At 43.5% G+C, this 135,925-nt stretch overlaps 2 protein-coding genes across 2 annotated transcripts; one reads left to right on the top strand and one right to left on the bottom strand.

The window, feature by feature from the left end:
- Nucleotides 1-26,006: 26,006 nt before the first annotated feature.
- On the top strand, nt 26,007-92,511 carry STRC (stereocilin). The gene is made up of 24 exons (XM_066589385.1): nt 26,007-27,105; nt 27,197-27,221; nt 29,266-30,556; nt 32,970-33,032; nt 40,861-40,971; nt 42,100-42,266; nt 42,841-43,027; nt 43,852-43,953; nt 61,213-61,395; nt 65,923-66,090; nt 71,564-71,622; nt 71,748-71,871; nt 71,954-72,045; nt 73,459-73,594; nt 75,359-75,558; nt 78,342-78,432; nt 80,085-80,259; nt 80,952-81,121; nt 83,951-84,106; nt 84,374-84,516; nt 88,620-88,768; nt 89,327-89,424; nt 90,300-90,447; nt 92,371-92,511. The coding sequence occupies exons 1-24, from the start codon at nt 26,007-26,009 to the stop codon at nt 92,460-92,462; spliced, it is 5,229 nt and encodes a 1,742-aa protein (XP_066445482.1). The 3' UTR covers nt 92,463-92,511.
- A 3,520-nt stretch (nt 92,512-96,031) lies between these two features.
- CKMT1A (creatine kinase, mitochondrial 1A) lies at nt 96,032-126,361 on the bottom strand. Its single transcript, XM_066592704.1, has 10 exons — nt 126,271-126,361; nt 116,715-116,918; nt 111,375-111,573; nt 107,307-107,402; nt 106,288-106,509; nt 102,039-102,124; nt 99,973-100,096; nt 98,922-99,056; nt 98,534-98,659; nt 96,032-96,380 (listed from the first exon to the last, which is right to left on the bottom strand). Exons 2-10 carry the CDS (start codon nt 116,864-116,866, stop codon nt 96,264-96,266), a joined length of 1,257 nt encoding a protein of 418 aa, XP_066448801.1. The 5' UTR covers nt 116,867-116,918; nt 126,271-126,361; the 3' UTR covers nt 96,032-96,263.
- Between the last annotated feature and the right edge of the window lie 9,564 nt (nt 126,362-135,925).

Genomic DNA, 135,925 nt, shown 5'->3' with positions numbered 1-135,925 from the left:
TCATTCAAACTGTCAATCAAACTGTGTTTTGAACGAATTTTGAGCGATCATCTTTCCGTGTAAATGGGCCTTTAGCTATCAATGAAACCGGGTTGATGCCACTTACGTTTTGTGCTACAAGGTAGATGTGGGTTAACGAGCCATAACAATTTGGCCTTCTGTACTGAAATTTGTTGACTTTTACAAAGACAAACCAAAGTCCAAAACAACTCCAAGTGGTAGCCGATGTTGACAAAATAAAGAGATGTTTGAACTTTCTAAAACTGTTAATCTGTGCAATTCCAGTTTAGGTAACTTTTTTCTGTTTTCTTTAACTAAGGACTGAAATAGCTTATTAATATGTTTCACTTAGTTTATTGTAGGCCTCAAGAAAAATGTTGACATTATGAAGTAAACTAAGACTTAGTTTTAAAGAATACCTAAAAGGTAATAAGCAGGTTACCATTGGCTATAAAAAAACAAAACTGTAAAGCTTTGATTGCGTGTATTTTTAGTGTCATTGAAAAGCAAGATTTTGTCATAGAAATGGGATGGAAATTTAAAACCTGTATGAACCCTGTAGATCCCACAATTCTTGGTATGCTCTCCACACCATTGCACGAGAAGGTCCCACAAACTTGGCAGTTTATGAAACCCTGACTCTGGCTAGTCTAGCACTGATGACCATACAGCTTTCAAAATTGCTCAGATTTCTAGATGTTCTAATGTGGATTCAAACTGAAGCTGATCAATGGAAAACTTGCTCATTTGATTTTATGCTGCACTTTGGGGTCACATGTCTAATTCCATACAGGGAAAGAACCAGTGGCCATTCAATATACACATACAACTTTTATTATTTGTGTTTATTTTGATATTTAATCATTTTCAGGGTTTTTATATACATAAAACTTAATCAGTGAAAAATGTTCCAACGTTATTATATACTTTGGAATATATGCATGAAAGCTCTTCTAAAAGTGAACAGAAACTGAAATGAATGGAGTAGATTTATGAAACTGTCTGTGTAACCAATCACAGTTCAACTTTCATTTTACTAGAGCAGAATACAAAATGAAAGTTGCAATTGCTTCCTATGGGCAACAAAGACAGTTTATCTTTTAGACAGTTTCATAAATCTCCCTATGTGTAAGAAGAGATTCAAGTGTTCTTGAAGCTATGTTAGTGTTCCGTCCACTTGGCGCACTAAAGCGCCACGCCTGCACACGGAAGCAAAATTGTGTCCATTTAAAACTGCAAACACCTCTCCTAGTATTTGCACTTACAAACTACACCTCTCCAGGCAAGATGGAAGGACCCCTGTCCCTTACTAATCAGGGAAAGCAGGGAACCCCTGCCTATAAGTGGGGTGATTGTTCTGATAAGGACAGCCCCACTGTCTTCATCTGGAACCTGTCTATCCCTGATTACGAACCTGGAGAGGTGCACTAAACACACAGGACGCAACACTGTTCACACACACTAAACACAGAACACGCCAGTCACACCACATGTCTGGCCACCTGCACAGACATACAGAACAAGTCGCTGTTCACACCAACACACATAGGTTATGCAAACCACAAAGAACAGGAACCCCACCCAGAATTCTCATGCATAAGGATGGCAAACTATAGCTAGTCCAAGTGTCACCCCTCCAAGAGGAAAGAGAGTCAGCCACAGTGTCGAGATACAGGGAACAGTGTCAGGCATCACCCACCTGACACACACATATGACATCAGACGTTTGGAGGCCACACCTGTCAAAAGGAATGGAAGAGGGGGTCTGCATATGAAGCAGATAGGGACTACAGGTGTCCAGACCATCTTCAGGGAAGGAGAGAGACACACTTGAAAACAAGCATGCAAACACCAGCTCTGAGTGGGATAAACACAGAGTAAAGCACTAAAATGACCAGCATCAACTACTAAGAGATGATGGTTTTTATATGCAGCAGACCAGAGGGGATTGGCTGGTGGAAAATACCACACTCAGCCAGCTCAATTAACCCGTACCTGTGAAGGTGTGCTCATGGAAACCTGTAGAACCACAGGTTCCAGACACAAAGCCATAACAGGTAGCTTAACACTGTATTCAGACTAACAGATGACAGGCACATTTTGCACAAGTATTACGAACTAGTGTCTGGGTCCAACTGCTCATCATGGCGGGAGTTCAAATTAGTAGACTCACGGTGAGGTCGGTGCACTCATCCTTAATACAGGTGCAATATGCCTATCTGGAAGCTGCCTTAAAACGTAGATCTAGTCTATTGAGATTTTCAGCATCGCCTTTATGGGGGAACACAGTGCTGTGTAGTGCACCCACTTAACAGCAGACACAATATTACTAACTGAAACACTTGTAAGCAAGAGTGACAAGTAGCTGCAGATTTCCACAAGAGGGCATTGTGAATTCTACAGAAATTAATTTATGTATATGTTTTCTTTTGGAAAATGGTATAAAATCATAGTAATAGTAATAATCATCTTTATTTGTATAGCGCCAACTTATTCCGCAGCGCTTAGTCATATACATGTCAGTTCTTTAAAAAAAAAACATTGAAAACTAATAATGTGCATTATAGGTGTGCTTTGTATGATTCTGCGGATGTTCAGTCTCCATAGTGACATATCCTTGAACGCAGCCAGCATTATTTGAACGTAAACTACTTAGAAAAGAGCAATAGGTCTCACATGGTGCTCTGTTATTCAGAAAAGCAAATGGAGCCTAGAAATCGAGCGGAACCTGCATCCTGGGCCATCAATAATTCATTTGTTCTTCTTTTCTTCTTTTGTATTCTAGGAATGAAGGACCTGGATACGGCTGCTCATGGCAGGAGGATGGAAGTGCAAAGTCTCAAGTTACCAGCTGAGACAAGACTGTGACGGGGGTTGTGGTGTCAGATGAAAGGCTATAATGATCCAGTTTACCTTTAAAAAGGGACATTATTTGTGGTAACCTGAAACTTGTACAGCCATTGTTCACATTTCACATCTTTATACTAGATAACATATCTGCATACTAACATGATTCTTAGAGTCTTACCATTGCTCCCACTCACCTGTGCTACTAGTGAATCTACTAATAGTTCTATATGCCAGTCTAACTAAAGACTATTCTGGAGTGAGACATGGAAAGTTTATTAAGAAATGTACTCCTCTTAAGGAACTTGCTGCTTATCTGGCTAATCCTGCGCATCACACTGGAATCTACAAGATACAAGTTGGTGTCGGTTTCAGACATAATTTATGCCATTTTCTGATATAAGTTATAGATAGTACATTTGAAAGGCTTGCAAGGCATCCCCCCCTTTTGCCAAGCTGCACTCACTTTTAGAAAAATGGCAAGAAGGGTACAAAAATGCACCAAAGTTGCAAATTTTGCCACAATTATGTTGTGTGCTAAAATTTTCAACTTTTATATGCCACTTAACTATCATCGACACCTTCATGATTTATCCCCTTTTTTCATTTTCTCACCATATTCACAATATTTGTTTGCTGTAAGCAAATTAGAACCTTCTTATTTACATTTAGGCTCTATTCAGATATTTTTCGCGCAGTTTCCTTTATAGGTTGCATCTCAAAATGGCAGAAAAAATAGCGGAGCATGCTGCACTGTTTTTTCCGATAAAATTATGGAAACCATGACAAAACAGGACAGAACGAATTATAATCAGTGAGTTCCATCAGGCGCCACTTTGACAGATCTGGCATGCTGTTGTATTTTCATTCTTCTGTTCCATAAAGGAACAAAAGGATATAAATCTGAACAGATCCTTAAATACTGCAAACTATGTACATACTATGTTTTCCTGAAAATAAGACCCTGTGTTATATTAATTTTTGCCCCAAAAGAGGCACAGGGTCTTATTTTTGGGGGGCTATACTTACCTGGTAGGTGCCGTCAAGGTACCTCCCACTGGGCTGCGGCACTCCGGCAGGCTTCCGTTTAGTTCTCGATGCTGACGGAGTGTCTCTTGCTGCTGTCAGGCTTAAATACTGCGCCTCCAGCAAGCGATTACTCTGACTGGTTCAGTAGCACCACTTCAGTCAATCAAAGCCGGCATTGGTTGAACCAATCACAGCCATTCAATGATGTCAGTCAGAGAATAGCTGTTATTGGTTCATCAAGCACTGGCTCTGATTGGCTGTGGCGGCGTTTGCTGGTGGCAAGGTATTCAAGCCCGTCACCAACAAGAGATGCTCCATCGGCACTGAGGACTACATGGAAGCCTGCCAGAGCACCACAGCCCAGCGAGAAAGACCCGAACAGCACCTGCTAGATGAATATTGTTTTTTTCTGTAGTGTAGCTATGGCTTACTTTTGGGGTAGGGCTTATATGTAAAAAGCAGGGCTTATTATCGGGCTAGGTCTTATTTGGGGAAACATGGTAGTTAGTCCTGGTTTCAGCTGTGAAATCTATATGCATATATCAGCAGCACCTGCTTAAATCCCTCTTCAAATTCACTACAAAAGTATTAGTTTGCAGTTTAGCCTGTTTAACTCAGATCATTATCTAAACCAGTGTTTCCCAAATTCCAGTCCTCACGACCCCCAAAAAGGTCAGGATTACCTCAGTATTGCACAGGTGTTATTATAATTTCTCTTAGTGCCTCAGATGTTGCTACAGTAGGATATCCTCAAATCATGACCTGTTTGGCAGGGTCATAACAAGTGGAGTTTGGGAAACCCTTTTCTAGACTGATAAAATTGTATCCACTTCTAAACAGAAAGGAAAACAAAGCATATAGTTGATGTCCATAGTAGATGACTGAATGGATGTTTATATTAATAAACTTAGATATCAATTAAGTTGAAGTAGTGGAAAATAGCGCATAAGTAATATAATCAATGAAGTTGCACTTTAATAATAGTGACAGAATTTTTAATAGGGTGTGGCACAGATTGTTAAGGCAGCAGAAATGCAGTCCTAAGCTATCGCTCATAACCTGAAGGTTCAATCCCCGCTTGGGTCAGGTAGCCGACTCAAGGTTCACTCAGCCTTCCATCCTTCCACGGTCAGTAAAATGAGTACCCAGCTTGCTGGGGCTAAAAAGATAACTGGGGAAGGCAATGGCAAACCACCCCGCAAAAACAGTCTGCCGAGAAAACGTCACATTGTGACGTCAGCCGAGGGGAGTCAGTCATGACTCGGTGCTTGCACCACAGGACTTTACCTTACCTTGGTAAGTATAGACTGCAGAAAAAAGCTTTAAAAAGTAGTAGAAACATACTGGTTAATTTGTTTACTGATAATGGCATTCTGTTCTATATGGGAACAGAAGAATGAAAATATGAACAGAGCCTAACATTGATAATGACTACTAGCACAGAGTAATTAAAGTAATGTAATGTAATGTGGAAAAACTGTAAAGCAGTGATATATAGGCGCAATACTGTATCAGCAACTTAGCAGTAAAGATTAATGTGACAGTAATTGGAAACATTACTTACTGACTGAGGAGTGCATATAGATGCATCCTCCTCTCACCATGCAGGTCGCTGACTACAAAATGAGAGGAGGATGCATCTATATGCACTCCTCAGTCAGTAAGTAGCGGCCATTTTCTGTGATTGTTTTTAATTCTTGATTTCCCCTTCTGTGATGCATTTATATTAGTGTAGGGATCCACCACAATGCAAGGAACCGTGAAGTGGTTAGTGGTCTCATGTATCTTGGCCAACATCCAACCAATGCCTTGCATTTATTATCTATCATTCACATGCAGTGTGGCATTAAGACTCCAGGGGGAGCCCAGGGTCGCAGTACCAATGTGGTTCACTGATGGATATGCAGGGCAACCCGCCGAATTATCATGGCATCATTAATAGGTTGCTGGTCTGCATGGTGAACTACATATATCAGAATGGTTTGACACCCTGTATCCACTATGTGTGGGAGTTTACACCAAGCAGTCACCCCCCTCATTATCAGGAGGCAGTGTGAGTGGCTGTCTTATCGGTGTCCTGCACAGGTGTTATTGGCTCCTCCATTTGGTAGTCAGCTACCTGCATGGTGAGAGGAGGATGCATCTATATGCACTCTTCACTCAGTAAGTAACGGCCATTTTCTGTGATTGTTTTTAATTCTTGATTTTCCCCTTCTGTGACGTAATTGGAAACATTAGGAGACAGAACTTGGATTAGTGCTCTTGGAGACTATATATGGATGTCTATGGGAACTGAAATTAGTTGAAAAAACTCCCCATCAGTGGTTAAGAGGCAATGTATTATGCTACTACTGTTATTTAGGCTCTTTCTGTCTCAGAATGGGGAGGAATTGACACACAAAGTGTTTTAGCAAGTTGTAGAACTCAGCATTTTTACAGTGTTTAACTCCTTAGTGACGAAGCCTGTTTGCGCCTTAGTGACGGAGCCAAATTTTGGAAATCTGACATGCGTCGTTCAACGTAGCATAACTCCGTAAAGGCTTTACATATCCAAGTGATTCTGACATTGTTTTTTCGCCACATGTTGTACTTCATTTTGGTTGTAAAAAGAGACCGATATAATTTGTGTATATTTATTAAAAGTACCAATATTGGAAAAATTTTGAAAAAATTGTCATTTTTTCACATTTTCAACTGTAATATCTCAAATATGTCCAAACATACTGTACAAATTTTTGATAAGATATATACTTCCATCTGTTTACTTTATTCTGAATGCACACTTGAAAAACTTTTGTGTTTTTTTTAACCATTTATAGGACATACAAATTTAACATTATCAGCATTTTGAGGAACACTTTGTTTTCCTGCACCAAGCCAAGTTTGCAAAGGCCCATGAGTGTCAAAATAATAGATACCCCCCCAAATGACCCCATTTTAAAAACTACACCTCTTAATGTATTCACTGAGGGGTGTCATGAGTATTTTGACCCTACCAGTTTTTTTCAGGAATTAATTCAATTTAGAGGAGAAAAAATAAAATTTCATATTTTTTGCAAATATGTCATTTTAAAGACATATTTTTTTCCTATAGTGCCCATGAAAATGAGGATTTACACCCCAAAATGGATACCCCCTTTTCTCCCGTGTTTAGAAACATACCCATTGTGGCCCTAATCTTATGTCTGGATGCACAACGGGACCCAAAATAAAAGGAGTAGTCGGTGTCTTTCAGAACATAAATTTTGCTTGAAGGCGTTTTAGGCCCATAGCACATTTGTAGAGCTCTTGAGCGGCCAAAACCAAAGAGAACCCCCACAAATGACCCCATTTTGAAAGCTAGACCCCTTAACGATTTTATCTAGGGGTGTACTGCCCATTTTGACCCCACAGTTTTTGTATGAATTCAAGCAAAGCAAAAGGAAAAAAATGTGATTTTCGTTTTTTTGGCAATTTTGTAGTTTTAAAAACTGCTTTTTTTGAACAGCACACACATGAATGAAGACTTGCACCCCAAAATGGATACCCCTGTTTGTCCCATGTTCAGAAACATACCCATTGTGGCCCTAATCTTATGTGTGGATGCATAACGGGGCCCAAAATGAAAGAAGTAGTCGGTGGCTTTCAGAACAGAAATTTAGCATGAAAGGGATTTAGGCCCCATTGCCCACTTGTAGAGCTCTTCAGCGGCCAAAACGACAGAGAACCCCCACAAATGACCCCATTTTGAAAACAAGACCCCTTAACGAATTCATCTAGGGGTGTACTGTGTATTTTTACCCTACAATTTTTGAATAAATCTAAGCAAAGCAGTAGGAAAAAAATTACAATTTTCATTTTTTTGGCAGTTGTGTCAATTTAAAAACAGTTTTTTTTGTACAATGTACATAGGAATGAAGACTTTCACCCCAAAATGGATACCCCTGTTTGTCCTGTGTTCAGATACATACCCATTGTGGCCCTAATCTACTTAAAGGACACATAGCTAGGCCTATAATGGAAGGAGCACCCGTTTGATTTCAGGGTACAACGGAATAAATTCCAGGCCCCATTGCCCACTTGTAAAGCCATTGAGCGTCCAAAACGATAAAGAACCCCCTCAAATGACCCCATTTTAAAAACTAGACTCCTTAACAAATTCATCTAGGGGTGTACTGCATATTTTGACCCCACAGTATTTGAATAAATCTAAGCAAAGCAGAAGGAAAAAATTACGATTTTCATTTTTTTGGCAATTTTGTCAATTTAAAAACTGGGTTTTTTTGTACAGTGTACATAGGAATGAAGACCTTCACCCCAAAATGGATCTCCCCGTTTGTCTAGTGTTCAAAAACATACCTATTGTGGTCCTAATCTACTTATAGGACACATGGTTAGGCCCATAATGGAGGGAACACCCGTTGGATTGCAGGGCACAACTGAATAAATCCCAGGCCCCATTGTTCATTTGTACAGAATAAAAATTGACTCCCTAAAAATATCCCCTCCCCACACACTCCGCGCCATTTTCGGCATTCCTCAAATCTTAGATAAAAGTAATAATGTGAACTGCGTGGTATTTCCGAAGACAGGGGTAACTACGGAGGCTGGTTGGGATGGGTACATGGGGCAATAAAACCGGGTATCTCCTCCCCTCTCCTCATGCTCTTTTGCGGGTATTTCGTGACCTCAGTGGTGGGTATTGGGTGTAAAAAGTGGCGCTCTGTGAGGCTCCGTAAGCTTGATGAGGTGCGGCGGTCTCGCACAGAAGACGCTCAACAAGGTGCTCCTGGAACTGCATGAAGGCGAGCGTTCCCGGGGCTTCTTGTAAATTGCGTATTACAGGTAGCGGTCTGAATAATGCCGGGCTCACGCAGCCGTAGGTGGAATCCGCTTGCGGAGGCCCGCAGCAGATCCCATCTTTGAGCCCATCTGTGACCCTGCGCACGGCTGCGTATTGTACTGCGCATAACTGCCTACTCACACAGGCGGTCATTCGTAGTACTTTTTTTTGGTTTGTATTTCCCGCATCGTCGCTTAGCGATGACGCGGGTACCCGCAGCCCGTTTACAATGTAGTTGCGTATGGGTAGCGGGTATATCCGCGACAATGGAGCACAATGGGCTCTATGTTGCAGATATCTGCGGTAAAATAGAACCTGCTGTGTTCTCTTTTCTGCGAGTGGATTACACAATTCCGACCCGCTAATGTGAGCAGAATTGTGTAATCCAATGCGCTTCATCTGCGCATTACCGCGGATCAGACGCATGCGGAATCCGTAATTCCTATCCAGTCATGTGAGACCGGCCTAAGGTAGATCGCTACCTTTTTATCACGTGACCGGGGACCGCTCAACGAGGCCACCCGTCACTGCTCCAGGCTCTCGGCGACCGTTGGTCGCTGGGAGCAAGGGGATTTTAAATTTCCTTGGCTCCCCGACTCCTGCGCATGTGTCCGGTGTTTTGCCGGCGGTCGCATGCGCAGGATCCGGGAAAGTTCACGGGAGAAGATCGCGTCGGGGTGCAAATACGGAGGCCTCCGGTAAAAAGTTTTATCTCCTCTCACTGATCGCATCAGTGAGGGGAGATGAAGCTTCACCTTTTTCTTACTTTTACGTGATCGCCATGATCCATTGGATAACGGCGAACACGTGACGAGGAACCACTCACCGCGGCCCCCCGTGAAATCTCCAGGCTCTCGGCTAAGTTTTGTAGCCAGGAGCAGGGAGATTTTAAATTATCCTGGCACTCCACAGCTTTTGCGCATGCGTCCGCCATTTTGGTGACGGGCGTGTGCGCAAAAGCTGGGGTAAGGTCCGCGGATAAATCCGCGGGCCTTAGGTACGTCATTTCATCCTACCTCACGGATATGATCTGTGGGGGGAGATGAAACGCAAGCTTTTTAACTTTTTAAAAACTTTTAAAAACTTTTTTAAAACTTTTTTTTTTACTTTTACACTTTTTTTTCCCACTTTTTACACTTTTTTTTACTTTACATGATCACTGCTATCCATTGGATAACAGTGATCATGTCCCCGGTATAATCTTTCTGCTCCGGGCTACACATAGCAGCCAAGAGCAGAGGGATTTTAAATTTCCCGGGGCTCGAGCCCGTCTGTGCACGAGCCCGATGTCAATCATCGGGCGCGCATGCGCAGACGGGGATTCGGGTCCCGGGACATCGGGACATCGGGGAGGACTTAGGTGAGTATTTTAACCTCCCCTCATGGATCCGATCCATGAGGGGAGGTGAAACTGACTTTTTTTAAAACTTTTTTGCGATCGCCGCTATCCAATGGATAGCGGCGATCGCGTGCCCAGGGACCGCTCACAGCGGTCCCCGGTAACACCTCCTGGTTCCCGGCTACCTTCAGGAGCTGGGAGCCAGGAGATTTCAAATTTGCCAGGGGCTCCCGGGCCTCTGCGCATGCGCCTGACGTCATCGTCTGGCGCGCACATGCAGAAGACCGCCGGCAGGTCCGGGAGGACCCGATCTCCGGGGGACACCGGGGACAAGCCGCGTGAGTATTTTCAGATTCCCTGATGGATCCGATCCATCAGGGCAGCTGAATCTTTACTTTTTTACACATTTTTGTTTACTTTTTTGCAATGCCGGGGGGGACTGCAATGCCGGGGGGGACTGCAATGCCGGGGGGGGGGGACTGCCCGCATCCTGGGATGACAGCTCCATGCTGTCGGCTACCTGCGGGCACCGACAGCATGGAGCTGTCACATCCTCAGGCAGGTGGGCATCAATCCAAAGAGGATGCATAAAACTACGTCCTCTAGGATTAAAGCCCACTTTCTGAGGACGTAGTTTCCCGATGGGGCAGTCATTAAGGGGTTAAACTTTATTTATTTAAAACCAGAAAACTCGTTAAAGAGGCTTTCTCCTAACCAGTGGTGGCTAGGATATGCCATCAATGTCCAATTAGCGACTGCCCGATGATTGATTGCCAAAAGACCACATTGTCAACTATCAACTGTAATAGGCCTACCACGCTGCACCTAGAGAAAACTAAGTGGCGCTGGTAAGAGGCAAAGTGGCACGGCGCTTTCCTACAGCCACTGACATTTTTTATTAGGAGAGGCATTAATGTATAATTTTGATATAAAATTCAAGAACAACCCTTCTAAATCGTGTTATTTGGGTCTGACAGCATGGATGCCTTCAATATGATTGACATTTTAGAATAACTAGATTGACCTGATGTTCGCTCTGTGAACATAACATTTTTGGAAAAATGCTTGTAAATGTTTTAAGAACTGATTATTTTAATTGGCAAGGACTTGAAGATAAACTACTGTATATTTTCAGTTTTCTAACTTCCATCTGAGCAAACCCTATGAACTGTTCGTAAGGGCCTTTTACATACAAAGATAATCTTTCAAACGACTAAAAGATTTAGTGATCTATTTGCATAAAGTGTTAATGGCCATTTCCCGACTCCTGTGGAGATAACAGCTTGCGGTCTACTAAGAGGTGAATGTGTTTGCTTTACCTCTCAGTAGTTGAATGATGGATTTTAAGTTCACCTTAAAATCATCGTTCAAACAAAAAGTGCAGGATGTCCACGTTTACATGTAATGATTATCACTAGAGATGAGCGAACGTGTTCGGCCCCGCCCCTTTTCGCCCGAACACCGAACTTTGCGAGGACTTCCGTGCTCGGGCGAAAAAAGTTCGGGGGTCGCCGTGGCAGCGCGGGGGGGTGCGGCGGGGAGTGGGGGGGGAGAGGGAGAGAGAGAGGGCTCCCCCCTGTTCCCCGCTGCTGCCACCCGCGCCGCCGCGCCTCTCCCCGCCCCCCGGCGCCCCCCGAATCTTTACGCGCGAACACTGAAGTCCTCGGAAAAGCCGGTGTTCGGGTGCGTAAGTACTCGTTAAGAACACGTTCGCTCATCTCTAATTATCACTCATTTTCGGTGGTTTAACAAATTTTGGGTGATAATCGTTACTTGTAAATAGGCCTTTAGTCTTTCACGTTTTGGGAACTTGGCAACAGTCAAACTGGTAAGCACTTGATATGAACGTCACTTAGCGATGTTTGACTCTCCCTAGCAGCGCTGTTGGATGAAGTTCAACAGCGCTGTTACTAGGCTTAACATAGGAACTTTGACCTTGCCTGACAGATCACTCAATGTATCAAACTCAAATGTTATGATTTTTACGGTGGTGGTAAGGATGTACCAAATCTAATGACATCAACATCATCCACCAAAGGTCACGCAAAGGGGACAAAGTGTGGGGCAAGAAAAAGCCTCTAGGCTTTTTTATATTAGATGTTGCCTTTAAGAGGAATTCTATTTTAGATAATTTACATGGAGTCGGGAAGGAATTTTCCCCCAAATGGACTAATTGGCTTCTGCCTTTTGGGGTTTATGCCTTCCTCTGGATCAACTAGGGGTTGAAACAGGCTGCACTAGATGGACATTGTCTTCATTCAGCCTAACATACTATGTTACATCTGATTTATTATGTAACTTTTTGACATAAAGCATACACTAAGGTGCTTACAAAATGAAATCTTAATATATAATTATGAATATTAAATGATGAATTATTAGATATTATTAGCAGTCCAATGTATATTGAGACCCCTGCGCCTTTATAGAACAAGAGTAGTGCATGTACAATAGTGTTCCTTGTTACAGATAAAGAATACAAAGCGTTCAAGCATTGTCTATGCCCTCATATAATTACAGAGGGCATTTAAGAGCCTTGAATTCCTGCCAATTAGAACAGACCATTGTTGAGTTTTATCAACACCGATCTGTCTGCTTATGCGCAGTGGCATCAGAACTGGGAGGCCAATTACCATCTAGAGCACAAAGCCATCCATCAACCGCTCATCAAAACCGTCTCTTTCAAGCGTGTAATATGAATGTTGGCTACAGCCTCTCCAAGCATTGAGAGTTCCCAAGATAAGAGATAATATGGGTTTCAGTTTCTTCCACACATAAGGGAATGACACTGAACACAAATCGCTTGTTACCGATACTAGAAAAATGAGCGGTAACGGGACTTGGGAGAAAGTCTAAAAAGTTTCTACAAAAAGCAGTTAGCTGTGCTGTTCTGTATCTGATGGGAAATCCTTGTATCATCTGTCATGTTTTATATGTTATAATATTATTCCATTTGATCCAATATGAAGTTATTGAGTAACAGAAGACTATTCTAAACATATTAAATGCCCGATACCCATTTATGATGGGAGATCAATGATTTGTATTCTTGTGTCACCAGAAAATGACCAATTGTTTAAATGACATTTTTATGTGAAACATATTTTTTCTTGAATATGTGATGATATTTTTTTTTTCAAATGTCCATGTCACTACTTATATTTACCCCTTAATGATATGGCCTATTTTGGGTTGTAGGACGCAACGATTACTGGCGGATTTTCAGCTTCATTTTTCAAAAGCCATAACTTTTTTATTTTTCTGTCGACGCGGCCGTATAAGGGCTTGTTTTTTGCGTGGCGAACTGTAGTTTTTATTGGTGCCATTTTTGAGTGCATAGATTATATTGTAAAACTTTTATTATTTTGTTTATAATCGTAGGGAGAGAAAACGCGTCAATTCTGCCATACATTTTTTTTACAGCATTAATTATGCAGCATAAGGCCTTAGTCACACAGGCGGTTTTTGCCGCGATTTGCGGATCGCATGACGGATACGCATCCGCAAATCGCGTGACCGGGGCCGAAAAATCGCCCGAAAAAACTGCTCCTAGCCGCGTTTCAATAGAAACAGGCCGGAGCTGTCCAGCCAGCTCCATTGAAAGCAATGCGCTGCGGGCGATCTCACGATGAATTGTCGGGAAGGGCTTAAATATATAAGTCCTTCCCTGCAATTATCCAGAAATGTGTAAAAATAAAAAAAACATATATATTCACCTTGTCCCGGCAGACGGAGTTCAGCGCGGCCGGCTGGCAGTGGGTGTGAGTGGGTGTGAGTGAGAGCTGCCCCTGATTGGTCCCTACGCTAAGCCAATCAGAGGGAGCACTCACTCACACCCATTCATGAATGGGTGTGAGTGAAAGCTGCCCCTGATTGGTCCCTGCGCTGAGCCAATCAGAGGCAGCTCTCACTCACACCCATTCATGAATTCATGAATGGGTGTGAGTGACAGCTGCCTCTGATTGGCTCAGCGCAGGGACCAATCAGGGGCAGCTCTCACTCACACCCACTCACACCCACTGCCAGCCGGCCGCGCTGAACTCCGTCTGCCGGGACAAGGTGAGTATATATATTTTTTTTATTTTTACACATTTCTGGATGAATTGCAGGGAAGGGCTTATATATTTAAGCCCTTCCCGACAATTCATCCGGCGATCGCCGGCAGCACATTGTTTTCTTTTTTGTGAGACGAGCTGTTGTTGTTCTTGGTACCATTTTGGGGTACATACGGCTTTTTTGATCACTTTGAGAATTTCTTGGGAGGTAAAATGCTAGAAATTAGCATTTTGCCTCCGTTTTTAATGTGTTTTTTTACGCTTTTTGCCGTGCAGAATAAAAAGCATGTTCAACTTATTTTACATGTCGTTGCGGATACAATACCAAATAAGTGGGATTTTAATTTAAAAAAAAATTGTTTATGCTAATATGAGAAAAAGCACAAAAAAGGGGTATTTTTACTTTTTTTTTCATTTTTCATTTTTCTACATTATTTTTATCTTTTTTTACACTATTTGTGTCCTTGTGGGGGACTTGCACCATAGCAGCTCCCCTGCTGTGAGCACTTTGTAAGTAAACACTGAATAGCTGTGATTGGTTTATCGAGCGCTGGCTGTGATTGGCTGGCGCTCGATCCAATCACGGCGCTTGCTAAAGGCCCATTTACAGGAGCCGATGATTGCTCAAAGATCACTCAAATGACAGTTTGAGTGACAGCTTTGAGCGATCATTTTGCATAAACTTTTAAGTAGCTACTCAGATACTTAGGAGCAATTAAGTGTGCAAATGAAGCCTTAGCTGAAAGCGGTTAATAGCCCGAGGGCTCTTATTTGCATTCAGATCCTTTGTTCTCCAGGGGAAAACAATGCTATCAGCACTCCCCGTGGAGAACTGCTGATAAGGCTGAAGGACGATTTTTAGGTTGGACTGAATTTAACAATCAGCTAGCAGTGCACGATGGGCGCACATTTAGACGTAACAATTATCGCTAAAACAATCGCCTTTCAGCGATTTTTTTTAGCAATGATCGCCTCGTGTAAATGGGCCTTTACACAGCACTGACGGTCGGGGAATTCAAACCCGAGCAGGGAGATGACAGCGGAGAGAATTCCCAAGCAGCTTGCCGCACCTCTGGGGAGACCATTGCATCGGGGACACAGACGCTGTCTGGGAGGTGAGTATTGCTTTTTTTTGCCTAGTATATACTCGAGTATAGCTAGGCTTATACTCGAGTCAAGAAGTTTTACCAGTTTTTGTGGTAAAACTTATTGACTCGGCTTATACTCGGGTCGGCTAATACTCAAGTATATACGGTATATAGTTTTCTTTATTGTGCCGTATGTAATGCTTTCATTGCTGTCACGTTAGGGTACATTAGACTTTTTGATTGCCTTTTATTCTATTGTTTCTGAAATGTGGTGACAAAAAAAAGCGCAATTCCGGCCTTACCTATTTTGTTGTGATGGTGATCAATGTGTGGCAGAAATAATGTGATATTTTAATAAATTGGGCTTTTACGGACATGGAGATATAATTTTTCAATGTATTAATAGTTTATAAAAACTTTATTAAGGGCCACTCCGTTGATTTTTTCAAATTCATTCATTATGAAGTTATAACCCCAGTATAAGTGAGCTAGTGTTACCTTGGTTAGTTGTTTCTTTCTGTATGAATCTCCCAGCCTCAGATCTGACCATCTCAGATATACTTGGGGTTATGTGTTCAGTTACTAGTCAATATCATAGCCTGTGTGACGCTGTTGCATGGACCTACCACTGTAACTGTGTTGAGGGGAACCATGCACTCCTGTCACAGCTACTGATGATCACACAGCTCCTGTCACACAGTTATAATAGAGGAGATCATTTTTTATCTTTTATTGGCAATTGTCTGATTACATGTAAAATATACTTCAGTACTTCATATTGCAGAATATTGTACTTTCACAGGCATTCTGTTAAAGCATGGCACAATTCCATGGCAATCCTGGGGGCCTTTACAAGATTCCAGGCTGCCATTGCAACTGAATGGCAGCCTTTAATCTTGCTGTGGGCAGGCTGTTTAGGTGACAGAGGGAGACTGTAGGGCCTTTCAAATGCTGTTTTTAGAACTGACAGTGGCATCTAAAGTGTTAAATGCTGCAATCAGAATTTTCTCTGATCCTGGCAGTTGCGGACAGGTTTCGGGTGTCAAAGACAGCTGATAATAGTTGCATATAAAGTGGTCCCAGCTCCCAAACATGCTCTATACAGTGACAACCAACCTTCTCTGTACATGCACAGTGAACGTAGGAAAGGGGTTAAAGTGGTTTTCCAAAACTTTGCACAAGACAACAATATTTGATATGTGGTGATCTGACGTTTCGGGTCCTGATGATCAGCTCAGAGTACACAAACACTAAGGCTTATCTGTACAGGTAGCTCTACCAGATACTATAGCTCTGTCCCATTCACTTAGCAGATAATAAAGTGAAAGCCCCCATCAATGCAAAAAGGAACCCCAATACATTTACCGCAGGTATTGATTACAGAACAGGGGAATTGCTGCTTGGGCCATCGAGGGCTTGTTATCTCCCAGGGTGAAGGCACACACAATACAAGCTACACTATTGCTTATGTCAAATTGGAAACTGAAACAGTATTAACTGGGATATGAGGTCACCAAGAGCATAACATTATATAGGTGTCAAAAATTACATTATTTTCTTCTTACCAGAAGAAATAGGCTAATAGAGCCGAATAAAGCGATTAATAAAGTGAGTCTGCTGTATTCATGAGGGAGCGCTCCCCCACACCTGTCACCAGTGATTGATGGGCTCTGTGTATCTGATGGCGTGCTTTTGTTAGTCTCTGCAGTGATCCCTGAAGTTACAATGGCCTCAGGATACAATATTTTCAACTTACAATGGTCTTTCCTGGGCCATTGTAACTTAAAACCAGATTTAACATGCAATGTCATAGACAGTCCGGATCTGTGGCACGTGCACTGAGATGGAGGAGTCAGCCAATCAGCATGGGAATTTCACTGGTCAAAAAAACTTGTAGAGCACCTGTATTGTAGGTGCCTATACAGATTAGGCTAAGGGTGCCTACCCACTTGCGATTTTTTTTCCTGTGATGTTTTGCGTTTTTTCTCAAGAGCAATTAGTATAGAATGTGTTCTTGTCCATCTGGGTTTTTTTCCATTTCGTGGGGTTTTTTCACATAGGAACTGTCAGTTGCATATGTCTCCTTATTTTTGTCTTAATGCACCCATGATTGTCAATGGAGGGCTGCAAAAAACGCTGCGTTTTTCACGCTCGAAAATCGGCAACGCAAGTGGGTAGGCGCCCTAAAAGTGATGAAAATGCATGCTATTAACCAAAACGGTTGTTTTTTTAGATGAAATTTAACAACAAACTATTGTTTCAGTTGAAAGATATCAGATAGTTATTCCCTGGATAGAAGTTGGCCACATTTGTATTTTTCAGCTGATGGCTGGCCAAAAAAATCTTTCTTTGAAAGCGTGTTCCTAGAAAGCTCTTTCGTCTATCGTTTCATATCATTGAATATATTTGGCCACTTTGAATGATTGTGATTGCCAATATGGATTACAATGTTTATGGCGATGTCTGTTCACTATCATTCAGCAGTTTTCAACCATTAAATTACTTCTATGTAATGTGTATGGCCATTTTTACTGATTGTCTGTCTAGTAGGACCTTTTTATAGTATAGTACAGTACTACATGTTCTCTACTGGCTTGTTCCAGTGCCAGGATGAGCTGATCCTTTGGAGATTAGGTAAGGGCGACTTCAGACAACCGTATGCGCAATTGGGGCTGCGATGTGAGATCTTGCAGCTGGATAGAACGTGCTGTGGTGCCATGCAGAAAAACATTGCTTACGTGTATGAACCCATTCAAAAGAATGGGGTTCATATTTGTGTGAGATTTGTGCAATTTGCAATGCACAAATCTCATGCAATTTTCAGGCCAGTGTGAAGGCAGCCTTAAAACCTTTTGAAACAGAGACCAATGGGTCCTTTCGGTTTTCACTTAGGTGCCTGGCTTTTGTATGGAACAAAAGTGCTGCATACAGTGCTTTTTCTTCTGGTATTTTGAGACGGATCTGTGACTGAACCTCCAGCTGAAGATTCCAATGCAGATGTGAAACCAACCTAAGTCATGCAGTAGTTAAAAAAGTGATTTTAAAACACAAAACATGACTGAACTCTAAAATCTCTTTACTTACATGATGTATCAACTTTTGTGCGTACCCTACTACAGCTCTCTACAAAACTTTGAGTTCTGATATGACAACTTGAATAAGTGCATGAGGCCAAAATTTTTTAGCATTAAAATGCATTCAAGTAGTATCAATATTCTTGTATCCTGCCACACAGTATTCTGTATTACTTTTAGCAGCTGAATTTTCTCTAGGGACATGGAGAACAGTTGTGCTTGGAATCTCGTAATATCGTATAAATAATGCAGAAAAGACAGAGCGAGAGGGCAAGAGAAGAAGTGTGACTCTCAGGACAGGTGAGGGTATGACTGACAAGGTCTAATGACTGCCCCTCCCTATCCTGACATATTCCTGGATGCTCTCCCTGACATGGTCAAGTTTGGCTGGAGCTTATGCCATCATAGTGGTACTGAACATAGGTAACCTGATCAGAAGGAGCTGAGTGAGAGACGGAGAGAGAAGTCAAGTCAATTGCACATTGAGTTTCTACTATAAATGTTCACGGTTACTTTCTTCTATTACCAAGAGAGATAAGGACAACTGGGTCGGTATATGAACAAGTCTATAAAAGGTGAACTACTAAGTGGTGAGTAGATCAGATTAACTTCCTATACACTTTTAGATGTCTTCAATGATCAATAACTGATTGTAAATATCTGTATTTAAGCAGTGCAGAAATTAATTTCAGTCGATTTTCTGGTACAATTATTGTGCTATGCAATTAGTTATAGATTTTGATTTAATGCAAAGTGTAACAGGACATATCTGACATATCTGCCCACCTGTCTGTATATTTATCAGTCTGTTGCAATATTTTCATAAATAATGAAGTTTACTTTAAACTTTTCCATATTGCCAAGATCAGAATCGGATATACCCTATTAGCTGTTTTCCATCAGCTATAAAGAATGAAGGCATATAAAGAGTATTATGTAATGGAATTTTAATATGATCAAACTTAATTATAAAAATTAATTGCACTGTGAACATGTCAAGTAGCTTTAGGAAAGAGATCATTTTCCAAATCCTCATATCATAAAGGGCTCTCTAAAACAGTATAAATGGTGCTCTGATGTGTTTGTTAGCTGTAGGGGTTGTATGAGAAGAGGAAAAAAGTTTTTGCTTCTTTTTCCCAGTAACAGCACCACTCCTGTCCATGGGTTTTGTCTGGTATTGCAACTAAGGTGCCAAACAGTACAGATTAGCAGATTTTAATTTGTCTGTCATAACTTGTCACAAAAAGGTATTTTATCTTAAATCATTAAAAATCTATTGTTCTCTTATCTTAAAGGGGTTGTTCCACAGTTGTGAGTTATCCCCATCCACAGAATAGGGAATAACGTGCTCATCATTGGGGTCTCATCGCTGAGACCCCCATTGATCTCAAGAACAGGACTCCCATGTTGCTTCTCTGTCCACAACGACATCACTGTGAATGGAGCGCTGATTGAAGATATGTAGTCGGCACTCCACTTATTTCAGGGGGGTTGACGGACATACCCGAGTGGATGCCACTCGGCTATCTATGCTGTCCCATTGAAAGTAATTGGAGTGCTAGTGCGCTTGTGTGACCAGCACTCCATTCAGTCCACAGGATAGGGAATAACTTGCAATTATGGCACAATGAAAGCCTTTGTAAAGTAATTGAAAGGATTAACAAACTGCGTCACAAAAAGTTGTGATAATGCATTAAAAGTTGTCTCAAACTTTTCTGCATCTGTACTTTAGATCATCACAGCACCCCTAGTTTCATATACCGTGTCCATGGACGACACAATCACCTCTCCCCACTAACACGCAACCACAGTCCATGTGATCTGCTCTTGAAACAAGTACTGCAGGAAGTAACCAATGCTTCTTTTTTCAGCTTTTCTTTTGTAGTGTCAGAGAACCTTCTGTCACTTGTTAGTAAAACAAATTTGTAATAATTATTGGAATGTGCAGGTGTTATTATACAATATTTATTGTAAGAAGTGCACATTTTCTCCGACTTGTGTTTCACATGCCTAGTTAGTGGAAAGTGTAACCTGAGGACTGAGTGTAAATAATGGTTGTAACTCCAGAAACTGCATAGGTTAGGAAAGTTACTTGTCTTTGATGCTCAGGTGACAGATCCTTCATGTCATGTTACAGATCCTGTTTCCAAATGTGCGTATTACACTGAAGATGCCCCTTTGTTTGTAATAAGTCAAACATCAGCGATATGACCCTCTATGCCACATAGGGATCCTTCCTACTCCTACATTGGAAAACTGGTAGCAATCACTGGATATGGCTAAACAACTACATTTTCTGTGGATAGTGCTGATGTTGTTACCACTTAAAAGCCAAGGTAAAAAATAATCATTTTCTCACCAATTATATTTGAAGTTTTGAGGAAAATCTATTGACCACTGAAACATTTTTAATGCATGACTTAAAGGAGATGTCCCGCGCCGAAACGGGTTTTTTTTTTTTTAAACCCCCCCCCCCGTTCGGCGCGAGACAACCCCGATGCAGGGGTTAAAAAAACCACCCGCACAGCGCTTACCTGATTCCCGGCGGTCCGGTGACTTCAATACTTACCGCTGAAGATGGCCGCCGGGATCCTCTATCTTCGTGGACCGCAGCTCTTCTGTGCGGTCCACTGCCGATTCCAGCCTCCTGATTGGCTGGAATCGGCACGTGACGGGGCGGAGCTGGGCGGAGCTACACGGAGCCCCATAGAGAACAGCAGAAGACCCGGACTGCGCAAGCGCGGCTAATTTGGCCATCGGAGGCCAAAAATTAGTCGGCTCCATGGAGACGAGGACGCTAGCAACGGAGCAGGTAAGTAAAAAACTTTTTATAACTTCTGTATGGCTCATAATTAATGCACAATGTATATTACAAAGTGCATTATTATGGCCATACAGAAGTGTATAACCCCACTTGCTGCCTCGGGACATCTCCTTTAATATATGCACGCTAAAGTGGTGTGTCTCTTATATCTGGAAATTCATCTAATTTTCACTACAACCCTTGACAGAAGATGTTCATCCAAATCACAGATATGACACAAAACATTGTTTGAACATTCTGGCTCTGTGGAACATATTTCAAACAAATAAAAGTAAATTAAAGTGAAAAAGGTTTGGTACCATGTTTGTAGAGCAAAGTGTGATTGTTCTCAGTGAGAGAAACCAAGTAATCTTGTAGATATGATACCTTTTAATGGCTAACAAAAATACATGATGTTATAGCGAGCTTTCCAACCTATTCAGGGTTCTTCCCTAGCCAGAGGAAAAACCCTGAGTAGATTCGAAAGTAGCCGCTAAAGTAAATTAATTAATGGCAGATGCTTTTCCAGATCAAGTAAGATATGGAATCACTCACTGTTGAGGAAAAATGATACAACCATCAGCAAAAAAAAAAAATCTCAGTTAGGCCGACATGAGCTGGTCGGATTGCACAAGTGGGAGGTCTGTACTGGATTTCTGCTGTGAGCCTGGCCTGCAATCTTGCGTACCTCACTTAATTGTATTGCGGATGACCATGGAGTCTTGCAGGCGATCATGTGCAGTACAGTTTTTTCTGGATTTCTTGTGCTGTCGCTTAGCGATGTTGCGGGTACCCGCAGCCCATATCCAATGGTAATTGGGTATGGCCTGTGGGTCGGACACCTACATTGACATTAATGGAGTCTGTCTGAGCAGATTCCGCAGTAAAATATAGCATGCTGAGATTTTTCTTGCTTTCGTGAAATACACAATTTGTATCCGCAAGTGTGAAGGAAAATTCGAAAATGCATGTCTTTCAATGCCTACTTTTTACTGCGGAAAGTCCGCGTGGACCCCGATAGCGGAATCTGCAATTTAAATCTGGTCGTCTGAGCCTGGCCTTAGTACATAGCCTGGATCCTTTAAGACTTGGACTTCACTACTGATAAACAATATTCTACATCAGACTGGTTCCAACATTATTGAAAGATGAGCTTTACAGAATGGAGCTGATGCAGTATGTCGGCTGCGATCAGGAAGTGGAGCGAAGGGGATGTCAAAACCGTCGCCCTGGCCCATGTGACTATGCCCTGTCATTCAGCACTGGGTGCCGATAAATGCTTTCTTCCTGTCGCTGCAAAAGGCTCATAAGGTGTTGTCTGTCAGTGGTCTCAGTGTATTATGTGGCCTTTTTCACAAACCTGCTACAACTTCTGTGGTGTATGGACTGATTGGCCGACTGGGAAGTATTTCCCCTAGCTGACTAATCAGCCATAATGGAAGTGTATTTATTCTGGCCTGCCTCTACATGGGCGCTGGTTATTGTCCTGCCTGATATGTTTGGTGAAACAATGGACTTCTATCAGCTAAGTACCTATGGTTATTTATGCTGTATAGGGCTTATTCTCTTCTATCTTATACTGTGCTATATGCATTGCTCTTTGCATCTGCATACAACATCTTCACTATCCTCCATCTAGGGATAAACTTGGCCCCCTATGTTCCTAACGTGTCGCCATCCCTATCAGAGTGACCGCCCTGCTTCTAGACAGGGTCTGCCACACCAAAGCTGGTTAGGGATGGCGTTCCCATTTCCTGAATATCTGTTACTGTTACTTTCCCTATTTTGTGTTCACCACGTCTTGGTAAAAATACACATGTCTATATTGGTCTGTTGTGGACATCATTAATTATGTCTTGGTTTGACATGTTGGTGAGGTCCTTGGAGTATGTCATACCTGCACCCTGCATGTATGTAACAAGAGCCTTGTTATGTTTCAGATTTTTCTACCGTAAATTTTCAATCACTTTACTTTCCAAACGTTTGCTGGCCATGGGATTAAACTGATATGCTTTCGCACAATTATCTCTGTTTAAGATGCATTCTCATCCTGAAAAATCACTTCCTCATCACCAAACCTATTTTCTATTAATGTAAAGTGCCCTACATTTCTGTGTTCACCCATTCAATGACTGATTGGTAATGACTGCCATTTCTATTGGTCCTTTGCCTGACATGCATCCCCATAACAAGAATGAGTGGGGGAATTTGATTATTTTCTACAGGCTGTCATCTTTATGTGTTTAATCAGCAGGACACTAAACAACAAGTTCAGCATCATCTCCTTGGCCAATGCAGATTGGTGATTCATCACTGAATATCGCTTTCATCCATCATCCACATGCCATGATTCTTCTCTTTAGCCCATTGTAACCTCTCTTTCTTCTGTCTAGGTGTAAGAGTTCATTTTCATTTTGATTTTCTATATGTAAATCTCATTTAATTCAGAAACTTTCTTTTAGTTCTGTCCAAAACCACCCATTTGTTTCGTAGCACATTTTCTATTTTCAAGTCATATTTAGAGATGAGCGAGCGTGCTCGGTTAAGGCAGTTACTCGAGCGAGCATCGGTCTTTTCGAGTAACTGATGGCGGGAGGAGCGGGGGGGAGGGGGAAGTGAAAGAGACCTCTCTCCCCCCCCCCTCACAACCCCACGCTCACCCCGCCCTGCCCCCCCGGCCGAATTTTCTCGGACGCGCATGCAGTTTCTCGAAAAGACCGATGCTCGCTCGAGTTACTGCCTTAACCGAGTGTGCTCGCTCATCTCTGCGTTTTCTATCCTGACACTTTGGTGTCTTTGTTCTACTTCTATGTTTTCTTTTATAAACTTCCAATTTTGTTTATACTTGCACCAAATTTGACACACTTATAAAGGCCCTTTTACACACGATTCTCTTTCTGAAAGTCATTTAAGCGAGCGAAAATGAACGATAATCGTTCAGTGAAAACACAGACAATGATCAAAGATGAATCATAATTCATTCGCTTATCATTCATCATTTATTTCATGCAAGTTGGCTTGTCTGCTAATTGTTCAGTTTAAACACTGATCTTTTAGTCATTCTCATTCACTGGTATAGTGAATGTGAACAAGCAAATGATGTATCAACCTCTATAAAGATTCTGCACAAGTGAATGAGTGAATTCTGACATCATTTTCTCATTCCAATGATAAATCACCCTAACTTGAAACAGTCAACATTGTTTCCCACACTCTCTGTTGCATTTACATCTTGAAGGGGGTTTTCTAATCCTTTCCATTATTTCAATTAACAGCTCTGTTCTTGGAGCTATGTTTGCTTTCAATTAGCCAAATGCAACAGCTACATAAGCGCTCCCTTTAAATTGTAGACTAATCTGCCTTTTTAAATTGTGGTGGTATTTGTTTTAAGTCTCTTTTACATGGCGGTGTTTTAGTCAGTATTTTGCATGAATATTTGTAAGCTAAAAACAGGAGTGGGTTCATAAATAACTTTGAAATGCAATTTACAAGGTATTTTTTTCTTTATATTGAGTGATTCCATAATTTTTTTGTTTAGTTAATCTGGAAAACATATAAAGTTACCATACATAAATTACTTTGATTCTTTAAGGTCTGTGTCACAAAGCCAGAAAGTTCAGCTATTAAACAAACATAATTTTGTGCTATATCTGTGATTTGTCATTCTCTGCAATGTAAAATAAGCTGGATGATCTCCTTTAAGTGTATATAATTATTGCGGCAGATTGTATGTGAAGGATTGTCAAACTGATAAAAGTGGAATGAGATGGTTGTATGGCAGTGAATTGTGACTGTTCTTTTTATTTCTTTGCTGCTAAGCTATTTTACATACATCTAGGGCATATATATACAACATATATTAGCTGATATACCTGACTTCGCCTGAGTTATTTTTGGTACAAGTATTTACCTGTTGTTTGCACTGAAAATTTTCATGAAGTTGTGGTTATTTCAGAGGACCCAAGGAATAAAATATGTATACACATAGAGGAGCATTAGATTCTCCTCAGACTGCATGTACTGATGTCCCTCTGCAGAATATGCCACTCCTGCCACTCTCCTCACTTTTTACCCTTAAATAAAATACCCCTTTTATTCAAATGTATCCCCAGACTGAAGGTTGCAGCCCTGTCTTAGCCTTAAAGGCATGCTCCATCCCTGCAGTCCATGGCCACTTCCTTATGGAAGACTTTCAATATATGAACATAGAGGTCAGTTAAGGCCCTTTTACACACAACGATTATTGCTCAAAAACCATCTTTTGAGTGGCTAATCGTTGTGTGTAAATGTGTGCCCATGGTGCACTTACCGTGCACTTTTCGGCCATTGCTGAGTTCAGCTCAGCTTAAAATCCGTAGTACCTGATAAGAGGGACCTGACTGCTCCGCAGGCAGCGCTGATAACATTCTTTCAGCACCTGTCATGCTGGAAGTATTTAGATAACAGACCACCCACTCTTCTCTAAATATATGCAAATGAAGCTAGCTATCTACTAATGGACTGATTAGCCCATTGGTAGCTAATGCAAAATGATTGCTCAAAACTGTCATAATGGGGCTTTAGATTGTTCTTAGTACATACACATAGAGGTGAGGTAGATTCTCCTCAGTATACAAATCATTTCCCTAGGCTTTATGGTTTCCGAGAAAAGAACTGTTATGTATCACAGTTTTTCACACTTAGAATTGAATATTGAAGTTGCAACCGCTTTACTTTTCCTATTAGGATGTAAAGAATGGTCATGGCAAATTTCTTCTTTGTGTAGTTCACATGTGTGTTATTAGTTACATCACATAGAGGGTCACTTACTTTCGCACTTAGAATTAAATAATCAAGTTGCGACCACTTTACTTTTCCTATTTAGAACCTCAGCAATGGCTGTGGGGGGCCTTGTAGTTGCACCGTACATGAATGTAACAATATATTGCTATACATTACATATAATGGGAATGATAAGTATATCTGTCTTCTTGACTAATACAGAGAGCCAAGTATTAGAACAAAGCAATTTTGAAAAGATCCTTTCCATCTGGAAGTTGAAATTGAAGCATCCTCCTTCCCTTGTTTCTAATTTGAGGGCACAACTAAATGCTTTGGAGATACATTCTTTACTGGATAAAATGGTGCTTAAGTTTGAATCGCTGTGGACTTCACCAGACCAAGCACCATCGTTTTTTAATCCTCCAAGAAACAAAGTAAAGCAAAATCGACTGTCTGAGTTCTTACACAATATTTCAGCATACTTGCAGAATCAAGAATCTCATGAACAAGAGGCTGAAAGATGGAACAATCTAGTGAATCAGTTTCTCCAGGTTCCACCAGAGAGGTCTTCGGCATTACCGATTATTAAGCTTCAGGACTTTCTTGTCTCTCTGAGAGGAAGTCAGAATTGGAGCGTTTTCCTAAGCTTCATTCAGAGCATTTTTAAATCGATTAACAGCAACCAGAATGCTGCTCAGCTTTTAGGACAGAACTGGGAAATGCTCAGCGGGCTGCTGGATACAATGTTTCAAGCTTTCCTAAGCGGTACCTTAACTCAGACCAGTACAACTCTTCAAGGGGTTTTATGTTCTCTTATGGGACACCATAACTGTGCTTTTCTCCCCGAGCAGTTTGCAAGGCTCCTGCTACCATTGGAGGCCAATAACTGGAGGCCAGTAGTGAATCTACAGTCTGGGAGCTCTGTTGCATCACATGGGAATTATAGGCCTTTTAGCATGCTGGTTGAATCCTTAAAAGACAAACAGTTTAACTTCAGTAGATCAAGTCCTGGGTCTGCACAAGAGGAAGTACAAAACGTCTTGGAAATATTATATCGTTCAAGGGAAAAGGAAAAAGGAACCAAAGTTGCTGACTCAGATAGTGTTCCAGAGGATGTGGTTTGGGAAGTATTAGAGGACCTGCGCTACAGTCTCATGAAAAAGATGGAGAGGTCTGTATATGACAACTTGAATAGGAAAGTTTCCCGAATGGCAGGGACATTGATGCATAGGGTGTCTTCAGTAATTGGAATGCCTCATGCTGATCCGAATGGAAGATGCTTGGTAGGTGAGTCAATGTGAATGTGGGCATCATAATTGACACTATTGCTGTTTATCAAATTCAAAAGCTTACAGCCAAATTTTTCTTCGTTTCACAGGTAACCTGCAGCAGTTACTCTTGTGGTAAGTTTAAAAGACAACACTTTATAAATGCAATAGAGTTTTTCAGCAATCTTCCTCCTGCTTTTGGGATCTGTAGAGACAGAATGGGGACCATCACATCCCAAAAAGGTTGAATCTAGCAATAGTAAATATCCAGCTGTATTTAGGGCCCATTCACATCTGTGTCAGAGGTTCAATTCTAAGCACCGATTTGGAAAAAAATTCCCTAAAAAATAGACCAAAGTGAGAAAAAATGACACAAAAAAGAAGTAATACATTTTAGAACTGCCTACTAACCTACAGCTAGATGTGGTATTTTGTGTTAAAAAAGGCAACAAATGTATTTTGTTTTGCTTTTTAAAAGCTGTGGCATCAGCCTATGGCCTTATTGACATCTACACCTGGAGTTTCAGCAGATTTCTATTGTATGGCTGCCACCTTGGAGCCGAACAATAAAAATACCAGAACCCCCAGATCTGGTACATGCTGGAGCCATAAAATGCTGAATGGAGCTTAACAACGCTGAATGGATCCCATTGACTATAATGGGGTCTGTCTGACTTCCTGCATTCCAACATTTTGCCAGGTGAAATAGCACAGCATCTTGTGCTATTTTGTCTGGGATTACGCCTTCTCTGTGCTAAGTATCGCCGGGCACTCTATTGGTGACACTAAGCGTGACTCCCTTTATCTGTTGCACAATTGGAAGTCTGCAGTCCTCTTAGCATCCAAGATTGCAGTGTTCCAGCAACAATTTTCTCAGACAACATTTTACTGAGTTGTTTCTTATCCAGACTCATAGAAATGAAGTTGTAACAATACAGTCTCTTCTGGAAAAGCTCTCGCATCTCCTGATGATCCACCACTGAGCGGTGAAACGCATCGAGTTGGTAGAGCGAGTAGAGCTTAGAAATTCGAGCTTTCTGGTATCATTTTGTGAGTCTATCAACCTGAGACCATATTCGAGAGTCTCAGTTGTGATATTGGTCCCATTTAGAACCATGGGGTCCATACATCGGTGACAGATTTCTTTCTCTCTTGACTATTTGTGTGAGTGTTGTATATGTTTGTCTCTGCTCCACGGAGCTTGTGCCCTATGTGTGCACGGTTTTAATATACTTTACATAAATATTCTGTGAAAGTGCTTACTAATATTATAGACTTTCCTGGACTCTGAGAATTGTTAATGAATTCTTCATGCATTGGTGAACACAGGATTTTGTCGGTACACTTCCTTCACCATACTTATTCCGAAATGCTTATTGTAATTATTTATATGAACCCGTTTGCCAGTATTGACAAACAGTAAACACTTGCTGTTCAACTGAGTGCATGCTAGTGGCACATCAAGTCAAAAGCCAATTTGATGGTCGCATCTCGACATCAAGAGTACAGTCCACTTCATTGAGAGGTGTGATGATGCAATAGACAAAAGGCGAGATTTATGAAACTGTCTAAAACAAAAACTGTCTTTGTTGCCTATAACAACCAGTCACAGCTCAGCTTTCATTCCTTATAATGCTCTTGAAAAATTCATGCTACTCTGTTATTGGTTGCCATGAACAACAAAGACAGTCTTTTTTTAAACAGTTTTCATAAATCTGCTTTATAATCTTCATCCAAATCACTTTTCATAGGGAATAGAGATGAGCGAACCTACTCGGTTCGGGTGTTTTTGCACTCGAGCACTGCTTTTTCTGAGTAACTCACTGCTCGGACGAAAAGATTCGGGGGGCTCCGGGGGGGGGGCAGCGTGGTGGAGCGGGGGGTAGCAGTGGGGAACAGGGGGGAACTCTCTCTCTCCCCCCCCCCACACCCCTCTGCAACCCCCCGCTCACCCCCGGCGCCCCCTGAATCTTTTCGTCCGAGTAGTGAGTTACTCGGAAAAAGCGGTGCTCTAGTTCAAAAACACCCGAACCGAGTAGATTCGCTCATCTCTAATAGAGAACCATTCAAACATTAAAAAGTTTTAATATTTGGGTTCTTAGCGGGAGAACCCCCCTGTAGTCAAATGAGCTATTTAATAGAAGAAGGAACTATTTACCTGTTTCTCTTTTCTACACAGGGGCATAAAACACAATATTACATGGAACACACAGTCTCTAGGATTTACATCCACAAGTTTCCCATCAACTCCTCCAATCCTGACATGTACTAAGCCTGCTGGGAATATTTTCAATGGAACGCATAATGTCACAAAGAGATCACAGGCTGATCTATGGGAAGAGCCGCAATCCTATACTGAAGTACTAGAGGCTGTATGCAATGACACGATCCCAGGGCTCCCGGGTGTCTCCAACTTCACAGTGTTTCTGTATTGTAATGTGTATAATGCTACAGGATACTCTGTAGACACGTCATATGATCTACAGGCCGCCTGCTCCGATGCGGCTTGGTACCTAGCGTCCATGGAAGAAGATTCCTTTTGGATATGGGTGTGCAGGGAATATTTTCCACTTGAATTTAATATTACTGTTTGCAATAATATATCATTTCCTATACACAACAAAGAATTAACATTAATGACCAACTTATGCACTAATGGCTACAATAGCTCTGAGGCGATCAGAGAACTGAGGAACAACATCAAGTGTTCAGATATGTGGCAAGGAGCATCTATGAACCCAAAGGCATTGAAAACATGTCTGTTTGACAATAAAACCATCATGTTGGAGAAAGTGTGCAGTAATGACTCACTCTCCGGCATGCCGGAAGAAAGTAGAGTATGGGTGTCCAGACTTTGCAATAGTCAGATGCTAAAAACAAATATAACTAGGTCTACTTGTAATTACAAGGCATGGGGCATCAACACTTTCAGTAATGTTACTTTGGTGGAAGAATGTAAGGGGATAAATATTCAAGAGTTTACGGATCTTGTCTGCCGAAACGCCTCTTTGTATTTTGCCCTAAAATCGGTTCATCCTTGGATTGCTGATCAGTGTTGGAAGAACATCTCACTAGATGGCAAATGTTTCCTTCAGAGACTTGCAGATGTTCTCCCACTGTCCTCCAGCTTTGATTCCTCACAACTATGTAAAAATCCTATCTCCTACATCATGGGCCTGGTTTCTCAGCTCTCCCAGTGTGACAGTGAATCCTATGGCTGGGCTTCAAATGTACAGTATCTCCTTAAGGTGCTGGATTTTCTCTTCTCTCTTTCAGACTTGGATCAGATAGGTAAGGAAACAAGGGATAGACTTGGAGAGGCCATTCTCCTCTCTAGCCTGCTGGATAATAGCTCTTTCTGGACTTCTTTCAAGATGAACTCCTCAATGAGCATCCTGCAGACTGTCGAATTGTATCTAGAAAAAGAGAGCAGTGAATCTGACAAGGAAGATCTCCTTAGCTGCTTTAGTGTGAGTTATCTTTTTGCATTTAAATGGTTGTTTTCAATGTTGCCGTCATATATTACAACTTAGGGCTCCTTCACACAGGCGTATTTTGTGAGCCAAAACCAGGAGCGGGTACAAAATATGGAAGAAATGCAAATCTTTCCATTATGCTTTCTTTCTGTACGTTCCACTACTGATTTTTTGGTCACAAAATACTGGTGAAAAATACGCCTGTATGAAGTAGCGCTTAGTTGTTCCTTATGGTATGTTCTCAAGACAGCTGATACATGTGGTATCTACTAGCACACTTCGCGCTTGCAGAATGACTGCTAGAATGTGATTTGTTGCTGTTAGTAACAATCACACTCTTTCTTTGCACTGTTTAGTAAATAGGCAGCATTAAACCATGTTTTTAAGAGGACTACACTGAGATAGAGTCTGCTTACTATAAGAAACACCTCTCAGACAATATTTTTTTTAACCTTTTAACCCTTTCCAATCCACTGTCTGACGTCTAAAGACATTATGATTTAAGGCTGTACAGCTCCAATGTCGGAAGATGTCCGTCGGGGTTCTCTTACTGTATATTGCCAGCCTCTCTGCTGTTGGAGCCTATCCAACGTGTCACCTCATGCAGTACTGGCTTTAGCCAGCATATAGCGCCGTTGTATAACAGCAGAAAAAGGGTAAGCCCTCTAGGAAAACCAGGATACAAATTGAATTGGAAAGGGTTAACAAGGTGTAGAGCAAAAATAGTGTAATACAGTGTTGGGGCGCCCACCCACTGGCGTTTGCGATTTTCGTGCGTGAAAAATGCAGCGTTTTCCACGCGTTTTTGGCGCGTTTTCCGCGGCGGTTTTCGCGGCTTTTTCGCGCCTTTTCCGTTAATTTCCATTGACATTCATGGGTGCATTAAGAGAAAAATAAGGACACATATGCAACTGACAGTTCCTATGTTAAAAATTGCAACGGACTGAAAAAAAAAACGCAAGTGGACAGGAACACATTCAATTCTAATTGCTCTTGAGAAAAAACGCAAAACGCAAAGGAAAAAAAATCGCCAGTGGGTGGGAGCCCTTAGTCAGAAAAATCCCTGCAGTGATAAATACTCTTGTATAAAAAAAGACAAAAGTATTATAGAGGTGAGACCTTTATTGGCTAACCAGAAATAATTATAGAGGCAAGCTTTCAAGGCTACTTAAAGGGGTTCTGTCATTAAAAAGCAAAAATTCTATGCTGACCTCATGTAAGCTGTCTCTGCAAGAGAGCAGCATTCCTTTCTAGCCAGTGAATGCTACGTCACAGGGGTGTGACCTTCACTGACCTGCAGGAAGAAGAATGCGAGAAGTGCATGCTTTATAACAAGGAGAAGAGAATCCAGATGGCTTGCCGTGAGCAGGCACGGGGAACTGGTTCAGATCAGTGAGAATAAAGGCCCTACACTTGTTCCTGCACATACTCGCTCACTTGTGTAAATAGCATGCCCCGACTAAACGATAAATGAGAGCGATAATCTTCAGATTTTCGCTGGATGCGGCATCTGAATGATTTATCGTCCCGTGTAAAAGGTCCCTAAGTCCTATAACTTTGGTTTAAAATTCTTTAAATGCTGTGCTCTTCCTCTCATTCATTATCTTGCCTCTCTTGAAATGTAAATTAATCACACTAAAGGCCCATTTAGACACAACAATTATCGCTCAAAATACGCTCAAAAGCCATCTTTTAAGTGATAATCGTTGTCTAAACGCGCTGCCATCATGTACTATTCATTCATCAGGGATTTCTAGCAAGTTAAAAGTCAGGGATGAGTTTTATCAGTGCCACAAGCTGAGTTCTCAGTGGGATACCAGCTGATAGCATTCTTTCAGCTGGTATCTCACACAGAGCTCCCAGCGATAGCTCCCAGAACAAACCAGCTCCTGCTGTTCTCGGTGCTATCAGCTCAGCCGGATACCAGCTGACAGCTCAGAGAACAAAGCAGCTGTTTGCATATACAAAGCAGCTGCTGTTCTCTGAGTTATCATGCTCCGCCTGCATTTAACTCTTAAGTAGCTAATTAGCTACTTAAAAGTTTATCCAAAGATGATCGCTCAAAACTATCACTCAAACTATCATTTGAGTGATTTTTGAGCGATCTGTCAGTGTAAATGGGCCTTAAGTCTCTGTTCTGTTGTGTATATTGTTTTCTCAGATATCATTTAACTATGCCTGATGAAGGGGCATTAAGTAGCCTCAAAAGCTTGCATATATAAGTTTTCTGGTCAGCCAATAACGCTATCATTTCTATAATACTTTTTATCATATGGGGATTTCAGCATTTTATAAAATAATTATTAGGTTTTTAGAAAGCAAGCAATTGTTTAGCATGTACGGTTGTATCTTGGAGATACTTTCAAAGGAGTGAAGAGTCTATTAATGAATTTATTTTTCCTCACAGCCGGTTCTGTGGGACCTCATCCAGAAGGAAGAAAATGCTACTGCGTTTGAAATTCTCCTCCAGGTATTATACCTATATGCATTTGTTAATTTAAGGAATAGAGATGAGCGAACGTACTCGTCCGAGCTTGATACTCGTTCGAGTATTAGCGTGTTCGAGATGCTCGTTACTAGAGGCGAGCACCAAGCGATGTTCGAGTTACTTTCACTTTCATCTCTGAGACGTTAGCGCGCTTTTCTGGCCAATAGAAAGACAGGGAAGGCATTACAAATTCCCCCTTCGACGTTCAAGCCCTATACCCCCCTCCTGCAATGAGTGGCTGGCGAGATCAGGTGTCACCCGAGTATATAAATCGGCCCCTCCCGCGGCTCGCCACAGATGCATTCTGACAGAGATCAGGGAAAGTGCTGCTGATGCCAGAGCTGCTATAGGGAGAGCGTTAGGAGTGATTTTAGGCTTCAAGAACCCCAACGGTCCTTCTTAGGGCCACATCTGACCGTGTGCAGTACTGTTGAGGCTGCTTTTAGCAGTGTTGCACAATTTTTTTTTTTGTATATCGGGCATGCAGAGCATTGCGTCCTCAGTCTGCAGTCATTGTACAGAGTATAGGGCCAGTACTGGTGAGGCAGGGAAAGAGATATCCAGGCTATATAGGCAGTGGGCTTTTTCAAAAAAATTGGGGAAAAATACTATTTTTGGGCTGCCTGTGACCGTCTTCAGTTTACTGCGTGTCTGCTGGGGGTAGTAGTCCTAATTAATACGCAGCTAAGCGTTACAGCAGGCTTGCGCAAAATTGTTTCCTGGGTCTGCTGTCTCTGTTACATCACCGCCGTCATCCCGCCAGAGGGAAACAGTATACATAATATTATACGCTGCCTACAGTATCTGTCTGCTGGGGGTAGTAGTCCTAATTAATACGCAGCTAAGCGTTTCAGCAGGCTTGCGCAAAATTGTTTCCTGGGTCTGCTGTCTCTGTTACATCACCGCCATCATCCCGTCAGAGGGAAACAGTATACATAATATTATACGCTGCCTACAGTATCTGTCTGCTGGGGGTAGTAGTCCTAATTAATACGCAGCTAAGCGTTTCAGCAGGCTTGCGCAAAATTGTTTCCTGGGTCTGCTGTCTCTGTTACATCACCGCCATCATCCCGTCAGAGGGAAACAGTATACATAATATTATACGCTGCCTACAGTATCTGTCTGCTGGGGGTAGTAGTCCTAATTAATACGCAGCTAAGCATTACAGCAGGCTTGCGCAAAATTGTTTCCTGGATCTGCTGTCTCTGTTACATGATCGCCGTCATCCCGCCAGAGGGAAACAGTATACATAATATTATACGCTGCCTACAGTATCTGTCTGCTGTATCAGCTCAGCATTTTAAAAAAATAGAAGCAAAATACTTAAGGCCTACTACTGGCCACTTGACTGCTTCTGCGCTGTGAATTCCATTAGCTCAGTCATACGCACCTACGTCTCACTACAGGCGTGCGCAAAATTGTTTCCTGGCTCTGCTGTGCGTTCCGTAAGGGAAGTCAGCCTCCAACCACAGGCCAATAAGCGGCACATTTAATTACAGCGTTCTGTTTCTGCACTACTGGTAATACAGCATGCTGAGGGGTAGGGGTAAGCCTAGAGGACGTGGACGTGGGCGAGGACGCGGAGACCCAAGTGAGGGTGTGGGCACAGGCCGAGCTCCTGATCCAGGTGTATCGCAGCCGACTGTTGCGGGATTAGGAGAGAAGCACGTTTCTGGCGTCCCCACATTCATCTCACAATTAATGGGTCCACGCGGTAGACCTTTATTAGAAAATGAGCAGTGTGAGCAGGTCCTGTCGTGGATGGCAGAAAGTGCATCCAGCAATCTATCGACCACCCAGAATTCTGCGCCGTCCACTGCTGCAACTCTGAATCCTCTGGCTGCTTCTCCTCCTTCCTCCCAGCCTCCTCACTCCATTACAATGACACATTCTGCCCCTGCCCAGAATGGCCAGCAATGGTTCCTCTCCCACCGGAGGAGTTTGTCGTGACCGATGCCCAACCTTTGGAAAGTTCCCGGGGGCCGGGGATGAGGCTGGGGACTTCCGGCAACTGTCTCAAGAGCTTTCAGTGGGTGAGGAGGACGATGACGATGAGACACAGTTGTCTATCAGTGAGGTAGTAGTAAGGGCATTAAGTCCGAGGGAGGAGCGCACAGAGGATTCGGAGGAAGAGCAGCAGGACGATGAGGTGACTGACCCCACCTGGTTTGCTACGCCTACTGAGGACAGGTCTTCAGAGGGGGAGGCAAGTGCAGCAGCAGGGCAGGTTGGAAGAGGCAGTGCGGTGGCCAGGGGTAGAGGCAGGGCCAGACCGAATAATCCACCAACTGTTTCCCAAAGCGCCCCCTCGCGCCATGCCACCCTGCAGAGGCCGAGGTGCTCAAAGGTCGGGCAGTTTTTCACTGAGAGTGCAGACGACCGACGAACAGTGGTGTGCAACCTTTGTCGCGCCAAGATCAGCCGGGGAGCCACCACCACCAGCCTCACCACACCAGCATGCGCAGACATATGATGGCCAAGCACCCCACAAGGTGGGACGAAGGCCGTTCACCGCCTCCGGTTTGCACCGTTGCCTCTCCCCCTGTGCCCCAACCTGCCACTGAGATCCAACCCCCCTCTCAGGACACAGGCACTACCGTCTCCTGGCCTGCACCCACACCCTCAACTCCGCTGACCTCGGCCCCATCCACCAATGTCTCTCAGCGCACCATCCAGCCGTCGCTAGCGCAAGTGTTGGAGCGCAAGCCCAAGTACGCCGCCACGCACCCGCACGCTCAAGCGTTAAACGTGCACATAGCCAAATTAATCAGCCTGGAGATGCTGCCGTATAGGGTTGTGGAAACGGAGGCTTTCAAAGGTATGATGGCGGCCGCGGCCCCGCGCTACTCGGTTCCCAGTCGCCACTACTTTTCCCGATGTGCCATCCCAGCCCTGCACGACCACGTCTCCCGCAACATTGTACGCGCCCTCACCAACGCGGTTACTGCCAAGGTCCACTTAACAACGGACACGTGGACAAGCACAGGCGGGCAGGGCCACTATATCTCCCTGACGGCACATTGGGTGAATTTAGTGGAGGCTGGGACAGAGTCAGAGCCTGGGACCGCTCACGCCCTACCCACCCCCAGAATTGCGGGCCCCAGCTCGGTGGTGGTATCTGCGGCGGTGTATGCTTCCTCCACTAAACCACCCTCCTCCTCCTCCTCCTCCTACGCAACCTCTGTCTCGCAATCAAGATGTGTCAGCAACAGCACGTCCCAGCAGTCGGTGTCGCGCGGCACGGCAGCACAGCGGTGGGCAAGCGTCAGCAGGCCGTGCTGAAACTACTCAGCTTAGGAGAGAAGAGGCACACGGCCCACGAACTGCTGCAGGGTCTGACAGAGCAGACCGACCGCTGGCTTGCGCCGCTGAGCCTCCAACCGGGCATGGTCGTGTGTGACAACGGCCGTAACCTGGTGTCGGCTCTGCAGCTCGGCAGCCTCACGCACGTGCCATGCCTGGCCCACGTCTTTAATTTGGTGGTTCAGCGCTTTCTGAAAAGCTACCCACGCTTGTCAGACCTGCTCGGAAAGGTGCGCCGACTCTGCGCACATTTCTGCAAGTCCCACACGGACGCTGCCACCCTGCACACCCTGCAACATCGGTTTAATCTGCCAGTGCACCGACTGCTGTGCGACGTGCCCACACGGTGGAACTCTACGCTCCACATGTTGGCCAGGCTCTATGAGCAGCATAGAGCTATAGTGGAATACCAACTCCAACATGGGCGGCGCAGTGGGAGTCAGCCTCCTCAATTCTTTACAGAAGAGTGGGCCTGGTTGGCAGACATCTGCCAGGTCCTTGGAAACTTTGAGGAGTCTACCCAGATGGTGAGCGGCGATGCTGCAATCATTAGCGTCACCATTCCTCTGCTATGCCTCTTGAGAAGTTCCCTGCAAAGCATAAAGGCAGACGCTTTGCGCTCAGAAACAGAGGCGGGGGAAGACAGTATGTCGCTGGATAGTCAGAGCACCCTCCTGTCTATATCTCAGCGCGTTGAGGAGGAGGAGGAGGGGGAGGAGGATGAGGAGGAGGGGGAGGAGGATGAGGAGGAGGGGGAAGAGACAGCTTGGCCCACTGCTGAGGGTACCCATGCTGCTTGCCTGTCATCCTTTCAGCATGTATGGCCTGAGGAGGAGGTGGAGGAGGAGTAGGAGGATCCTGAAAGTGATCTTCCTAGTGAGGACAGCCATGTGTTGCGTACAGGTACCCTGGCACACATGGCTGACTTCATGTTAGGATGCCTTTCTCGTGACCCTCGCGTTACACGCATTCTGGCCACTACGGATTACTGGGTGTACACACTGCTCGACCCACGGTATAAGGAGAACCTTTCCACTCTCATACCCGAAGAGGAAAGGGGTTCGAGAGTGTTGCTATACCACAGGACCCTGGCGGACAAGCTGATGGTAAAATTCCCATCCGACAGCGCTAGTGGCAGAAGGCGCAGTTCCGAGGGCCAGGTAGCAGGGGAGGCGCAGAGATCAGGCAGCATGTACAGCACAGGCAGAGGAACACTCTCTAAGGCCTTTGACAGCTTTCTGGCTCCCCAGCAAGACTGTGTCACCGCTCCCCAGTCAAGGCTGAGTCGGCGGGAGCACTGTAAAAGGATGGTGAGGGAGTACGTAGCCGATCGCACGACCGTCCTCCATGACGCCTCTGCCCCCTACAACTACTGGGTGTCGAAGCTGGACACGTGGCCTGAACTCGCGCTCTATGCCCTGGAGGTGCTTGCTTGTCCTGCGGCTAGTGTCTTGTCAGAGAGGGTGTTTAGTGCGGCTGGGGGAATCATCACAGATAAGCGTACCCGCCTGTCAACCGACAGTGCCAACAGGCTTACACTCATAAAGATGAACAAAGCCTGGATTTCCCCAGACTTTTCTTCTCCACCAGCGGACAGCAGCGATACCTAAACAATACATAGGCTGCACCAGCGGACAGCAGCGGTACCTAAACAATACGTAGGCTGCACCCGCGGATGGAAGCATCGTTCTCTATCACCATCAAAAACGGGGACCTTTTAGCTTCATCAATCTGTGTATTATATTCATCCTCCTCCTCCTGCTCCTCCTCCTGAAACCTCACGTAATCACGCCGAACGGGCAATTTTTCTTAGGCCCACAAGGCTCAGTCATATAATTTTTGTAAACAATTTTTATATGTTTCAATGCTCATTAAAGCGTTGAAACATACACCTGAACCAATTTTTATTTTAACTGGGCTGCCTCCAGGCCTAGTTACAAATTAAGCCACATTAACCAAAGCGATTAATGGGTTTCACCTGCCCTCTTGGTTGGGCATGGGCAATTTTTCTGAGGTACATTAGTACTGTTGGTACACCAATTTTTTGGGGCCCTCGCCTACAGTGTAATCCAATTAATTTTTTGCCCACCTGCATTAAAGCTGACGTTACATCAGCTGTGCTGGGCACTGCAATGGGATATATTTATGTACTGCCGGTGACTTCCTGGCACCCACCCATGCTGTCGGTCCACACGGAGTTGTAACTGCATGTGTCCACTTCTAAAGAACCCCAGTCTGACTGGGGCATGCAGTGTGGGCCGAAGCCCACCTGCATTAAACATGACATTACCTCAGCTGTGCTGGGCACTGCAATGGGATATATTTATGTACCGCCGGTGGCTTCCTGGCACCCTCCAATGCTGTCGGCCCACATGGAGTTCTAACTGCATGTGTCCACTTCTAAAGAACCCCAGTCTGACTGGGGCATGCAGTGTGGGCCGAAGCCCACCTGCATTAAACATGACATTACCTCAGCTGTGATGGGCAATGCAATGGGATATATTTATGTACCGCCGGTGGCTTCCTGGCACCCACCCATGCTGTCGGTCCACAGGGACTTCACAATAGGGAGTTGTACCTGCCTGTGTCTATGAATTAAAAACCCCGGTCAGGTTGGGGCATGCAGTGTGGGCCGAAGCCCACCTGCATTTAATCTGACGTTAGCTCTGCTGTCCAGGGCACTGCAATGGGATACATTTATGTACAGCCGGTGGGTTCCAGGGAGCCACCCATGCTGTGGGTGCACACGGAATTCCCATTGCGGAGTTGTACCTGCCTGTGACTATTTATAAAAAACCGCGGTCTGACTGGGGCATGCAGACACCTTGACAGAATAAATAGTGTGTGGCACATAGGTTCCCCATTGCTATGCCCGCGTGTGCAGCTCCTGATGGAGGTAGCACAGAATTGTATTTCTCATTGCTTCTGTACAGCATTGTGGGCTATCGCCCCGCCCCTTTTAAAGAGGGTCACTGCCTAGCCGTGCCAACCCTCTGCAGTGTGTGCCTGCGGTTCCTCCTCATGGCAGACACACTTATAAATAGACATGAGGGTGGTGTGGCATGAGGGCAGCTGAAGGCTGCGCAGGGACACTTTGGTGTGCGCTGTGGACACTGGGTCGTGCGGGGGGGGGGGGGGGTTGGGCAGCATGTAACCCAGGAGAAGTGGCAGCGGAGTGTCATGCAGGCAGTGATTGTGCTTTGTTGGAGGTAGTGTGGTGCTTAGCTAAGGTATGCATTGCTAATGAGGGCTTTTCAGATGTAAAAATTGTTGGGAGGGGGGGCAAACTCTTGCTGCTATTGTGGCTTAATAGTGGGACCTGGGAACTTGAGATGCAGCCCAACATGTAGCCCCTCGCCTGCCCTATCCGTTGCTGTGTCGTTCCCATCACTTTCTTGAATTGCCCAGATTTTCACAAATGGAAACCTTAGCGAGCATCGGCAATATACAAAAATGCTCGGGTCGCCCATTGACTTCAATGGGGTTCGTTACTCGAAACGAACCCTCGAGCATCGCGAAAATGTCGTCCCGAGTAACGAGCACACGAGCATTTTGGTGCTCGCTCATCTCTATTAAGGAACCATTTTGTTTATGTAATATTTGTCATTCCCTAATTAGAGATGAGCGAGCATACTCGGAAAAGCACTACTCGCTCGAGTAATTTGCTTTATCCGAGTATCGCTGTGCTCATCCCTGAAGATTCGGGTGCCGGCACGGAGCGGGGAGCTGCAGGGGAGAGCGGGGAGGAACGGAGGGGAGATCTTTCTCTCCCTCTCTCCCGCCCGCTCTCCCCTGCTCCCCGCTGCGACTCACCTGTCAGCCGCAGCGGCACCCGAATCTTCAGACCCGAGCACAGCGATACTCGGATAAAGCACATTACTCGAGCGAGTAGTGCTTTTCCGAGTACGCTCGCTCATCTCTATTCCTAATGCATATTTTGTACCTATGTTATATCATTTCTTCCTGATGTTCAAGAAAGGGCTCGTCCACACTGGCGTTAGGCTCAATTAAGCATTTCCGTTTCTCTATTCCATTCAAAGAGAAGAGTAACAAAATTAAAACGGAGTTAATTGTTTCCGTTTTGTTCCTCACTTATTTCAATGGGTTTTCATTAAAAACTGAAATACAGTCTTTTCATAATTTGAATTTATGGAATATAAAATATGAAAGTGGTGGCATACCAAGGTATAGTAAAAGTCTCATGTATTACAGCTTGTACACTATCCTTTTATAAGGATTAATATTTGTAATCTACTAAATGCTGGCACATCGGTGAGACATTTTCTATCTAGCCATTGGAAAGGTACTCCGTAACATAATTATCTTGTGAACTCCAGCGGAGGACTATAGACTTCTTTTAAAAGCAAAGCAGTTTAAAGTACAAAGGTGAATACATAAGAATAGAAGGTTTAAAAAAGTGGTCAATTTAAACCAATTGTATCATGTTAATTCAAAGTACACTGTTTCTTGTTCCACCATTTTAACACATGGCACATTTTCATGGCAGGAATATCTGCAAATGCCTAGCGAAGGTTTCCAGAAGGTGCTGTTATCAGCAGAAAATGATGCAGTTGAACGGTTCATCTCACTGATGCATCGATCATGGCCAAGAATTCAGGTTAGTAAGAACACATGCTGAGTTTATTTTTATATAACACAAATGTACCATACATTGTGACTGGCTGTCACATCCGACCAAACCTAACTAAAGTCATGACAGAAGAAGAAGGAAGGCTGGGAGACATAATGCACACAAAAAGAGATAATGACGATGCAAAATCTACACGGTCAACAGATGTGGACAGGCAAGATTCTATCCCTGATCTTACTGTGGCCGAACCTGCTTAAAGGCGGAGCATCCGTCCTGAAATGGGTGACCCCACAACAGGAAATCTGGAGGGCTTCACGTTAAGTATAGGACCAGGAATACAGCAGTATAGCCGGGGCCCTTTGATAGGAAGGGCCAGAATAAGAATCAGCTCACAGAGGTTAGTAGACTGGCTCTGCTGTCATTTACCTCAGTCAGCCTATCAGAGTAATACAAAAGGGGGTATGCGAGCACTATGCTGTCCAGAGCTAAACAACATTGCACTTGCATCGTCAGGCAAATCACATGGTCTGGTGCTAACATAGTTGAGAACCCTAGTGCCGATACACCCAGCGCCGTGACACTGGCAATGTAACAGGTTCTAGAAACAGATTTTGACAGATATAGTAGACTCTGACAGTGTGATTGCCCCAGCATATAGATGAAATATTACTTTGTGTAGCATATTACTTATTCTTGCTGAGAATGGGTTCAGTCTTAGAGATTTTTAAATAAAGTACTAGAATAAGAGGTCTTTCTTTGGAACTTTCAGACACAAAATGCATAAGAGAAAGAAGGGTGACAGGTGAGTAGCAGGAGTCATATCAGAAAAGAGCAGCAATGGGCTTCATAGATCCTAATTTAGGCATACCTTTTGTGGTTGTATCATTGGATACACTCTCCCATTAGTCCAAAAAATGCAAGTCTGACACAGTCTATTACAAATGTGCTCCACTTTGAGTAGTCATAGCAGGTCTTACATCAAACACTGTAATTGCAGAGGTCAGTCTGTATATTTTTCTACATTTCATTTGAGTACCTGAAGCCTTTAACATATAATAAGTGAGCTCGATATATTATGACAAAAAGCTTCAACTTCAAATAAAATATCATTTGTAGGGAAAACTACTAAAGTCTTGAATATTCCTATCTTTCTAGATGGCTCGTCCTGATGAAAGACATTTGGAGACCTTAACTTCAATGGTTATTCAGAAGTTTCCACTTTTAACCCCTCAGATATTTGTGGACCTATCCCAGTTCATACCTTTTATGTCCATCTCTGACATTGTCAGTTTCCCAATATCTCTTTTGACCAACCAGAGTGTGTAAGTAGGAAATAAAACTATCTGTATTGTGTTACCATATGTTGTTCTTTCTACAATAGGCATTCTTAACAGTGAGTCCCTGACCTACCATTACTGCTAGGTTCTTCACACATAATACTTATTTGTTCTTGACAACACGATTATTTGACTAATTGATAAATCACTTTTTTAAGCGCATTAGATTAAAGGGCTATTTACACTGCCCAATTGTCCTTATGTTCTGCTCTGCTGTTATTGTTCATGTTCATCCATTGTGCAATCAGTAAATTTAAATTCCGCCTATTGCACCATCTACACGAGACACTGCTGCCTTGTACATGGATCTCACATGGGTTGTCAGTAGATATCAGTGATGTTCCTCACCCAGCAGCAAAAGATCATCCTTATGGAAATGGACATCAGCTCATTGGCAATCACTCTTCAAACCACCAACCACAACTTCATTGGTAGTTTGAAAAGTCGATGGTTTAGTTGAATGGTTCTCTTCTTTTCATTATCATGCAAGACAACATACTCCATTAAAATAGCTTCTATGTAGAAGGATATTCTGCTGAAAAGTAACCATTTGTTCTAGATTAGATGCAATAAAAATCAACAGTCAAGAAATGAAGGTCACTCAGAAGCGTGCTTTTGCTAAGCATTTCCTGCAAGCTGATATGTTTGGTGATGTCCCATCATGGCCACCACATTTTCTGAGGTCTATTCAACCCCTTCTCCCGTACCTGCCGCTTTGTCACTTCGTCCAGCTCAGCTCAGATCAGGTTTGTGCTTCTTTATAATATACAGATGCAAAAATTACAATATACTACCACTTCCACAATTGTCAAGGAGTATTATAGAACACATTCACAAACTCTGATAGGTTTAAGGGGGTTTTATTATTACCAAAAAATATTTCAAAGCAGCTGGACCAGCATAAAATAAAAATGACTATGGTCACCTCTCTTCGCCCCCCCCCCCCCCCCCCCAGCTCCCATGGAGCCGGCACCAGCTTCCAAGTGTGTGGCCGGTGGAAGTCCAAATTCCTGGCGTCAGTGCTCACATCCTGGTCTCCATGATGCGGGGAGTTTTGGATAGTGACGCTGCAGCCACTTAGAGGTCACTTGACTTTCTCTGGCTATATACTCTGAAGACGTCGGGGCCGTGGGAGCCGCTCAGGTGCATCCCAGGGGACTGAAGAGAAGTCACTATAGTCTGTTTTTTTATTTTACACCGAACCCACATATTTTGAAATTTGTTTTGGTAATGATAAAACTCTTTTATGTATATAGTATAGAGTAAGTTTGCGGAGGTCACATAAATTAGTACTTCAGTAATTTACTTATATGTCAATGGCTTTCTACAAGTAATTGACTCTGAATGCACACAGCAATGTAATATTTATAGGAATGGGCAAAGTGCCCCATGAATTGTCATCCTGTAGTTAATCTGACTGTGATTAGCATGTGATAGAAGTCATGACAAGACATTTGACTGATGCATTATACATAGGATTATTGTGTTAGGTAAGTGTACAAATGCAGAATAAAAGAGACGCTGGTTAGGTAATGACAGTTCGGCTAATCATTTCTTTTGTGCCTCTCAGATTAAATTTCTGGCAGATGGCTGGAAAGATGTGAACCTGGGGATGATACAAGGCCGGTATGTGGCGCAAAGCCTTATGAACACAAGTCAGGATATAGATAAAGTACAGAGGTATATTATCTTTATCTATGTAGATATCTTTATCTGGAGAACTGTGGGAATTGTTTGCACATCCCTGTTGGAACTGTATTGTGTGTGCTGGGAGCTGATAATGAATAGAGAATGAGATTGCGGTTGTTAGTTTTTGGCCAGTTGTAGAGGGTGGGAAATAGATGTGGAGTATCAGTACACTCAACAGTCCATCCTTGAACTATGAATACTTGATTAATGCTTGCTAATATATATACATTGCACTGTTGGTGATGTCCTTGCTGCCATTATATGCAATTTGTTCACAGACTATTGGCAAAGAAATGTTTAATTGCACTCTTTAGAGGGGCGTGTATTTTAGAATTTTCCTTCAAGCTCATAGGTACAAATTGCGTATTCTGCGAGCGGAAAACAAATCGCAGAATGCTCTATTTTAACACAGATTCCGTGCGGAGGGCCACAATAGATGTCTATGGATGCGAGCGATCCACAGAGCTTAAGCAATTAACATTTCATATGAGTGGCAGCAACGCTCGCAACTTGATAGGAGAATAGAAGCTGGAATGCTGGCTGGAGGGGAGAGATATATCTTTCTTCCACACGGACAATACACTGTGCATATGCGTACATCTGCATGGCAAACTACACGCATCCGCGGTCATTTGCAATTATTTTATGCAAATGATCGCAGTCCTTCCGCTGCAGGAAATCCGCATGCATAATCTGACCCATTTGTGTGAGCCTACCCTAAGGCTGGGTTCACATGGGGCGGATTTGCTGCAGAAATTCCGTGCGGAATTTCTGTGCGGCAACTTCCCCCGCAGCTCCTAAACCCAGGATTAGCCAGCCATGTGGACAAGTTTTTGCAAAGATCTCGTCCACATGGGACAGCCAATCCGTTGCAGCAAAGCCGAGTGGAATCAGCAGTGCGGCACGGAATTTGCAGCTGCAGCATGTCAATTCTTTTTTTTTTCCGTTGCGGCCTCACTGCTCTCTATGGGGAGAGAAAGCCGCAACGGAATGCCGGCGGCAAACCGCTTCAAAACCTGCAGCAAAATCCCGGTATATAGTAGAGACTGTTACTAGTGCTAATGGCAACCGCTGGTTGGGGTAAAAGGGTAGGAGACTGTTGATGCAAATTGCCAAGTTATTGCCTCTGTAATGACTTTCAGCCACCAAGCTATTTGCCTCTGCAGAGACATATAACCATTAAGGGTCCTTTTACATGGAACGACCGTTGGGCGCTTCAGTGCATGACAGTCATCCCAGAGATGATTTCTCCTCTGCTTTCACACATAAGTGATGATCGCTCAGAGAAAGGAGGCCGAGCAGGCCAGAGACCACTCCGACCACCCGTCTCCATTTACAGTAAACAGGCAGTCATTCATAGATGAACAGCTACCTGTTTACACAGGACGATTATTATCGTTTGATTTTTATGCCTGCAGAAACTGAACAAGCAATGAATTATTGTTCACCGTTCAGTCGCTGCTGGCATTTACACTGAACGATCATCATTCAGATTCCCATAATCCACCAAGAATCTGAATGTTATCATTCAGGGTAAAAGGGTCATTTACACGTAACAATTATTGCACAAAATTCATTCAAACGCACATATTTGAGCGATAATCATGCAGTGTAAATGCCCAAAAAATCGCTCACTATTGGTTTATTTGTCGTTATCGCTTATTCCTGGATCGCTGGCTTCTCTTTATGTGTAAATGCTCCCTGCTCAGTGCTCCACATAGAAGGTGAAGCACTGAGCGAGATGCTAGCAAGACGCCTGCAATCCAGCAATACGTCCTTCTGTCTAAACGCTCTGCACGAGCCCTAATGACCTTTGCGGTGACCTCAGCGCTCATGCAGTTGTTTAGCCGACTGTCATCACGTGTAAAAGAGCCATAAGTTTGCTGTCCTAATTGAAAGACTGTAAACATCACTCCTGTGCCTCAAGGTGAGTAAATATATGTTCTGATTAACCCTGCTGTGTCCGTGCCATTGTCTGCATAATCCTTGAGTATGGTCAGTTTATACACTCTGGCCCCAACCTCATAAGGACTGACCCCCTTACACAGTTCCATTATAATAGCCAGTGATTTGTATTATAATTAGAGATGAGCGAACACCAAAATGCTCGGGTGCTCGTTACTCGGAACGAATTTATCGCGATGCTCGAGGGTTCGTTTCGAGTAACGAACCCCATTGAAGTCAATGGGCGACCCGAGCATTTTTGTATTTCGCCGGTGCTCGCTAAGGTTTTCATGTGTGAAAATCTAGGCAATTCAAGAAAGTGATGGGAACGACACAGAAACGGATAGGGCAGGCGAGGGGCTACATGTTGGGCTGCATCTCAAGTTCCCAGGTCCCACTATTAAGCCACAATAGCGGCAAGAGTGGCCCCCCCCCCCAACAACTTTTACTTCTGAAAAGCCCTCATTAGCAATGCATACCTTAGCTAAGCACCACACTAGCTACAACAAAGCACAATCACTGCCTGCATGACACTCCGCTGCCACTTCTCCTGGGTTACATGCTGCCCAACCCCCCTCCCCCACGACCCAGTGTCCACAGCGCACACCAAACTGTCCCTGCGCAGCCTTCAGCTGCCCTCATGCCACACCACCCTCATGTCTATTTATAAGTGCGTCTGCCATGAGTAGGAACTGCAGGCACACACTGCAGAGGGTTGGCACGGCTAGGCAGCGACCCTCTTTAAAAGTGGTGGGGCGATAGCCCACAATGCTGTACAGAAGCAATGAGAAATCCAATCCTGTGCCACCGCCATCAGGAGCTGCACACGTGGGCATAGCAATGGGGAACCTATGTGCCACACACTATTCATTCTGTCAAGGTGTCTGTATGCCCCAGTCAGACTGGTAATATGTACCTTAACAGTAACCGCGTTGGTGGTAATGTGGTGGTGACTGCGGACCTAGTAGCACGGTTGTATTTTGTTGGTTTTCGGAATGTGGCCAGGATTAAGTGGGCCGTGGCGGGGGGATGGTGGGGGGCTCTCTTGTTGTGTCGGTAAAGGTGAAATTCTTGGACTGCCACCAGACGAACCAATGCAAAGGCATTTGCCAAGAATGTTTTCATTGTTGGAGGAGGAGGGGGATGTTTTTGAGGCACTACGTGTCCTCTCCACGTGTCCGTGGTTATAAGCACCTTAACAGTAACCGCGTTGGTGGGAAATAGCCTCGCCGCCATCATGTCTTTGGGAAGCCTCTGTTTCCACACCCCAGAGACATACCATTAGCAGCGGTATAGGCAGAGCCCAGAATTCGTAACATTTCAGCCGTAGCATTAGGACAGGCCCCACTAACATATCACTAGCAGCATTATAGGGGGAGCACAGTTGTAGTTCCATTTCAGTAATAGTAGCACTCAAGACAGGCCCCAGTAACAATTCCGAAGCAGCAGTATAGTGGGAGCGCAGTCTTCGTTCCATTTCAGTAATAGTAGCACTCAAGACAGGCCCCAGTAACAATTCCGAAGCAGCAGTATAGGAGGAGCATAGTCTAAGTTCCATTTAAGTAATAGTAGCAGCCTACACAGGCCCCAGGAACAATTCCGAAGCAGCAGTATAGTGGGAGCGCAGTCTTAGTTCCATTTCAGTAGCTGCAGTATAGCCAAGGCCCAAGTTACATTTATGTAGCTAAAGTGTAGGCCAACCGCACACACCTTTCTGTACCATGAGTGCAGGCGAAGAACATAGAAATTGCTATGATTACACTGTAGGTGAGGGCCCCAAAAAATTGGTGTACCAACAGTACTAATGTACCTCAGTAAAAATTGGCCATGCCCAACCAAGAAGGCAGGTGAAACCCATTAATCGCTTTGGTTAATGTGGCTTAAGTGGTAACTAGGCCTGGAGGCAGCCCAGTTGAACGAAAAATTGGTTCAAGTTAAAGTTCCAACGCTTTTAAGAGCATTGAAACGTATAAAAAATTTTTAGAAAAATTATATGAGTGAGCCTTGTGGCCCTAAGAAAAATTGCCCGGTCAGCGTGATTACGTGAGGTTTCAGGAGGATGAGCAGGAGGAGGAGGAGGAATATTATACACAGATTGATGAAGCAGAAATGTCCCCGTTTTGGATGGTGAGAGAGAACTATGCTTCCATCCGCGGGTGCAGCCTACGTATTGCTTAGGTATCGCTGCTGTCCGCTGGTGGAGAAATGAAGTCTGGGGAAATCCAGGCTTTGTTCATCTTGATGAGTGTTAGCCTGTCGGCACTGTCGGTTGACAGGCGGGTACGCTTATCTGTGATGATTCCCCCAGCCGCACTAAACACCCTCTCCGACAAGACGCTAGCCGCAGGACAAGCAAGCACCTCCAGGGCATACAGCGCTAGTTCAGGCCACGTGTCCAGCTTCGACACCCAGTAGTTGTAGGTGGCAGAGGCGTCACGGAGGACGGTCGTGCGATCGGCTACGTACTCCCTCACCATCCTTTTACAGTGCTCCCGCCGACTCAGCCTTGACTGGGGAGCGGTGACACAGTCTTGCTGGGGAGCCATAAAGCTGTCCAGGCCCTTAAAGACTGTTGCACTGCCTGGGCTGTACATGCTGCTCGATCTCCGCACCTCCCCTGCTACCTGGCCCTCGGAACTGCGCCTTCTGCCACTAGCACTGTCGGATGGGAATTTTACCATCAGCTTGTCCGCCAGGGTCCTGTGGTATAGCAACACTCTCAAACCCCTTTCCTCTTCGGGAATGAGAGTGGGAAGGTTCTCCTTATAGCGTGGGTCGAGCAGTGTGTACACCCAGTAATCCGTAGTGGCCAGAATGCGTGCAACGCGAGGGTCACGAGAAAGGCATCCTAACATGAAGTCAGCCATGTGTGCCAGGGTACCTGTACGCAACACATGGCTGTCCGCACTAGGAAGATCACTTTCAGGATCCTCCTCCTCCTCCTCCTCAGGCCATACACGCTGAAATGATGACAGGCAAGCAGCATGGGTACCGTCAGCAGTGGGCCAAGCTGTCTCTTCCCCCTCCTCCTTATCCTCCTCATGCTCCTCCTCCTCCTCCTGAACGCGCTGAGATATAGACAGGAGGGTGCTCTGACTATCCAGCGATATACTGTCTTCCCCCGGCTCTGTTTCCGAGCGCAAAGCGGCTGCCTTTATAGTTTGCAGGGAACTTCTCAAGATGCATAGCAGAGGAATGGTGACGCTAATGATTGCAGCATCGCCGCTCACCACCTGGGTAGACTGCTCAAAGTTTTGAAGGACCTGGCAGATGTCTGCCAACCAGGCCCACTCTTCTGAAAAGAATTGAGGAGGCTGACTCCCACTGCACCGCCCATGTTGGAGTTGGTATTCCACTATAGCTCTACGCTGCTCATAGAGCCTAGCCAACATGTGGAGCGTAGAGTTCCACTGTGTGGGCACGTCGCACAGCAGTCGGTGCACTGGCAGATTAAACCGATGTTGCAGGGTGCGCAGGGTGGCAGCGTCCGTGTGGGACTTGCAGAAATGTGCGCAGAGCCGGCGCACCTTTACGAGCAGGTCTGACAAGCGTGGGTAGCTTTTCAGAAAGCGCTGAACCACCAAATTAAAGACGTGGGCCAGGCATGGCACGTGCGTGAGGCTGCCGAGCTGCAGAGCCGCCACCAGGTTACGGCCGTTGTCACACACGAGCATGCCCGGTTGGAGGCTCAGCGGCGCAAGCCAACGGTCGGTCTGCTCTGTCAGACCCTGCAGCAGTTCGTGGGCCGTGTGCCTCCTATCTCCTAAGCTGAGTAGTTTCAGCACGGCCTGCTGACGCTTGCCCACCGCTGTGCTGCCACGCCGCGCGACACCGACTGCTGGCGACGTCCTGCTGCTGCTGACACATCTAGATTGCGAGACAGAGGTTGAGGAGGAGGAGGAGGAGGGTGCTTTAGTGGAGGAAGCATACACCGCCGAACATACCACCACCGAGCTGGGGCCCGCAATTCTGGGGGTGGGTAGGACGTGAGCTGTCCCAGGCTCTGACTCTGTCCCAGCCTCCACTAAATTCACCCAATGTGCCGTCAGGGAGATGTAGTGGCCCTGCCCGCCTGTGCTTGTCCACGTGTCCGTAGTTAAGTGGACCTTGCCACTAACCGCATTGGTGAGGGCGCGTACAATGTTGCGGGAGACGTGGTCGTGCAGGGCTGGGACGGCACATCGGGAAAAGTAGTGGCGACTGGGAACTGAGTAGCGCGGGGCCGCCGCCGCCATCATAGCTTTGAAAGCCTCCGTTTCCACAACCCTATACGGCAGCATCTCAAGGCTGATAAATTTGGCTATGTGGACGGTTAACGATTGAGCGTGCGGGTGCGTGGCGGCGTACTTGTGCTTGCGCTCCAACACTTGCGCTAGTGACGGCTGGACTGTGCGGTGCGAGACATTGGTGGATGGGGCCGAGGACAGCGGAGGTGAGGGTGTGGGTGCAGGCCAGGAGACGGTAGTGCCTGTGTCCTGAGAGGGGGGTTGGATCTCAGTGGCAGGTTGGGGCACAGGGGGAGAGGCAGCGGTGCAAACCGGAGGCGGTGAACGGCCTTCGTCCCACCTTGTGGGGTGCTTGGCCATCATATGTCTGCGCATGCTGGTGGTGGTGAGGCTGTTGGTGGTGGCTCCCCGGCTGATCTTGGCGCGACAAAGGTTGCACACCACTGTTCGTCGGTCGTCAGGCGTCTCTGTGAAAAACTGCCAGACCTTAGAGCACCTCGGCCTCTGCAGGGTGGCATGGCGCGAGGGTGCGCTTTGGGAAACAGTTGGTGGATTATTCGGTCTGGCCCTGCCTCCACCCCTGGCCACCGCACTGCCTCTTGCAACCTGCCCTGCTGCTGCCCTTGCCTGCCCCTCTGAAGACCTGTCCTGAGTAGGCGTTGCACACCAGGTGGGGTCAGTCACCTCATCGTCCTGCTGCTCTTCCTCCGAATCCTCTGTGCGCTCCTCCCTCGGACTTACTGCCCTTACTACTACCTCACTGCAAGACAACTGTGTCTCATCGTCATCGTCCTCCTCACCCACTGAAAGGTCTTGAGACAGTTGCCGGAAGTCCCCAGCCTCATCCCCCGGACCCCGGGAACTTTCCAATGGTTGTGCATCAGTGACGATAAACTCCTCTGGTGGGAGAGGAACCACTGCTGCCCAATCTGAGCAGGGGCCCGAGAACAGTTTCTGGGAGTCTTCCCGCTCCTGAGCATGTGTCATTGTAGTGGAGTGAGGAGGCTGGGAGGAAGGAGGAGCAGCAGACAGAGGATTCGGATTTGCAGCACTGGACGGCGCAGAACTGTGGGTGGATGATAGCTTTCTGCCATCCACGACAGGACCTGCTCACACTGCTCATTTTCTAATAAAGGTCTCCCGCGTGGACCCATTAATTGGGCGATGAATGTGGGGACGCCAGAAACGTGCCTCTCTCCTAATCGCGCAGCAGTCGGCTGCGACACACCTGGATCAGGAGCTCGGCCTGTGCCCACACCCTCACTTGGGCCTACGCGTCCTCGGCCGCGTCCACGTCCTCTAGGCCTACCCCTACCCCTCAGCATGCTGTATTACCAGTGATTTCCAAGCCAGGAAAGAAATTGACGCAAGCCTGCAGCCAAAATAGAATTTTTTCCCTTGTTTTTCAAAGGACAAGCCACACTGCGTGTATTCAATGAATACTACTAAGTTTAATAACTGTGTTGTGGCCCTGCAAATGTGTCAGAGAACTGCAGTGATGCAAAGTTATTCGCTACAGCAGATCAGGGATTTCCCATGCAGGAAAGAAATTGGCGCAAGCCTGCAGCCAAAATAGAATTTTTTCCCTTGTTTTTCAAAGGACAAGCCACACTGCGTGTATTCAATGAATACTACTAAGTTTAATAACTGTGTTGTGGCCCTGCAAATGTGTCAGAGAACTGCAGTGATGCAAAGTTATTCGCTACAGCAGATCAGGGATTTCCCATGCAGGAAAAAAATTGGCGCAAGCCTGCAGTAAAACGTAGCTGGCTGCGTCTGATTATTTTTAACGTTCTGCACGCAGCACACACGTACCCAGAGCCCTGAGGACTGTCAGAGGCAGGCGAAATAGAATTTTTTCCCTTGTTTTTCAAAGGAAAAGCCACACTGCATCTATTCAATGAATAATGTATGTCTTCTGGCCCTGCCTACACAATTCTATCCCTGTAGTATTAATGCCGGGTGCAATGGTCTGCACAGCCGATTTTGAGAAAAAAAAAAAAAATGCAACACTGCTAACAGCAGCCTGGACAGTACTGCACACGGATAGATGTGGCCCTGGAAAGGACCGTTGGGGTTCTTGAAGCCTACACTCACTGCTAACACTCTCCCTGCCTAACCACCACTTCTGTCCCTATTGCAGGGCGCAATGCTCTGCAGATCCAATTTTGAAAAAATAAAATAAAATACAGTGCTAACACAGTACTGCACACTATTAGATGTGGCCCTGAGAAGGACCATTGGGGTTCTTGAAGCCTACACTCACTCCTAACGCTCTCCCTACAGCAGCTCCAGCACGATACCACTGTCCCTCAGCTAACTCACAAGGCATCTGAGGCGAGCCGCGGGAGGGGCCGATTTTTATACTCGGGTGACATCAGATCTCCCCAGCCACTCACAGCAGGGGGGTGGTATAGGGCTTGAACGTCACAGGGGGAAGTTGTAATGCCTTCCCTGTCTTTCAATTGGCCAGAAAAGCGCGCTAACGTCTCAGAGAGGAAACTGAAAGTAACCGGAACACCACGTGGTACTCGTTACGAGTAACGAGCATCCCGAACACCCTAATATTCGCACGAATATCAAGCTCGGACGAGTACATTCGCTCATCTCTAATTATAATGCAACATTGACATGTGATATATGAAAGTGTCCTTCCTTAAAGGGGTTCTGACATGAAAAAAAATTTTTTTACTCACCTTGCCTGGCCAGGACCGGTCGCCAGGCATGTCCCCTTCGTTGAGCATCTTCTTCTGTGGCTTCTAGAAGCATAGCTGGAGCGGTCAAAATGACTGCTTCCTGCCCTGCTACGTCCGTCAGCCACTTCCGAGGTGAACAGACGGGCGCCACGTCACAAGCAGTGCTTGCTGTGGGCGGCCCGTCCATCCCGGCTGAACTCCTGAGTGCTGCGTGTGTGCAGTGGAGAGGCAGACCATCCTGACTCCTGTCAGAGGGCACCTGTCCTCTACGCATGCATGGATTCCAAGAGGGGGGGGGGCGGCTCGTCGGATGAAGAAGAGCCTGCTGGGAGATGACCCCCGCTGCAGAACAACATCAGGAAAAAGGGTAAGTATAAGATTTTTATGCTTTAGCATGCCATTGATCGTGGGTTCCCTGTGTCCATTGTGCAGACCAGGGAACAATGGCTGCTAAAGCATAAAAATCTTATTCGTGTCAGAACCCCTTTAACGGGTTTTTGGTTTTACATAAGCATAGAGATTTATAGCACAATGGGAAAGATGTTTAATATGGATCTGTGGTTCTTTATATTTCATTACAATAATAGTGGAAAATGTGATTGTTCCCAGCAAGAGAAACCACGTAATCTTGTAGATATGATACCTTTTAATGGCTAACAAAAATACATGATGTAAGCTTTCAAACCTACTTAGGGTTCTTCTTCAGGCTTAATAGAATAGATCCAAAGAGATATGTGTGTATATATATATATATATATATATATAGTAAATATATGTTCTGACATGTGTGTGTATATATATATATATATATATATATATATATATATATATATATATATATATACACACACACACACATATGTCTTTGGATCTATTCTATTAAGCCTGAAGAATATACATATAAAAAGGCACAGACATGGTGTGATTAATTTGTACTTAGAACAATATTAGAACAGGATGAGCAGAGGAGTAAACACTTAATTAGTCCGCTGATAAGAGATTTTAAAGTTTTATGGTCTCTATATTGGTGTTAGTGGGTCACCAGGCCTGTGTGTTATCTCTGCTGTAGATTTTTTATATTCTCCAATGTTGCATGAAACCTCTTCAGATGTTTATGCCTTTCTTGAGAGTATCAAAGATGGTTATAAACTTGTACTTCCAACTTCTGTGATGTTGAGATTTGAAATTGCTTTTTACTATAGTAACCTTCATACGTTCTATGTTGTGTCAATGACTAGAAAAATGCTCAGCCATAGATAATTTGGCTTTTCTTTCTTTAACTGTGTGGCGATGAGATCTCATCCTCGCTTTACGCTTTTGTCCTGTTTCTCCAACATAAAAACCCCCAACAGGACATTTACTGCACAGGATCAGGTACACAACATCACATGGGGAACATGTGAATGTCCCCGGGATTTTCTAGTCCTGCTGTGTGTTGGGGATTGTATCCTGTCTGCGGTCAGTACATGGGAGCAGGTCTTGCAGCTCCTTACATTGCAGGGATAAGTTCCTGATTCTCACTCCTGATTATAAAGTTCCTCAAATTAGGAGGTTGCCTGTAACATAGGAGGGGAGGGTCCGGGAATGTGATTTTCAGATGTCATCCTTGCGTAGGGTATGATGACGTTTCTTTGCCGTTTTCCTTAATATCTCTAGCTGTAAATTGTAGGTCACAACTATAGGTACCCAATCGTTTTCTTTGTGTATTGGAGTAGTTGAATTCTGGGTATCCTGGTGGCTCTGGTGATATGATCATCAATTGAGGTGGGATGGTAGCCCTGATTTAAAAATATCCTTTTAAGATGGCATTAGTGGAAAGATGACTGTTCATGGACAATGTAATGGGAGCAAAAAAAAAGATGAATGAAAAATGTATTGGTTGTGGAATGGGCTAGTTAGGTTTAAAAGCAGGATATTCCAGATATAATATTTTGGAGGAGATGGGCCTGTTTACTTCTTAATATTTTTAGTTAGGAAGAGGTTGGCATAACTTTGAGCAGGAATTAGCATGCACGTTTTGTAGGTTTAGTCTGTGAATCCAAGGGAGAGGTGGGGGAAGTGGGAATAAGGAGTTGTATTTTTAGTGCTGCATGTTGCAACCAGCCAGACTGCGGTGAGATGGGCAGCACTGATGGTGATCATGGTAGCCACACTGCTGTCCCTCACCTGCGGAACGCTGGTGCGGAATCTGAAAAATAATAAATTGGCTTTTTACTTTTTGTGTTACCCGCGAAGTCGGGCAGGGTAAGATGTTAATTGCCAAGTTCATTACACCAGTCCATATACAGGCCTAGACCTGTGGCAAGCAAAATAATAATAAAAATAGGAAAATAAAATTAAACTTTTCCTTTCCTCTGAAGTGTGGTACCTCAGTGCAAATGTTGCGTTGGTGGGAAGGGTCTCCAGGAGGCAAAATGAATGCTGAAACCATAGAATACTTTATTCTTCTTTGTAGGAAAAGGGTTTTTAACACTTCACATTAACATTACTTTATCTTGAGGCAGACGTTACTTAGACAAATCAGTTACATCAATTTGAACGAGTGCAGGCATGAAGTGCAGAAATCACATCTGAATACTGATGGGCTCTTTAGTAGTTAATAAGCACAGGAATCCTTTCTGTCCTTTATGCTTTGCCCTCCTGCTTCTCTCACTTTAGGTATGAAGCTTTTCTCTAGCTAGTTACTGTTACTGTATTTTGTTCTTTTATTCTTCTTGTCTGTCCTTTTTTCCTCTATTCTTCTTATCTTAGCACAACTATTTTTTACTATAACTCTCTTCCTCTCTTCTTCAATTCTTATGCAACTTTTGTACTCACACTTCACTCCTTCCCACCACACTGGCTTCCTCCATTTCTCAAGGCTGATCTCTTCTCTCCTTCTTCTTGTCTATACAATTCTCCTCTGGTCCTAGACACCATTTTGAACTCCTCCCCTCTATTTTATATCAGCTTCTATTGACCAACCAGTACACGGGTGCTATCCCCCAATCCCAGGGCAGCTACCTTTTATATGGCTAACTGACCAATGGGGTTAGACTAGGGTTTCTAAGCATAGAGTGAATGTAAAAACAACCAAACTTTACCTTAAAGTTAAACACATTGAAATGAAGCTACCACATTATTATTATAGAGTGTACAACTCCTGTACACTACAATGTTTTATTAGCTGCTATTTGGTCAAAATATATCAATTAAAAAAAATTAAGACAATAAGATAAATGATTTGTGCAGGAAGGTCCATTGCAATTACTCTAGAGCAAAGATGATAGAAGCTGTCTGAGGCCGTTTTTTACATCTGTGTCGAAACCTGATATTCAAATATCAGAAGAAAAAGTGCTGCATGCAGCACTTTTTCTTCTGTCCCAAAGCCAGGCAGCATAGCAGAAAGCGGGCAGACCCCATGGTGGCCAATGCAGCCCACCCTGCGGTGTTCGGTCCTGTCCACAGATGGAACCGTTTGGCCATGGGGATTCCCCTTTCCTGCTTCCTGAACGGAGCAGGAAAGTGGAATCCCCAATGCAGGTGTGAAAACACTGTAACTGTTATAGTTATTCTATGCCTTGATCAAGCAACAGTTGCAAAGTCTGATCATTTAACTCATTATGTACATTAAGCAAATGAGCTGATTTTATGCAATTTGTAATATGAAAGGTTTCACTGTTGCAGGCTTGGTCATCTCATTTGTTACTTGACATATGAAGATCTGCAGCAGCTTCAGGCCTTCCACTACCCACTAGGAATAGTGGAGAAGAAGCTGCTTGAATGCATTTCACAGAGGACTCTATCCCACCGCGGACGAGTAAGTTGTTATGTAGAATACTTTGGCTCTCTGGTATTTGAGGCGCAGCATAATAGTTGTCATAGTATGATACTCAATGTTTATGAATTGTTGCATTTGATCTAGTCAAACTATTCTAATAGTTAGACAGCAGCTTTAAATCTTTTCTTTAATACTGTTTTTAAAGGGATTTTCCCAGTGAAATACTATTGATGATTTATCCTTAGGATAGGTCATCAATGGTTGATCAGCTGGGGTTCGGTGCTCATGACCCCAGCCGATCAGCTGAACAGGCGCCTGCTGTAGGCGCTGCTTCACACAGGGTTATGGAGCAGATGCAGATAGCTCAGAGCCCCATATAGTGGCTGGCGCTTGTAACTGCAGTTGTAGCTCCCAGTGATTTTAATGAGAGCTGCGCTTGCAGTTACAAGCGCTGGCCACTAGATGAGGTGAGACCAGCAGCTTACACTCCGTTCCCCTATGTGTAGCAGCAATGACAGCAGGTTCCCGATCAGCTGATTGTCAGGGGCCCCAAACTGCGGTCCCCAGCTGTTAAACTATTGACAAACTATCCTGAGTATAAGTTATCAATAGCATTTCCCTGGAAAACCCCTTTAAGGTCCACATACTCTGGATCATGATGCTACTTAGTCCTTAAAGCATTATTCCTTCCACTGAATCTGCTGTGATACCTTTAAATTTGTCATAATCTGTGCGCAATGGTATGTTTCACTCATCCATTGCTCCACTCCATCTGAATTTGATTGCTCCGCCTTCCTTCCACTGAATCTGCTGTGAAACCTTTAAATTTGTCATAATCTGTGCGCAATGGTATGTCCCATTGCTTCATATAAATTGAATTGACTCTATTTGTACTATATGTATTTTACTCATCACCTCCCCCAAATAGCTTTCTCCCTGTCTCATCTTAGTGTTGCTGGACACAGTTTGTTTTTGTAAGAGGGCAATAAAGCGCCCCCCCCCCCATATTGTTCATTAGCCATCTAAAGGTGGGTCAGCTGGTTGACTAGTGAAATGTAACAAGCCACTCCCAGCTGAAGTCCTGTAGCCAGAACTTTAAAGTCAGTTCTATCCTCCATGCCTCACCTGATGTCTCCAGCACTAAGTGTCCAGCAACAAGTGTTTTATGCTGTCGAATGATGCAGTTATACAGCACAGGAGACAGAGCAGGAGACAGGTAACATGCACAACTGTCCAAAGCCTGGAGGAAAATACTCTCCTCTTTGCACTAATCTCCTTCACTATCCTCATTTCAAGCCTTAACACTTTCTTCCAATGCCCAGCCCCAACACACTCCATCCACATTAGCCCCTCCCTCCTCTCCTCACCTATGTATGGCTCCCATGCACTGTTCACCTTCCTAAGACGCCTTCAACCCCCCAATACTGCAAAGAAACACCTCAGCCACCCACACAAATCCCCTAGCCATGCACTCACCCTTGTTACCCTGCTACTCCTAGCTGCAGGGGACATATCCCCCAACCCAGGCCCACCCCGTACTATTCTCTACCAAAATGCCCCCCCCCCCCCCGCCCCATTCAAATGCGCCCTATGGAACTCCCAATCTGCGTGTAACAAACTCCCAACTATCCATGACCTTTTCACCAGTAAGCGCTTGAACTTGCTCGCCCTCACAGAAACCTGGATACAGCAGTCCGATTCCACCTCCCCCGCTGCATTGTCCTATGATGGCCTGCAGTTCTCCCACACCCCCAGATCGGATGACAGACACGGCGGAGGAGTAGGCATCATCCTCTCCCCAAACTGTACCTTCCAGGTCATTCCCTCAGCTCCCTCGCTTACCTTCCACTCCTTCGAAGTCCACACCCTGCGACTCTTCCGCCCACTGCCTCTGCGTGTCGCAGTTATTTACCGCCCCCCAGGTTCCACCTGCCTGTTCCTAGACCACTTTGCTGCCTAGCTCCCCCACTTCCTATCCTGTGAAATCCCAACCCTCATCCTTGGTGATTTCAACATCCCTACTAACAACTCTAGCTCCTCATCTGCCTCCCGGCTTTTAACACTTACCTCCTCCCTTGGCTTATCGCTAATCTCTGACTCCCCCACTCAAAGAGATGGTAACACTCTCGATTTAGTTTTCCTCCGTCTCTGCTCTGCTTTTCACTTTACTAACTCCCCACTTCCACTCTCAGATCACAACCTTCTCTCTTTCTCCATCAGGCACCCTAGCATCTCTCCTGACCCTCCTATCTATCGCAACTCTAGGAACCTCCAGTCTGTCCGCACTAAACAGTTTGCCGAAACTATTCAGTCCTCCCTATCGCCTATCTCTTGCCTCCCCTGCCCTAACCTGGCAGCCGAATACTACCACACCACCCTCAGCCGTGTCCTGGATGAAGTGGCACCGCTTATGACACGAGCCCTCAAACGCAGACCACGGCAACCCTGGCTCACGTCCCAAACGCGCTTCATCCGGCGGTGCTCTAGGTGCGCCGAGTGGCTGTGGAGAAAGTCAAAGTTGCCGGCAGACTTCCTCCACTTCAAATTCATGCTTAAAACTTATAACCTAGTCCTTCACCATGCCAAACAAGTTTATTTCACATCTTTTGTCTCCGCACTATCCCACAACCCCAAACAACTCTTTGAGACCTTTCACTCCCTCCTCAGCCCCAAAGAACAGGCCCCTGCGACAGACCTGACTGCTGGAGAACTAGCTGCCTATTTCAAAGAAAAAATCGACAACATTCGAAAAGAAATCTCTGAAAGCTGCATGGTTAGCCCCGATCCCAGTTTCATCAGCACGGCACCCAGCACCTACTCACTATCTACGCTAGAACCAACGACAGAGGAAGAGGTCTCCAGGCTCCTTTCCGCTGCCCGCCCCACCACCTGCGCTAGCGACCCTCTCCCCTCTCACCTCCTCCGCTCCCTTTCCCCAGCTCTCATTACTCACCTCACAACAATCTGCAACCTCTCCCTAACCTCTGGCACTTTTCCCTCCTCATTCAAACACTCCATTATATCCCCTCTGCTTAAAAAACCAACTCTGGACCCAACTGATGCTGCCAACTACCGACCCGTCTCAAACCTCCCCTTCATCTCCACATTACTGGAACGCCTGGTCTACTCCCGCCTTACTCGCTTTCTCTCTGACAACTCACTCCTCGACCCCCTCCAGTCTGGTTTCCGCTCTCTACACTCGACCGAAACTGCCCTTACAAAAGTAACAAATGACCTGATGACTGCAAAGTCGAGAGGTGATTACTCCCTACTAATCCTCCTTGACCTGTCTGCTGCATTTGACACTATCGACCATAATCTCCTTCTCACTATGCTCTGCTCTATTGGTCTAAAGGACACTGCTCTCCTGGTTCTCTTCCTACCTCTCTGACCGCTCTTTCAGTGTTTCCTTTGCTGGTTCTATCTCTGCTCCACTTCCTATCGCTGTTGGGGTACCCCAAGGCTCGGTCATTGGTCCTCTTCTCTTCTCTATCTATACTGCCCCAGTTGGGCAAACCATCCACAAATTTGGCCTCCAATACCATTTCTTTACTGACGACACCCAACTATATACTTCCTCTCGTGAGATCTCTGGACCATTCCTCCAAAATATCACCGACTGTCTGTCCGCTGTCTCTAACACTATGTCCTCCCTTTTTCTCAAACTAAACTTCTCTAAAACTGACCTCCTTGTCTTTCCACCTTCTAACCGACCTCCCCTCAACATCTCCATTTCAGTGTCTGGCACCATCATAACCCCCAGACGGCATGCCCGATGCCTTGGGGTCACACTGGACTCTGACCTCTCCTTTGCCCCCCATATCCAATCTCTGGCCCAAACATGCCACATGCACCTCAGAAATATTGCTAAAATACGTCCGTTTCTAACCACGGACACGCTAAAGACGCTCGTGGTTGCCCTCATCCACTCCCGGCTTGACTAGTGCAACTCGCTACTCATTGGCCTCCCCCGCACTAGACTCGCTCCACTCCAATCCATACTAAATGCAGCAGCTAGACTCATTTTTCTATCCAGTCGTTATTCAGACACCTCTGCATTATGCCAGTCGCTGCATTGGCTGCCCATCCACTGCAGAACTAAATTTAAACTCCTCTACCTCACTCACAAAACTCTGCATGGTGCTGCGCCACCATACATCGCCTCCCTCCTGTCAGTACACCACCCAGCGCGCTCACTCCGATCGACCCTGTTTGCCTTCTAATACATGATCTGTACATGAAATTTCCTATTGCCTGTGTTCCCCAACCCCTGCACCTCCTGTACCACCCTCAACCCATTTGTGTCTAACCCAATGTATCTCACATTGTAATTGTTGCAATTGTTGTATTATTTTGCATTTAGCCATGCCTGAAAGCGCTGCGGAATAAGTTGGCGCTATACAAATAAAGATTATTATTATTTATTATTCCTCGCCTTCACATATTTGCAATAACTGTTTTGTTATTTTCTATTAGAAGTATGCTCTTGCTTTAAATAGTTGGAATATTTTTCAGCCAAAACTTTTGCAAATTATTCAGTCATTTTTACAAATGTGGTGAAAGTTGTACCATATCATGCCATTCATTTTTATTATATGACGTACTTTGCATTTTAGCTGGCTTACTCCTTAGTGAGCCTACTGAAAAAGGTGAATTTACAGACACTGGACTTTAATGAGTTGACCAGATGGAGAAGTCTGCTTCCTGAAATGGGAGTTATGTTCTTCCAGTCACTTCCAAGGAATTATGTGACTTCTCTACTTCCTCAGCTACAAGCATCTGATCTATCCACGGCTCAGGTACATTATCTGCATGGCTCTGGAAGAAGATGACAGTTTGTTGTCTTAGGGTTAGGAACTGACATTCTTGAATAAAAGCTGAAGGCGGGTGCTGGTGGTGCTTATTTATTTTACAAAGTTCGTTGGTAGTTATGAAATCAACAAAATTGGTTGATTTATTGTAGAAATCAACTAAATTTGTTGATTTCATAACTACCAACGAACCTGAATTTCTAGTGCAATTTTCACAAGAGACTGATTTTATTTGTTTGGGCTCCTTACAAAATTCTCAGCAATTACATAAAATCTTTTTAGACTACTGCTCAGTATTATTGTATCTTGTCACCACTCGGAAGCTAGGGGTCTGACAGGGCTTGGATGGAGGAACGCCCCTGTCACACCCCTAGCTCCCGATTGGCTGAATTCAGTAAGGTCCCAGCAGCAGCGTGTGAAGTGATTGTTGCCTGCCCTGGAGGGTTATGGTTAGGGATTAGTTTTCCTGTTAGGCTTAGATTATTAGCTGTAAAAGCAGAAGCCTTTACAGCTATACATGTAAGCCTAATAGGAAAAGTAAACCCTAACCCTCCAGGGCAGGCAAAAATCATTACACATCCTGCAGCTGTCCCTGCGCTCCCTGACTTTGTGCTGCCACTTTTTTGCACCCGCTCTGCCGACTGCCAGCTCCCTCTTGGACGGCAATTGCCCTAGTCTCTCACTCTTGAGGTCCGCTGTCCATGTGCCTCTGGCTCAGCTGCCGCTCCCACTCTGGCCACGGTCATCCTGCCGTGTCAGGACGGCACTTGCAGGATTCAACAGGCCGCCGCTCCCTACCTCACCAGTCTCCTCCTGCACCTCTGCCGCCTCTGTCTCTGCTCCCAGGCTTGCTGTGGTGTATTCCTGCCATCTCAGAATGGCACTGCCCAGTCTCCTCTGGCGCCTCTGGCTCTGCCTGCGCCACTGCTGCCACTCCCTGCCTCGCCGCTGTCCTCCTGGCCTTTCTGGGGGCAGTACTAAATTGTTTGACAGCTGGTACCTTGTCACCACCCCTAACTTCCGGTGGGGAGAAGGTACAATAATACCCTACTGCTCTTCCATAAACTCTTCTACTGCTCTTCCTCGCGCACATTCCAAAATTTGGTAGCTCTCAGGACATCCTTTTTTCTTCACCTCATCACTACTGTTGAACATATACACCAGTGTCGCACAAAAATGGTCAAAGAAGTCAATAGTACATTTGGCACAAGCATTTTCTCTTAATTTGTCAAACATGTCACTAAAGAATATTGAAAGATGATGCAAATCTGTCATAAGTGATTTATCACACTACTTGTCTGTAATTTGATAAGTTCCTCCAAAAGGCAGAATACATTCTTGTTCGCTACTTATTTGACTTCAACTTGTCTTCACTTCCATTATGGTTCCTATTTTCCTAAATCTGCACGTTTTCATTACCATTTCTTCAATATGAGACATTTCAAGTTGATGTCCTCTTGTGAAAGACTAGACTTCTGTGACTATGCCCTTAGAATCTGAAGCAAGCCCAATGCAAAATATGTTACATAACTATTAATGATATTATTGCAGATGTCACCTTCTGTATTCCATGATCATGACACTGTGGAAATGAGTCTTCATGTATTTTCTCCAATGTAAATGAATTTTGTAAAACACCGTTGATGTTAATGTACTGTACACATATGAACACGGTATAAGAGCGAGAAGTGCATAAATGTATAAGATCTGAACAATCGTGGTTAATAACAATATTTCTAATTTAATTGAAACAAAAAACTACAACCTTTTCTGGGTTTTAAACTTTGCCAAAAAGTTAACAAAAGTATTATCTTTATTATTCCTTCCAGGCATTGTCAATACTCACTAACATTACCTCAAAATTGGATGTAAGTATTGAAATCAGCTATATGAACTTTATGTATATAAATGACAATATATATTTCTACTCCAGTATTGCTTTGGGTAATTCTTGAACATTTGAAGGGAGACTCCACTAATACCGGAGGTTTCTACTGCAATTGTTCATAAAGTAGTCCAGACTCCCCAATAAAAATATTTTTAGTCCTTTAGTCAAGGCTAGCATATGTCTAGTGAAGTATGGCTTCTATCTACAGGCACTTTAGTCAGTGGATGGCTATGTTTGATCTACATGCTTATGTGGGGATCAGCGTAGTTTACTCATCCGTCTGCAGAAACATTACTGGTAAATCACATTGATGCACCAAAGAACGTACAGAATGGAGGCCGAAAGATTTGTCATCTTGTCAGTATTCCTTTTTAATAGAGATTTAAACAGAACGTTAGATCCATAATATTATAATCTTCAGATAATGAAATGTTATGTTTGAAATTAAATTAAGATATAACATGCAAAAAATGTCATATGAGCTCTTTCCTAGATGATATGAAATTCCAGACCTTTAGAACAGCTAAACAGGACATTTTAGCCATATCAGGTTCCATTGTCCAATACTAGGAATCAGTTTAAGACAAAATAAAACAGATAGGGGGAAATTTATTGAGATCGGCATTTTAAATGCTGGTCTTAATATGATTTTCCTATGATACGCCTAATAAATGAAGAGCCCACCCCTCTTCATGTATTAGACGCATTAGACGCCACGTATGATGTGTCTAATACATGAAGAGGGGCCGGCCCTTCATTTATTAGGTGTGTCTCTGCACCCCATGCACCTGCACTGAAACCTGCGCAAGGTCCAACCTGGTGTACATTTCTGGTATGATTTATGCAAGTTTCTGCCATAAATTATACATAAATATGTTGGTCTGGGGTGGCCATGCCCTCTCCTGACAAACAAGAAAAGTGTAAAAACAGAAAGGTCGCACATTTTTGCACAAGTGGGGCTTGTGACAAAGTTTCTGACTTCTTAACACCAAAATTGTGGCACGAAATATATATAAATGACAACATTTTTCTACTCCAGAATTGCTCTGGGTAATTCTTGAAGATTTGAAGGGAAACTCCACTAATATCAGAGGTTTCTACTGTAATACCAGAGTTTTCTATAGGTGGCGGCTCCTTTATCTGGCCCAGACTGTCATGATGGCTTCTGCAGGTCACAACATCTCTCTACAGAATTTGACACAGAAATACACAGTGCTCCCACTCAATAACAATGCTCCTCTTATATGCCCACTCAGTAGTAATGCCCCTAATATGCCCCGGACTCAATAATAATGCTCATTTTATGCCCCAAGTGATCACAGGTAATGTCTCCTCTGACTGGATTCGTTCACGTTCACTTTTTCTTTATCTAGCCCAGACTGTCATGATGACTTCTGCAGGTCACAACCTTTCTCTACAGAACTTAACACAGAAACACACAGTGCCCCCACTCAAAAATAATACTCCTGTTATGCACCAACTCAGTAGTAATGCCCCATATAGGCCACCACTCAATAATAATGTGCCATATAGGCCTCACTCAATAGTAATGCACCTCTTAGGCTCCTACTCAGTAATAATGCCCTTCAAAGTCCCCCATCAAGTAATAATACCCCATGTAGGCCCCCACTCAGTAATAATGCTCCGTTAATGCCCCCACTCAGTAATAATGCCCTATATAAGCTCCCACTCAGTAGTGATGCTCCAGATAAGCCCCTACTCAGTAGCAATTCTTTTCCTATGCCTCCACTCAGTATTAATTCCCATATAGGCCGCACTCAGTAATAAAGCCCCTCATCGGCTTCCCTCTTAGTAGTAATGCCTCTCATAGGCCCCAGCCCCCTCCATTCAGTAGTAGTGCTCCACTTAGGCCTCAGCCCCCCCACCTCAGTAGCAGTGCCCTTTAGATATAGTAAAAAAAAACTATACTCACCCGTGCTGTCATGCTGCTCCTGACCTCTCCAGTCCGCACCTGCACAGCTCACCCACTGACTTCCAATTAGAGCGATCATATGATCTTGTGTGTATGTCACATGAGCAATCTACTCAGAACTCAATGGATGAGCTGCATGGGCGCGGACTGCAGAGGCTGGCAGCGGGAGGAGCAACGTGCCGGGACGAGTTAGTATATCTTTCTCTTGTTTTTGACATTTCACCAAAAAAACTTCCTTCCTTCCATCGGCCCCAGGACCTGACCAGCCCACCAAGAATTTTCCCGGTGTAGTGAATGGCCAGCCTTCATGCCCCTGGATGTGATGCATGAAGTTTGTTATAGATGCTATGGTGATAATGAGTGAGTGTGAGGTACAGCGTGTAGTGGTACATAATGGATACACATGAGGGCAGAGTTGTTTAGATAACCACATCAGTCTAAGATGTATGTATATTAGATCAACTTTATGATTCAACTCATTTTGGATTTCCAATTTATCCATACACAATGTTGTCTGTCTGTGATTTTTGGATATGTTGTCCAGCAAAAAAGAAAATTCAGCCTGACAATCCTGACAATCAGCTGCACTTTCATTTCTTTCTGTTTGTCTTTACAATGTTTATAAGCATTATAAATGAAAGAAACAAAACTGAAGATGGACTGCAAGAAATAACTAGTCTATATTATTTTGTAGGTTGCAGAGCGGGTGATTTGTGAACTGCACTCCCTGCTTCCCGTTCTCAGCCCAGAACATTTGCGCTCTCTCTCCACCGCTCTTTTGTCCAAAGTTTGTCAGTGTCTACGTCCATCTCTGTCTCTACTGACGGCTGCGCAGAAAGCAGCTTTAATGCAGTCATTAAGGGTATGATGTTTACCGCATATCACAAATGCTTACGGGGAACATACATAGGTGCTTTTTATTTTCTCTGGGTCAGCGCAACTTAAGTAGTATTTGCAACAAGGTTCATTCACAGTTCACGGGTACATAAATGTACTTTTCAACCATATATCCCAAGTATGTTAATTAGATAGTGCTTTTTAAAAATGTTTCCCATAACATGTTCCAATAGTAATGCTAGGAAGTCACAGTGGCCACAGAAGAGTGCCAGGTGATCACAGTGCTATATAACATTGTCAATCAAAATGCCCACATAGCAATACCAGATAAACTGCCATATGTCAACCAGACAGTTTCTCTATAACAGTGCTAGCCAGCAATAGTGCGGCAGACTAAAGGGCAATTTACACACAACGATTATCGCTCAAAATTCACTCAAAAGCCATAATTTGAGCGATAATCGTTGTGTATAAATGCTCCCATCTTTCACTCTTCGGCTGAACAATGATTTTTAGCTGAGCATAAAATCCATCCTTCAGCCGGAGAGAAGATATCACAGACTGCATGCTATGTTTGCTGTCCATGATGCTGTATTCTCCACAGGAGCTGCTTACATTGTATTCAACTTGCAACCCCCCCCAAAGGCAGAACAAAGGAGCTGAATGCAGAAAACAGATCACCTGCTGTTCTCTGCATACAGCTCAGGGAGGTTCATTTACATGCAAATGAAGGTGATAAGCTGCCAATGCACATCAATGGCCATTAGCAATTTATGCAAAGCAATCGATCAAAACATATCTTTTGAATGATTTTCTTTGTGTGTAAACGGGCCTTTCGTTTTTTGCTGTTTTCCAGTCCTCCAGAACATTTAGCTGTTAGAAATTTGTAAGTGAAAGATGGCACAAAAATATATAGACATATGAAAATGCAGTAAAAATAGGGCACATGAAAACTATTTCACCATTTTTTTCTACTACACATCAAATTTTAGAAACACATTAGTATATTTTATCAGTAGACTATTGTTATTGCAATACTTTAAATGCATATGATTATTCAACTATTTCCTATTTAACGTAATGTGTCTTAGGGCTTAAAAAGATGGGCTTGTTTTAGTCCCGTTATGTGGCCGTGAAACCACGTTCTCACTTCAGGATTCAGTGCTAATAGTACATGATAGAAATCATAGGGCAGGACCTAGAGCAGAGTTTGAATAGTTAAAAAAAAAAAAAACCTTGGTTCATGCGCTAATAGCTGCGAGCATATCAGTGGATGTGCCCATGTTTTTTTTCCCTTAGAGTGACCTATTGGTCTCGGAGAAACAAAGATGGCTGTATAGTTTCTCTGACTATCTGATGCACACTATGTATTAGTATGCATTAGTAATCTAAGTCATTGCATACTGCTCTGACGCCTCAGCGCTGCTCACATGAGCAACACTGGCCAATCAAAGCAGCATCTAATGTCTGAGGGAAAAAAAAAAACATGGGCTATGCGCTAATACGCTTGCCGCTACTGAGCGTATTTAGTTTTTTTTACATACTATTCAAACTCTGCACTAGTGCGCATGAGTTTGAAAAAAAAGTGGGAAGATAAGTCCTGCCCTATCTTTCTTGCCTGTAGTATCAACTACATGTGAGAAAGATAGGGTAAGTCCTATCTTTTCTCATGCATAGTCCTAATAGTTGAAATAAAATCATTGAAATCAATGGTTTAATTTCAACCCGTTATGTGGCTGTGATTTTCACGGTCTCATAACGAGACTAAAATACGTCCATGTGTTTAAGCCCTTAGACTAAGGCCCATTTAGACACAATGATTATCGCTCAAAAGATGTCTTTTAAGTGACTTTTGAGCGTTAATCGTTGTGTCATTTACAGTGCAAGATGATCGCTCAAACATTGAGCGATCCCCTTGCGCTCCGAGTGGAGGATGCAGAAGACAAGCGGGGTAGCTTGTCTTCTGCATCCAGCTGTTCCCCGCTCGGAGCGCCTGACTGTTATACAGCCAAGCGCTCTGAGTGGAGGATGCAGAAGGCAAGCGGGGTGTCCCCGATGGTTTTCTGCTTCCAGCTGTTCTCTGTTTGGATCGCCCAGCTGTTATACAGCGAGCGCTCCAAGTGGGGTATGAAGAACAGAGCTGGACTGCCTGTCAGGGAGCAGGATACAGCTAAAAGACTAGTATCAGCTGTATCCCGCTGTGAATCTCTGATAAGGCTCATCATTGTCTTTCAGCATGCTGAAAGACAACGATGAGCGATGGCATAACGAAAACTGCATGATGTCAGTGTAGTTACATACAACGATTATCGCTCAAAAGACGGCTTTTGAGCGATAATCGTTGTGTCTTAATGGGCCTTAATGAAGCATACTAATACACAATGTGCATCAGGTAATCAATAGAGCGGTGTGGCCATCTTTGTATTTTCAGGACCCAAAGGTCACTTAAATTGTTATAACTTGTACCATGATCTGTGTGTCTTTGTGGGGAGTAAAGAGTACATAGTATACACTGTTTAATGATGAATTCTCCTACTGTGAGCAATTTAGAAACTTTTGCCAGGTCAGGGAAAATTTTCATCTACGCTACACTAATGCCCTCCAGTCTTTACATTCTATTTTTACTACTGTTATAAAATAATATAAATAATTGAATTGAAATACCATTCTGCCTATTACTGGACATTGTTAGGATATCACAATTGGTAATTTGGTTTATGTATTAAAATAGCTTTATGCTTTTTGATGTAGAGACATATCCAGGACGTTGAGCTCTGGCCTGAGCAGTTCTCCTGTCTTCTGCCTTTTGCGCCATTGAAACTGTTACATTTGGACACACAAATTCTACTTCGGAACATGAGTTTGTATGGAGAAGTTGCCTGGATGCCACAACAGGTGCAGTAACAGCTAACTAGACTGATATAGTTGTATCTACTTCACAGCTGAAAACAGGACTGTGTACTGGTTTGGTGCTTCTAATAGACATAAAGTATAGTAGAACGTTGAATATTTTTCATTCACACAGCTATGCCTATTACTCATTATTAACCTAAACCCGGAAAACAGTTTTATCGTGAAATCTCAGGTTGAAAGTTGTCCCTGGCTGTATCTGTACAATGTGGATTATTGTAGAAAGTAGAACTCCATGTACATCTCAATATTCCTAATCCAAGGACTGAGAACATCATTTCAGAATGGGTGTTTTATTATGTCAACACGTTATAGAGCTGTAAGGTGTACACTCTTTTATGTAGTATGGTATATCTTGCATATAAAGATATATATTGTATACACCTATACATGGGTACATAAGGCCGTTCTCACACCACAGGATTTGAATTCTGGATTCAGCGAGCATATGATCCGTGGTATTATGTGGATCATTCAAATGCATTGAATTGGGCAGTTCTGATCATATTAGTGTCGGAATTGCGTAATCCACCAGAAGCAAATAGAACGCAGTATGTCCCATATTACTGCGGATATCTGCAGCTGTATTTCGCGGATCCATTGTTCTCTATGGTTGAGAATACACCCACAGCCCATTGATAATTACATTGCTAAGTGTTGGTGCGGGAAATATAAACAACAACAAAAAAAAGGGGTTCTGCGCATGACCACTTGTGTGAGTACGCGGTCATGCACAGTTTCACAGTCGTACGCAGGGTCACAGCCAGGTTAACAGCTGGAATTCTGCTTACTGCCATGTGAACCCGGCCTAAGGAAGATAAGCAATAGGATGGTCAGATTCATTCCACTGCCAGCGAATATTATTTGTCCAAAAAGAAAAGAGTTTAGTACCATTTTAAGGCCCATTTACACGGAGCGATGATCGCTCAAAAATCGCTAAAAAGCAACTGTTTGAGTGAAAATCGTTGCGTCTAAACGCGCGGCCATTGTGCACTTTTCAGGCACTACTAGCTGATCATTAAATTCAGTCCAACCTACAAATCGTCATTCAGCCTTATCAGCAGTTCCCCACGGGTAGTGCTGATAGCATCGTTTCCCGCTAGAGAACAAAAGAACTGAAAGCTGATAAGAGCCCTCTGGCTATTAACTGCTTTCAGCTAAGGCTTCATTTGCACACTTAATTGCTATTAAATAGCTGAGTAGCTACGTAAACGTTTATGCAAAATGATTGCTCAAAGTTGTTACTCAAACTGTCGTTTGAGCGATCTTTGAGCGATTATCACTCCGTGTAAATGGGCCCTTAGCCAGTAGAACAAAAGGTTGTTGCTCTCTAAATTAATATATAAGAGTGTGAGAGTTTTTTGGTCTCTATATTGATAGATAAGAGTCTATGCAGGTTGTAATATCTAAGAGATCTGGTCCAGGGATAGTGGGGGCACCAGACCTCTGAACTAACATCTATTTACAGACCATAAAAGTCTTATCTGTGGACTAGTTAAGGATTTACTTTCCAAGCTCATCCTATTCTGTTATATTTTTTCTTCTCCTGTGTATGTATTAAGAGCCCCATGTGGTGCAGAGTATAAAGCAGCAGAAATGCAGTCTTAATATTTGCTCATGACCTGAAGGTTGTGGGTTCAATCCCCGCAACCCGGTAGCCATCTCAAGGTTGACTGACTCAGCCTTCCATCCTTCCGAGGTCACTAAAAGGAGTATCCAGCTTGCTGGGGAATAAAAGATGTCTGGGGAAGGCAATGGCAATCCACCCTGCAAAAACAGTTTGCCAAGAAAACGTCATGACTCAGTGCTTGCACCAGGGGACTTTACCTTTATATGTACACTATATGGACAAAAGTATAAAAAGCTGCTCATTTTGTAATAACTATTCATTCATCCGAGTGAGCACTTGTGGGGTGAACTGCAGCGACAGGTACGACACCGCCACCCACGCCCATCTTCACAAAAATCTCTTCTCACAGCCTGGTACGAGGAATGGCGAGCTATTCCTGCCCGGACGTACAGAGAACTTGTGGAAAGTCTGCCTCGATGTGTTACCGCTGTAATACAAGCAAAAGGAGGGCCGACACGTTACTAAATAGAAGAATAAAGCACTTTTACTGAAAAACATGCATTGTCCTGAAACTTTTATCCATATAGTGTATATATACTGTGCTATATTTTGCTATATCAGCCTGATCAAGAGGCCTAAGTAGTCTTGAAAGCTTCCTGTAACATCATTTCTTGGCCATTAAAAGGTTTCTTACAGAAACAATATTATTTGTCTAGCACAGTCAGTTGGATCCATATCAGACATAAATATACACCACAAACAAATCCACTGCGAAATCCACATGGCCAACATGTGGATTTCAGTGTGGATATTTTGCAGAAATTGTGTGAAATATTGTGGGTTCTGCTCTTTTACAATAGTGGAATTTGCTACATTGTTGCAGAAAATCCGCACCCAAATCGGCTTACATGAAAATTTTGCAGTGGATTTGTTTGTGGCATGTTGTTATGCCACTTGTGAATCGACCCTCAAAGTGAACACTTGTAATGTATCACTGTGCTGCTATCTTTTGAAACAGACTCAGTTCCTTTGGAAGAAGATTCAGGCTGGTGCAAATCTAACCAAGAATACGATCATGTAAGTCTACGTGTCATGCGCTAAGCTGACCTCCAGGAGGAGCAAATTACGTATAAGCATTGCCTAGCTCTGTTGTGTAATATGCAGCTATACACTAAATATTTATTTCTTTTCCATGTTGATAGCAGCCTAGGAACCCTGGCCAATGGCATTGAGTGTGACAGTCTGCAGCAACTAAACACTTTGTCGGAAATCAGAGATGTGGTTAAGTATCTCCAAGGGATTCCTAGTGGTCTGCGAAAAAGTCTTGTAAGAAAAGGTTTTTGATTACGAAAATACAGCTACATGTTAAAATTTCTTTAATTAAGATTTCTCTATTTATCTTTCATAGAGGAAGTGCATCTTGGAGGAAATTCAAAAACGTCCTGGGCTTTCCTGGGAAGACACAGGCTGGATGGGACCTGAATTTATCACCGATCTCCCGTATGTGCAAAACACCAATTTAAAGGCAGTTAGATATCACAAGTAGATATTAAGTATAATAATTAGGATTATTTATCTCAGCACTCATTTTTAAACCCTTTGCAATCCAATTTTGGATTCAAGGTTTATTGGGGCTTTCTCTTTCTGCCATTATACAATGGTGCCACCTGCTGGCTAGAGCCAGTACTGCGGTATTGGACATGCTGGAGAGGCCCCCAATAACAGTGCGGCCAGTAATATACAGTAAGAATATCCTGACGGACGTCTTCTGACATCGGAGCTGTACAGGCTTCAATCAGAATGTCTTTAGACGTCAGACAGTGGATTGGAAAGGGTTAATAGACTTCTGATGAAAATGTGATTCTTGGCAGAGGTTTCAAGCACTATATGGTATGGAGAATGGATGTGCTATGTTTCTGTGGTCGCAAAGAACACAGCACTTTCCTACAGATAACTAAGAGAACATCTATATATAAGTGGTATGCTCTCTAACTAGAAGGACATGGTAGGAAGGGGTATGAGGCCCATAGGATTTGACCAGTTCAGGTCCAGCGTCCCCTCTTTAAAGTATTTATTGGCCCTCCTCTGGCAGTTAGTTCTTTTCTTCTGGATCTCAGGTTTTGTTCTAATTTCATAAAACAATTATATACAAGTTTTGATTGTTAGGATCCAGATGTTGAGACCTCAAATGATCACTAGAATAAATGGGTACAAGAACTCTTTATAGACTAAATAAAGTACATAGAGAGTTTAAAGCCTGTACATGGTTCTCTGAAGAGAGACAACAAATACTGATGGGAGCTAAAGGTGGAGAAGTTGTAAGGGGGTGCCCTAACAATGACTATCAGAGCATATAACCATCCCTTTATAATAAACCATATCCTTGAACTGTAACTGCTAGTAAAGAGGTATTCCCATCTCAGCTTTTCATAACTGAGATGGGAAACTGTTGTCATGCTATTGGCCACCTGGCCGAAGCCTACGGAAGAGCCAAGCACGTAGCACAACTCTATTTCTGTAGCTCTCAGTGAAGTGAATGGGAGCTACAGAAACAGCATTTCACAGTGCCCTACACTGTTTCAATAGCTTCCATTCACTTCAATGAGAGCTACGGAAACAACGGTGTGCTAAGTGCTCGGCTCTTTCCAACAGCCGGTTGAAACAGAGCTTCTATGTTTTCTAGTCTCGGCAATGAAAAGCAGAGATGGGAATAACCCTTTTACTGATGCAATTGCCTCCTCCCTGCCAGATTTCTTTAAAACAGATGACTTTAAGACATGAATAACTTTAAGTACATAAGTAAATGTTGAGTATTACTCTGTAATCTAGTAAGTGTGGTTCCTTGCGTTTTGGGTATGGTGAACCTATAAGAGTGTCACATCTGCTAAAATTATTATTCTCTGATTTTTCCAGAGTGAAACTGATTGATAGACTTTCTAATGAATCAGTAAAGTTATTCCTGGAACATACTCATAAGTACCCTAAAGGTTTCATGGAACTGCCCTCTCATAAGAAGTCTACACTAGCTCAGAGAGCTCTTCATATCTTGGTAAGAGAGGATTACAAGCCTTTTAGGTGTATACAGTATCTATGAACAAAACTGAATATGCATTACTGCTTTATGGCTCTGATAATGATCTGAAGATTACAACATTTATCATAGACAGTTGTATAGTCAAACAAAATAAGCACATATACACTGAAGGACCGCTTTATTAGAGACTCCCATCTACTAGCGCGTTGGACCTTCTTTGGTCTTCAGAGCCACAGCAGTTTGTAGTGGCTTAGTTTCCATTGGGTGCTGAAATTCTTCTGCTGGAGTATTGGCCAATGTGGACAGGATAGGATAGCTTCTTGAAGTTGCCACAAATTAGATGGAGGTAGTGACATGGTCTGAACAACTAATAAGATGGCTTAATCGATTTATGCTGCCTTGGTCAAATTTGGAGCATCCCATCAGCATGTTGCAACAGAGATCTGGGTTCACTTGACCAGCTGATGTTTCATTACTGCTCAGTGATCCTTTCTGTTTCTCTTAGACAGCAATGGCACTCTACCTGGCTATCTGCTGTTATAGCCCACCCATGCTAAGGATAGAAGAGTTGCGCATTGAGAATTAAAATAAGAAAACCTGGTGATTCACTGTGCAGAAAAACCCCATACTGACTGAACAAATGACTACACCACAGGCTCTTACCTGAAAGACTAGCATTAATCAAGCACAACTCTGATTACAGCCTGAAAGCGGACATTTGCAGCCTGCTTCTAGGATGGAGGGATCCCAGTTCATCGCCCAACATCATAGACCATGAAGATAATCTGCACTACCATTAGTGACGGTCCAAAGAGAGTACAGTAGAAAGCAAATTCCATTTACTAGGGGACAAGACGTTTAAACGAGTTATAATCATTATCTAATAATTATGATTTCATGAGGGCGCTAAAATGCATTATTCCCTGATAAATGTTATTTGCTTTCTACTATACTTGTTATGGACTGTTAAGAGCGCTGATTATCTTCCTTTTCTATGGTCTATGAGTTGTGCATTCAGACATATTAGTTGGAGTTAGTTGTATTCAGATGCAGTCTTGCTTGACTGTGCACCACCTGTTCATCAGAATGATTCTTGACATTCTCCTCTGACCCCTTTCCACCTGTTCATCAGAATGATTCTTGACATTCTCCTCTGACCCCTTTCCACCTGTTCATCAGAATGATTCTTGACATTCTCCTCTGACACCTTTCGTCAACGAGCTGCTTATGTCCACAGGGTCCTCTTTCACTACATATTTTTCCTCAATAACACCTTTCGCAATATACTCTCAACACCATTGCACAAGACAAACCCAAAAGGTTGGCAGTTTTTGAAATACTAGCCCTGGAAAGTCTAGCACTGATGACCAGACCTTATTTAAAGTCACTCAGATCACTTGATTTCCCCATTCTAATGTGTATTCACACTGAAACTGATTCAGAGAACTTGCTCACTTGACTTTATGCTGCCCTGCAGGGTCACGTGTCTAATTGCCAGACAGGGAAGCCAATCGTGAAAGGGCCAGTGTCTCTAATAAAGTTGTCATGTGGTCTGTATATATAAAAATGATTACCTGAACAATAATTGTGCAAAAAAGCTGTAATCTGAATACAGCTTGTATGTATTAATGCTTATTGAAGGAACATACATATAACATAGTTACATCTGGGATAATATTTCTGTTAGTATTAAAAGCTATTAATGTAATAAATAAATTAACTCATTGGAGAATTGTGTCATTTGGTTGGAAATTAATGAGCACATTGCCTTGTTTCTAGCATATCCCAATATATGGAGAGATAACTGCACCAGATCTGGAACTCTTGGGACCTTTAGTTGGGTTTATTGGCGAAGAAGACATTTCCCGCATCAATAGGAAACATTTACTATTCCACCTGGAGGAGCTGAAGTCTTACTGTCTGTCTGAGGAATTTAGTGGACAGCTTGGACAGATATTAACCGAAGATGATCTGTTGGGGTATTTGCAATTTTGACACTGTTCCCAGGGGCATAGTTAGTAGTCAGAGTGCCAAGAAGCCACTCTGTTTTGAGCAGAGTATGTACAGGACTAGAACAGCAAACTGATATTTGCCTTGGGTGAAGGAAGGCTTAGCTACTGTATGTCTATGTGCTTCCTCTCAGATTTTAGTGAATTCATTTAAGCACAATGCATGAGATATAAGTTATTGGTACTATATTATGAACAGTTGTATTTGCTAAGTAGACCTGACTCGCTGGGCCTTAGGATAGACTTATACATAAATATATTGGTACTAGAGATGAGCGAACGTACTCGTAACGAGTACTTACGCACCCGAGTACCGCCATTTTCGAGTACTTCAGTACTCGGGCGTAAAGATTCGGGGGGCGCCCGGGGGCTGGGAGAGGCGCGGCGGTGCGGGGGGGGGGGAGCAGCGGGGAACAGGGGGGAGCCCTCTCTCTCTCCCTCTCCCCCCCACTCCCCACTGCTACCCCCCGTGCCGCCACGGTGCCCCCCGAATCTTTACGCGCGAGTACTGCTGTACTCGAAAATGGCGGTGCTCGGGTGCGTAAGTACTCGTAACGAGTACGTTCGCTCATCTCTAATTGGTACCAATATGTTATTCCTTGGTGTTTTATAGAGAGTTCGTAGGCTGAATGCTCTGGTAGGAATATATGCAATAGCCTGTGGTGTCTGAAACCCTTTTTGTCTGAATGGAAGGCACATTTCAGGTTTTATGTAATTGAGTATGCGGATTTAAAAAATCAAGACGAAAAAATTCTCTGAAAACCCGAACACCCACTATTTACACTTGAAAAACCGAAAAATCATATTGTTATCAATATTGTTTTATATTTTATTTATTTATGTTGTTTATTATTTATTTTATGCCCAAAATAAAAGAAAACATTTTTATTTGTTATTTATTTTTAATTAAAACCAAAATACATGAAACATCTTAACCATAGGATTTGTTGTTTATATTTCTGTACGTACAGTGCAAAAAAAACATTACAATCTTTACAACAGTCATATACTCATTAGCCTACTCAGTTTACTCATATACTATTTAGGAGAAGGATAGTTAAAGTCTTTTTTTGTATCGAAACATGGCAGTGAATTTTCCCGTTTTTTCTGGTGATTTAGGGAGGTGTTCTGATTTTCAGAGAATTTTTTCGTCTTGATTTTTGAAATCCGCATACTCGATAACATAAAACTTGAAATGTGCCTTCCATTCAGACAAAAAAGGTCTCTGACACTACAGGCTAATATACAGTGGTCAATCAACTTATATTGGCATCAGGGTATAATATTATGAACACGCAATGTTTTTTTCTGGCCTATTCTAAGGGTCTTTTTGCATGCGGCGAATGTCGAGAGCTTAAGTGCCTGACAGTTGTACCAAAGATTATCTCCCCCGTGCCTTCATACAGGAGCGAAAATCTCTCTCTGAATGCAAGTGGAGCGCACTGGAGATTTCCTCCGGCCACCCGCCTTCATTTAGGGTAATCAGGCAGATAAATGACTGCCTGTTTATAGGGGCCGATTATTATAGTCAGTCTGCATAAGGCTAATTTCACACCGGTGAGCACGATATCAGTCCGTCAACCTCAGCCCGATATCACACTTGGGAACGTGGGTTATCCTCGCGAATGCGTGGCCTTTTTGTGTCAAAAACGCCTCCATCACTTCAGGGAAGTAGCGATCCTCAGGCAAAAGTTTTCAATGGGAAAGCCAGTATCATATCGAATCGCACTGGCGTGCACCTATGCAATGTTTTTTCTGGCCCCATTGAAAATAATGGGCGAGACGTTTCAAGGGAATGCCCAAAGTTAGGACATGCTGTGATTTTTTTCCCACAGCACGATGCAGGGAAAAGAAATCGCTCCTGCATATGACCTCATTCAAAAGAATGGGATTCATATTCATGCGAGATTTGTGCGCAATTTCCTTGGCCATGTGAAAGCGGCCTAAAATGACCGCCAAAATGATAAGTGAATGAATTATCATTCATTGTTCAATCATTGGCCTTGTTTACACTGAACAATTAGTGTTCAGTTTTGCACTATCCATCGATTACCTTAGCAAGAATTGTTCTATGTAAAAAGGTCTTGAGCTGAAACCAGATTCAACATACTGTACAATGTCACTTACAGTCCACATCTATGGCATGTATGATTTGGGGGAAGATCCGGCCATTCAGCATTACTCCTGCATTACTGAAGTGCATGCACTGATTGGCTGCCTAGTAGTGACTTCCTACAGTACATCATAATATAACATGTACCGTACTTTAAAGTACAGTACCAGATGTACTTTTGTCTTTATCTGCGCCAGGATGAGCTGCTTCTTTGGCACCAAGTATAGGTCGATTCATGCGATTTTCCCATTCACCGTTTGTTCTGTACAGGACCATAAAGAAGCCTCATCCATAGAAAGTTCAAAGCAGCTTTGGAGGCTCCGGAATCAATTTCTAGTTTTCTATAGATTTCTGGTCTCAAGTTACAATATTTTCAGCTTACAATGGTTGTTCTGACACCAATTAATATTATAACTTGAGGGACCCTGTATAACACATAGTAATTACTGAATTCCAATAACATTGTATATGTAGTGTTAGTTAGCATCACCCAATATAGAATGATTTATGGCTGAGTGCAGCTGCTTTCATATTATATTACACTTTCGTCTATGTTTGTCAGTGCTTTGCGATTATTTGATGATTTGTGATGGATGCACAAGATATATGCATTAATAATATGCCTCTTCCTGTCCTTCAGGCATCCAGCTCATTGGACACATACATATATACAGCAACTGGGAAGATTGATCTTCTATTTAACACCTGAAAGTATTAATCTTGTACCCAAGGTAATTGCCTAAAGTTGTCATATGAGAACTGTATGCATTTGGAAATGTCTTCTGTACTTACCCACCACTTCTACTTCTTTACCTTGAAGAAGTTTTTTGAAGGCATATTTTTTAAATCAAGTCTAATTGGGCCTAAAACAAAAAAAAAAATGCTTGCTAAATGATTCTAATTCTGTGTTGCCCTTACCTCTTGCTAACATCTGACAGGGCAGATAGAAGGCAAAATGATTGCAAAGTAAGACTACACAGGATTTGTTTTTAGTCTGTTACCGTGGAGACATGTAGATCGGCATGGCTGCTGTTGACACAAAGTGGTTGGGTCTTTTTAATGAAGAATATTTGTGAAGTAGATTATTTTTTTATATTAAGTGCATTGAAGCAATAACAAAGGTGGACATGTTTAATTATGCACTGTATACATTCAGAAAACCTTCTTAATACATTAGTCTAATAACCCCGATGCTTCAGTGTATGGCCAGTCTATATAGAATGCATTTGGAAAGTCTTCAGACCCTTCCACTTTTTTTTGCATTTTGTTATGACCTTGTGCAATTTTTTTTTTTTAAAAATCAAGTTTTCCTCCATCATTCTGCACTCAATACCCCATAATGACAAAGTGATAACAGAATGCTAGAAAGAATTTTTTGTAAATGAAAAACTAATATTTTGCATTGACATAAGTATAACGTTGTATCCGGACCCTTTGGTATGACACTTGAAATTTAGCTCTGGGGGCCTCCCATTTTTCTTGATGATCTTTCAGATGTTTCTACACCTTGATTGGAGTCACCTGTGGTAAATTCAGTTGATTTAGCATAAATTTAAAATACACACTCCTGTCACAGCTCACAATGGATATCAGAGCCAAAACCAAGCCATGAGGAGGAAACAACTGCCTGAGCTCAGAGACAGGATTGTTCGGAGGCATAGATGTGGAGAAGGCTACAAAAAAATTTCTGCTGCACTGAAAGTTCCCAGGAAGAAGTTTGGAATGCTGGAGCAAAGTACAGAGATATTGTCAATGACAACCTGATCCAGAGTGCAAGGGACCTCAGACTGGGAGAAGGTTCGCCTTCCAACAAGACAATGACACTAAGCACAGAGACAAAACAACACAAGAGTGGCTTAGTGAAAACTCTGTTAATGTCCTTGAGTGGCCCAGTCAGAGCCCTGACTTCAACCCAATAGAACATCTCTGGAAAGATTTGACTGTCTACAGATGGTCCCCATCCAACCTGACAGAGCTGTAAAGGATCTGCAGATAGGAATGGCAGAAAATCCCCAAATCCAGGTTCTGAGTACAGGGCCTGGCAGTCCAGGAAGACTAGGTGTAAAGGTCACCACAAGAACAAACTCCATCCATGCAGATGATCCTGGGATGCCAACTCCCAAACGTTAAACATGTTTGGAGTACAGGATCCAAGTTTTTTAATTAAAAAAATTACAAACATTTCACATTGTCATTCTGGGGTATTGAGTGAAGACTGATGGACAAAACATATGAAGACTTTCGAAATGCATTCTATATTGTAATAGTTCCTTATACACTCTTACCCTTTTATATGTTACTCTTTCATACCTAAACACAATTACCTATAACTTATTTGGAGGAGATTTTACATTTTTTAACAATGTTTTTGATGCCTTCATAGGATTTGTTAGGACGCGATACTTTGGAATGGTTACTGGAGAGTCAGAGAGAATGGGAAGACAGTGATATCGGAAAGATCTGTACCAGTCAAAACTCTCTTGTTCAGGAGCAGACAAGGAAAAATAAGATGTTCTTGGTCTCCTCTTTAACTAAAAGTGGTTTTAGAGGCATTCGAGGTGAGATGCTTTGCGAAAGTTGCCTTTTTCAAAAACAACTACAAGGCTCCTTATCACCAATAGTAGTAAAATAGAACACCAGTTTCATGAACTGATTCAATGATGTCCTCTCTTAATGATTGGGGCTGTTATGTAGTAATAAGAATGCTCTTATTGCCAGAACAATTATTTTATTAAAGGTTAAATAAAATATCAATCAGTATAGATGAGTATGTTATTGTGTCCTCCACAAATTATGGAAACTAATGAAAGGTAGGTTAAACGGAGACCAAAGTTTGCATTTTTGGTATCCGTTTGCCTCATTAAGTCAGTTTTCCTATCATCGTTTTTTCTTCAATACTGTTTTCGGCTATTCAAGTGGGATGCTCTCAGGGAAAACTGGATGTAGACCAATAATGAGGTGTGACCACTGGAGTAACTATAGGGGATGCAGTTGCACCCGGGCCCAGGAGCCTTAGGCCCATAAGGCCTCTCTTCTCCATATAGGGAGCCCAGTACTATGAATAAAGCATTATAGTTGGGGCCTTGTTACAGATTTTGCATTAAGGCCCAGGAGCTTCAAGTTACACCTCTGGGTGTGACCCCCAACCTTATGTTAAGTACAAGGGTAAGATGAAAATATGAATGTTCTTTTAATGAGTGGTAGAGAGCTTAATTTGTATTTATATTCATGCTTGTATCTATCTCCATAGAGCCTATTCCCAAATGTGTGGACATGAGGGTAACTTTTCCATCAGCTTGGAGCCCCTCTCAGATTAGTGGCATGCCTTTGTCAGAATTTGAAGGCTGTTTGGGAATTATCACTCAAGATTTGAGTTTTTCAGTTGATCAAGCAAAGGCTGCTGTAGCAAAAGCAAAGCAGGTAAAATACCCATGATTGCAAGATCAGATCTTTAGTTTTGGGAACATTTCAATAAGCTAAATGTGATACCCCTCTCCAGCCTGTGTAATAAAGAATCACTGAAGTTTCTAATCAAATATCTGTGTTTAGCAGTGGTATAAGTTATTCTGTCTAATAAATTAAATTACACATTAAACCTGCATTTTTCCTCCACATGTAAGGGCCACTGAATAGGCAGCTAATAAATGATATAAGCCATGAATATTCATAATAGTATTTTGAAAAACGTCATTTAACTACTTCATTAGTCTCATTTTTATTACAGTTAGAAGAGATTTGTCTTCATGTACAGATATGAAATTAAAGGGATTGTCAAGTTCTAATCTATTGATAGCCTATCTTTATGGATAGTAGATTGGTGGGGGTTTGCCGCTTGGTTATCCTCACTGATCAGCTGTTTGCCAGGCCAGTGTGCTTGTCCACTGAGCTGATTTCTGCAGGAAGCAGACAGCTCTGTTTCCACAGCAGTGGCTAGGCTTGGTATTACATGCAAAGTTCCCATTGAAGTCAATGGGAACTTTGTCTGTAATATCAATCCGGGTCACTTCAAAAGAGAATAGAGCTGTCTGCTTGCTGCAGAAATGAGCTGATTGATAGGCCATTATTAGTTTATAACTAGAGAGCCCCTTTTAAGGGCTCATGCACACTTGTACAGATTCGTAATACGGTATGGCACTTTAGAGATGTATGGGCCATGCTGTATATCTGAGGGTCTCTGACTTCCTGGGGAAAATAAATTGTACCATGTTCTATTGATTAGTTCATTGCAGAAGTATTCTCCTCTAGTATCATTGCTACTAGGGAAGAATATGGTGTATTATGGAGACACCATATGTCAAAATGCAGATTCCGTGTGCTGTCTTGTATGCTTCATGCACACTTCTTTGATCTGTCCAGGAAGACTTATGAGTTTTACTACATTGTGGTTCCTGTACTCATCAAACCATTATCAGAAGTTATAATAATTCAAGGCAATCTCAGCATGCTAGAAGACCTTAATCATTAGTTTTTGATTACTGGAGAAAGCCTTGATAATGTAAGTATAGTGTTTCCCAAACTCCTGTCCTCACGACCCCCCATAGGTCACGATTTGTAGATATCCTATAAAGAGAACACCTGTGACAATGTCTGAGGCACCGACAATAATTATATCACGTGTAGAGATGAGCGAACGTGTTCTTAACGAGTACTTACGCACCCGGACACCGGCTTTTCCGAGGACTTCAGTGTTCGCGCGTAAAGATTCGGGGGGCGCCGGGGGGCGGGGAGAGGCGCGGCGGCGCGGGCGGCAGCAGCGGGGAACAGGGGGGAGCCCTCTCTCTCTCCCTCTCCCCCCCACTCCCCGCCGCACCCGCCCGCGCTGCCACGGCGACCCCCGAACTTTTTTCGCCCGAGCACGGAATTCCTCGCAAAGTTCGGTGTTCGGGCGAAAAGGGGCGGGGCCGAACACGTTCGCTCATCTCTAATCACCTGTGCAATACTGAGGAAATCCTGAAAACATGACCTGTGGGGGTCCCTGAGGACTGGAGTTGGGAAACACTGATATACTATAATAAGAAGGGCTTTAGAGGAATATACATAGAAAGTCTCTTTAGATGCTAATAACTGTAAATGATTATTATATACGGTATATCAAGATTCTATTATCTTAGTCATGCTGTCAGTTATTGCCAACTCAATGATCATGTTATTTCTGTGATGAGAAACCCACAGATGCAGTAACCCACCACTAAGGGCTCAGTCACACGAGCAGCAATCCACACATTTCCATGCGGACATAAATCCGCACCTGCTAGAGAAAGAACATATGGCTGGCAATGGAGCTGGTCATGTGGATTTTCGTCTGCATGTGGTGCAGGCATTTTCCACGCAGAAATACGCGCGGATCGACGCCCCATGTGACTGGGCCCTAAACACCTCTGTCAATGCATATACTATCCAGAACATTACGGCCAGATAGGTTGAAATCAGACCTGCCCGATTCATTTTTCCCTATCGCAGGTCCCCACAGATGAGATTTTTTTCCAGTCTGTGCCTGATACTATTAACCCTCTACAAACCAGTGTTGGACCTTGTCGAACATTGAGATTTCTCCCATGTTGGGCGAGGTCTGATACATGTTTCTAACACTATGCAGAAAAGAGCGCTGGTATTGGCACTCTCTTCTCTATATGTATATTACACTATGCAGGAGAGAGCTCCGATGTTGGACCTTTGCTCTGCATAGTGTAATATACATATGGAGAAAACAGCACCGACATCAGAGCTTTCTTCTGCATAGTGTTAAAAACATGCGTTGGACCTCGCCCAACATGGGAGCTATGCAGGGAAATCTCAATGCCAGTCGATGTCCGACACTGGATTGCAAAGGGTTAATTGCATATATAAGATACATATAGTGTAATATACATATTAACTCACGTTTAATTTTGAAAAAAATAGTAAAATCATCATGACAGTTCATTTTTATGCGTTTTCTGTGGAGTAATGCACAACGCACTTTCCCATCCAAAATAAATAAGAGGCGGGAAAGAGTGTTGGATTGGAAGGGTTAAAACACATCTTTTCTATAAAAGGAGTAATTTCTGTCAACAGTATGGGGAGCGTTTATTTAAAAAAAGACATTCCGAAAATATCCTCAAACATAAATATGAAAATATGTATAAAAATTAGTGATGTTACTGATAAAGAGCTCTCGTAGAGTGCAGACACACAGCAGTCACATTACTTGACCATCCGAATACGTCTATCTTCAGTTTCCATGTCACTCACTGCTATCTTCTGTCATAGGTGTTTGGTCCGGTTAAGACCATGAGCTCAGCACAGATTCTTCAGCTCGGTCACCTTGTTACTTACATGACTGAGAAAGACCTGAATGAGATCAATATATCAGACTGGGGAGTTGTCTCTTTTCTGGGCAGGACGGAAAACTGGACTTGGAAACAGGTCTGACAACATCAACTGGTTCATAGTAGATTGGAAATTATAGTTTCATACTGTGTTGTTTACTAGCTTATCATTATGTGATATCTTCACAAAGTTCATCTTTTAATGTACTTAAGATGGGTTTTCATGAATAGTCAAAATATCTGTATGTCCACTAAAGCCATCTCTGTACAGCGCTACACAATGCTGATGCTAAATAAGCAACAGAAAATACATTTCATGTTCTTGATGAACATCCTCTCATTAATTACGGCTTCTTGTCTGCAGATGAAAGCATTGGCATTCAGTATTCTTCGGCAGAACAAGAAAGGCTCATCAGACCTGGATCTTATGGAGTTGACGGCTCTTGGACATCTTCTCTGCGGCCTTGGAGTAGAGGAGTTAAAGAAAATAAATTCACAAGAGTTCAGGTTGGTTAGTAAGAGTTTTTGTGACAGGTATTACTCGAGCGAGTATTGCCTTTTGCGAGTACCTGCCCACTCATCTCAAAAGATTCGGGTGACGGCGGGGAGGAGATTTCCCTCCCCCCCCCCGATTCCCCCTGCTCACTCCCGCAACACACCGCTCACCCCTGCCGGCGCCCGAATCTTTTGAGACGAGCGGGCAGGTACTCGCAAAAGCCAATACTCGCTTGAGTATTTGCCCTTAGCAAGTACACTCGCTCATCTCTAGTTGTGGATGTACAATGACCATCTATGTGCAGCAAGACTGGAAGTTTCACATGTAAACCTGAGACTGGAATGCTCTTCGAACATAGACTCTACATAGATTTAGGGACGTTTCCAATCTTATTCTAAATACTGTACATAATAATGTTTTCAGTCTGGATGAAAGGACGTGTACCACCTTCAACAAGACAAAAGCTCTCTCTTTGTAGCAAACGTAAAGCTGGCCATAGACTTGAGATAGTAGTCGGCAAAGTGATCTGGAAGCTGTCTCTCCCAGTGTCCCCATGTATAATCATAGCTCTTGGGTTAACCAAGGATCCGTACTGTTACAATCCAATAGCACATGTTGGGCTGCCTGCATACACCTTACATTGTCACCTGATCCTCATGGACATGGTAGATTTGGTTAACAGTGTATATGGCCAGCTTTGGAACTTTTACAGTAAATCATCCTTTAGGGTGCCTACCCACTACAGCTCTTTTTCACTCTTTTTTTTCTCCAGGTGTCTATGGGACTTGTTAATGTTAAAATCACAAAATCGTGATTTTGCAGTAAATTGCGATTTTTGCCGCGATGCGTTTTTAACATTAGAAAGCCCCATAGACACCTGAAAAAAAAACGCAGCAAATTCGCAAACGCTAGTGGGTAGTCAGTCACCCTTAGAGAGAAAGCTAACATATGGTGCCAAACACTACAAATCAGTTGCTTACTGTTCATGTTCTTTCTGAAAGAGCCAGGCGTTATTTCCACAGAGGATTTTCACGAGCGCGTTCTGTCCGACGGTGAGATGGACAGAACTTGCATGTGAAAAGAATCTATTATTTTCAATGGTTTAATATACACAAGTAATTTTTCTCTCCGACTGAGAATCCGAGATCGAAAAATGACAGCATGTCCTATTTTTGGGCAATTCTAGTTCAAGAGTCACCTATTATTTCCTATAGCAGTGAAAGGGACCAGTGGGTGGAAGTCGGGCCTTTTCGAGCTGGGAGGGGGGGGCTGAAGATCTCGGCTTCAAACGCGTGGGTACTGCTGGTAGTGGGCCATAACTGGCATAATAGGCCCTATCACAGGAGTGCATCAAGTTAGACAGTGGCTTGCGGCACATTATATGCCAGAGGCCAGATATCTTGCTTCTTAACTTTAAAACAAAGTAAAACAAGTATCTGAAACAGTCTCTGGATCTAATTTATACATCCGATTAATTTGGAGGGTGCATTCAGAAAAAAAAAATTGAAAAAATACAACTGAAAATAGTCCTCTGACTCACTAAGTACTACTTGACAGAGATTGATAGGTCGATCGGCAATAATATTTATTTGTAAGACAAGCAAACAACTTTCAAAAGCTAGAGTCCATGACTTAAGGCTGATTTAGAGACAACGATTGTCCCTCAAAATTCGCTCAAATACCATCTTTTGAGCGATAATCGCTGCATCTAAATGCGCGCCCATCGTTTTTGTGCACTATTCGTTTATCACTGACTTCAAGTCAGCTTCAAAAACGACGTTCTTCCTTATCAGGACCGCACGCTGAGCTCACTGCAGGGAGCGCTGATAGCATTCTTTCAGCAGCTATCCCGCTGGAGAACAATGGAGCTAAATGCATATAAGAGCTCTTCAGCTGTTATCTGTATTTAGCGAAAGGCTTCATTTGCACGCTAATAAGCTACTAAGTAGCTCAGTAGCTACTTAATAGTTTATGCAAAATGATCGCTCAAAGCTGTCACTCAAACTGTCCCTTGAACGATTTTTGAGTGATCATTTTGTGTCTAAATGGGCCTTTAGTCCTCTGGTGCAGGAAGGGTTGCTCTTTCTCTTCCCCCTAACGGCAGTGGTGCATTAAGTGGCAGGAGGCACTGGGTTTCCCAGACAACTCTGTCTTCAACTTTACGGGGGTTCTCCTTTAGGCAGACACTCCTTCACTGGAGTACACAAGCCGGACACTGGCTCCAGTATGTAGGCTGTGCCAAAGGGACTGGTACAGAACCCAGCTGGCAGACATTCCTTCCTCTCTCTTCAGCATGCGCAGCCATGCTAGGTGACCTTCCCTGCACCAGACTCTTCCCTCTCCAATACATATTAAACGCGGCAGCTCTGCTCATTTTTCTATCCAGCCGTTTCTTAGACGCCTTCGCATTATGCCAGTCATTGCATTGGCTGCTCATCCACTGCAGAATTAAATTTAAACCCCTCACACACAAAGCTCTCCATGGTGCCGTGCCACCGTACATCACCTGCCTCCTGTCCGTACACCAATCAGCCCGCACACTCCGATCAGTCAACACATGTAGACTAAACACCCCTCTAATACGAACCTCACATGCTCGCCTCCAGGACTTCCCCAGAGCAGCACCCATCCTCTGGAATGCTCTACCCCAAGGCATTCAAACAATCCCCGATGCATGAAATTTCAGAAGCACCTTAAAAACACACCTCTTCAGCGAGGCATACCAAATCTCCTGACCTAGTCCCCCTACCCCTCCCCACTTCTTCCACCCTGCCTATCGCATACGACTTCTACCGCTTTACTTCCTTACCACCCCACCCAGGTTGCTTCCTAATAACTGATTTCTACATGTAATTCCCGTACTGCCTGTGTTCCCCCATGCCTCATACCCCCCTCCTGTATCATCTCTATCCTGTTTGTTTGAAGCTGATTGTATATCACATGTAATTGCTGTATTGTCTGTGTTCTCCCGTACATGAAAGCGCTGCAGAATACGTTAATGCTATACTAATAAAGATTATCATTATTTATTATAATTCTTACTGGCAGTCACTCCTCCCTTCTCACATATCCGCTGGCGGGCTCTTTTATTAACGCTGCAAGGAATCACTTTATCAAGTGCCCTGAACTTCAGGACCTTTTTAAACATGTGACTTCCCGACAGCCAGTCACAAAAATAGTATATATTTACACTGCAAAAGGAGCCAAAAGCAGTAACACAGAATGACCATTAGAGGTCAGCCTTCGTCCACAGTACAAATATAATAAATGTGGCACATTCTTTTATGACCACCCCTCTTACATTATTTGCATGCGATGCGATTTGCATTTTTATCAATAACTATTGGAAACACGAGATTTTTTTGTGTGCATGAAAAATGCATGTACATCGATGAAAATTGTGTTTTTAATGCCGAAATGCATCACATATGCATGAAAATCACAGAAAAAAACTATTGCGATTAGAGATGAGCGAATATACTCGTTTCGAGTAATTACTCGATCGAGCACCGCGATTTTCGAGTACTTCCGTACTCGGGTGAAAAGATTCGGGGGGCACCTGGGGGCGGGGGGAGGCGTGGCGGAGCGGGGGGTAGCAGCGGGGAACAGGGGGGAGCCCTGAAAAAGACTTGAAAAAGACTTAGATTAAGTCGAAACGTCGCCATTTTATGGAGCAATAAAACCTTTTTCTACAATTTCTACACCGTTGATGCTGCCGCCTCCTTGGACACCATTGCATTTATTTGGGGTTGGGTTCATGACCCCACAGGTGGCTTGGCATACACAGATTGGAACCTCTGCACTTAAGTGCATGTGTTAGGTGTGCTGCGGGACTTTCCTATTTCTACTAATTGCGATGTATGTCAGATTTTCACTGGCCTATATCACATTCGCCTGTGTAAATATGGCCTCACTGATATGAATCTATATACTGGCCACATTATGCCTTTTTCATGAGCTTTTACAGGTAAAACATGATTTTCTAAAAATACTTCTTCGTTGATTAACTTTCCAGTTCTGTAATTAACTGTTCTGCAGCACATTTAGCATGGATGGGTTAACTGAAGAATTTACATACTGCCTAAAGCAATAGTTGACTTATGTTCTCTTGCAGCCAGGCAGCCGTGTTTGTGGGCACCCTGAAATTGAAATGTAATGAGGCTCAGATGGAGACTTTGGCAGAGCTCCTAACATGCAATTCAGCATTTGGTTTGGTTAGCAGATGGGGTCCTGAGATCTTCACTGAGATTGGAACTCTTGCAGGTGAGTTGAACTATGGTCCTCGTATTTAGTAGCTAATTTCTATAAATGACCTGGGTGAAGTTAGAGTGGCTCCAGGTACTTAAAGGGGTTGTCCAATGAATATATATCAACTTAATCAGAACACATTAGGACTAACATTGTCTAATCTGGAAGTATGTTACAAATGTTCCTAGATCTTGTTCAGTGTGTTTTGTGTTTGGACTAGATCTTGTGGCACTGTTACTGTACATATGTATGTGAATGGTGTGCCTACCCAAGAGGCAGACCAGGCAGCTGATACCGGGCATCGGAGAGAGTGCACACCCATTATACTAACAGTATAGTATTAGTTTACTAATGGGTGGCAAGAAGCTGTGCAGGACTCCGTTCTTCAGAAAAATTGCATTGATAGTAAGCAAAGGAGTTGGGAATTAGTACTAGGATCATGGAAAGGGGATGAAGGAGGAAATGAACACAAGGGACTTCTGCCCTAGGTTGTAAAACCAGGCATTATAATGGGGGGCCCTTCATATACAGAATTCTACTGACTAAGACTTTTTTTATGTCAAAACATACAAGCTGGCCTACCGGATATCGTCTTGTCATCGCTGATAAGAGATCAGATACGAGGCTTAACACCTGATGCAATTTCTCTTATTTCACCACCCAAGTTTGCTGTAAGTATATGTGTAATGTCGCTCTTACCCCTTAATAAGGTAAGCAAGGAACACTTCATACAAAGCAGTAAAGTTGTTACTTCTACTTTTTAAGCAAAAAAAATGTTTCTGCTCTGAGAACTCTAGGACCACTTTACCAAAAACACAGTTTTCCATCCCTGCACACTTCACCTGATTGCCTATCACATTCAGGGGGGTCTCATGTATATTGCACTCATTTCTATGCAGTGCAGTTTCCTGTCTGATACTCACACCTACATGCTGTGATGTTTTCCCCTGCTAACACTCCCATCATACATTAGCACAGCATCACATGAGCAGCTACAGCTTGTACCATCTCTGCCTGCTGGGAGGACACTGCCATTATCTTCTGTATCGTATTTTCAACTAAATAAGCTATAGACCATAAGTATACAATCAGGGAGATGAGCTATAATCTGCTTCATCATAGCCGTGTGACAGGAGCTGTGTGATCATCATCAGTTACTGTAATAGGAGTGTGAGAGCTTGTGTTGTAGGGTCCATGTAATATTACACAGGAATTATGCTGACTGAGAAACTGACTCATTTGAGAGAACAGAAATCCAAGTAAATCTGAGCTGATCAGAATGAGATCACATGACCGCCTAAGGCAAAGGTCTTAAGGAGAAAGTCCGCAGATAGAAAGGAATAACTAAACAAGGCAACACTAGCTGAGCTATACATACTGGGAGGCTAGTTATAGAATGAATGAAAAAAAATGTCACCAGATTGGCCTTTTAAAGGACACATTTGTGCACATAGAGGATCTTCTTTACACGTACACATGTGCATGCATGTTCTTCTCTATAAGCAATGACAATACATTCACAGTGACTGGATATTGTTTATGGCAGGTTGTGTTCAGTCCAACTCAGCTCTTCTGCTTCACCAGTGACCAGGCCATAGCAGTCACTCCAGAACAGTATGAACATCTCAGCTATCAACAACGGCAAGCAATATCTAGTGCTCAGTATGATGGGGACATTCATCAGGATGTGCGAGGTACAGTCCTTGGGAGACAACGTTTTTCACTGATAGAACCAACTGCAGGTGGTATTGCTGTCAAGGTCTCAGGAAAATAAAGAAAAAAATCTTGTATAGCACCAACAAGCAACTTATTAATTACCCCCACCGAGATGAGTACCCATTTTACTGACCTCGGAAGGATGAGTTGAACTTGAGCTGGCTACCTGAACCACACGGTGATTGAACTTGCAACCCTCAGGTCATGAGTGAGAGCTTAGGACTACATTTTTGCTGCCTTAACTTTCTACTCCACACGTGGCTCTGGTCTAAAAATTGGACCAAAACTCTCCAATTAACTGTCATTCATTGTTCACTACTGCATTAAATATATTGTACAGAAAGATCATATTATTGCCATTAAGTTCTCCTTCCTAGGCACACATACATTAGAGAAATCCCTTACATAAGGCCTAGTGCCCACGGCCGTGACGGGCTCTGCAAGCGGAATTCCACAGTGGAGTCCATCATGGTGCCCCCCCAAAAACCCCTACTCACCTCTGGATCCGCTGCCCGATGTCCCATATCCCGTGCCGGCGCGCATGACGCGCTGGCAGCGTGATGTGCAATACACTGCGCAATTCCATGAGAAAAAGAACACAGCTGGAACTCATTAGGCTAAATAGCCTTTTCAATCAGGGCGTGATTGTGTCCCATGCGCAAAAAAACATGCCCTTCGAGCACAAAAGTTACAGTAAAATACGCCAATATGCACATAAATACGTTGTGCATACCCCTGTGTGAAGCCGCCCTAAAGGAAGCCAATATGCAGGTGGTTAAGTTACTTAAAGGGAGTCTGTTGGGAGATAATGTGGCTGACAAACCCCCTTTAAAGTGGATGTTTACATTTTAGCCATTCAACACCTACCTACATCAGTAAATTTCCTAATTCAATTATTACATGTTGAATTTTAGTGTGACTTTATACTGTGCACGCCTATAAATGTCATCAGTTTTTTTATTGTGATTGTTCTCAGTAAGAGAAACCAAGTAATCTCGTAGTTATGATACCTTTTAATGTCTAACAAAAATACATGATGTTACATCGAGCTTTTGAACCAACACAGGGTTCTTCCTCAGGCACAATGGAACAGATCTAAAGACGTATTTATATTAAAACACATACACATGGTCACATGGAAGGGTGCATACATGGTAAACTTAATTTGCACTAGGTAAATACCAGAAGTATGACAAGAGGGCACAGACATTGTGATTAATACCACTTAGATAAATACCAGGGAGGGATGACCATAACAGTAAATAATTAGTCCATGCGTAACTCATGTGTTGTATGTTGTGTCTGTGACTAGAAAAGTGCTCGGCCACAACTAATTCTGTCTTTCTCTCTTTAATTGTGTGATCTCATCACCGCTTTCAGTTTTTGTCCTGTTTCCCCTACATAAAGAGCCCCAACAGGACATTTACTGCAGCAGATCAGGTATACAATATTGGGCATGGAACATGTGAATGTCCCAGGGATCTTGTTGTCGTGTTGTGTGCTGGATCCGTATCCTCGCCGCGGTCTGTACATATGAGCAGGTCTTACAGCTCCTTACCTTACAGGGATAAGTTACTTTTTGTGTGTCAGAGGGCAATGCACTCCTGATTATAAGGTTCCTCAAATTTGGAGGTTGCCTGTAACACAGAAGGAGCGAGTGCGGGAATATGGTTTTCAGATGGTCATCCTTGTGTAGGGTATGATGGAGTTTCTTTGCCATCCTGAGGAAGAACGATGCATAGGTTCGAAAGCTCGCAACATCACGTATTTTTGTTAGCCACTGAAAGGTATCATAACTACAAGATTACTTGGTTTCTCTCACTGAGAACAATCACACTTTGCTCTACTGGCTAACACCGTACCAAACTTTTCCTGTTTTCTTATCTTTCCTCTCTTTATAGGAGAGAACAATGTGAAGTCACTTGCTGCCTGGCATCCGGCTCTGTATATCATGGTGCTGCTTTTTACACTGAGCTCCAGTGTCCCAGCCTAGTTGGTTGGCGCTTTAGGAAATGTTTTTGTAAAACATTGCTTATACTGTACGTCCCACGTGGATTTTTAATAAAATTCTACTGGCGATACAATTATAAAATTGTAAGTGGTTCAATCAAACAATGACACGAGAAGATTTGTGAATACATAGGGGCAGCTCTACTTTTCAAAATACGACCAAGCCGACTAATAGATGGTCTAAACTTAGAATAGATTTACCATCCAGCATGATGAATCTGGCACATTTTAAGACTCTTAGTTTGCACTGTCTAAGGCCCATTGTCCTAAGTGCGGACATGGGGCGTTTTTTTACCTTTACGGATACAGCGCGGGTCTCCTCCGTTGCGGCCGGATCTTGTTTCTGCATGGCGGATGCGTCCGGATGCGCCGGCTGACGCATGCGTAGTGCATTTTTTCCCCAAATCTCCTGCTTTCCCGCAGATCCGTGGCACGTCCACAGTCTCAGCTGTGGGAGTGCCGCGGATCGGTCAGCTTCCGTTGACTTCAATGGGAGCTGTTCGTGCGGGAATCCACAGAAAATGGAGCATGCTGCGATTTCTATTTAGTTATTTCCCCCGTGCATGCCATCTGCACGCTGGTAAAAAATGTAATCCGCATGCTTTTAATTATTTTGCGGACGCTAATGCATCCCTATGGGTGGCTTGATTTGCGGATCCCCCGCACGGGTTCCACTAATCAAATCTACTCGTGGAAATTGGGCTTACTTTTTAGACAGTATTAGTAAATGGGATCAGCACTTCTATTCAGCACCTATCAATATGCAGGGAATTTGAGATCCCCCTAACAGCCTGTTGTATCCTTTATCAGTTTCCGATACTAAGGATGGCAACATTTCCATATGTCTTCCTGCTCTCAACAGGGCCGGGAATTTTAAAAAAATAATCACACTGCGCATCTCTGTGATCACGTCATTGGCGGGCATGGGCAGTGTCATATGCATGGCAGCAGAGCGTATGGGCTGTAATGTTTACAGCACTGGGGGAGACTCACAGCTTTGTACGCATATGCCGGTGTGAACGAGCCCTTACTCAACTTTTTCTGCAGATTATACAGTATCTTTAAGTATGTTTTAAACCATTTATACCAATAAATGACAATAAAAATGTTATGCTATTCCAAGTTCATTTATAAAATAGAATTACCAATTTGTGGCCATTGATGCTCTAAATATCTCACCCCCTTCTCTCATATCCACATGTTGTAATTTGATAGACAACTAAGGGCTCGGATGTCCCTTCTGACATCATACTATTGAATCTTAGCATACATATGACCATAATAGCTACAGGCACTGTACACCATTAGGCCGGGCCCACACTACTGGGTCGGATTCCCGTATGATGCATTATTGTATTATGTATGACCACGTATGCACACAGGCGGTCATGCGCAGTACAGCTTTTTTTTGTGTTTGCATTTCCCACGATGACGCGGGTACCCGCAGCCCATATGCAATGTAATTATGTATGGGCTGTGGGTATATTCACGACCACGAAGCACAATGAGCTGATTCCGTGGTAAAATAAAACATGCTGCATTTTATTTTCCATGAACGGGTTACGCAATATCCACCCGCTAATGTGAGCGGAATTGTGTAATCCCATGTATTTGATTGAACTGCATATTACCGCAGATCATACATTTGTGGAATCCACAATTTAAATCTGGTCATGTGAGACCGGCCTTACAAACATGGATTTTAATATGTTTTTCTGAATACCATACATTCTCATACCAACTATTTTACGAATTACCACTTTTCTCAAGCAGACTAAAGGCCCATTTACACACAATGATTATCGCTCAAAATTCGTTCATCCTCTTTTCATCACAAGATACAAATGTACATTTCAATCAGGGTCGGCCTTAGGTTAGATGGCACTCTGTGCAAAAACTTCTCTGAAGCCCCCCACCTTCCTCCATCATAGGGTAAACAGGTAAAACAGTGTTGAGACGTCACCTCAAGTAACAGAGGTGAGTTGAAGCTCTATCAACCAAGTGCATCATTTCGTGTAGACCTTGATGTGGACTTTAGTGCGGATCCGCAACTGAATAGGTGGAACTTATGCAGATACACACCAAAATCTGTGTCAAAATCCACACCAAAGGGTGCAGATTCTGACGCAGATTTTTGCGCGGATTTGTTGCAGACTCTCCTGCTGTGGAAAATCCACTATGTGTGAACGCACCCTTAGAGCCCATTCACAATTATATTTCACATCCATGTGTTGTCCGTGTATTTCATGCGCAGCACACAGACCCATTATTGCCAATTAGGCTACTCAAATGGGTGTTTAACACAGACTGATGGTCTGTGTGAAGAAAATCGCAACAGGTCCTATTTTGGTCGACATCATGGAACAGAATCGGACATATATTCTTTGGCTGCGGGTATCAGACGTTTGTCGGTCTGCTGCCAATACAAGATGTGCCCGACAATCGCCTACGTCCGTGTGCATGGGCTCTTAGAACAGCTTCACACACAGTATATATATTGTGGAATTTACGCAGCAGATTTTGCTGCAGGAATCTGCCACATTTACAGTACAAGCCATCTAGAGAGGATTTCTAAAATCTCCTGCACATGGAGTGGAAAAGTTCTGCAACTAATCGAATTTGCAACATGCTTGTTTATGCTGCAGATGTATGCCGTGGATTTCAACCCTTGAAAAACAAGGGTTAGCAGCCGTGACAGATCTGCAGCAAAATCTACAATGGATTTGGCCATTGCAGATTTCCAGTGCAACTGTCATGTGAAGCCGCATTGTTTTATGTTAAACTAATCTGGTTGATTTAGTGATTTTGCATTAAGCAGGGCGTTGGACCCAATAGCCCTGGAGGTCCCTTCCAATGCAAGGATTCTATGCCATATGTGGCCCCACTTAGTAAGAGGACAACTTCTGTTGCCCCAAATAGTAATAGTGACCCTTTCTGTGGCCTTAGTAATAAGACCCCTGTGTTCCAGTTAGTAATATGTGACCCTCTGGGCCCAAACACATATTTGGGTCTGCTGGGGCCCACTCCATAAAACTATGGTGGGTGGAAGAGGTTAAATTCAGTAATAAACATTCATCCCAGCAGCTCTGAGTGTCTGATTGCTGAGTCTCTTGCATAGCAATGTTTTTTCATTCCTTCTCTCGATCCAGCCTCAGCACTCAGAGTACTCAAAGTACTGTGCAAGAAACCCAGAGCAGCATGTTTATTACTGAATTTAACCCTTTTCCAGCCTTTGAAGTTTTAGAATCGGAACTAGGCGGCGCCCATTCATCTTAGTGGATTGATGCGCCCCATTAAGTCGCACGGGTCGTACACCTCAAAGGCCAGCGCTTATTTCAGTGCATGTGTTCCACTATTCAGACAGCATTTACAGACTGACGGACATTTTATACGACTTGATAATCAGGCAGGAACATCACAATATGAACAGAGTATTACATTGATATACTGCATGCACTGTTTCACAAATACTTTATTCACTCTTTTTATAGCTTTATTCTATGCAAGCCCAATATTATCTTTTGGATAGTGAAACAAATAAGGAATCTGGACTTGATAGGACAGCAATGACCTTTATTTAGCTGGTAAGAATATGCTGTTCATAAGCATCAACATTCACAACATGATAGAGCTGCTGCACATGTAGCCCGCATGTTCCGCTGCAGCAGCATGGTGGGATCACAATGTATTAATGCACTCGGTAACATTTACTAATGCATTATTATTAATGGTGCATACAGATACTGTAGGCCACATTGCTTGTTATACAAGATAGAGCTTTGGATTAATGCTTGAACTGAAGCACGGGTGCAGGAATACGGATATCTTGTCCTTTCTCTAGTCTCTTCTCACAGTCAATAAGATAGTTCACTCCATCAATGACCAGCTGCACCAGTTCCACCTGCAGGGATTACAGGGGGATTAGATAATGGCTCCAAACAGTAAGAAGGTTGAAGAGATACTTTTGGCTCACAAATCAGCTTGCTGAACAAAGCTTATTGTGAACTGAAGGTGACACTGCAAATATGTGCACAAGTACAGGCTGTGAGGCCTTATGTTTTAGGGGTTTTATGGAAAAGATCATTTAACCCATTCTGCAAAAGTGTTTTCAATCTTAAGGTATCCGTAAACATTTATCTAATGTAGATTGAGAGTTGAACAACTATGGAAAAAAAATAACACTCGATGAACGAACACTTTAGTCCATATTCGCCCTTAGGCTGCATTCACATGAATGTATATCGGCTCAGTTTTCCCCTGCATCCTCTATAGTTACGCCCCTGCCGTCGAGCACAAAAGTTACATTAAAATATGCCAATATGCACATGAATATGTTGTGCATACGCCTGTGTGAAGCCGCCCTAAAGGAAGCCAATATGGAGGTGGTTAAGTTACTTAAAGGGAGTATGTTGGGAGATAATGTGGCCGACAAACCCACTTTAAGGCTGCATTCACACGAACGTATATCGGCTGGGTTTTCACGCTGAGCCGATATACGTTGTCCTAATCTGCAGGGGGGGGGGGGGAGGATGGAAGAGCCAGGAGCTCCTGCCCCCTCTCTGCCTCCTCTCCGCCCCTCTGCACTATTTGCAATGGGGAGAGGCGGGACGGGGCTAATTCTCAGAACTTAGCCCTGCCCCCGACCAGCCTCCTTTCATTGCAAATAGTGCAGAGGGGCGGAGAGGAGGCAGAGAGGGGGCAGGAGCTCAGTTCCTGCTCCTGGCTCTTCCATCCTCCCCCCCCCCCCCCTGCAGATGAGGACGACATATATCGGCTAGGCGTGAAAACCGAGCCGATATACGTTCATGTGAATGCAGCCTTACTGTCATTTAAGCTACATACATGTTCAAAGACACCAGGCAAAGGATGAACATCTTTCTAGGAGCTTTCTTTCAAGGAAAGCTCTTTTGAAAGAAGGAAACATTTTTTGTCCAACTATAGGATAACCGTTTCAAACGTGGCCAACTTCTTTCCAAATAGTAACAGTCCATCATTTGTCATCTAAAATGGTTGTTATTAAATTACTGAAGTCATCCATTAGCATCAACTTTAGTCTAATGTGTACAGGCACCTTTATTATGTCACTTAAAGGGGTATTCCAGATATTTTCAAAGTTTTCCTAACATTTCTAATTATTCCAAACACCCATTAAGGCCTCATGTCCACGGGTGGATCGGATTCCATATACAGGAGCCTGCAGCGGAATCCGACCCTGCCCATGGCTGGGGACACTGCCTACCCCTCCTGGTCTTCTGCATGCCTGTCCGGGTCTTCTATTTTCTTGACTGTGAATGTGTGCGGAAGCGCCAGCTGGCGCGCTGCCACACATGCGCAGTGGAGTTTAGTTTTTTTTTTTTAAACTCCTGCTTCCCCAAGGAATCCGCAGTCCATCCACATTCCGCGGGCCGTGGATTGTACAGCTTCCATCGACTTCAATCGAAGCCCTCCATGCAGGAACCACACTGAAATGGAGCATGCTGTGATTTGTTTTCCAGACAAAAAGGTCCGCAAAAAAAAATCTGCATACCTTAATTCAGCTGCAGATGCCCATGTTTCTCTATGGGCGGCTTAAACAGCAGATTGTAAGCGCGGGTACCCTGGATTCTGCAATTTAAGTCCGCCTTTGGACATTGGGCCTAAATCATCAACTCCAGTACTCTTTTCTGCTGACCTGCCTCACTGCTACTTTCCAGCCAGCTTCTGATTTCCACTTTGTTTTTCAAATTAGCTATTGGTGAGTGCAAAAACTACATTTCCCACAATGCCTCATTGGTAGTTACTGACGAGTGCACATTCACAACTGTACAGAATGTGAAGGCACTGAGCATGCCTGACCAGTAAAACAGTGGAGCCTCCAGGTCATAACCATTGAATACCAATGGAGAACTAAGCAGGGGGAGAGACTGTAGGTAAAGTAATATCTCTGCAGCTTTGTAAACTATAACATGATATTGTAAAATTACATGTTATCACCTTATGAAGCATATAACTTTCACTTTGTACCACCAGAATACCTCTTTAAGTAGTCACTTGCGCAAGCACAAGATACTGTACCTCAGATTTTCCCAAACGATCCAAGTTTGAAATGTCGAATGTGCTACCAACAGCTGCTGTATCCACTCCTCCTGTCCCTCTTTTTTGTAGACGGAGATTCTCTAGGATCTTAGAAAAGCGTGAATCCTAAAGATATACAAACACAATGTCTCAGACTAGCCCGAAACTTCTTATATACTCATTAAATATTTATTAACATTTGGGGAACACTACAGTTTTGTAAATTTCATCTTAGTATTGAGTGAATGTGCATGTGCAACCGCCTCATTATTAAATATGAGGAGCAAGGTCCCCTTGTGTCTAAGATCAATGGGTTCCCAACTCCCACCAATCTGACGGGCATTTGAAAAATTTGCAATACAATGTAAGAAATGTGAAACCAACTTACCTTGCTCAGTAGAGGTAGTTTAACATGTACTCCGGCACGCAGACCAGTGCCCAGGTTAGATGGACAAGTGAGGATGTATCCCAGCCTCTCGTTCCACATGAATTCCCAGCCTTTCTCTTGAATTAGTCTCTCAACCTACAAAGGACCATTTATAACTCTTAGAACATATAACCATCCTGGGAACAAGTCTTGACAGATGGTGTAGGATCTCTAATATAAGTATAGGGCATGGTCTAGCAAACTTTTACATATTATATAATGTATTCGTCCAAATATTATATTTCCCCCCCTTGTTTTATGTGGATGTTATTGAATCGGATAATACTTGCTCTCCTTTTTACTTTCTTTGCAACTAATGTCACAGCATTCTAGGTATTAGTTTTCTTTTTATTTTAAGTATTTTTTCAAATGTTCACATTCTTCTAAGTACAATGGTCAAAATAATCAAATAAAGGTAACAATAGGTACATACGTATCAGATATACACCATCATTGACATTATTAGCAGGTAGGAGCCACTTAAACAGTGTCCAGTGAAGGAAGAGGGATATAGCAAGGGTCATTAAATAAAAATATACAATAACCATTAAAATAGTATTAACCTGGTTAATACAAGTTCTGACTTTCCCATGTAAATATAGGTCTCCTTTATGTGAAGAAATATGGTTCAAAGGGGTAGTCCTATCTCAGGCTTTTATGGTATATCCAGAGGAGATGTCATAAAATTAAGATAGATGCGGTCCTACCTCTGTACCCTGCAATTATCCCTAATTATGGCCCGCCCCACCCTGTCCCAGCTGTATTAGGTGACCAGAGGTGGTCATGATTACGGAAATCTGCCAAGTGGGCTTTGCTACGCTGTTTCAATAACTCCCATAAATGTTAATGGGACTTACGCAGGAAACGACCGTTTTCTAAACTCCTGAGGTACGGAAAAAGCATAGCTCCCATTGATTTGTATGGCAATTACAGAGTGGTTTTCCTCCTTAATGAAGAGAACCCAGGCTCTAGTTTACTTCAATCTACCTTTAAGTTTAATATTTTTCCTTACCTCTTTAAGACCCCTGCAGAAACGTTCAAAGACCCTTTTCATGTTTCCTCCTTTTTCCATAGAAATGACTCTGGTGTGATCTTCTTCATTTACCCAGATAAGGAAGGTCTTCTCGTTGTTGTGCCTGCAGATATGAATATATATATTAGAAAGATGTATACAGTGGGTCCAGAAAGATTGGGTAGGGACCATCTATTGACAGCCATTTTCAGGAATATCGAGATGTTCTATTGAGTTCAAGTCCAGGCTCTGGTTGAGCCACTTAAGGATATTTACAGAGTTGTCTGTAAGCCACTTCTGTGTTGTCTTGGCTGTGTACTTAGGGTCATTGTCTTGTTGGAAGATAAACCTTCTGCTCAGTTTGAGGTCCCTTCGGATTTCCATTAAGAATTTCTCTGTACTTTCTTCCCTTTAGCTGTCCATCAGCCCTGACCATTCTCCCTGTCCCAGCCGCTGAAAAACACCGCCACAGTATGATGCTGCCACCACAAGTCTTCACTAGGGATGGTATTGGGCAGGTGATGAGCCTGGTTTCCAGACATAATGCTTAGAACTGAGGCCAAAAGGTTCAATCTTGGTTTTATCAGACCAGATATTTTTGTTTCTCACGGTCTGGGAGTCCTTTAAGAGCTTTTTGGTAAATTTCAGGTGGGCTTTTCATGTGTCTTTTAGTGAGGAGAGGCTTTTTTCTGGTCGCCCTGCCATAAAGCCCAGATTGCTGGAGTGCTGCAGTGATGGTTGACCTTCTGAAAATTTCTCCTATCTGCACACAGGATCCTTGGAGCTCAGGCAGATTGACCATTGGGTTCTTGTTCACCTCTCCTATTAAGGCCCTTCTTCCCCAATTACTTAGTTTTGCGGGTCGGCCAGCTCTAGGAGAGTCCTGGTTGTTCCAGATTTCTTTCATTTAAGAATTATGGAGGCCTCTGTGCTCTTAGAAAATAGTGCAGCAGAATTTTTTTGTAGCCTTGCCCAGATCTGTGTCTGTCACTGAGCTCAGGCAGTTATGTCCTGCTCATGTCTTGGTGTTGGCTCTGATATGCCTTGTCAGCTGTGAGATCTTATATAGACGGCCGGCCGATATACGCTAGATTTCAATGCATCAGATCACATGGCCGTATTCTCCTGAAGTAGGCTGGCCGGCCAATATAGCATCGGGCGTTTTTACGTCAAGCCCAAAAGATAGTCCTGGAACTATCTTTTGGTCCGGAATACATCGGCCGCTGCATGGACTCCTATGGGCTGCTAAACTCCCTCCCATTGCAAAGAGCGAGCGAGGAGGGAAACAGAGGTGAGCCTGTAAGGGGAGGGAGGGGAAAAGGGCAACGTATATGCGCCGGGGCCCAATGCGGTGTGAATGGGCTCACAAATGTTAGATTTGTGCGCCCGTTCAGGAGCTTTAATGCCACAGATGGTACCGTATATCAGCAGACCGTGAAAACAGCGTCCGATATACACTCATGGGAAAGAAGGCTTAGGCTTTAATCCCATGAGCATATTTCGGCCGCGCTTTCACACCCGGCCAGTATATGCTGCCCATCTTATGAATTGATTTACAATGCATCAGTTCAGCCCTGGGTGTATTCCCAGGGTGTAAAAGTGCCCAGCCGGCCAAGATAGCGCATAGAAATCAATGGGTTATATTCATTGCATATTTCGCGTACAAATAGGGTCGTGTGCATCTGGCCTGAGGGCGCTATTACATAACACTGCTATCGCTCATGATTTAGAGCTAATTGCCTTGCTTCACTTGTGAGTTCAGCCCTAGCACTATCTGCACAAGTGCTAGTGGCGGCGCTAGTGCTTGAGTAATAGTGCTCTTAATTAGATTCTTAAGTGTGTAATTGGCTCAGCAGGCTTTCAAATCATGGCTACTGTCCTTGTGCAGAGCGAAGTGTTGTGCTTGGCAGGGGGTGGACAGAAGGGTGGGGAATACATAGTACTACCAGCCAACAAAGGATACAGTAAATCCTTCTTACGCAACTTATGGGAACTTCTCAGTGAAAACAAAAGAAGATCTGTAACGGATAAATGAGGTTGTCATAATGTAAACGGCAGCAGCTCACCAGATTCCACGTGCATCGGGCCAGTCACGTGCCATGCCTGAAGCTGTGAGGAGTGGGGATACAGGCTTGTCAAAGAGGAAGTGATCCTACGGAATGAAAATAGGTAGTTTTCACTCAAAAATATCTGTAGCAAAACAGTTTTCTATTTTATATGAAAATCTTCTGAGTTAAAGAAAAAAAGTATTTCTCCTTATTAGTAAATATGTGAAGTAATTCATGTAGTTCGTACACAAATGGTTGCTTTTTGGTCTGCAGATCAGTAGATCAGCTAATGAAAGGAAGGGTAACGTTTCTGTGTGCAAAACGGTTATTTACTTTAAAGCACTACTATGATTACTATGATCTACTATGTTCACGTCTGCATTGTGGACGGATCCCAATGACACTCTGCTCCTCCCGTTGTGACATTTGTTGTTTTGATAGCAAGAATAACACTGCTTCTGTCAAATCAAACCCCATGGTCAAAAGAGGATCCAAATAGAGTCTCCAACACAGAGGCGTAACTTGAAGCTCCTGGGCCCCAATGCAAAGCCTGTAACAGGACCCCCAACTATAATGCTTTATTCATAGTACTGGGCTTCCTATATGGAGAAGAGAGGCCTTATGGGCCCTCCAAGGCTCCTGGGCCCGGGTGCAACCGCATCCCCTGCACCCTATATAGTTACGCCCCTGCTCCAACACCAATGTGAACAAGGCCTTAGGCTATGATTACACTGCGATGAGAAGCTCCCTTGTGAGCCTCCATCAGCAGTCCTGTCAGATTCAATAGGTATTCTAGACATGACCAAACTCAACAGAATCCCATCGACTTAGACCAGCTGCACTAAGTGAAAGCGTATTTGCACGCGTTTTTGCAGAATGAGTCGCATATTTACATGTACTCTTTGTGCGTGCAAGTCATGCGCAATTGTGCACGTAAAAAAATACACAGCAATACATAAATGGTTCTTTATAGAGTACCGGATGTGGTCTTTTCCTGCACACACAATATGCAGAGAGTAGAACCCCTTGATTTCAATTGTGCGCACGAAAAAAAGGACTCTATTTTTGTGAGCATTTACACACGAAAAGTCCCCATAGAAGTCTATGGGAGGTGCGAAAATATGCAATACACTGTACAATAACAAAAAAAAATACATCTGGATCTCATTAGGCTAAATTTCCTTTTAAATCATGGCAGGGGTGAACAATGCACAGACACGCGCGCAAATCAACTCTGTTCATAGCGCATTTGCACATACGCCTGTGTGAAGGATCCCTTAGGGCTCAGTCAGACGGGCGTTTTTTACATGCGTTTATTCGCGTGTGGGGAAAAAAAAAAAAAAGGTCGCACTTCGTGCGTAAAACAAGTCGCGTGACTACATTCATTGACACCCATATGTTCTGTCTTTCGTAGGTGCGAATTTTCTGCACATGTAAAAAAAAAACAAAAAAACGGACATGTGACAGCTACTATGGAAAAGCATTGGTTCTATATAGATGCGAATCACTAATGCAAAAAACATGCGCAGCAAAAACCACCTGTCTGACTGGGCCCTTAAAGTGTTCTTTCATGCCACAAATCCAGCTGGGCATCACAGTTTTTGGTATGAGTGAAAGCCTGGATACAAATGTGAACAAATTTGTTTGCAGCAATCTTTTAAGGTTATGAGGGATCCTGACTAATTTAACCTCCGATGTTGCTGTGAACAAACCCCTAGGGTCTTTCCACATAGAATGGAATATTCCGAAACAAGTGTTTTGGAATATGCCCTCCTGCGGAATGTTCAGAACCAAAATTTGCACTGCTAAAATGTGGGTTTTTGGGCGGAATTGAAAATAACAAAATCCTGCATCAAAATCCGCAGTTAGCAGAGCAGATTTTGGTGCGGAGTTCAAGGACGCCATATTCTAAAATATTACTGTTGCAGAATATTCCATGCCATGTGATCGGTCCATTGATCAGTTTTCAGCTTTATTTTGGCTTTATTCACATGGACAAGTACAAGTTGCACCCGAGAATCTTACGTGCTACTCGCATTGGACAGCATACTCTTCCAATGCGATTCGAAGGCATCTTGCTTGAAAAAGGTCTATACCTTCGAAATGTGCTACATATTAACTGACCTACATCATGTTTTATGAATACTCTGTTCTTGAATAAGAGTCCTGACTGAAACAACCCAAGAAGTCTTCTGGATTATTGAAAACCCACCTGGATTTAAAGGAGTCCTATCTGGAACAGGACTGCTCTACGAAGCAAGTTCAATAATCATTCACGTATTGCTTATTATCCAATTACCAGGAGCTCGGGGATTCTACTATATGTTCATCTATCTTAGGGCTCATGCAGATAGCTCCGTAGGTGAAATCTGTAGCAAATCTGCACTGAAATTCGTAACAATAGGAATGTATACTTTTTGTGCTGATTGCTGTTGTACAGACATAGGCAACCATATATACACTCATTGACAAAAAAAATCCCTACAATATGAGTGCAAAAGGATAATTTATTGTGGAAAACTAACCCCTTGATGAGAGGTACTAGTACCCTGTATTACCGCCTCTAGCTTGGATACAAAATGTGATACGGGGGGGGGGGGGGGGCATGGAGGCTCTAGTACCCTGTATTACCACCTCTAGCTTGGATACAAGATATAATACAGGCAGGCATGGAGGCTCTAGTACCCTGCTGTATCACCTCTAGCTTGGATACAAGATGTGATATGGGTGGGTATGGAGGTTCTAGTATCCTGTTGTACTGCCTCTAGCTTGGCTACAGGATGTGATACAGGTGGGCATGGAGGCTCTAGTACCCTGTTGTACTGCCCCTAGCTTGGCTAAAAGATGTGATACGGACGGCATGGAGGCACTAGTACCCTGTTGGGCCGCCTCTAGCTTTGATGCAAGGTGATGTAGGCAGGCATGGAGGCATACAGGTTTCCGTATGGTATCCTGTGGCATATCGGTACACATTTAAGGCGGATTTTCACGGAGCGATGATCGCTCAAAAATCGCTAAAAAGCAATCGTTTGAGCAATAATCGTTGCGTCTAAACACGTGCCCATCGTGCACTTTTCGTGCACTGCTAGCTGATCGTTAAATTCAGTCCAACCTAAAAATTGTTGTTCAGCCTTATCAGCAGTTCTCCGTGGGTGGTGCTGATGGCAAGGTTTCCCGCTGGAGAACAAAAGAACTGAAAGATGATAAGAGCCCTCTGGCTATTAACTGCATTCAGCTAAGGCTTCATTTGCACACTTAATTGCCCTTTAGTAGCTGAGTAGCTGCTTAATAGTTTATGCAAAATGATCGCTCAAAGCTGTCACTCAAAGTGTCGTTCGAGCAATCATCGCTCCGTGTAAATGGGCCTTTACTGTGAGTGAGCCTCTAGATCAGTGTTTCCCAACTCCAGTCCTCAAGACACCCCAGCAGGTCATGTTTTTTCGATTTCCTCAGAATTGCACAGGTGGTATAATTATTGTCAGTGCCCCTCAGACATTGCCACAGGTGTTCATACAATGGGATATCCTGTAAACATAATCTGTTGGGGTTTCTGGAGGACTGGAGTTAAAAGCCCTGATCCAGATTGCACAATCTCATAGGCTGTTGAAGTTGGTGTCCCAGAAGGTACCACTTTTAGAGCCTCAGGTGGCAAGACAGTTCATCCAATCATGCCACAACTCTATTTATTTGCATATCTGCCTGTGATGTAATTGCATGCCTAATTTTGCAGCCAAATGACAACTCCTTTAAGGTGCTTGATCTTTCTTCTGACAGAGTATTTCTTGCGGATTTTGATGCGGAATAGCCAGCAGGATTTTGTTATTTTCAATTCTGCATTAAAATCTGCATGTTAGCAGTGCGGATTTTGGTTCTGAACATTCTGCAGGAAGGCATATTTTGGAATGCTTTTGCGGAATATTCCATCCTGTGTGAAAGGTCCCGTAGAGAACTACAAAACCACTTACTTTACGGCTAAACATTGTGCTGTGTATTAACAAATGTGAGTTTGCAGAGTGTTGGCAGGTTCCTATGCAAACTGATTCTCCCTATAAGGCCAACTTGACACAAGCGTATTACGGATGCATTTATGTGCTCGTAATACAGATGTGTTTTAGCCCAACCGTGGGCCTGCTGACTCGAACACAGATCATCATATAATCTCTGAGTTTGAGTCAGTATACCTGCAGTCAGGCAGGCACACCCATGTGAAAATGGCTTATAAGAGGTTCTCCGTGTAAAGTCATAGCTCAGACATGTGTCTTCTTACATCTATTAACTGCTGCTGTTCTTGTTCTGTCATGTCACTCAGTCTGTAGTAGCGTCCAGTCAGATCTCCAGAAAGACCACTGAGGGCATCTGCTGTCACTCGCTCAACTTCCCTCCTCTCTGCCCGGGTACATGCTGGGGGCAGGCTGAGTCCTCTGATACTTCTCCCAGTCCGAACCCGAGATGACAGTACATAACGTTCATCAAAATGACCGGCTTTAATCTGTCAAGAACAACCAACAGTGGGCGTTACTAAACTTTCATAAAAAATAATACAGCTTAGTCATTGTACAATTAAAGTTTAGTCATATCCCTTTAACATATCTGCATTTTCTAGATCCACATATAAGGAATAAGTGCACTGTGCTAATATTTAAAGGACCACTAAGGCAAAAACATTTTTTCCATCTCTGCCCCTCTCACCTGATTGCCTTTCACATTTTGAGGTCTCCTCTTTATATTGCCATCACTTCCCTACAGTGCAGCCCCCTGTCTGATGCTTATCAGGTTCCATCTTGAGAGAGATTTTTTTGCTTTCACTTTCAAATTAATCCCATGATGCATCAGTATAGCATTAGCTAGAGGCTGTACCATTTCTGCCTGAGGGGGTCAGTTTAATTATTATTATCTACTATATTTACGTAAATAAGCTACAGACCACAAGTATACAATCAGGAGGATGAGCTGATGAGAGGATTCCCTATATTATAACTATGTGATATTTATCAGTAACTGTTTGTGTTTTCCTCTAGACATTTTCTGTGGTAGGATTCATGCAATAACATCACATAGACTGAGAAATTGAGTAGTTTCAGACAGCATAGCCCGAAGTAGATGTAAGCTAGCCACAATTTAGATCATATGGCCATCTTAGTAGAAAGAGGCTGGAGGATTCAGATAGAAAGAATAACTAAGCAAGGTAACACTAGATTTATACTGGGGGGGAGAGTTGCATAATGAATGAAAAAACAATATCACCAAAGTGGTCCATTAAGACATCCAGTATTCCTCTAATAGTACCTTGCTGGCATCTAAGTCTGTGGGGTGTTTCATGGCTCTTGGATCATATCCGTTGTGTCGCTCCTTTATAACAGGATCAAAAATATCTGCAAATACCTGAAACATCAGAAACAAACTTTAGACAGTCTTACTTATGGGTTCTTATTTTAAACCTGAAAGTCAAATTTTATCAATCTGTAAAAAGATGCATTTAGACTGAAAGATGATCTAATTAGCTACTTAAAGACTTATGTTGGTGGAGCGGGACACTGCTGTTAATTCGGAGAACAAAGCAGCTGTTTTGTATATACAAACCACTGCTTGTTCTTGCGATGTCCCACTAAGCTGCTAGCTCTGAGAAACAGCAGGAGCGCTGACAGCTCCTTTGTTCTCCGAGTTTTTAGCTGGTTTCCCGCTGGGAAGTCCGAGCAGGATACCAGCTGAAAGAATGCCATCAGTGCCGCCCACTGAGAAAGTCAGATTGCGGCAATGATAACAATCATCGCTGATTTCTAGCTTGCTAGAAATGAGCGATGAACGAATAGTACACGAACAGTGCACAGTGGCAGCGTAGTTAGACAGAAGAATTATCGTTCAAAAGATGGCATTTGAGCGATAATCGTTGTCTAAATGTACCTCAAGGCTTCAAGAAGATCATGATAACTGTATTAAAATGTTGATCTAAATACATTTCAGTGACATTCCTAAGTTACAGAGAATGTACAGATAAAGTCAGCTATGCAGCTTTCTTATACATTTTGCTTAGCTATATATACTTAGCAGCCAGTTTATTATGAGCAGTATGATATTTTATGTAGAGTGATTGCCGTACTGACATTAAATCACTGGTATATGGAGGTGAACATGAAATAAATCAGAAACTATCAGTGTTTAATAGTAGACAATGTGAAAATATTGAATTTTATCCAGTAGTGTCATGTGCATAATATTTGTGACGTGTACAAAATACATGAATTGTAGTTTTACCAAGGGTGGTAACACACTGGGGATCGCGTCTGAGCAGAGTTTGAAGAACCAATAACGTTGTGGAGGCTGTATTTTTGAATTGGCCAGTCAATGCCGCGGCTCAGCCAATTCATAAATCCCACCTCCACAACATGATTGGTTCTTCCAACGCTACTCAGCCAATAATGCAGAGCTGGATGAAGCAATTACAGCCCATGCATTGGTTCATCGAGCGCTGTGTTGAATGGCTGAGTGGCGCTGGATGAACCAATCAGAGCCATCACTTACTAGAGGCGGGATTTTTGAAGTGATCTTCTGTGGGCAAGTGGGGACTGCAGGACGCATGGCGGAGCTCTGGAGAGTAGCAGGAGGACCTAGACTGAGGCTGCTAGGTAAGTATTCCCTTTTTTTCAGGGAATGCAGCTAGGACTTATTTTAGGGGTAGGGCTTAACCTTCTCGCAATAAAATAGTGCGAAGTGATATATGATTTTTCACAAGAAAAACACATTGCCGTCCCTACAAGATCGTGGAAACAAAGCAGCAACATTGCCGTGACTTTGTAGCAGCAATATCGTTGTCGCCCGTGTGAAAGAGGTCTTCGTGTGTCACCAGTGCCTGCCATTTACTGGAAAGGAAAACACATTTCCCTTTAAGTAATATGTATGTTTTTAACCAAAAAACACAGCTAAAATATCACTATTGCAGAAACAATTATATGACAAGAAAGTCACACTTCCTATTAAACGTCTGTCATTAGATTTGATCTTCTACGTGGGATATTTTTTTCATTAACATTGAATTAACTAAATGTGCTACTTCTCTGCAGCGATAATTAACTAGACTTCTACAGTATACTGTAGTTATTAAGCTTCAACAGAGAAAAGACTGCAAGTTATATTACTTTACCTGTCCATTAAATAAGTGAAACAGCTTCATGTTCTCATGGACATTTTCCGAGAAAATGAAAATTGTCGTCTCGAACAGAATCTTCCTTGGGGCGCATTCACACATGCCATTTGAGGGCTCATGTAAACTTGCGGTTTTTTTTTTACGCGATTGTAAATGGGGCTGTCTAATGTTAAAAACTAGAGATGAGCGAATATACTCGTTTCGAGTAATTACTTGATCGAGCACCGCGATTTTCGAGTACTTCCATACTCGGGTGAAAAGATTCGGGGGGCGCCGGGGGAGGCGTGGCGGAGCGGGGGGTAGCAGCGGGGAACAGGGGAGCCCTCTCTCTCTCCCTCTCCCCCCCACTCCCCACTGCAACCCCCTGCTCACCCACGGCACCCCCCTGAATCTTTTCACCCGAGTACGGAAGTACTCGAAAATCGCGGTGCTCGGGCGAAAAAGGGGCGTGACCGAGTAGGTTCGCTCATCTCTATTAAAAACGCATCGCACAAAAATTGCGAAGCACCAACTTGCGATGCGATTTTAACATTAGAAAGTCCCATTGACAATTGCGTGAAAAAAAAACGCAGCGATATCGTGTTAAACAAAACGCTCAAGAAAAACGCAAATGTGCAGAAGCCCTTAATGCAGTTTTTGAAGCCAATACAGGAGCCGATTCAAACTGGAGAGTAGTAGAATTTCCTATATACTTCAACATTTATGATCTACCCCTGACAGTATCTTCAAAAACAGTATCAAAGTGGAAAATGTGAAAACACCCTTAAGCGATGTCCACACAGGATGGGTTTGTCGCAGGATGTCCGCAGCGGAAAATCCGCATCAAGAAGAGCAACATTTGGTGCGAAATTTGACGTGAAATTCACAATCCTCCTTAGAAGAGATGGATTTCACAGCAAATCCGTTGCTATAGCTGACACGCTGTGGATTTAAATTCCGCACCACATGCTAATTTCCACACAGATTGTGTGGATTTTTTTAGCCCCATGTGGATGAGATTTGGAAAACCCCACCCACTTTGTTGCTACTGTGAATGCAGCGGATTTTCCATACGGAGAGTCTGCACAAAAAATCTGTCGCAAATCCACCCTGTGTGGACCCTTTAGGGTGCGTTCACACATCACTGATTTGCTGCAGATTTTGTCACGGATTTTGGTGCAGACCTGCAACAGATTTCACCTCTTCAATTTGAGTTCCACTGAAATGGCGGAATCTGCTGCAAATCTGCGCTACAAGCAGAAGCAAATCAGCAATGTGTGAACACACCCTTAGGCTCACACAGGCGAGCACCATATCACCGCAAGAAAATTGCAGCAATATCACATATGTGCTCTTGCGATGTTTGAGCATCAGAGGTGCTTTTTCCTTGAAAATCATCATGCATCACAGCAGCCTGCGCGATAGAGGACAGCAGGACTTTCTAATGCTAAAAAAGCTTTGCACGAACATTGCAAGGTCGTGCGTTGCAATAGGAGGCTCCATAGGGAAACAGAAAGATAGGATATGCAGCAATTTACAAATCTCACAACATCGCAGGACAGGAAACATCGCAGATGGGAATGAAGCAATTGAAAATCACTGGTTTCATAATTCTGCGTTTTCTCGCATTCTAGCTTTGCTCAAATATTGCATGATTTTATTGCCCGTGTGTAGGCAGCCTCGATTACACGAGCGCACAACGCATGCCGAAGTTAGCCATGTGAAAAACAAACGCAGCTAGCTGCACAAAAAAAATTTTTTTAAAAATCATGTGAATGGGCGTTTTCCTGTAATTACGTCCCGAGCTTAATTAGTGGTGCAATTGCCCATTCAAACGATCAGGAGCTGCGTGCTGGGTGTTATCCAGCTCCCATAGGAGTCCATGGAAACTCCTGCAGAGCTCGCACCACAGATAGGACATGCGCAACTGAAATTTACAGCCGCGTAAAAAGAAAGGACCTGACCTATCTTTTTAGGTGCGATTTTTTTTTACGCGCTTAAAATTCTTTCGTCTGAACGTTTCTATAGGAATCCATTGGTTCTATTAACTGCAATTTTTTTGCACAGCAAACTTCAGCATGCGAACAAGGCCTTATGCTACATCACATCCAACGATGGTCATCTGTGTCCCTTTTGCGTTCCCACTATGTTAGCTGTGAGATTTGAGTAATTTGTTTTGTTGTACCCTGTTGATAATCCCATACATTCTACAACAGTCAGTATGGTCCCCTTACCTCATAGCATTCTTCATCTCCTGCTACCATGCCCACTGTTTTAATGAAGGGATGTCCCGGGTTATCTACACCAGTCTGAATACATTCATCGATGGTATAGCCATTAGGGGTGGTCTTGTCGCAGAGCTTAGCGTAGATGGCAGGAGTCATGCTACTTGCCATACAGTTATTGTGTTTCCGGAGGTCCGGGTACTCTGCACTATGAAGACAGACAAGAGAAACAGAACTAATAGAATACCAAAGTAGTAGTAACCCCAGTGCTGGCAATTAAGACACATTACTCCACTTGCTAAATTACTTTTGTATATTGTTCACAACAGTGTATGACATCACAATATCAGTGACCTCCAGACGTTAATCTATCGGCAGGAAGCACATCAACAAGAACATCTTTGAATACTGAGGTCAGTTCCCACCTATCCATTTCATGGATAGGTGGGAACTGATCTATTAGTTACATCTTCTTATTTGTGACAAGGTTTGTGCTGCTGCCAACTTTCCCATTTGACAAGTGTGAAGGAAGCTTTTGCCTAGCCTGGAGAAACAAAGATGGTCACACCAGCTTCTCTGAGTACCTGATGACTTCAATGGAAGCCGTCCACATGGAATCCACGCAAAAAGAGAGCATGATGTGTTTTCTTTTTTTGCCGCAAGTGTGAATGTACATGCCGCAGATTGTCTGAGAGGGAGCGGATCGCAGATTTCAACCCCACCGTGTGCTGGCGCTCTTAGTCAGACCTCATCTGGAATACTGTGTCCAGCTCTGGGCAGCCCAATTTAAAAAAGACATAGGCAAACTGGAGCAAGTTCAGGGAAGAGTTACCAAGATGGTGAGCGGTCTGCAAATCATATCCTATGAGGAACGGTAAAAGGACCTGGGAATGTTTAGCTTGCAAAAAAGAAGGCTGAGAGGAGACTTAATAGCTGTCTACAAATGTCTGAAGGGCTGTCACAGTGCAGAGGGATCAGCCCTATTCTTATTTACACAAAGGAAGGCCAGAAGCAATGGGATGAAACTGAAAGGCAGGAGACACAGATTAGATATTAGAAAAAAACTTTCTGACATTGTGGGTGATCAATGAGTGGAACAGGTTACCACGGGAGGTGGTGAGTTCTCCTTCAATGGAAGTGTTCAAACAGAGGCTGGACAAATATCTGTCTGGGATGATTTAGTGATCCTCCACTGAGCAGGGGGATGGACCCAATGACCCTGGAGGTCCCTTCCAGCTCTACCAGTCTATGATTATAATAAAGCTGAAAATGTAGAATGAAAGTCTGGTTTATATGATTCCTGCCCATTATAACACACAAATTACACAAGTAAATGATTTATACATAACCATTTGCACACTGTAACAGGTACTTTAGCTTAGGGCTCCTTCACACGAACGTATTGTTACAGCACATTCCATGCATGGATTTCGTGTGTGGAGTATGCTGTACTAATGTGCTATAGGCTCCTATGTTGTCACGCACACATATTGTGCGAAATACGTACGCAATAAAGATCACAGCATGTTCTATCTTGGAGCATATTACATACATGCCATGACAGTAAGAACACAATGCCATTGACTACTTGCAGTGTGACTGTCAAATGTGGGCAGAATTCAGCAAATTAGGCTTGTATGAAGCTGCTCTTATTTGGTGCTTTTGATATCCCTGGACAATAGTTTTTCCTATTGAGGTCTATGTGCCTCTATAACCTGTAGACAGCCAGTGATGTTCTCTCTTTATTTGATGTATTTTATTTTAATAAGCTTCGTAGATTGCCTAAGGATAAGCATAAAGCATGCAGCATAATTTCAATGTCCTTTATGAAAACCGGGAACTGGTCTAGAGAAAAGGCCAGAATATGATATTATAGAGAAACAGAATCGGCTTTTCCTAATCTGCTTATTAGCACCATGTGCACATTGATCTCACTTCTACAGTAGAAGGTTCCAGGAGCAATTATAATTACAAACTCAGAAGTACTGAAAAAACTCTTTATTTAAGAGAGGTTCAATCAACACTCTCACCATCCTTTGACTCGTGATATTTGGATAACCTGTCAAGCTCCGCTGCATTGCACCAATCAATGCCAGGATATAACGGGAACGATGCTGGGATTTTATTGTCACTATAAATGGTACATATTGATCAGCAGGAAATATACACCTCCCAACACACGGCAAAGACTGAAAGTCGCACAAGGAGGAGCCATTGCAGATGGGGATGCAGTATCAAGTGATTAACCTCTTAGTAGAGTTTTAATATATTAGCCAGGTCAACAGTTCAGCAGTAGTTTTAGCTGTCCGGATTACTTATTCTTATTACCCATTTGCTGTCAGTCTACAGCAACGATAGATGTTTGACTTGTACTGTTGGATTCAGGGGCGTAACTATAGAGGATGCAGGGGATGTGGTTGCACCCGGGCCCAGGAGCCTTAGGGGGCCCATAAGGCCTCTCTTCTCTATATAGGGAGCCCAGTACTATGAATAAAGCGTTATAGTTGGGGGCCCCGTTACAGGTTCCGCATTGGGGCCCAGGAGCTTCAAGTTACGCCTCTGGTTGGATTGCACCGATGTTAACAGGATGCATCAACAATCTAGTGTCACCACAAACCCTCATCTAAGAACTGTCGGAAAATGTGGTCTTAGGAGCAAAGGAGCTCCACAGGTGTCTGGCCGCCCCTTATCCCACTGCGTTTTTTAAATAACATGCACATATAACTGAGTTGAACGTACAGGTTAGCAGGAAAATGCATTGTTGAATTCAGTCATCCCCTGTTTAAAGCGAGTTTTAGGGGGTGGAAAACAGGTCAATTACTCAGGACTCAAAGCTACTTTTCTTATTGGCTACAGCCTTGTTTTCTATTAAATCAATCTTGCCTTTGTCTATGGCTGTCCTACATTAAAGGGTTTTTTCTGGGTGTTTACTATTGATAGATCAGCAGGAGTCCACCATTGATGACCTACCCCCAGGATAGGTCAATCAGCAGGGGTCCACCTCTCAGGATCCACACCAATCAACTGATCCCCAGGCCCACTATCAGTTTAATGGGGCTAGACATCCGCATTGGTGGTCAGAGCTAGAAGTGTAATAGATGGCTTGGCTGCCATTGAAATCAATGATAGTAATGTTTTTCATTACATTTCCAGCTCCTCATTGCAGTCAGAGCTCGAAGTGCAATAGAAGGCATCGATCCCATTGATTTCATTGGGAGCAAAGCCAGCTACTACACTTCTGGCTCTGATCATCAATGCGGACAACCGGGCCCCCTCCACTGAGAGTAGGTGGGAGGATCAGCTGGTTGTGGGAATCCCCAGCGGCAGACACCCACTGATCAGCTATTGATGACCTATCCTGAGGATACAGTAGGTCATCAATAGTAAATGTCTGGAAAACCCCTTTAGTGTTTTCTAGACAGCTACACCAGACAATATAAAATGCACATGATTCTTGAAGGTTTGGGATTTTGCTGTCTTTGTATGTAACCATAGTAATAGGCTCTCTCGGTAAATGGCTTTCCCCCCATCTCTCAAGGTTATAAACAGCTGTTATTATATTATACGTCAGTTTTATACAACAAGAGGCATACACTGATACCAAGGTCGTAGCTATAGCAGATGCAGAGTTAGTAGTCACCTGAGTCAATCTACAGACTCCTCTACACATAAGATACCAGTATTGCTATTGGCAGCAAGTGGTAGTTGGAGGTTCCTTTACCAGATTTTGCATTGGGCCTAGGAAGTTCATGTTACACCTCTGACTGATACTAAATTTGGCCTTACACAAATGTTGGTGGGACCAAACAACAATCTAAATATGTATTGGGGCATCTCTACGGTAAGAAGGATCAGGCATGTTGGATTATAGCATGCCCAGTCCTCTATTCCCCTGGGAGATAAACGCATCAGAGCTTATCCCCCTCTCCCAATGCACACTTAGCTGACCCATGCAAGAATCTTTATGGGGGAACAGCTGTCTTATTTGTTTGCCAAGCGAAGTATAAGGAGAATATTAGTCTCTATGTACACATTCTGATTACTTGATGTAATGAAGCTGTCCTTGTTGGATCATGCATTTTATAATTACCTTCTCACCAGACATCAATCTGGAGTAATGTTTAAATCTATTTTGATCACCGTCTGATGCCTTCGGCTACTCACTGGTTAATAGAACATATGCTTGTTCTTAGGGGGCCTCAACACATTACCAGGTGGCAGAAAATAGGCTAAGGTGGTGAACTCCATAAGAAGCTTGCTGGCTCAGCGTTATTAAGCTTTGCATGCTTAAAGCTTTACATGAATACAGTCACGGTCACAATGACAATTTCTGGCAACTTATTATGAGCAATGTAATATAGTATTACAAAGTAACACAGTATAATAAACAGTAACTATTGCCAATCCTTTCTGATCAGGTTAAACTGTAAATAGAATCATCTTTTGCTGATATTACATGAATACTGGCTGTTCAAGTGTAGATCTGTGCATGCTAAATGCAGTGTTCTGCAAATTGGTAAGAAACAACATATATATGTCTGTATTCTGCAGCTTTCCAAAATGTCACTAGTGCAATTGCTCAGTAATGTGACTTTCCTAAGAAACATTGATGTCTATGAGAAAAAAAATTCTAGGGCATATTTTAGGGCACAGATTTCCTTTGCCGTGCCCATGAGATGCAGCATTGTGCAGAACACAAGAGATGGATAACTCTTATCTGCAGAGGAACTAGACTGTGTGCTGCTGCACATAATGAAGTAAGCATTTCCCCAGAGCTAGAACTAGCAACACTACATTATTTTCTGTCATCTCTCTCTAAAGGAATGCATTGATAGGCAAATGCAGACATAAAATAGTAAAAATAGCAAATCCATTAGGAAAGAATGTAACTGATGAATATGTGTGATTCTGTTACAATTCTGTACAAAAGACGTTCAAGGCCTGTTTATTATAAGGATCAAAAACTAAAGGTATGCTGTATGACAGTAGCTTCTAATAACAGTTTGAGGGATTTAGTATTTAAGGTGCTTGGATATTTGTTAATGAATTCATTAGGTCTTAGGATCCCCTTCCCCCAGCGTGTATCAATTCAACCCCATCCCCCTTTATCCTGGTTCAGTGGGGCTTCTATAGGTTCAAAAACACACGAAAAGCTTAATTTGCTATAGGTTATCAAAACGCTCATAGTAAACACAAAAATGAAACAATTTGTGAAATTTAGAATGGCCTACAGTTTCCCCATCATGGGTTCACAATTCTAGTTTTATCACATGCATTCAGCCAAACAGTTCAAATTTATATATAATGTACATTTTTCATGGTAGGACATAGAAAAAAATTTGAAGATACCTTGGTGGGTAAAGTCTCCTTTTCTTGTCTGCATCAGCTTTGACTACTTCTCTACTAATGAGGTACCCAGCGGCCAGTGACCCAGCACCAGCCATTGCCAGAAGCCCAGCTGATTTCCTGGATAACAGGATTCTTGAGAAGCTGCTGGCCATTTTTGCAATCTTGGAGCTCTAGGAGAGTGATGGAAGAAGGGACCCAGGCGTTCTGTAGAGACCAAGAACAAGAGATGGAGAGTATGTGAGAGATGAGAGAGAAGAGAGCAGTGGCTGTGGGGTGAACGTGATCTGAATAGAAACTACTCAACAAAACAGAAGAGATTAGAGCAAGACGCAGTGAGAGCAGACCTGCCTTAGATTCTTAACAGCCCACGATAAATCTGGCCTGCCCCTCCGCTCTCTGAGTGAAATACAATAAGGAGATTCCACAATGTGGTGGGATATTCAAACCATGTAACAGCAATATACAGAACACTGCAGTATTTCTATCGTACATTGAATAATTCATTATAAAATTACATTCACTGCAACATCCCCATACAGGTAATGCAGGCTTCGGTTTGTCTTTTAACGCTTTGGCTGTTACTAATTCTGCACTATTAATTCATCATTTATATTTTTTGAGTAAAGCAATAAGTTTTCCTGCACTCCTTTCTAAAACGTTAGATCCCTTTATGTCTTATTGCATTCATGTTTCTTGTATTACCCTGAAAGTTTCCATAAAAATCTCTTGAACATAAAACCATAGATCCCACATGATGAGGACATATTTCCACCATTAAGATGGTAATAGATACGGATTTTTGCTCAGAGAACCAACAAATTTTGATAGGTCCTGCAGTAAATCTTATATCTATGGTATCTGACGGCAGATGAGGGAAATACGGATTGGACAGATAGAGGTTCAATAGCGCGATAAGAGTTGTAAGAAGTACCTAAGTATTGCTTATGTCTATACTGAAGTAAATATGCAAGCTTGACCAAACCATCTGGGGAGGTTTATGGGAGAGTCTGGCTAGTTGGCCATTGGCAGAATGACTTATCTTAATTCTATGGTGAGTTTTAGGGTGTACTCACATGTAGCAGATTTGCTGTGGATTTTTTGTCAGATTTTGGTATGGATCTACAGCAGATTTCACCTCTTCAATTTGAATTCAACTGAAGGGGTGAAATTGGTGCAGATTTGCACCAAGATCTGCAGCAAATCAACTGTGTGTGAATGCACCCTAATGCCCCATTTACGTGGGGCGACTGTCGGCTAAATGATCTGCACGAGGGGGTGAAATCACCGCTAGTTGTTCATGCTTGTGCAAAACATTTAGACAGATGATCACTGAATATCGCTAACTTCTCGCTCAGCGCTTCACAGTCTATGGGAAACATTCAGCGGGGAATGTTTAGACGCAGCGAGTCGTGAGCGAACCAGCCATGATTTTTATGCTGGTTGAAATTGAGCGACAAATGAAAAGCAAATGAATATTACACGATGCTTTGCATTTAAATGTAACACTTCTCACGCCTTTTAGTTCGAACGAATTTTGCAGGCCCAAGTGATCCTCTGAACGCACATCTGCCTGATAGTTGGACTGTGCGAAGGCACCAGCGATCAGCTAGCAAATAAGCAAATGCTCTTTACTCAGCTGATTGGCTCAGTTATGCAAGCATAAAAAGGCTTGCTGCTCAGCTCCATATTTCCCCATGTAAATAGCGCTAAATGCAGCCAATCAATAACAGCTGTAGGGGACGAATGATTGTGTTAGCGATCAGTTGTCACCATAGAACAGATAATCTGCTGGTGACATTGGAGGTAGTGAATGCTGACCAACATGCTCATTGTCGGCCAGTGGTTGTAGCACAGGCATATGATCTGCCTGTGTTAAAGGACCATAAAGCAGGGCACACAACCCGTGGCGGAGGAGCTTCATGCAGCCTGTGATGCTGGGCAGCTGGAAGAGATCTCGATTACTCTCCACCTCTATTCACTAAATGACTGTTGCTGCAGTGTGAAAGCACAGGAGCGATAAGTTTTGGGAAGACTGTCAGGCAAGTCTGTACCGATAGGGGATCATTACTTACTATTTATTTTGTATGGCAAACATTCTGGCAGTCATAACGGGCAGCATAGTGCCTGTGATGCACCACAAGGGGTACCTATCTGGATCCTACAGCGATAAGTGGCCATTCATTGCATCCTCTTTTAATTGCCAGTTGTATCAGTTTTCCGCTCCACTGGTGTTATGGATTAGAGGACGAGAATGTGGGTTTGCAGTAGCACAACTGCTCATCTAGTATAATATTGTCACACACTGATGACCTCTGTCAAGAATCTGGACAGCATGCAAGAAACTAGGGTGTTGCCATCGACGGACATGTCTTGGAGGACATAATCATCATTTATTTTCCATAGATGCTTTGTTGCTTAGCTCCACTAGGGCAGAGCTGTGATCTGAGGTAGTCTGAAACACACCTCTAGGGAGGCTGAATTAGTCTGAGACACACCTCCTGTCTCACCATTGGTTCATGCAGACGCACTCTTCTCATCTTTGCTGCTCTACCTTCTCTGATTGGCTGTTGTACATAAATACAAGTCAATTACAGGATCACCAGAAAGTCAATGCATTGAAGCCTGATTTCCAGACCAACCTGATGTTTTTCTTTTTTTTTTTCTGTACAACGTATCCAAAAATCACAGACAGACAACAGTTTTATGGACACGTTGGGAAACGATACTGAATGCTATGGAATATAAGTGATGCACGGTTGTAAGTCAGATACTGCTATGAACTACTGTGAGCTGTAAAATTACAAGAATTATAGTCATAATAACTGGCTTGAGTACCAGCAGCCTCAAAAAGTTCATGGATACATCTTTCTATGGTTGGCAACACCGCCAGGCAGCAAGGGTAAAAGTAAAGAAGTGAGAAAAAGGAAATTGTTAGGTAAATGCTGAGAAAGAACTTCATGGTTGCTTTAAAACAAATATATGCCATTCAGAGAGCAAATTCTATGCATATTCTATCAGGTGCCATTCCTTTAGAAGTCTCCTGACTTTTGCCCATGGACTATTGAGATGGTAGTTATAGAGATACACAGAGTCAACCAGGATATTGTAGATCTGTCATTTGCCTGTTGCCAAATAGGTCAAACTGCCGTAACAGGGATCTGTGCCCAGTGCTTGTTCTGTGGGTTGGGTAACCTACACCCAGTTGTTCAGGAAGTCTTGCATATTTTCTGAAGGATCATGATCTAAATTTCTCTCCTTACTGTATCTGCCAATTAAATATCGAGAAATTTGAAGTGAAGCGTCAGGTTTGTAGATGTTGGCTTAATCAGAATAAAATGTAAACTTCTTAAGTTGCTATGTCTAATGTCATTACCTAGAATTTGGACTCTATATACTTTTGCTTTAATTTCTTGGAGCTGTTTGCATTCTCAAGGGCGGCAGCCATATAGATATAGAAATCTATCTTTCAAATAAAACATGTTGCTTTTTCAAGATAAAATCATTTGCCACTTCATACAAGTTCACTGTGTTTAACCCCTTTTTATACTTTGTCCCTTGTTGGCCAGCTTAGTCTAGCATGTTGCTTATGGAATCGTTTGCATGAACAATACCATGAATGAATGAATGCCACATTATATTTGATCAAGGTTTTATTTGTATGGGCAGCTTTAGAGCTCCCGTCCACGGGCGACAGTGCATTGTGTTAGTCGCGGCAATAATCCGACCGCGAGTAATGCAGTACACGCTTTCCATAGCGTTGCTATGGAAAGTGCCGCCCCCTGTCCATGAGCGGAGAATCATAGCGATTATCTGCTCGCGGGACTCAAATCGACGCATGCCAGGATTCTCCATGGTGAGCCTGTCAGATAGGCTCACCACTGAGATCTCTCAGCGCTCCCCCCTCGTCCCCCGTGGCACAATATTGCTGGCGATATTCCGTCACGGCCGTGGAGAGGGGGACTTAGACTTCCAATGCAATGGCACTCACGCATAAAAATGCATGCGTGTAAGCACCGGACAGCCGTAACAGTGACCATCACTCCTGTGCTTTACACAAGAGCAATAATGGAAAACTGGTAACTGTTTCTAAAGCCCAGAAAATGTCAAGCAAAACACAAAAAGAAATTTAAAGGGGTTGTTCAAGTTGTAAACTCTCGGGAGAACCCCTTATCCATGTAGTAAAACAACTAGCGATATACTCCTCTCTCCCCATTCACATTGTGTCCTAGACCACTACTTGATCCTCCACTGCGGTCTGTTTACAGCTGCAGTCCCGGGCCGCGATCAGTTACTGAGCTCTGTTATTGGCTGTAGCCCCTGTCACGTCCCTTAAACTTGGCGGGACTGTAGCTGTAAACACAGACCAGAGCAAAGAATCAAACACCATTGAGGGACACAACAGGAGCAGGGAGAGGTGAGTATATCGCTATTTGTTATTTCACTGTATGGGGAAGTGGTTGTACTGGGAGCCTATAAGTTGGACAATCCCTTTAAGCAGATCAGTAATTCACATAAAGTCCTTATATATAAAGGAGAGCTGCTGGAAGTCCTGTACATTACACCATATACCAGAGAAATAACAGTGCAGTAGTACAGGGGAAATGCCAATGCTGATTGGCAGGATTTTATAGCAAATGGCACATGCCACAGATCCGGACTGTCTGTTACATTGTACATTGAGTCAAGTTTAAAGTTACAATGACCAAGGAAAGACCACTGTGTAATGCATGTTGAAAATATTGTATCCTGAGGACACTAACTTGAGGGATGACTGTATATATTTCACACTGTAAGAGAGGTCTGCCAAAATCCCCACCCTGGCTCTTAACTTCTGTGTTGAAGCCATTAAGAGAAACGCCTCTTGGCCCAACATCAAGAAGATCTGCTTGTCCGCCAATCTACTGGTAGATCACAATCTGCTGTCTGGCCCCTACTGCTTTACAGACTACAGAAGTGCAATAAATTAATTCAAGTCAATCGTGGTAATAAACTTTTTAAAATTTTCTTCTGTAGTTTTATTGAGTCACTTTTTATGCTCTCGTATTCCTTACTGTATTGCTGAAAAGTGGGAATCTAAAAACAGATCCAAAAAGGAAAGAAAAATGAAGAACAGATGTTTTGTAACCAAGGTTTATCAGGTTTTATATGCCACAATTTCTCCCTTCTATAGTTAAAGGGGCATTCCCTCGTGGGGCGCAGAGTGTAAGCTCTTGCCTACTACCTGAAGGTTGCAAGTTCGATCCCTGCATGGTTCAGGTAGCCGGCTCAGGGTTGACTCAGCCTTCCATCCTGCTGAGGTCAGTAAAATGAGTACCCAGCTTGGTGGGGGGGTAATAAATAATAATTACCTGAAAGCGCTGCAGAATAAGTTGGCGCTATACAAATAACAAGATTTATTTATTCCAGAACTTTAACTACTGGTGACCTATCGTCAGGGTTAGTCATCAATAGTTAAATCGACAGAAGCCCACCACTCGGGATCCGCACCCATCTGCTGATCGTTCATTTCGCTGTCAGTGTAGCAGGCCGCATGTTATCATTGCTCGTCAGTATCAAAAGTATAATAGCCGGCTACAATCTCATTGAAATCAATGCGAGCGATGCCTTCTATTACACAGCTCTGACTGCAAAGAGGAGCCAGGAGTGTAATGGAAGGCTATGCTTCCATTGAGTTCAATGGAAGTGAAATTATCTATTACACTTCTGGCGCTGACTAGCAATGATGACGTCTGCCCTGCCTCACCAACAGCAAGCCAAAAATCAACTAATCCAGGGATCCCAAGCGGCGGACTCCCATCAATCAACTATTGATGGTGGATCAGGTTATCTTGAGAATAGGTCATCAGCAGTTAAAGTCTTGGAATCCCCCTTTAACCCTTTCCAATACACTGTCTGACATCTTCCTACATTCTGATTGAAGCTTGTACAGCTCCAATGTCAAAAGACATCTGACAGGGTATTCTTACCGTCTAGTGTCAGCCACCCCACTGTCGGAGCCTTACTGGCGTACACACTCTGGCTTTAGCCAGCAGATGGCACCGTTGTATAACAGCTAAAAGAGAAAGCCGTTTAGGAAACCCTGAATACAAAATTGGATTGGAAAGGGTTATAGACTGAAAACATGAGAAAAGACAATCACTCTAAACCCAAGTGGCATTAAAAACTTACTGTTACTTTCAGAAAGATATCAAGGCATATTTCTGAGTCACTGGCATGTGCTCTGACTACACCCCTGTAATCAGGAGTTGTGGCCTGTATGTTTCATTAATCATTAACACAGCACACCCTTGTCTATAACCTTCTTCAAGCAATTTAATGGTAAAAGTGGAGAGCTAACAGGTACATAGGCAGGTATTCTGACTGCTAACAAATGGCAAACATTATATCATGTTGATCAGCTCTCGTTACTGCCATTAACATATGCCAGATGATCGCTGGTATTGGGAAGAATGATTGATAATATGATTATTTATCAGTAAGACACTCCCCGTTTACATAGGGAGATGTGCTGCTGAAGGGCGAGTATTTTTTAACTGCATAAGGGACCGTTTGTACAAGCGGAATTTGGCCACGGGGCTCATTGCAACACTAGAAAGTTTCACCGAAAATCTGTACGACTTCTTGTGGATTTTCATGCAGAATTGAAAATGATTCTGCATCAAAATCTGCATGTAGCCATGTTGATTTTGGTGCAGATTTCCACAGTGGCATCTTCAGCTGTGCGTTGCAATGTATCCTGTGGTCAAATACTGGACCGTGTGAAAGTCCCCTAAAGGTTTTAGTTGCGTCTGATTGTGGCATCTTCACATGGGCTGATGATCGGGGAAGCATGTCCAATCATCGGCTCATTTAAAAATGCCTGTAAAGGGGCCTGAGGGCTCTTTGACACATACCAGAATATTCCACAGGACACTGCAAGATATTCTGCTTTCAAAATTTGCACCAAAGTCCACATTTCTAAATGCAGATTTTACTGCAGAATTGCATGCAGAATTCTATTTTCAATTCTGCATCAAAATCAGTGTGTTACACATGCAGATTTTGGTGCTAACTTTTGAGCACAGTAGAAAATATTGCAGTGTCCTCATGAATATTCCCACTTCTAAGATTGATTACCTACCAGTTGGTTTATATAAGTCAGCTGATCATCGGGTCAGTGTGCTAATGTAGGGAGCTGCTTTGTTGCCTGAAACAGATAGCTACATACATTATGCAGTGGCCCGGCATGGTACTGCAGGATCAGTCTCATTCACTTCAGTGGGACTCAACCTGCAGTACCAGCCGGCCCACTGCATAATGTAGTCTGCGTCTGGCAACAAAGCAGCTCTGTATATTTGAACACCAACCTCAGTGATCAGCTTCCTGACAGGGGTCCAGGATAGTGGACCACTGCTGATCAGATATTGATGACCTATCCTAAGGATAAGTCATTAGTCTTAGAAGTGGGACAATAAATTCTTATGTAGCGAATCCTCACCAAAATCTTCATGTGTTCCATGTGTATTTTGCTGTGGATGTACTGCAGATTGCGCTTTTGCTACATTGAAAGTGGTAAAATCTGTGGTTAAAAGCCACTGGCATTTTTGCAACAGAAGAATATCCTACAGATTAGGAAATCAGCAAGTGGAAGTTATGCGTAAAATTTCAAATCTACTGCGGATTTTTAACCTGGTAAATCCACCGCATGTGAGTTCACCCAACAGTGTTGAACCATGACAAGTCCTTTCTCACAAAAGCATCTAACTAATCAAAAGGTTTATTCTACATTTCAAAGATTTTTAGCTTTGATCATAATTGTAATGTTTTGCAAGTTTAGCTAAACAATTATCAAACATCTGGCATCTCAGCATCTACTCTCTAGGCTAAGGTGGCCTTACACGGGACAACTATTGGCCAGAAAATTGCTCAAACAAGCAATTTTAGCAATTGTTGCCCTGTGCAAGCACGGGACCCAACTGAGTGCTGAATAAAGGCCCATTTAGATGGGACGAGTGTCGGAAAAACAATGCCCAACACTTGTCCCTGCACATACCTGCTCTCGTGCTGCTGCACGGGAGCTAGTGTCGCTGGCTCACAGTGGGGAGGCTGGTGGAGATTTCTCTCCTTGCGCTCCCCCGCCCCTCTCTATTGACTTAACATAGCTGCAGTTCAGTATTGAACGGCCGCTGTTTACACTGAACGGTCAGCGATCAGCTCATCGTCCATTGCTTATGCTGCATAAACAATGGACGATGAGCAAAACGATGAGTGTTCAGTGTAAATAGCAGCCATTTAGTACTGAATGGCCGCTATGTTAAGGCAATGGGGAGGGTGAGGAGAGAAATCTCCTGCAGCCGCCACCCCCCCCCCCCCCCTTGCTGGCCACTCTGTGAGCGAGTCAGTGCTTCTAGCTCCCATGCAACAGCAGGGGAGTGGGGACACACAGGGCCGAGTGTTGGGCATTGTTTGCTCGACATTTGTCCCATCTAAATGGATCCTAAGAAATGGCTCATTAGTCAATTGTCTCTTTGTTTCAGCTCACTGAAAACAAAGCAACTAGTAAGTGACTCTCACAAAGGTTATGGGTTACTTAACACGGAATGACTGTCTGGCAAATAAGCTTTCACACAGGAGCGATAGTCATTCACTGAATGAAGGCAGAGCGCGCTGAGTTCTCTTTAGGCTGTCCGCCTCCATTCACTGAACAGGCAGTCGTTAAGAGCTGAAAGTCTGCCTGTTTGCTCCGAGCGAGAAGTTATTCTCTAGTCGCTTTGTTTTACTGAGCTGAAACGAAGGTAGTATTGACTAATGAGCGATTTCTCATTCAATACCACATCGGGTTCCACATTTACGCAGAACAAACTATCGCAAAAAAAAATAAAAAATCACATGTTCAAGCAGTTTCTCAGCCAATAGTTGTCCTCTGTAAAGTCATCCTAAATAGGCAGTCGTTAACCTTTGAACAATTGCCTGTTCACAGTGAATGGAGGCAGATGGCCAGAAGAGATCTTGCAGAGAAAGTACAGGAGCGATAAGTCTTGGGACAACTGTCGGGCATTTATGTGAATTTACCCGTATATTCATACAGACAACAGGTCTCCAGCAATATCATTATTCAGAAGCTACGTGCTGCACCTGTCTGTTCAGAATAGCAACATGTTTCTAGTGCCAGTGCCACACCTACCTAGTTACTGGCACTGGCAGCCCTGCAGAAATACAGCCTGTCTGACACCCCTAGTGCAACCACATAAAACCAAACTACCCCAAAACACAAAATGTATGGAAACAATTCTGGTCTCGAGGTCCAAGTATTCAAGGTCTCTTGAGATGCCTGAACATAATACTATCTAAACTTCAAGATGCAGCATGAAAGAATTCTTTATGAAGGTAAATCGTTTCACAATGTTCTTGCTTTGTCAACATGTAAAGGTTACAAGAAAGTCATAATAGAAGCTAGAAATACAATGCAAAAGGACACCAGACTGTGAAGGTAACAAAGGAAGAAGGATACATCGCAATTCCATCTGTATAACATATTTCGGTATAACAAATCGTACTCCTTGAATATGTTTCCTACCTGGTGACTGTTCTGTGGTTCTGGGTGGTGACGGCTCTACCTGCAGCACAGACTGGCACAATCTGTAGACTGGGAAGTGGCTGTTAAACCTGGAGCCTGTCCTCTGTACACTACAGGAGTATTGTAACACCTCCCATGATACATTGTTACATCTTATCATATGTATTGGCAACTGAGCTTCGACCCTTGGACCTTCTAATATCAAAGCATTGAATTGTCTGATCCCTTTCCGTGTAGTCACCTACCTTAGTGATATTTGCCATTTGCTTGTATATAAGTGTTCAATAAATCTATTCTGCACAATACCTTCTAATGGATATAAGTGGGGCAGAGTGCACGTCTTCTCGTTCTTCTTTCATTGCATTCTAAGAAATACAACACATAATTTAATAAGTAGTCCTATTCAATTCCAGTTGAATTATTGTGCAATGTGAGTTTGTCTGCTTATGAAATATTTAAGGCTCACGTTCACTAGAATGCCAGGAGTATAAATGAGGAGATGTGCGTATTTATTTTTGTTCCATGCATCTTAGCATTGTTTTAGAACTTCTTCCCAACCTTATAACGTAAATATGTGTCATGGAGTTGTGAAGGGTGTACAGAACAGGTTAACTATTTAGATGCAGCAGTCAAAGCTGATTGTGCCATTTAAGCAGCTAGGCAGATGGGGCTCCAAGGTGCCCCATTCCTCTTCACCCCACATAAGATTGCAGGATGCCAATTGCTGGTATGGTAGTTTGGAGCCTAGTGAAGGCTCGTAGGGCTGCCATTCATGAATACCTGTGCCTTTGGTAGGCGAAATTTAAAACTACTATATACTGCAATCCAGAAGTATTGCCGCATACAGTACAAACAATCAAGTAAACACAAATTCAAGTCACCTATTGGGGCTATAGGGTTAGCGAAATTAGACTTCCCCAGACCAGGTCTATGGTGACAGACCTAAATCAGTGTCAGATCTTAAAGACAGCAGTTGTCAGCATATTGTAGCGATTAAAGCTGACTGACTGCATTCAGTGCTGGAAAACATGGTTTTGTGAATAGAAAGCGTTGTTGAAAACCAAGGATGACTTATTGAACATTTGAATGGTGATTATGTACACTATTACACAGTACATAAGCTTTTCTCATTTTTCCCATTAAAGGTATTCGAGACAATAAAAGAAACATAACTATCAGCAAATAAATTTGGTGTCCCTTTAATCGTACTGACCTGCAGAATAAAGTGAAAATAAAGTGAGCAGGTCATTTTTTGTCACGTCTGTCCAGTCCTGTTGGGGTGCTGTGTGTGCCTTTGTGATGTGTATTGCACCTCTGCAGCATTGAATGGGTTACTGTCTGGGTTATGTCTGGAAAATGTATCTTGTTGTGTGTCATGTAACCATGTCATATATATGTGATTGCAAGGTGGAATGCAAGAGAGTATAAGCCAGAGTCTAAGATAGCCTAGGGTAGTCTAAGAGTCTAGCAGCAGTCTGGAGGAAGCAAGGAACTTTTATGGAGTAGGAGAGACTGTGCCTTTTCTTGTGAGGAGCCCCAAGATGGAAGAGGCTGAGCGATTGCTTTGTGTGTGCCCTGGGCCCAATTCACCCAGGTCTTTCTGCAATTAACATGGAGGACTGAGAGAGTGAGAGGAACCGCCTTGCAGCACTGAGTGCCCTTCCCTTAAATGTGAGTGTTGAATGGTAGAGAGCTGGAGAGAGAGAGAAAGAGAGTGGCCGGGAACAGAACTCCGCAGATAACTGTGGATTCATCTGTTATCCTGTGATTCCCACCATCACACCACTAATTTGCTGGCATCAGTGTCCTGATGGCTTGTGTAAATTGTTTGGACTGTTAACCGTTTTTACAAGTAAACAAGCTTAACTGACCATTCCTGGTTCTGATCTGAAGCATGTTTCCTGTGTGTGGACTCTTTATTAAAAATGTCTGGATTCACTGCAGAGGATGGAACAGTGGCGTCACGAGTGACAACAAGGACATAAGGCAAACCGCATCTTGGGTTACTATGTAAAACTCCCCCAGTGGTAACTTGGATGGATCCCATGCTACCCCCAGGGAAGGTACAAGGCCTTAATCTACCCCACTATCTCCTTGGCTATGGGCCAACTCCTCGGACACTGCACTGTGACCGACTAACAAATTCAGTGGCTGAGTACAGGGACAAGCTGGGTGACATGTAGAGCAAAGGGGGTCTCAGGGTGTTGATATAAACATATGTGGGGGTAAAATTTTTCCCTGATCTGCCCATGACTGGACATGTCTGTAAAGCAGAGTAGCCGCCCTGAAAAGGGCGACATCACATCTGGAAATCAAACTAGATTCCCTATACGATAAGTCTTGGGACAAAGCACAAATCTTGCACAAACATGAAACTCATTCTTTTGAATGAGTTCATTCACATTATAATGATTTTTTACTGCATGGCACCGTGATGCGATGCTATGCAGGAAGCAAGTAGCAGCATGTCCTATCTTTCTACGATATCGCATATTGTTTTCAATGGGGTCGGCAGCAGCACTGCTGGCTCGATAATCCCGGAGTTCTCCCATAGCTTTTATCTGCTGGCTTGCTTGCATGGGGCTTTCACATGGTGGGTAGCGCGATATCAAGCCGTGAATCTTGGTTCGTTATTGCCCTCGCCAGTGTGAAGGAGCCCTTAAAGGTTTTAATGTTACATAAATAGAAGATAAAAACAGCAAAAGTTGCAAAACATCCGAACATGCCAAACTACTAGAAAAATCAAGTGTTGTATGCTAAGAAGACAGCAAGGCAAAAGTAAACATGTTTCAAAAATCAAAAAATAACAATTGCAATATAATCCACAATATGCAGAACTCTGCTCTTCTATGTTGGTTTTCACCTAGATATAAATAACTCCACTATCCAGTTCTCCAATGACATACATCACTCCATGTATGTGACCACATTTATGAAATTAACACTTAAAGGTTATTATGGCCTTTTGGACTTCCAGCGAAGGGTCCTAAATTTGAAAGAAACAGTTTGTGATCCCTCTGGCTGACTCCCCCAATTTATATAGGAAAACATCATTATTGTCTAACTGGATCCAATGAGAAAAAGGTGTCTTTCCTGTCATAGAACACGAGAAATCTACAAAGAATCCATGACAAGACTCAAAAGACTATTTTCCGTGGCACACAACACAGGGAAACCAAGTTTGGTATTTAAAATGTCATGAATGAGTTATGTCCGTGCAATGGGGACAACCCCATGCTGGAACCTAGGGGCCTGGCTCACCCTAGATGGTAACAGGCAGGAACACCAGCCAAGGGAAATACAACATACACACTGACACAGGTCACACCTAGTGTAGTCAACACCTGCACACATACTGTATATAGAATACCACCCTGTTCACACCAAATGACTGCAACATAAAGGGAACGCCACACAGAATAAAGACCTATTTAGACACAACAATTATCACTCAAAATTCACTTAAAAGCCATCTTTTGAGCAATAATCATTGTGTCTAAATGTGCTCATCTTTCACTGTTCGGCGGAATGACGGTTTTCAGTTCTGCTTGAAAACCGTCGTTCAGCAGAACAGCCTATAAGCGGGACTGAATGCTGTGCTCTGCCCGCAGAGAGCTGATTACAGCTGATAACATTGTTACAGCTGTTCTCAGTTCTCAGCCCCACCTGCAGAACAGCTGATAAGCACCTCATGCATAGATAAAACAGGAGTCTACACACCAAGAAAGGGGCAAAACTGTCAGACACCAACCTGGCATAAAAAGGGTGTGTTGTCATATCTCACTTAGCTGACAACGTACTGGACATCAGACATCTGGAAGCCACACCTAATAAAAGGGAAGAGAGAAGGAGCCTGCAGAACATGCAGACAGGGAGATCAGGTTCCAGACCATCTTCAGGGAAGGTGGGTAAACAACTCAAACAAGCAGCACGCATAACTTCAAGAGTTGAGAGGAATGACCAGCGCCCTCTAGTGAGACGGGCTGATATTTATATGCACAAGACCGATGGGATTGGCTTGTTGGAGAACTCAACACTATCAGCCAGCCAAATCCACCATATCTGCAGCAGGGTACTCCTGGAAACCCCAAAGAACTACTGGTCCCAAGAGCACAATGTGACACAGGGACAAAATAAAGAGAAATAAAAGAAGAACCTCCAACACATTTCATCCTACTCACGAACTCACCGGTGGAATAATAAGGGATACAAACACAGCACCAAAGCACTGAGTGGTGGAAAAAATGTATTTGTGAAAAAAACGATTAAAAAAAAAATTCCTTATATGATACATGCAATATAATGATAAATTGCACATAATCACTGCACAACACCTCTCATAAAGTGACAATAACGAAAAACGCAATCATGCTGCATCTGGTGAATACAAACTACCAATCTAATAGACAGTCATGCAGCAACCAACACAGGAAAGCTGCATATATGTGGCAGTAGTAGGCACATTGCGTATGGCATTAGCGCTTCATAGAAAAGACACCATAATGCAGTGTATGGCCAGTATGAGCTAATATGGTAATTATGAGTTCTAGTAAATACACAGGGGTTGGAGCAGTGCTTCTGCTCCAACATGATGTATCTCTGCTGTTTTCTCTTATTTCTGTTTTCACTTTTCAAAATTCCGGCTCCAGGATCAGCTCTCAACTATCAGTCATCTTCCATTGTGTTTAGTAAATCTGAGATATTTCCCCCATAGTAAAGGCCCATTTAGATGGGACGAATGTAGAGCAAACGATGCCCGACACTCGTACCCGCACATATTCGCTCTCATGCTGCTGCACGGAAGCTAGTATCGCTGGCTCACAGCAGGGATGCTGCAGGGGATTTCTCTCCTCGCTCCCCCCGCCCCTCTCAGTTGACTTAATATAGTGGCGGTTCTGTACTGAACGGCTGCTATTTACACTGAAAGATCATCGTTTAGGTCATTGACCACCGTTTATGTTGCATAAACGATGGATGATGAGCTGAACACTGATCGTTCAGTGTAAATAGCAGCCGCTATGTTAAGTCAATGGGGAGGGGAGATCTCTCTCCAGCCTCCCCGCCCCCCTGCTGGCCGCTCTGTGAGCAAGCTAGCTATACTAGCTCCCGTGTGACAGCACAGGAGGGAGTGTATGCAGCGACGTGTCAGGCATTGTTTGCCCGACATTTGTCCCATCTAAATGTACCTTAACATTAGGCACCCCCCAGAACTAACCTCATCCAGACTAGCAATGCTCTTGGTTTACATTGTGCCAGCAGTGGTCTACATAAAGGGGTTGTGCCACGTCATAAAGTTCTCCCCTTGGCATAACTTTGAAATGTGGGGGTCCGTCCACTGGGACCACCACAAATCCCAGGGGTGGTTCAATCATTCCCTGAAGAGGAGGTCATACAGGCATATCACCACTCTAAGAATTTCTATGACAGCGCTGGAGATTGCTGCCAAAGTGCTTGAACTCCGCAATCTCAGGTGCGGTCATTGAAATGAATGGAGTGGTGGTGTGCTTGCTCAGCAGCCACTCCATTAATTTGGGGACCGACTGGACTTTGGTTCTCAAGATCATGGAGGCCCTGGTGGTTGGACCTCCACGATCATAAAATTATGTAGGGGATAATTTTATAACATAGAACAACCCCTTTAATGTAGCTAGTGAAAAAAAAAAAAAAGATGTGGAGCATCCCCAGTAATAGATGAGTGTTGTGTACTATGAAGTTTAAAATGCCCTTATGGTGGGGGAGGAGGGGGGGGGGGGCGCGGTCCCCAAAGTACAGCTAGTTCTAGTTGTGGGGTGTCAGGTGCAGTCAATCCGGTAAAAGTTACACCCACAGGGGTGGGCATGTCGACAATGGAAACGTCAAAATAGAAAGAATACTGGGAGTAAGGCACAACCCAGTGAGATATTAGAAAAGCGCAAATCCAAAGAATTATTTTGACTTCATGTATTGATTCATTCACACGGGCACAGCTATTTTCATCCAGTCGTGCCATGGCCACGTGAACGAGAAGCAGCCGTAACAAAGTCATGGCTGCAACTCCCGTTTTAACGCCCGTCCAGAGCTAGTCCCTCCCCCTCTGCAGACTATGGGAGCTGCTGGCAAGGGAGAGGGGGCAGGATTTTAGCATATTCGCTCCCGCCCCGTCCCATTGCAGACAGCCGGCAATGGGAGGAGAGGGGGGGAGAGAAGGGAAAGGGAGTTTAACAGTCCTGCTGCTAAACTCTCTACTTCCCTTCTCTGCAAGCTCCAAGAGGCTCCCATAGGAGTCTATGGCAGCAGCCGCCATATTCCGGACAAAGATAGTTCCAGAACTATCTTTTCTGGCCGGTATAAAAACATATGGCCGGAATGCACACCATATACGCTATCTTTGCCGGCTGGCCGTCTTTACACACCGGGAATATGCCCATCTGAACTGATGCATTGGAAACCAAGGCATCAGATGGGCAGTGTATATTAGCCGGCCATGAAAACATGGCCGATATACGCTCGTGTGAAAGAGCCCTAACACTCTAATCCTGCATGATAGCACACCACACTGTCACAACGCACTACCTCCTTCCTGTAGATGAGACAGTCTTGAACATGGGAACAACGCATATACAATAAAATGGAAAAGTGAATAAAAGAAAAGTGAATGTTTACAATCAAAAAAGATGCCACCCTTCAGTTTTTTAGTAACCCTTAAAAATGAAAAGGTTTTGACTAACAGAATGATGGGTGGGTGATGTCTAAAAAAAATGTCCCTTGGCCACATGTCTCCTGACCTGTCTGTTATAGTAAAACTCTGTATTACATATGAGAAACAATTCTGGAGCATCTTAATACAGAACTCTGTGTTGTGATGTTCCTTTGTTATTCCTCTTGGAAATGCATATATAAGACCTAACCTACAAGGATACTTCATAAATTGTTCCATGCCACCATTTTTTAGCCTCGCCTCTGGGTGCATTGAGGAGAACCTTGGCACAATAGCTCATCATTAGGGATGAGCGAGTATACTCGTTAAGGCACTACTCGCTCGAGTAATGTGCCTTAGTCGAGTATCTCCCCGCTTGTCCCTAAAGATTCGGGGGCCAGCGCGGGGCGGGGAGCTGCGGGGGGAGAGCCGGGAGATCTCTCTCTCCCTCTCTCCCCTGCTCCTCGCCGCAACTCACCTGTCAGCTGCGGCGGTCCCCGAATCTTTAGGGACGAGCAGGGAGATACTCGGCTAAGGCACATTACTCGAACGAGTAATGCCTTAGCGAGTATACTCGCTCATCCCTACTCATCATACTTGAGTCTATGGAAGTGTAATAAAAAAACAAAAAGAGCACTGGGCATAAGGTGCAACCTGGTAAGATATTAGAGAAGCGCAAATCCACAGATTTATCAATGGGAGTGTTGTTCTGTGATACGTGCAGCGCTTGGGATACCGTGCTAATCGCTGTAAAAAGAGACCAGTGTGAGAGCGGTCAGAGCACATAACCTACCAGATCTTCCCTAGCTCCATCCCTGGATCAAAAAGCGACTATGCTGTTATCATCATTATCACTTATAGTAGTCACTAATATTACACATTATTAACCAACAAACCTTTCCTCGCTCCGCAGCCTTGCCTGTCCGGCAGTAACTAGTACATGTAGATTTCCTCTCTACCAACTAAAACCATTTTCAGCAACCATATTTGCTGTTTAGACCTCACACCGAGCAGCTCCCACAGACTTTCTGTGTTCCCCAGGTGGAGCCACTCTCTGTGCCCTGAGCTGCTCTTAAGTATCTCCCCACTGGATTCATTACCCAGCAGGTGGGCTCTCCCTGTTACCTTATATAGGTTATCCTCACTAAACACCCACTAGTTTTATTACAACTCCCATTAAAATCAGTTGGAGCTAAAGCCAGCTATTAGGCTGGGTTCTCACATGCCGGATTCCTGGCGGAAATCTCGCATTTTGGTCGCAGCGAAAAACCGCGAGATTTCCGCCGTGAGAAGCACTGCTTCAAAACCTGCGGCACTTAGCCACGGGTTTTGAAGCGGCCTGGCTGCTCGCTCTTCCGCTGTGGACGGCGCTCCCATAGAGGAGAGCACGGCCGCAGCGGAAGAAGAAAAAAAAAAAAACATGCTGCGGTCGGCAAACCCAGCAGTAGTGCCGGCTTTGCCGCGGCGGATTCGCCGTCCTGTGTGGACAAGATTTCTGAGAAATTTTAACCACATGGCTGGTTAATCCCGGGATTAGCGGTCGCAAGCGGATTTGCCACGGCGAAATTCCAGACGGAATTTCCGCGGCAAATCCGCCCCGTGTAAACCCAGCCTTATATTTACCACACTTCCGCCTCCAACGTCAGGGTCAGACATGTAAGTGTAATAGCTGCTTCATCTCCCAGTGGTTTCAATAGGAGTGAAGTTAGTTAGGGTGCTTCCTCTGAAGACCCCAATGGCACACGAACAGCATACTGCACTGACAGCTCGCCAGATGATCAGGTGATCCCCAGCCATTAACTATTGATGACCTACCTGAGGATAGATTATCAATACATTTTGCCCTTTTAAATAAACTGTGGTACAAAATGTTTTCTTTAATAACTTTTCATGTGTTTAGATAAATTGCAGCAAGTTATCAGCTTTTGTGTAAACCCTTTCCAATCCAATTTGTATCCTGGTTTTCCTAGGGGGCTTACTCTTTTTCTGCCATTATACAAGGGCGCTATATGTTGACTAAAGCCAGTACTGCATGAGGTGACACGTTGGATAGGCTCCAACAGCAGAGAGGCTGGCAATATACAGTAAGAGAACCCCAACGGGCGTCTTCCAACATCGGAGCTGTACAGCCTTAAATCATAATGTCTTCAGAGGTCAGACAGTGGATTGGAAAGGGTTAAACCTTCTTCTATGTATTTATAAATATATATAAAACCATGTCCATAGTAATATTATACACAATATACTGTATACTGGAATATCCCCTTTGTACAATACAGTGCTGTGCCCTGCTATATTAATATACTATGAGGATGTATGAATGATTGAACTTTCATCAGTATAAATGACCCACAATTTCATTGTATATCAGTAATGACATTTGTCTTCCTTTATTCAAGGTTTTAGGGGCTGAGATGCAGAATTTCACTTGATTGAATGTGATTGGTCAGTTTAGATAACTGCCACTCTTGCTGATGATGTCACGGAACCCATGGATGTCACACATATTGTGGTGTGATGTATGTTATATAGGGAGCTGCAGAGCCAACATTCCACAGAGAGTTTGTAGTTGGCGTTGGAGAGAGGTACGCTCTGCGTTTGCTCCTGTTTTGTAATTATTTCTCCTTCTTATATGTTTCCTAAGTAAAATGTCTGATTTCTTTTCTTCTGCTCTTCCAGTTGGAGTTCGCGAGTGATTTTTTGAGAGTGAGGTAAATATATCTTTCTTATAACTGTACAATCTGTTGACCTTCAGGCACCCTAAGGTACTTTTAGATGACACAACTGTTGGGCGCAGCGTCCCAATGACTATCAGGAGCAATAGTCGCTCAGTGAATGGAGGCGGAGGTCTCTTCCGACCGCCCACCTCCATTTACTGTGAGTAGGCAGATGAGCAACTGCCTGTTTACACTGAGCGAGAAGTTGCCCATCAGTTGCTTCACTTCAGTCAGCTGAACTGTAACAACTGTCAACTACTGA

This window comes from Eleutherodactylus coqui, chromosome 2, assembly GCF_035609145.1.
Source record: "Eleutherodactylus coqui strain aEleCoq1 chromosome 2, aEleCoq1.hap1, whole genome shotgun sequence".
Lineage (NCBI taxonomy): Eukaryota > Metazoa > Chordata > Amphibia > Anura > Eleutherodactylidae > Eleutherodactylus > Eleutherodactylus coqui.
This window is presented reverse-complemented; position numbering and strand designations above follow the sequence as displayed.

Coding starts and splice junctions, on each gene's coding strand:
- CKMT1A (XM_066592704.1), bottom strand. CDS start 116,866: ATGGCCAGCAGCTTCTCAAGAATCCTGTTATCCAGGAAATCAGCTGGG. Junction 102,125..106,287: donor AACAGCAGCAGTTAATAGAT/GTAAGAAGACAC, acceptor TTCATTCCGTAG/GATCACTTCCTCTTTGACAA. Junction 100,097..102,038: donor CCCGATGCACGTGGAATCTG/GTGAGCTGCTGC, acceptor TCATATCTGCAG/GCACAACAACGAGAAGACCT.
- STRC (XM_066589385.1), top strand. CDS start 26,007: ATGATAAGTATATCTGTCTTCTTGACTAATACAGAGAGCCAAGTATTA. Junction 43,028..43,851: donor TCCAGCTCAGCTCAGATCAG/GTTTGTGCTTCT, acceptor TGTGCCTCTCAG/ATTAAATTTCTGGCAGATGG. Junction 84,107..84,373: donor AAAACTGGACTTGGAAACAG/GTCTGACAACAT, acceptor TCTTGTCTGCAG/ATGAAAGCATTGGCATTCAG.